Source organism: Sylvia atricapilla, chromosome 6 (assembly GCF_009819655.1).
Source record: "Sylvia atricapilla isolate bSylAtr1 chromosome 6, bSylAtr1.pri, whole genome shotgun sequence".
NCBI classification, from domain to species: Eukaryota; Metazoa; Chordata; class Aves; order Passeriformes; family Sylviidae; genus Sylvia; species Sylvia atricapilla.
Genome location: NC_089145.1, coordinates 16,056,349 through 16,198,246, shown reverse-complemented (window position 1 = coordinate 16,198,246; position 141,898 = coordinate 16,056,349). Strand labels below are relative to the sequence as shown.

At 49.6% G+C, this 141,898-nt stretch overlaps 4 protein-coding genes across 7 annotated transcripts in view; all 4 read right to left on the bottom strand.

The window, feature by feature from the left end:
* The window catches only part of MOB2 (MOB kinase activator 2), a 110,039-nt gene extending 78,030 nt beyond the window's left edge, over positions 1-32,009 (bottom strand). The window contains exon 1 of the mRNA XM_066320937.1: positions 31,769-32,009. Within this exon, the coding sequence (XP_066177034.1) occupies positions 31,769-31,785 (17 nt within the window). The 5' untranslated portion in view covers positions 31,786-32,009. The remainder of the gene's footprint in view (positions 1-31,768) is intronic.
* A 23,488-nt stretch (positions 32,010-55,497) lies between these two features.
* Positions 55,498-100,521, bottom strand: DUSP8 (dual specificity phosphatase 8). 3 transcript variants are annotated; one of them, XM_066320889.1, is made up of 7 exons: positions 99,867-100,521; positions 82,073-82,482; positions 75,376-75,514; positions 58,623-58,789; positions 57,338-57,497; positions 57,026-57,149; positions 55,498-56,623 (listed from the first exon to the last, which is right to left on the bottom strand). In XM_066320889.1, exons 2-7 carry the CDS (start codon positions 82,301-82,303, stop codon positions 55,528-55,530), a joined length of 1,917 nt encoding a protein of 638 aa, XP_066176986.1. In that variant the 5' UTR covers positions 82,304-82,482; positions 99,867-100,521; the 3' UTR covers positions 55,498-55,527. The 3 variants fall into 3 exon arrangements, with proteins under 3 accessions (XP_066176986.1, XP_066176987.1, XP_066176988.1); XM_066320890.1 differs by lacking the exon at positions 99,867-100,521 and adding an exon at positions 96,706-96,751; XM_066320891.1 differs by lacking the exons at positions 75,376-75,514; positions 82,073-82,482; positions 99,867-100,521 and adding an exon at positions 66,087-66,792.
* Positions 100,522-105,866: 5,345 nt separating this feature from the next.
* On the bottom strand, positions 105,867-120,721 carry IFITM10 (interferon induced transmembrane protein 10). Of its 2 annotated transcripts, none has more exons than XM_066320942.1 (3): positions 117,781-120,721; positions 115,159-115,573; positions 105,867-106,758 (listed from the first exon to the last, which is right to left on the bottom strand). In XM_066320942.1, exons 1-3 carry the CDS (start codon positions 117,867-117,869, stop codon positions 106,609-106,611), a joined length of 654 nt encoding a protein of 217 aa, XP_066177039.1. In that variant the 5' UTR covers positions 117,870-120,721; the 3' UTR covers positions 105,867-106,608. The 2 variants fall into 2 exon arrangements, with proteins under 2 accessions (XP_066177039.1, XP_066177038.1); XM_066320941.1 differs by lacking the exon at positions 117,781-120,721 and adding an exon at positions 116,580-117,773.
* A 148-nt stretch (positions 120,722-120,869) lies between these two features.
* On the bottom strand, positions 120,870-136,695 carry CTSD (cathepsin D). The gene is made up of 9 exons (XM_066320897.1): positions 136,292-136,695; positions 135,703-135,859; positions 133,325-133,448; positions 131,596-131,714; positions 127,839-128,038; positions 126,587-126,709; positions 125,294-125,438; positions 124,287-124,385; positions 120,870-123,644 (listed from the first exon to the last, which is right to left on the bottom strand). Exons 1-9 carry the CDS (start codon positions 136,351-136,353, stop codon positions 123,483-123,485), a joined length of 1,191 nt encoding a protein of 396 aa, XP_066176994.1. The 5' UTR covers positions 136,354-136,695; the 3' UTR covers positions 120,870-123,482.
* Between the last annotated feature and the right edge of the window lie 5,203 nt (positions 136,696-141,898).

Genomic DNA, 141,898 nt, shown 5'->3' with positions numbered 1-141,898 from the left:
AGAGCCCAGATACAGCAGAACAAAACATTAAGTTTATTAACAGATTGTTAAAACCAACAGAGGAGATGAAATATACCCCAGCCCGGTAACCAGAAACAATGTACTTAACCGCTGCACACTGTAGTCTTTTGGATGAAACTATCAAGTCTTCTCTTAAAAAAAAAAAACCCTCACTTAGGACAGTTTTTCTTCCAAAATGCAGAAGTGTATTTTATTTGTATAGTTTCATGAACAGAACCAAATCACTGATAATAAAACCACTGGTGTATGGATGGGAGGCCAAAAGCCCCTTGTCTATTAACACTGACAAAAACTTCTAAAAAATGACATTCCACAGCAAACATACCAATATACCTGTCATCACTGGCACGTGAAAGCCCCTTGTTTAAATTCAGGCTTTTATTATTACTTTTTCATGAAGGTACAGCTCAAAATGTCTAAAAATGACACTTGATATAAGAAGCTTCAAAGCCTCACTCTGATCCCTGTTGAGCCTATTGAAAAGGAAACTCACACTGAGCTATCATTTTTTTTACCCAATACTCTCCTTTTGCCCCCTCCACCTTGCTTCAGCTACGCTCGTGTGTGCATGTATTGGATGCAGTGGTTTTAGGATTAATTTACTCCAGCACTAATCACTACATCAGGAGGAGACAGACCCAGTTTAACTTAGTAACCTCATTACCAGATGGCTGAAGGAACACAGTGAAACTGAGAAAAGAAGCACCTTTGTAAATCGGTCGCAGCTTTGGGTTTTTTGAAGAAAGATGTATAGATCACCTTAAAAAAGAGATGCAAGCAAATTGTTCCTCTACAACTGAAGCAGTAACCAGAGCTGGCCTAGTCCAGTCATGCTTGTTGAGATAAACTGTGTCCATGTTTCTAGCAATTTCTTCCTTAGAAATCAAAGAGCATTACAGCTAGATTATCTCTTGGAAAGCCCCAAGTGCGGCCACATGCTTTGTCACTACAGCACTCTCTATCTTCCTGCTGGCAGCCTCACCATGCATTATTCACTCTCTTATTCAGCTGCCATACGCTCAGTGTGTTGGGTGGGGATTACCGTGCCTGCTGAACTACTTAGTCTGCAAGCATACAAAGAGCATCCATAGCATCAAAGGGCCTGCAGGAACTGACAGTTTTATTTTCTTTAAATCCACAACTTCAATTAGGATTTATCAGCCTACAGAATAAAATGCATTAAAATCCCGAAGATCCCCTCAATAAACCACAGGGGAGACCTGTCTGTCCACCGGAAACACACCTTCTCCATCATTAATAATTAAACAGCAAAACTTCATAAATGTAAGGCTGGACTCAGGCTGCCCAGGTATACTGAGAATTACATGCAAAAGGTATAATTACAGCAAGAGTGTTCCAGGCAGAGTATGAGAACTGGGCAGAAAGCTCAGAACCATGAGAAATTCATGCCTGTTTCATCTTACAATAATAAATGAGACATGTTTATTCATCGCCACCTTTCACAGAAATTACAACCCACAGAGACTGAGGACACGGAACAAAATGCATCATTTGCATAATAATTCACTCTGACAGGCAATACAACATACCGTGACCTTTAATCCATGTAGGTCTCGTTCTGGCACATCTAAAAGGGAAGTTAGAATCATGGACTGCAATGACAGGTTACTGAAGCATCATTGACAAGTCTTTCTCGTCTTGCCTTATTTCATGTATTTAATAAGAAAAGACTATCAATAATTCCATTGCTGCTACCCTGACTGAGATTTCATGGAAAGTGCAGTTATGCTTACGGTATCCACGGCTCTCAACTGTAATAAAGGAAGAAATTCCAGCAAAGGAGGTTATTAAGCAGTAAAAAATATGAATCCTTATTGTAGTACTGTGACAAAACTTGACCACTACAATTTAAAATAACCAATCAGAGCAAACTTTCTAAATAAAAGGATCTGGACAAAATACTTATTTCATTGGAAACAAATATCCATGCAATACACAGAAATTATAATAAGAATAATGGAAAATATTTCTGAATTTACTGATATATGAATGCACGGAGAGAAACCAGTATTTCTCCTTAAGTAGAACCTCCTCTATCTGACCTTTGAGATCTTTTTTATGAAGCCTGAGAAGACTGACATATTCTGGAATGTTGTCCTTGGCCCAACACTAGAGGAGATTTATAACACAAGCAGTTGAATAGGCAGGCTAGTCCATGGTTGTCCTTTCACATCTACATAGGTAAAATAACTGAAGGCAGCTGAAGAAGAACTGACAGAACACTCAGTTTCCTCTTAAAGAACAGGAAATCCATGTTTTGGTTCTCTGAGTAAAACTGTTCAGAAAGGACGTCAACCACAAAAAAGGTAAACATATGTGGCCTGCAGTGATATGAAAATCTTGATACTCAGCCTTTTATGCACTTGGAAAATTTAGGTATTCTTCTGAACATATATTTGCATTTATTTCTTACATTATCTATGTAGGGAAGCAGCTGAACTCTGGAAAATTGAGCTTCTCTCTGCTGCTTTTCATGCCTAATGTTACATAATGGAGCAGCTTTTATAGTGTGACCGCCATCCTTGTCTTCAGTGTCTGCTTCATAAAGTTCTCCGTTTTTTCTACAGTAACTTACACCACAAGATCAGTATCTCATCATAAATCTTTTGTGTCTAGTTGAAACTGCAATGTCAGCATTATACCCTTAACAGAAAGGACCTAATCCATCTTATTCTGCATTAAAAGTAGAGGACTCCTCAATTATCTTCAAATATGTGACTTTAAACATACTGCAGTTATCAAAGGCAAACACACACCCTTTGGGTTGCTGGGAAACAGGACTTTTCTAGTTTGCCTGGTTTAATACAGGATATACACACCTGCAGTACAGCACAATGACAGGAAAATCAAGTTGATTTCCCAAAGTATTATTTTCTCTGATAAAAAATTCCCAGATGCAACAAGCTATTGTCACCTCTGGTTCTCTCCACCACCCCATTACTACAGTATATTTGATTCTTTAGTATTTAACTTGAGCAGTCATCATGATTTTACAAAAAAAAACCAAAAAAACCACCAACAAACCAAAACAAAACCCAAACAAACACCAAACCCAGAAAACACCATCAGCCACCAAGGTTGAGCTAATTAAATCTGGCATGTGTTACTCTTTCTGAAAGCTCTCTCACTGACCAGCACAGTAATATTTTCTCATCACAGATGTGGAAAAAGCACGTTCCAAAGCACTTCTCCTGCTATGCAGAGGGTACAAAACTATACCTTCACAGAGGCAAAAGAGAAATGGGCCTCACTTCTCCTTACACCTTAAGTAAATGTCTCATATACTGGCCTCAAATCACCCCTACAGGAAAGTTCATCAAGGTCCCAGGCCTTAAAAAAAGAAACCATACAACCAAACTTGTACTTTGAAAAAGAAACTAACATTGTACATTGAATACATAGAAAAACCACTAAAGCCACTGCAAAGTTATTACAAAACAAAATATTGAACAGATAAACATGATTAACATTTTAATAGTCATCACCAAAAGACAATAAATGAATACATGCAGTAACATTTCATTGATTGCTTTATAAATCCACAGTGCAGGAGTCAAATCTAGAAATGAAGTAGAAGTAGTTTGGATGTTCAGAAAGGAATTTAAGAAACTGTCTTCCTCCAGCACATCACATACATCCAGAGCTTTTTCCAAATAAAATAATCATTTTCCCATTTAGAATTTCTCCCTTTCCTGCTTAGAGACCTGTAAGAGGGATATCATAATATTAAAGGCCTGCCATTACACTTTCTTTCTCCCAGCTTACACAGACTACTTACATGCTAAGTAATTAATTTCATGTGGAAATTTTCCCGAAGGGGTGATTGTATTTTAAGGACATACTCTAGCACCAACTACATTTCGTGGGAAAGCAATTGACTTGAAGTAAATACAGAGCAAATAGCATACTCAGTGATTATTACTGCTGTCCTGACTTCCAGGTTAATAAAAATTTAACCACTCTGCATGCAGCACAAAGAGGAGGTGTATTAGTTCACATCTCCAGGAGACTTAGCCCGCCTAACTAACTTTTATCAGTTTGTGCACACAGCTGCAATTCAGACAGCCCCTGACACAGCCACAAAAACTAATGCAGGAAGTCCTCCACTTCCTCTCATTATCATTACACTTCCAGAATTATACTTGCAATAGAAGCAGCAGCATCCTTTTATATATGAGCATGCCTCTTCTCCATTTGTTTGAGGCTGCACAAGGTTCCTTTGGAAATTCCAAGCACAACACCCTCCATCTTCTCTATGTGTGCCGGGGACACACAGTATTCACCTCCCAAGGTCGTTATGAGGAATACCATTTATAACTTGCTAAGCTTAAGAAGCTACACAGTTCTGCATAGCTGTCAGTTTAGGGCAGCCACTTAAACCCAGAGCAGCAGCGAGGGCAGTTTCCCCTTCATAAAGGTCTCGGTCCTCTCACAGAAATCTCACAGCCTAACGAGAAGCACCTCGTACATCAGGTGGCATTCTTACTTGACAGCAGAACATGGCTTTAAATTAAAAACTGAAGGGCAATTCATCTACTGTTCAGAAGAGATGAATGTCTATTTTAGATCCGTAATATAGTGGTGGCCCTTCCTCTCAAGAACTCCGCAGTTGGAAATCACTTCTTTAGATAATGGAATCTTTCAAGTGATTTCCTTCTCAGGGATTGCAAAAACTGTTGTGAAGATGCAGTAAGTCCACAGCAGAGGGAAATCACCCTTGAAAACGTTCAGTCATGAATGAATAATACATTTAAAACATGTATTACCTAACAGGCAAATGCATTACAGATTTAAAAGATGATAACATAAACTGGAAAATTTTTTTTTAACGAAAATCAGGGCACTATGTTTTCTGACGATGACTAACACAAGTGACAAACTGTTTTTAAATACGAGGTTTGCTGTTATTGCCTATTCTTAGACAAGCATGTCCCAGACCTCAGTGAAAAATTATTAGTAAAAAATGTGTTCATAGTTATCATGTTACTACAGTAAAGAAACAATAAGAAACTCAAAGCCTGAGCAGCAACGTAGATGGAAACCTAAGCCGACGCCACAGGACCAAGAGTGTCACATTTCCTCCCTCTGACTCAAGCCTGGATATTCTAGGCAAAATAAACCCATCCGGGATGGTAAAGCATGCATCTCTGACATCTCTGCTGCATCACTGTCTTTTTCCTTGAAAATGTGGTGTAAGGAGGAGAAGACTGATCTACCCTAAAAAGTAAGGTACTCAAAACATTGTTTAGAGCTCTCTATTGTAAATGATGCCAGGACTCATTCAACTTATTGCAGTGGCAGAAGTATCTTAAATTTCTGGAAGTGTTTCACAGATAACTTAGAAACAAAATACAACAGTAGCTCTATTGCCAGCTCTTGCTTACTTTTTAAAATGTATAAACAAGCCAATCTGAATTGAAATCGTGTTTCAAAACATTGTCCTCACTACTGCTATCACTTATTTCATGGGGTACCACAGTAGTTATTTCTTATTATCCAGTCAGTCAGAATATAAGCATTTTTGAAAGTGTGGCTTAGTAAAAATACAACTTCTTTTTTTTCTGTTTCAGGGAAATATTCCAGTTACAAAGTATAATTTTCAGAAACCCACATAAAAACATCGGAATGGTACAGAAATTCCAAGCTTGTTTCTTGAAATGGTTTGCTGTTATTTTTCCTTTTAGCTGGAACCAAGAGTGCTTGAATTCTTCACTATTGTACACGATACTCTTTCTGTGGATTAGGCTATTACACAAGCAAAAATTTCCCTGTTAGACTGAAGAGTACAAAAGCTACACAGAATATACATTTTTAAACATTTTTGATGTGATTTGCAAGATTCTTTCTAGCATCTGAAAACTTAAGTTGTTTTTCTGACTCCAGGCCTATGGCAGTGCTGCAACAGCAATAATTTATGTTATCAGCCATCCCTGAGGTACTGTGCTAGCAATCACTGCAGAAACCCACACACAAAGTTTCTCCTATATCAACAAGTGAGAGGAAAGCTCATAGAGATAACTATCCATACTGACCAATGGAAAACAAACTACAACCTATGTACCCCAGTCTTACACTAGGGAGAGAAGACATGCTGAAATTCAACCACAACCTGGAGTTACTGGTGGCAAGCCATTCCCTGTATTCAAGGTGTGCTGCATTTTCTGGTAGCAGAGTCTGTGTAGATTAAAAAGTCTTCCTGAGGAAGAACTAAACAAAGAAAAGTTCATTTGTCCCTTAGCCTATACCAATATTTATCATATTTACCAATGCTTTAGTCCTATCAACAGCTTAAGATGCAGACTAAGTATCTCAAGGATATCGCTATGTGAGTCTTTAAAATATCAGCACTTCTCAATAAGTTGCCTGAAAGTTACCATTTTAGGAATGGGAAGTGAAAGACAAAAGGGAGCTGGAGAGATGTCTGACATCACCTGGCAAGCTAATGGCCAAATTCAAAATAAAAATCCAGCTCTGTTGGAGTACTAAACAAGCTTCCTGTAGAGACGGTGAGAAAATCTGAAATCCAGTTAGTCACATCAAAGCAGCTCCACTCGTTAAGCAAATCATTTTATTCCACGTTGACCAGCATTTCTTAGTAAATTCTCCTAGCAAATATTTATAACAATATGGACACAGCAAAATCCTCTCCCTGGCCCCCTCTGGAAATATAAGGAGACTTAATTGAGGAGCAGGTTTAGAGGTATTTTATCATCCTCATCAGAAATGGTTCTTCAAGGACTCAGAGAGGGTGGAGAGCTAGATAACTTTTCACATTCCTGTCTCTGTAATAGGCCTATAGCACATGTTCATCACAACCAAATGCAGACTTTGGAAAGCTTGGTGGAGTAAGTGCACAGATGTTCCTCCAAGCAACTCGGGCAAGAAAGAGACTGAGTGATCATTGACAAGAAACTCTAAATAAAATAGAACCTAAAATTCACTAGTTAACAGAACTCACAGTAGCACCATTGTAAACCCTGCTGAAGGACACCGGCTAATGAAGAAACAGCAGTTCTCAACACAATACATAGTGTTTTGAGGTCTCTCTTGAGCTTGACCAAGCAGGCCAAGGGATGCTGAAAACAGTGGAAAAAGTTACATGGCTTGTAAAAACAGTCCCTTTTAACTGGCTAATGTAATCCTTCCCCTCCAATTTTAGTTAGCAAGAAAGTGATATTTTAAAAAGTGGCTCCAGGCAGTACATTTCTCTTAGAATTATCATCCACCATTGATTTGGTTTTGGTAATTGCCTTTGGACACTGTAGAGCAACAGACATCATGAAATCTACACTGAAAAAAAAATGGAAGTTTTTCAGACAGCCACATACCCACTCATCTGGAACTGCAAGTAAATTGTTTGTATCTGAAAGCAATGTTAAGCTGAAGGAAAAACATTTCAGACTAAATGGCAGGCCTAGCATAATCATAGCCAACATCAGCATGACACCTGCACCATTAAACCATTTTATGGAGAAGTGAAGAAACTGTCCAACAGTCTTGTGAAGATTTGTAAAACATTATCAGTAGGCATTTAAGAGCTGCAGGTTTGAATTATAAACACTGGAAAACCAACGCACCAAATCTTACAATGTACTGTGATTTTGGAGCTTTTTCATTTTCAATGTGAAAATAATGCAGAAGTAACTACCATGCACTCACCTGCATAGAAAAATGCTCTGGGGCAACACAAGGTTTTTGAAGAAGTTCATGCTGTGAATCTGAAACTTGGCTCAAACTCTGGTAAGGCAACAAAAGACACTCATCCAACAGCTGCTGGCTGTTCTCATCACAAGCAAATGCCTCCAGTTTGCAGTTGTGTTCTTTCACAGCTGCACAATCCCCATGAACCCATACAGCAGGCCACAGCACAAACCTGCAACGCCCCAAATATTAGAGTTTCACCTCTCTCTTTGCACTCCTGCATCGGGAGCATGCAGATGGTAGGTGCCTGCACACTGGGTGCTTCCCTACTTCACAAAGCTTTTGATGGCTGATGAGATAGCACTGGCCTTAAACACCTATTGGCCCCAAATGAGACAATCTGATTTGTGCTTTGTTATTCTAATATATGGATTTGCATAGCATTCTTGAAATATTTTGCTGGAAATGGACTATTTGAGTTAGTTTTCCAAATACCATTGTCCCCTCAGTCACTTGGTGGAAATCATACTCCAGCTTTTTATACTTCCATCACTTGTGAGGTCACAATTTCTTATCAACCATCAGGAAGCACTGAATTACCAGTCTGCATTCCTCAGTGTAAAAACTGCATTGTAGAATTAGGTGAAGTAGTTTTCCATGTTTTTCCTAAAATTATTTCATCCCACAAACATGAACTAGTCCATCTCCAGATTCGAAAACAACATGTGACACTAATCACAGATTTTCCCTACTAGAAAGCTACAAAGCATCATTTATCACATCCTTCAATTAAGGACAGGGTGTTCTACTTCCCTAACAGTGTCAGATTCTGCCTGATAAATAACTACAAAGCATCATTACTGCATCCTTTAGTTAAGGTTACAGGGGTTTGCTTCCTTAGTGGTGACTAACCAAACAATAGGTAAGCGACAGAAAATAAAGCACCATTCCTCTCTCCTGCTACCTGCAGATTTGATTAACAGTAAGAAGCTGTTATTGTAATCAGTGCCACAGACAGCAAACTGCAAGACAAGCTCAGATGAGTGCCTGGTCTTGCAAGAACCAGCACGTTCTTCTTAGTCAGTCAGCTTAATACTTGAAATACTCAGATTCTACTTCAAATTTGAAGATGCAAGTTTCTGCAAGAGTGCTACAAGGCTTATTCACTTTAATTTTATCAGGAGCAATACCACCACAACTAAATATATATATATATATATACACACACACCACCATATATATAAAACATCACTCTGGAAGCACAACTAGCAGTCCCTAATGCTCCGGAGCAATAGCACTGGTATTTGCAATAGCAGAAGCATTATGTCACCATCCTCGAAAGCAGAAAGCCCAATCTTTTGCTGAGACCAGAAGATCGACGACATAAAAATTACTCTCTTCAGGTGACACCTGTGCTCTGTTCAGATGGGGTACTGAGCTTTTCTGAGTGGCAAGGTACCCACAAAAGAAAAGATATTATCCTTCCGATGAACAACCCAGTAATGTTTGTGTGGATGGAAGAATTCACTTCTCCTAAGCAAAATGCTTGTGTAATTTTTGGAAGTACATAAAACCGTTCTAATTGATGATGCACTGCTTTTTAAAGTCAGCTTCGGTTCCATTAAATCACAAGTGGCATGCTGAGAGCACAGTATTTTCTGCTCCGTTGGGTGCCAGGGTCCAGGCCATCTGCGTGGAATGCAAGGCAGGACATTCCACCCTTCCGCCAGCATGTCCAGCTGTGACCAGCCGCTCCTGCAGCCCGCCAAGGGGACAGGGAGGGATCTTCTTTTGTTTTCCTTATTTGTTTATTTGCTTTACTCTGGCAGCAGGCAAAGGCTCTTCTCTTGCCAAGTTCATTACTATTGTAAAATGTTCCCAATTACACGGAGTAAAGCTCTACAGTGAGGAGGGAAAAAACAACAACTTAAAGTTTACAATTAACTACAGAACTTTTTAAGGCTTTCTTTAGTTAACAGGTGGGAGCTGGATTTAGCATATCTCTCCCAAGTGCTCAAATCCACAGACATCACTAATTCAAAATATTTCTTTCAAATTTTTCAATGAAGGTTTTTGTTAAATTAAAGAAGCATGCCAGTTCTACCACCTCTTCATTTACGGCTCTTCTACAACCTTCTTCTAAACAACTTCCAAAACTTCAAAGTTTTATGTTTAGATCTGGGACTACTCAGCCATAGGTCATATAATACTACCTTTTCCAAATTATGATCACTTAGTTATTATCAACACAAATAGTATGACTATATCTTTTTGGCCTCATTAACTTCCTCCCTCATCCCACAAAGTTCTTGTCCCCCACTCAGTACAGACACAAATTATTGGGGGAGCATCTCAGAGTCTCCTAAAGATGACAGACTAATCAAGCAGCAATATTCCACTAGTGGTGTAACAGATTGCAGGAAAATCACATCATCATTTTTCTCAGTGGCACCAAGCCTAAATCAGCTTTTTTTGTATGACTCTACTCTGAGGGAGTGAAAAGTGCAACTTAAAAGCTCAAAAGACATGATGACAACCTCCAGTTTTATCACTCTAGACATTAAGTTGACTGTCACAGCCTTATATGCCCAGAACAAGATCTTTCTCATGCAGAAACTCTGTTGTTTTGCATCTACTCTGCAACTCAAATGTTTCTTGTAGCATTTGAAGAGATTTTATTTACTGACTTGTTCTCTTATGTTCGATTTTCAGTCCCAAATTTAGCTATCTTTCTCCACTTCTCAGATCGTCAGTGCGAGTATCAGACAGGTCCAAGCTGCAAAAGACAGGAACCTTCCCTCTCCAAGAAAGAGGAATCCATCCTGTTTAGGAACTAGTTCTCCAAGCACAGCAAGAACAGTACAGAACTAGACTCTGACATGCAGAAGCAAGATGTCCCTTCCAAGATAAAGATAGTCAAAATACAGCACTTGCTTAGAAAGACATTTTCACAAGTCCCTCTGCATAGTTGAAGAGCAAAGCATTTGCCTAATATATTAAAAATAGGAGACCTAGTGAGCAATAACTATTGCATACTACAAGAGGTGCTGAACACCCCACAAAACCCCTCTGTTTCTCCAAATACATGAAGTTCTAGCAGCCAAGAATTAAATCCAGAAATCTTCTATGTTTCTTTTACTATGAAAAGAATTCAGTTACACTTTAATACAAAAGGAGCAGTAAGATCAAGCAAGTCCTTACTGTCAACGCTTAATCAATACCTGCTTAGGAAAAAGGATGAGAGCATCAGGAGAATGGGAATAGCATTAAAAGCAAACACACATCCACCACGTCCTGAAGTTAAACAGAAGGCACCAAAACTAACCAGGCTGCGGCATGCCCTGTGCCAGCTCATACCTGCCACGCAGCTCCTGCCCACAAAACACACCAGACATGAGGATCTCAAAGATTGAACATCATCCTTTCGTGAGATGTCCCCCACATTTCTTAGCAGGAAAGGAAACAGAAAATGGACTGCTGTCTAAATCTGTTTACCTAAAATAAGCCATCCTTACTTCACACTGCCCTCCTACTACCCCGAGGGATTTAGAAGCATGCACTGCCATGATCGACAAGAGCCAATAAACCGGACGGCCTCCCTCTCGCCCTGCACAAGGACACAGCTGCTCTGATGCCTCATCTAGGCCTTGTGTGTCCAAATGTCGCCTGTACCAGCTCAGCCAGATCTTTATTCAGTAGCAAGTGTTACACATTCCTCTAATCAAGGCTGCAGTTCGACCCACAGGCAGATAAGCAAATCCTGAAGGCTTCTCACACAAAAAGATCAGTAGAGCTTGTGCACGGTCCCTTTCCAGCTCCTCTCTCTCTTACAGTAGCTCTGCTAAAACTTGATACACTTCCCAAGCAAAACTGTCCACCAAGCTAATCTCTGAAAGCCACCAGCACTCTCCCCCCTCCCCCCGAATGGATGCAGCCACAGAACAAAACCAGCTGCTCCTGATAACACATACATGGCTGCATTTTCACAATACACCGGGACCTCTAAAGCACTGTGCCTGAACACAGCATGCTTGGTCCTGTACCAAGTGCATTATTAAGACACTGCCCTTGCAATCCTGGAAGCGCACATATTCTTGGGAAAATGTGCGCAAAATCAGAAATTTTAAGCATGAACTGAGTCACAAGGAATGTACTCTGAATGGCAGCTAGGTAAATTCAGGGTGAACAGTTAGTCATCTTCAGTGAGTCACACAAAACAGTACAATTTGCACAGAAAGCAGATTAAACACACTCCGTTATAACCTGATTTAGTAAAGAACTCATGTCATTTCACAGTAAGTACATATTTTTTTTAAGTTACACGCTAGATTTTTACATATCACAACAATCTGGCTGACCATGTGGCAATAGGACAATATGTGATGCACATCCTACTTCCTACCTCTCTCTGGTGCCCTGGCCAGCACAAGTTTGCCATCTATGGCACTAAGAGAGGGAGCACATTTCTCATAATTCTTCTATAATCACATATTCAATAAACAGGATTTCAGACCTAACACTGCACGCAGCAATGGGCAATGTGTTATATCTAAGTCAGTCCTTTACCAAAAGGTACATGTGACTATCCACAAAGGGAATCCATCTCTGTCTCCAGGATACACAGCATCCCAGAGTACTGAGTGTTATGTCAACAGAAAAAAAAAAAAAAAAAAAAAATCAAAAAAACCCAACCAGGCATAACTTGGAGTTGAGCTTTGCTGGCTGACACCATAGAGGGTGACAGAACACAAAAGAAATTATACAGAATGACTTCAATTTGCATTCGCTTTGCTGTGGCAAAGCAACTTGTGCATAAAGAGCCAGTTTAATTTTTAGCAGAAAATATGCTGATGTACAAACTATTCTTCAAACAACGATAATAGAGTTAGAAAAGGCAAAGTCTCAGTCAAAAACTACACCTATGGAAAATGTGCTAAAACATCTGCTGAAACATATTAACCACATTAGCATACCCCACCATCCATAAAATGACACACGTACGGTGCAAACCATCACCACAAACCCTCATGAAATCGGCAGCAATTAAACATAACCAGCAAGCTGACATGCAGCTTATTTCTGCAACTGCCCTGGCCCTTCTAATCTTCTGTTTACCAACTTTGCCATCTGACTGATTACACTTAGATACCAGATTTGAAGTTACTTTTCTCCCACCAAAAAGAAGCCTGTTCTGTCAGGGACATTTCTGGCTCCACAGTTGTAGCAAATGCGAAGAACAACTTCATCGACATTGGAACAATTATTTCTCAGAGGATATATTACTTAAATGAAAATGGATTATTTTAGCCTGTTTCATAGAAAAAAAGGTTCATCTTGTCTAGCACTAACAATTTCCATAGCACCTAATGACACAGTTCCACTAATACATCAAGCCAGCAAACTGTCGCTACCACTGTTAAAATTGATCACATTCCCCTCTCTATCACTCCAATCTTCCAATCTTCCCTCTGTGCCTCTCCCATGCAGTGGTACTTGTGCAGCTGTACAGTGAATTGGATCAGGAATTGATCCCACTGAAATAAAATGCTCTTTTCTTCCATTAGTTTCAAGCTGCATCACTAGTAGCAGGATCCATTCCCAAGCACTCAAGCACTTGAGCTGGGAAAGAGAGGAATAAATGGCTCCAACAGTGAGAGAAGGGCACTCCTCTCAGCAGTCCCTAAGAGCTCAGGAAACTATGGCATAAATTGCAGTGTCTTTGTTGTGGTAGCAAGAATTTCGTTATAGGATACTGTGGTGCTTTTTACAAAGACCTGCTCCTCCTTGCAAATTTGTATCTAAAATTAAGTTCCACAGAAAATCTTCAAGGTTGCCTTTACAGATTCTTCGCTTGTTGCTTCAGCTTCAGTTATTTCAGTTGCTTTCTCTCTTCTGGAGAGAAAATAAAGCGTATGTTTTAGAAAATTATGTAATGTGGAGTGAGCAGAAGATACCAGATGAGATACTTATGCCAAATATGAAAAATGAGTAAGATCTACAGCTCTTTTTCACCTCTCCTCTCACCTTTTTCAGAAGAGAAGGTTTTAAAATCAGAGGAAAGATCACAGTAGAAGTGATTGGGCACAACTCCTGGTATAGTCAGAGCTCTCAGGCTCAGGCTCTTCCAGCCATGATGGTACCAACATTTATGCTGGATAGTCCATTATTGCAAATGAAAAACAAATATATACTTGCTTTGTCTGGAGGAAAATTCTCCTTCTCCGAGTGATCCACCCATTTCCCACTTCTCTATGTTATAAAAGTAATTTAAATTTTTATATCTTCAACGCCATATTGAGAATTCCACATTTACTTCCTCCAGTTTCAGTCATGAAGAGCAGCAACACATTTATTAGATAGCTCCTTTTCTGCCCAGCTGCATGGATACTAGAGAGGGAAAAGCCATGTACACAAGACAGACTTTTATTGATGTTGATTTTATGCTATAATTTTATACTTTCCATACTTCAGCGTGCTAATGTTTTGTTCAAAATAAATTTCAGTGATACAAAATGATGAGCTAAACCTAGCATTTAATTTTCCAAATAATACTTGCACATTCTGCATTCTGATACATATGCTAATACCTACTAATTAGAATCATAACAAAGACGTCAAAGACAGGAATTAGGGAGAGGAACTTCCAAACCAAAATTGATTCGTTATATGACAAAACAAACATTAGAACCATTTATTCTGTATAATGATGCAAAATATTCTCACAATAGGAGAATTGGAGGAGAATTCTAACAGGAAAAAAATTAAAACCTACATGGTATAAATTTGCCTTTTCATCATGTTTGGCCTCAAACACTGCTAAAATAAAAAATTATCATCTATATTTATCATAGCTCAAAAACCCAGGAGATAGCACAGTTTCTGTGTGGTACAATACAAAGTCTAGGTACAGTATTAAGATAGGTGACAAACACCATGCAAGGACGTACTGATGAAAAAAACACTGCAGTATTATGGTTAAATTCTCTGTAACAAAAATTAGTCTTATTGTTTTGAAGCACTTAAAGGACCAGGGAAGCTTCTACACTCATGTGCTTTTTTACAAAAATGTAGGCATATTTTACTTTCTATCAGCACTGTAACTACATTAGCTTAAGAGGTTGTTTCACAGAAGCCTACAAAAGATGAAGCAATATGATTCATTGGATGGGAAGATCCTAATCAGTACCTTGTATTAGCAATTTAATACCAAAGACCACTGAGACAGACCTAGAGGTTAAAATCCATCATCTTTCTAATAAAACTCTTTTGATACATTCTAAAAGCTCCTGCCTTTGTAATAAAAATAAAATTCCATCAATCACTCTGCTTTTAGATAAAGCCCATAAGCAAAATTATGCTCACTAGAAATATATTCGTACATGTTGAAATCCTGAGAAGTATTTCAGCATGGCAGGAAAACGGAGTCACGCTATTAGAATTGCAAATTATGTCACCTTTTAGCAAGAGACCAGCAACAGGCCACTGGGAAGTGCTTGGCAGTGGAAGAAGGCTTGTTTTCACAGTAGTTAACGCTTACATTACGGCTAATCCATCTCAACTTTGCAGCCTTGCTTACCTCAGCAATCTGCACCTTTGAAATAAGGAAAGGGAGAAGTTTATATTCCTGTTCCAGACTGCTGCTTCCAGTGTTTGTGCGAGTTCATCTGCGGGTACACTGCTCCACAATGGCAGCGTGAGGATTCAAACTGCTACCAGACTGACTACCCTTTTCTTACTCCCAGAACCCTGAGGAAAATAAACAAAATCTCAGCAAACAAAACCCCAGCAAACCCCAAACCTGAACTGCAATTCAGACTATTTAGATATCTGTAGTATACAAAATGCTACTCAAAAATGAACGAGTCCATCCATTAGTTGAAACGACCTTGCTCATCTCCACCATGTGTTATGTGCTTCTCTCCTTAGCAGCCACCACCTTGGTAACACACAGAAGATATCCTTGGAGCCATATTCTCAGTAGGAGCGCCACACTGAAGGAAACAGGACTATTTGAAAACAGGATGTGCACAAGAGGTTTTTGGGCTTTTTTGTTTGGGTGGGGTTTTTTGGGGGGTTGTTGTTTTGGTTTTTTTGTTTGGTTTGGGTTTTTTTTGTATGCACATTCCCTACTTACATCTTCAAGGAATATTTGGGCAAGGGGAGAATAAATTCAAGCAGAGAGCTTTACATAACCGGCAAACGAGGATGGAGCAACAAGATTATGCTCTGAATACTCTTGTCTAACTGGAAGGCAAAGCCAAGAAGCCCTGCAGGAAACACAAGCTAGAAGCAAACGGTCTTATTTCCTATTGCTTCTGTGTTTAAAAACATCCCCAGTATGCATAAATCAAGATGTCACTGGCACTGGAAACAGAAGCCCAGCTTAACTCCATAGCTACAAGGCTCTGTTAATCCCTCTCTAACATTCTCATAGGGTCCCCAGCTTTCTTTTGTTCTCACAGTATCAAGCTATGACAAAAAAACCCCAAAACTCTGGTAATGACACATAAAGAAGAAATCTGTATTCACTTGTCACATACTGAGTAGAAATATCTCCCTCATAGTCACAGTAGTGAAAATTAAAGCAAGCAGATGCTACTGCGGCATACAGACAATCATTCAAATTTTTTAAACACAAATTTATTTACAACAGCACCCAAAACACTGAGAAAAGTAACAACTGTAGTCTAACATGGATCAACATAAAACAGTAACATCATTACTTGGGGGCTTTTTAAAGATAATCAGTCTTCAGAAACATTCCTAGTTCATGCTTATGTCAGCTCTGTTCATTATTATTATTACTGCAAGTTGTAATAGGAGAAATGCTATCCTCAGTAAACTTACTGGAAGGATGAACTGGAGCAATAGAAAGCAACAGTTCTCCCCTATAGAAACGGAACCTCCTGCTTTGGAACTGCCATGGTAAAAATCCAGACAGCTTTTTTTTAGGCAAGGTGTTAACCCACTGAAGTCTGTCAGGGAGGTTACAAATGTTGCTGCCACAGTGCATCTGAGGAAGCAGGCACTTCATGTTCAACTTCTTTTTTGTTTTCCTTCCACTACCAGATGTGAACTACTTTCACCATCCAAGGAATTTATCAGCAGCTTCCTCACCAGTTTGTTTTGATAAAAGCTATACCTTCCAAAGAAAAGAGGACAAAAGAGACAGCAGTCATAAAATCTGCACACCTTTTCATAATAAAGGCTTGTAAGAGCTGCTACAGTCTTGTGTGCTTCATCGGACAAGCTCATTCTTTGGGTGGTACAGGACAATCTTCTCCAAGACATTCTAGAGAATATAATACCTGAATGAGTCAAGTTCTACTGTATTTTAAAGGAAATGGAATCTCACCAGGAAATGCAGAGGTACAAGACTCAAATGTTGGACACCGCAATACATACTTTAGTTATCTTTTGACCAGTTAGCTAAACCAATGCAAATTCTTGAGAAATCTACATGCACAATGACCTGTACGCAACATTTCCGTAACAATTTGATCTAAAGCCTACTAAAGAAGGACGCCAGGGAAGAACAGTAGGTTTTCATAAGCCTAAAGTGCAAAAAGTTCCAAGGAATGTAAAAAGGTCATTTCCAGTCACTACACAAACCTGATTTATTCTCAGCATGATACCAACAAATCACGGGTAGTATTTAACTGATCAGCTGCTTGAACTGGCTTGGTTATATATTAGTCCCTGCAATACCCAGCAGAATTGTATCTTCTTCTTCCACATACTTAGTGTTTATATGTCTCCTGATCAAGACTTTTCTTGTCTATTTATACTACATAAATAGAGGTAGGCTTATTAAGCTAGTGCCATAGAACTATATATGAGAAATATAAAGTGTATTTAGAATACATACGGACATCTCTCTTGTGCACATACAACACCAACAAAACCCCATCAACAGGGAAAGCACTCATCTAATGAGAAAAAAAAAAAATCACTATTCTTTTTATCACAGATCCTCACCCTAAGCATTCTGTCTGAAGAATTTTCAATTTGGCATTTACATAATTTTAAATAGCAATTACATTTAGGGAAAGCACCTTCAACCTATGATCTTTTTATTTCCTATTTCCAGATGCTAAAGTAATTCCTACTGAAGAATTCTAATTAGCAAACTGGCTTAAACTTTAATATTGTAGTGCATTATTTTGTTTTAATCACAGAAAATTACCTGACTGAAAGCAATTCTTTAAGCTTTGACAGAAGTTTATATAAATTTAAAAAAGCTTAAGCTCAGAATAACTGAGAGGAATAAGCAAGTTTCAAGTATTTAAACTGTTCAGGAAGCACTGCAGATTCAAGACCACCAAGGCCAGTGTACCATCTGGCTTCTCTGAAAACACAAGTAGATACTTGTCTTTGAAAAAGATCTATCATAACAAAAACAAGCAAGTACAGAATAGAGAAACAACATGAGATCAATAATACAACTCATATAGTAACCAAGTGGTCTCCTTTCCCATTTGGCATTCTATTCTTGATGATGTTAAAACAGATTCTACCTTAATTCTTACCTCTTTCTGGGGAAGAAAGAGAAAAAGTGGCATATTTTCACCTCTAGAAAATTAGAAATAAAAGCAAGAGCGCCACCATGATTGAGTATTAATATCCTGAAATACTTTAAAGTTCACAGAATTTCAAATCTTCTCCCCAGTAACCATTTCCATCATCTTCTCTCATTATCATTGCATTATCAAGATCATTAAAAGTCACTAGAAAGATTAACATTTGTCGAATGACAGTCACAGTCCCAAAGGTGACATTTCAACACTGAACAGCAAATACCAGAAAAGGAGTGACTTATGTCATCCTTCAGAACCACATACCATAACTCAGGGTCCCTAAACAAATGCAAGAATGAAATATGCTAACATGACAGCTGACTTCATGAATAATAAATCTGAAAAAATTACTGTAGTCAGAACGGTATCAACTTAAGACAATGAAAAAGAGGTATCAATTTCTTAATCTTTCTGTCAGACAATCTTGGAGGTGAAAATGTACAACTGGTCTATGACTTAAAAATCATGAGGAAAGGCATTCCATGAGTACTTTAAGTTTTCTGAACACAAACACCAGCTTTTTTCCCAAACTCTAACACCAGTACATTTAGTACTTTTTGTAAGAAGAAAAAGATATTGGAAATGAGTGTCAGAAGAGGTATTTTAGAAGGGAGTTACATTCTTGTCCCTCTGTAGCAATCAGATTTTTATGAAGCATTTCAACTTCCCGTACATGAAAAGGGCAAGTATTTGCAAAGAAAAGATTAGGCTTTACTGTGCCGTTAAGCAAATATGTTCTGAATATCTACCTCTGCATCTCAGAACTATCATAATGCAAAACAACAGCTTACCAAGACCAGTACTGCATTCTGATAATAGCCAACACCATAACAACGCAGAAGACTCCATAAATCTGGAAATGCAGCTAATTGCCCAACACCATATCCCAAGAGGAATTTCTCCCAGACTGACTGCTCAGCTCTGATGCATGGACTGAAAACCAGCATTATCCTTGCTACCGCTCTTACTAATGTTGTTAATCTTTACAGAACTGTATTATTTACTTTTGTGAATCACAGAATTTAAATCCTCGGCTCAACTACGGGCTGTATACAAAAATTCTTCCTATTTTATTATTCCAACCTTCTCGTGTTACGCAATACACTAAAATTGTTCTTTTTTGTCAAAGTATGCTGGCAAGTCAATTGTCTTTAAACCCACTTTTGCCTTATTCTCCCCCTCATTTTTGAACTTGCTGTTTCCACATGATGAAGCAGGGGCATTTACTGAAACCCAGCTAACCTGAAGTTCTTCTGGGTTTGATTTTGTAACAAGAGCACATTGGAGAACTCATTCTTTCTTTGAAGGTCTGAGTGCCTGCTGTGAAACTCACATTGTCATTTTAATACTAAACTCCAAAAAACCTGTGCAAAAAAAAAGCAAATCCAAAATGAGATTAAAAAGTAACAGTTTCATGTTAGTAGCTGGCTGTCACTCTAGAATAATATTTGTTTTAGGAACCACAAGTTAATGAGTAGCCCATGGCTATATGATAACCATTGTCTCCCTTGGAGACTAGGCTCCTTTTTAGACAGGTTTATCACACAGTATTTTTACTTCATGTCCTGTGCACTCCACCCACACCACTAGTCTCCAGGGATCTTAGGGAAACAAGTCATGGGGAGAGTTCCTGTAAGCAGGAACATTATTACTTTCAGTGGGAACATAGACCCAATTTGCATTAGTTATTCCCACAGCTGTTGAGTCCTGGCTCCTTTTTTTTTTTTTTTTTTTTTTTTAATATGTAATAAGGCCATATACTTTGGCATACATCAGCAAAAGGATAAGGGGACAGCTGATTTTTACTTAGACTCTTTGAGAAACTTCATATTTGCAACACCTTTTGGTAACAACACATTATTTTTCATCCAAGAACATAACAAGGCCAGGATATATTATCTCTCTCATTTTAATGAGTACTGACCAATCTACTCCATTGTTTAGTCAGCAGTACCACCAAACAGATTTAAGCAATTTTCTCTCTGTAGAGCTACTAGAAATTTGTGCCATTTAAAAAAAGCTTAAGATAAATGTTAGTGAGTTGCAGAATTAAGAGGAATAGGGGAAAAAATAAGAACATGTTCCTATTTCACTTTGCTAGGAACAAAAAGCTCTGCGTGGATTTGGTTTGCACTTGCAGTCTGGCTCCCCCATCACAACAGCCTTTGACTTTCTCCACTGTTCCATAGCTTGACTATGTCCAGCTTGGCTTCTACAGTAATTGATAGACACAGTAAGAGCAGAAAGCACAGAGCAGTTACTGAACTCTAGTTTCAAAGGTAACAGCAGAGGACAAAGTTTTGCACAAAGCTGCACGTTTCAGCCTAATCAGGTTTCATTCTCTGTCACACTATCAAGGCGAGCCCTCCAGAAAGCAGAGGTTCTTTCCCACACAGGTTCTGTGCAGTCCACAAAGGGTGCACTGACCTGGTGGTTGGTGCTCTCAAGTTCAAACCTCAAATCAGCACTAGTGTTTCTCTGCCTTAGCCCTTGAGACTGGTCAGCACTACCTTCTGGCCTAATTTGTGATACCATCAAAGTACATGCAGTGATCTTTGGCAGAACTGGGACCAGACCCTTTGTCTGTAAAGTCACAGACCCAAACAAACCTCGTACACACCTTAGTATGAAACTGTGCTAGATTCACAAGCAGAAGAAAATATGACATAAAAGCCATAAGACGAGAACTATCAGCAGGCCACAATTTTTGCAGCCATAGGCACGTGAGAAGTCCCCACAGACAGAAACACAGTACCTGGGAGACTGCTGCAGGCCTCTACTTGCTAAATGGGGACACGTGACAAACCAGGCCACAGACATTTATCTGGATGAACAATACATCACTCTTTTAGGTCAGGCATGTACTGGAAATCCCCGGATCCAAGTTCTTCAGGCATTTGTTTTGACAGCCACAGTTCAATTACCAACAGTGATTGTACATAAGATACTATTGTGTGCAGTTGGGTTTTTTTAATATCAAGCTCTTAGTAATAATGGAAAATAATGATCATTCCTTTATTAAACCCAGACAGGAAGTGATGATGTCTGCTAAGAAAGTTTTATTACATGTATAAACACCATCCTTATTCCTACACTTGCTTCCTCTTTGCTCAAAATCTATCTGCTTACTCAGGCAGCAAGGCCGTTTTTAGCACTGGGGACTATCAGCCTGGTGATGTCTCTCATGCACTCTCAGCTTTTACAAATTTTAACCTTTTTTTCCTACTGTTTGTCATTGGAAGAGTGCTTTGGCACTCAAGAAGTCAAAGGAGTGAATTTGAATTGCATCTTTTAAAACACATCAAGACCTTCATGGAAGTTAAGCAACCTCCATGTGAGCTTAAATCATTATGCCTACTGAAATACTTAACACCTTTTTATTTTACATTTTCAGCTTGGCTAAGAAATGCTGTGGATAGATGACACACCTAAACAAGTAGAACCAATGTGTTTAAATTTGCTCGTCTTTGTAACAAAGTTACTTCCTTCTCAAGAAATTCTTGCCAACTTTTTTATTTTATAATAATGTCCTCCCATGTTTCACAATAAAATGCTTAAACATGGGAATTCATAAATCTACTAGGTAAGACTGTTCTTCTTTAATTATAGAAAGGATTACAACTAAAAAAAAAAAAAAAAAAAAAAAAAAAACCAAAACAAAACAAACAAGAAAGCCCAGCAAGTGATTTTGTCCTGCAAGATAGTGGATTATACTACATGTGTTTCATCAACTGCAGAAAAAGCTTCTTCATTAACAAGATGCCTCCTTGCCAGTATTCCCAAGGAGTCAAACAGTGAGAGCTGGAAAGTCTTCACTCTACCAAGAACCAAGAGGAACTTGATTGAAACAGAAACATTGATTCTATTAACAATAATGAGAAAATACAAGTCAGTGAACATATAAATAATACCCTGCCCACTTAAAAAAGTTCTATCACATATAGCAACAACTGCCTACATTTTAGTAGATGACTGTGCACATCCTGTCTGAAACAAGCCTGGAAAAATAATTATAAGCACAAATACCCTCCCTAAACAACAACATCACCACCCCACCTACCACCTTATTACAGTATTGTGTGAAAACAGAAAGATCCCCTCTAAAAGGTAAACCAACCACATTACCTACAAAGTTGCAGTTAAACACCTGCATGCTTGTGCATTACAAACATGAACCCACAATCTCTCCTTTCTTAGATGAGTTTTCATAGCACTTTACTCCACTTGCTCAAGCCTCAACAAGCTCAAGTGACTCAGGCCAGTGCCTTCATATTCATCAGGGTGGGGCAAGGGAGAAAACCTCAGTACAGACACTCTGGGGTTATAAGAATGCAAATCACCCAATTCAGCATTTTGAACAGCACCCATAACTCAAAGCTAAAACCTGTCCTACACCAGACCACATGGTAAAAGCCTGTTGTATGCCTAAAAAGAAACATTCATAAATACATAAAAAACCCTCTGAAATTTCAGGTCAGTCTTCAAAAATTGCTCATCACCAATAGCACCACAATAATCAAGTGAGGAAGGGACACAGTAAGAACAAGTGCTGTCAGATGCCCATCCAGTAATACTGTGCAAAAGAAACCATTCTTTAATGCCCAGCAGGTCAAGCAGGAGAGGGATGTCCAACAGACCCTCTGCCTTGCAAAATTAAGGCTAGAATTGAACAAAAAATCAGCTATAGTCATTAGGCTGAAGTACTCCTTTGATGATTTCTTTTGTTCACCTCTTGGCTCTCAGATTTCTCCCAAACCTCAAAACTCTGCTGATTTCAAACAAACAAACAAGACCAAATCACTATCTGGCTATAACAAAAAGGAGAGACAGACAAGACCATAAGAACATCAGAACTGCAGGTTAGCCCAGGCACCCCAATCAGGTATTACAAGGAAACCAAGAAAGGTTGGCTCACAGAACAAAATAAGACAACATTGAAAAAAGTAGGACCATCTGACGATCTGTATACCTTCGACCAGAATCTACAAATACTTCAATTTCTAACCTCTTACCCTTCCTAGAAGACATTAGGATAACCTTAAGTAGCAAGAGACCAGTGCCCAAAGATGGCTTTTTGAATGTAGGCTGGTCAGCTCCTAAAGCAGCAGGTGAGATTACCCCAGCTGACATAGAACTGCACTATTAAGATGGTTTCATTCAAAACAGTCTATTAACATAAACAAGAGACACATGCATGCCCAGAAGCTTTTTATTTCTTTCCCAAGTACACTTGTTGGTCTAATAAAAGTTATTAGTCCTCACTACAAACTTGGTTCCTTTTATATCTGATGGAAAACAACCACACACTAACACTGTAGTAGACATGACAATCATGAAGGTTTTACAGACTGCAGTTGCAGCAACACCTGGATATCATCAGACTGAAGAAAAGCAAAAAGCTCTTTATCATTTACCTGACACAAACCTGAAACCATAGAGTTAATCCTGTAACCTGAGCCCATTGGCGAAGCAGACACCTCCTCATAAAAAAACATTTCCATCTAGTTTTGCATAACTTGTTAAGAAGGAACAAAGCCTCTCCCGAGCAACGCCATCCTGGTTTATGAAGAACCATGTAAAAGAAAAGTCCTCTAAATGAGGAAATTCTAGACTGAAGTTTATGAACTGAAGCAGTGAGAAGAAACAAATAAGAGTCAAGATCATCTCTATGCAACCTCTTTCATACAACTTGTGTTCATTATGTGTAAATACTAGGAGAGTTCTCAGGTAGAAGTCCCAAAAATTTAGATATTTCAGTGTAGGAGAGGGACAACAACAATCCAGTCACTGAACACGAATGATAAAAATATTCAGGGACCACCTTTATAAACCAAGCAGTGCAGAAAGGAAGGAGAAAAGAAATTAAAAAGCATGCAGATATATTCTGAAGAGCTCAAGTGACCAGACCTGGATCGTTTAAAGATGCAGTTTTCTGCAAGCTTACGTTCTAGCTTAATGGCTTTGCTCTTTCAGTGGTCAGACTAAGAAGGAATTTGATCTATGACAGTCTTCCCTGTCTTGATTACAGTTTCATTTGTGCCATTCTCCAGAAAATTGTATCTAAATTCTGGTTTGGGGGTGATTTTTTTGTGTGCATGTATGTGTGTGCTCAGTGCTCTTTTTCCACAATCAGGGACAGAGGTTTGCAGACTGTGTGAAAAACTTGTATCCTGACCAGTTTCTCTTGGCTGACAGAACAAAAGGAAACTAACTTTTGAGAAAACTGCCATATTTTCCCCTCCAAATGCTAAAATTATCACACTGCTCTTTGGGTATTTAGTTACATCCATCATTCTAGCTGCAAAATTAAATTATTTTAAATTACTGCACACAGTGTCAGGAATAGAGAAGCTCCTAGACTGCAACTGTTTGAAGTGCCAGAACAAGGCCATGAAGCAACAGTTCTTCCTCAAGTAGTCTCTTGATGTAACACTTTCCAGTACTACTCTAAACAACACAATTGCAAAAGTGAATTTAAATAATCAGATTTATTAATTTCATGTACAGTTAAGGACACAGCTAATTTTTTTTCAATTGCAAAGTAAGATGAGTGGAAAAACTGCTAAGAAGGACTTTGAAAAAAAGAACCTAACAAGCAAGCTTCACTATCTTATCACCAACCATAAAAGGCTAAACATGAGTAAAAAACAAACGGACAAGCTAACTTCAGTAGTATTCTACTAGCAGGAACACACATTAAAGCTGTTTGATGGGTCATCAGTGATGGCAGAATATGCAGATCCGACAATACCGAGTTCAAACTTGTATATACAGCTATCTAAAAATTGCAGTCTCTGATTAATTTTACTCTTTGAAGTATGCTTTCCCTGGGCCCACATCCAGCAGGTGAAACAGATGGAAACTGCCAGTGAAATACAGCAAAGTCATGTAGGTCATCATGCGTGAACCAGGCTTCCTGAACACTTTCTTGAATCAGACCGCTGGAGTCAGCCAGAATGCCATCTACCTCCACACTCACTCCACGACACAGCCAGTGTTTCTCTCAGGTAGATGAAACATGACTTACAGCCAACTGCAAAGTCTGAGTTATTCATAAACATCCAGCTCACGATGAGCATATTTATAGTTTAGCCATAAACAGAATTTAACACTGAGGGACAGCAATTGTGACAGTGCTCTGATGCTCCAGGATACCAGCCTAGTCATGACATCTCCTGTTTTCAGACATTCTGCAGTTCTTCCCAACATTCAAACAGAAGGATACATCAGTGGAAGACAGACCACTAATTATTTTCAGAGTAATTACCATTAATAATCACATTACTACACGATTCCATTCAGATGATTTAAGTCCTTGCTGCCAAAGTAAGTGTTTCCTAAGCTTTCTGTTCTCACAAACACCATCGTGCTATCAGCATTATTCATGTGGCCACACAAACAAGCTGCAGGAACTAATTTAGCTGAAAACTAACCTGAGGAGAGGAAATAAGGCAGAAAAAAAAAAAAAAAAAAAAGGAAAGATTTGTTTCCATTCAGGTGGGCATCTTAACCTGCCAGTCTTCCTGAATCCTGATACTACTGCAAAGGAGAGAGTAACATGCAGAGGCACGCAAGGAAGGAGTATTGCTACACTTTAAGAACGTCCAACTCTTTTTCTAAGTAATAGTTCCTTTTACTTTAGGGACCTTGAAAATTATCTACTCTTCTTGTCCCTCAACATATTGGAAAAAGAGCACCCTAATAAGATAAAATCAGTAGTCACGTGCACTGTACTCACCAAAGGAACTTACTGATAAATTCTGTGGTTTGCTAAAGTAACAAAGGTTTTAAAATGCAAGATTTATTTGACATTTTCTCCAAGAAATCAATAATTAACTACACCAGGACATTTCAGGGAACAAGGCTCTGCAGCTATTTGCAACCTGTTCTGCACTACAAAAGAAGGGCCTTGGCAGTGACCATCTCAGTAATTTAACTGAGCACTTTCAGAACCAGGGAGACATAAGGCAACAACACACCTGGAAAATTTCAATTGCTGTCTTACAGTCGTGACTCCTTTTCTACAGCTCTAATAGCCCTTGAAACTCACATTTCAAAGTAACAGCACATTTCCACTACTATACTAATGAATATTACAAGTTAATATTTAATGGAAGTTTAGTTTTACCTGCAGACAGCATTATTTGTTTCACAGTTAAGTTCTGGTTTAGCAGAGGCACTGCTCATGTCTGCTAAGGTTTTGAAGTAATATTGAAGTCTCATCAGTAAGCAATGAATGGAGTGCCAGTGGCTCACAGACAGACCTAGACTTATCTGGGGAGAGCAACCTGGGACCCCACAGGTAATGTTACACCTATAAATAGAAGCAAATAAGGAGCACGTGAATATTTCCTGCCCAATGGGACTGTACATGTCTGGTTTACCCACTCTGAGTTATTTTCAGCTCCTTCAAAGTAGGGAAAATGGCATGTGAAGCCAAGAATCTGCAGGGAATGGAATGCAAGGGAAACACCTGTTGTGAGGTCAGTTAAAAAACGGAAGAAAGAAACACACCATGCAAGCTGTGAAAGGTGAGAGGTGGCAGCAGTTTCTAAAGGGAAGACTGCCTTATAAAGGCTTTCTTCACTGGAGATGACTAAAGGGAAGAAGGGGGAAGCATTCCCTACAGCTACAGCAGCTGAAGAATGTCCAGTGTTACTCCTTTCTTCCTTTCAACAGAAGTATTTTCTATAATTAGGAAGTTTTGAACATACCCAGAATAAAAATCATTACCTACTTTTTATATAAAGGTCTGCTAGATAAAGGTAGGTTCAAATGTATGAGGCTCCAGCCAAACTGATAGCTAAGCTTGCTGGATGATTTCTCACTGCCTCCACTACAAGATGCACTCTTTACAATTAATGGACTTGATGATCCTTATGGCTCCCTTCCAACTTGAGATATCCCACGACAGTGCACCCCATTCAAAAGCAACAAAGTTTTAGTCTAACAGGTGACAAACAGCATATTGGGTCTTTAGGACACAGAACTAGAACACTGGTGTGCTTTATTCACATGTAGTCCTCAGCTGTTCTGGCTCGAGGTTAGGACTTCTCTGCATGACAATATTATTCCTATTTCACCACAGGTCATCTTGAACTGGACAATGTCTTAAGGCCTTAAGAGGACATTTCTTAAAGACCCTTCCACAAATGCAGAACGGAAGACAAGAAAACACCAGTGTGTGTTACTTTTCTTCTAGCCTTTAAAATTACTACAGGGGTAATGTGGCAAAAGCCTATATCCAAAACAAGTGAAAAAACTGCCAGCTTAAATTTAAGTCCCTGACAGTTACAGCTGAATAAAATAAATGCATGACATACAAGCCTCCTCTACAAATCTAGCAGCGTGCTGACCTTGAGAAGTTCTTTTACATCGTTTTTCAAAAATCACCACTACAGCATACACTCAAAAAGACTGAATTTGCATAATAACTGTGTTATTTCACTACAACATTCTTTCCAACGACCCATCCTGATGAGATGAAGACTATGCAGGGCAGCACATATATGTGGTGTTTATAGGGGATTAACTGACATTGCAGAGTAAAATCTGCAAGTGTATGTTATTCAGTTTACAGCTGTAGCTATGTGCTCTGTCTTGCAGACCACAGATCACCTGAGTAGGCTGAAATAGTCTGTGCTGTCTTCAGGCACAAATGTCCTGACCAGAAGTTTGCTGCTTCTGCCATCTGTACTTTCCTTATCTTTCCAGGCCATTGCTTTTCTCTAACTGTCCTCAAAGATGAAGATATGGAATATGAGGAAAGGATAGCCCTCAAACACTTTTAGGCCCTTCTGTTCAAGTCACTAGGTCAATAATATGAAAGAACAAATAACTGAGCGGGGGACGGTATGACCGTATGGATAACAAGACCTAAAACTTAAATGGAGAAGAAATCCCTCTTGCAGTCAGCCTCTCTCTCTTTATTGCACTTATACTCTAATAAATACTGGGAAAAGGAACTGTGAATCTTTGTCAAATCAGTGTAAGAATCTCTCTCAGCTTCAATCAGTATAGTCTATTAACCTACTAAACGACTAAGTTTATAGTACAGATGAAGCTCAAATTATCTTTGTGTTTAACAGGTAATTGTTTTGTCAAGTACTTTGTTTCTCCCCTCCCTTCCTACATAACAGTTCACCAAAACCACTACAGTACTCAATACTCCTCTCCTATGAAAAAAATGCATTACAGCATCAGACAGCACTGCTGAAGATGAAGCCACATCAGGTTTATTAGCATCAAATATGCTTTACTCCAATCCAATTATGATATTTTAAAACAAGGTTAAAAAGCAAGTTTCATAAGTGAAGGAACAATGCTTGCCTTTGTTTCTAATTTGAACTTCAAGAGCAGATCAATGCTATTTGTAACACAAAAGTTCAGAATCTCTTCCAAAGTGGGGAATATGTATCTCTGGCAAATGTTGAGCAAAGCAATTAAGCAACACCGATCTCTAGTCAAAATTGCACTTAGAATATATCTGATATAAAACAAATAAGCTCAAAATGGTCTCTTTTTCTTCTTCTCTCTCTCTCTTTTTCTTTTTTTTTTTTTTTTTTTTTTTTTTTTTTTTTTTTTTTTTTAAATGGAGAGATGCACAGAAGAAACCACAGAGTTTCACCAATATCAGTATTAATGCTGCATTCAGTGGAAGGGTCAAATATGCCAATCAACCACAGAAAAGACTGGCTTTGCTTTCATGCTAAACTAAGCATCGTACCATGCCAGCAGCTCATTCTTTTCAGCTTTCTTCCTTAGGACTTGACTGGATTTGGAAGCACTTGACTGAACACAAGGGAGCACCCAGAGAAGTTTTGCTGTGTGACCACTTAAGCCTGTAGCTGTTTGTTAATCCACAATAAATTCACTATTGTTTGTAAGCCTCAGCTTCCGTTTAGGGTAGGTTTTTTTGTATAATAAGTACTCTGAGGTGATCAAAGACACTTGGGCTGCTGCTCTTTGTGGTATGATTAGAACTTACCTTCCCTCCCCACTTTCCAAGGGACCACAAGAGAAAGGGAGGACCAGGAAGAAATAAAGCAGATCTTACTCTAAAGATCTATCAGATAGACGTGACACCAGCCCGAAGGGTCGAGATCTAGAACAGGAGCAACTGTCACTGCTGCCTAATTTAACAAACTTGCACTGGGAGGATCATTTCTCAGGAATACAAAGTCAAACTACAGAGGGGGTTTCTCACACCAAAAAGTTAAGGCGGCACAGCCAATAAGGAGACATACTAAACCTTCTGCAGGGGTAGGGAAAGCACGTGGAAAGCTGAAACTGCAAACCACCACCTTCCCAAAGCAGTAAGGCATAAGAAAGATCACAATGGTTTTATTAGTGAGGACACTTAGGAAAAAGAGACACCACCAAGAAGCGGACCAATACATTTTGCTTGCCAGAGGCATCGACACCAACTAATGTGTTACTAGGAGAGACCTGTTTTCCTGTTATTCTGGAGGTTTTTCTTCAGCCCTGTCCTCCTCACATCAGAGACCCAAACACCTGAAGCTCTCGCTGAAAGAAAGGCTGAGCAAGTGGCGGTACCCAAACTTCTACCCGGGCAGACAAATGTCCTCAATTTCTTCATCAAGCAGCAAGAGGGACGTTTCCATTTACAAACACAGTTGCTAACAGCAGGCATAACTTGGCCAGAAGTAAGAATGGGTCCTCCAGGACTTCTAGCCTTTCCCACTGCAAAATATCAATGCTCCCCCTTCCTGCCACAATCACATACAAACATCCCCCTCAAATGTCCACAAATAGAACTAACAGCATTTTAAGGGAGAAAACATTGAGAGCATCACTGGGACAATACCGGGTTTGGTCAGGAGAGAAACATATCAGGAAACAGCTGAGAACAAGCAAGTAACACACAAATGACTCAGGATCCATTTCCATTACAATGGGGAAAACAGGCAAGTCTTTTCCACACATGGACGGATCCACCCACCCTGGGTAAAAAAGTACAGAACAAATGCCAATTTTTTGTAGTGACTTCAAGAAATCCAAAATATTTTTCATAAGAAAACCATCATTCTAATATACTGAGCAGTTGGCTGAAATAAATCTTGACTCTTTTCTGCTTTACAATGTAATTTGCACAGAGTACATACAGCTGTTGTAGTGGGGCATGTAGTATTTTGAGTCATACAAGTACCTTGCATAAGTTCTGAGTTTGACCTTTTTTTGTAATTACAGTAACACTCTTTGACGCTCCAGCTTTTACTTTTACAAAGTCAGTGCAACAGACCACCTGCGCTTCGCGGTTGTTACAAAACACATCAAAGCAAATTCCTCATTTCTATTTTCATTGACACCATGTAACAGCAGAGCTCAGCCCTGCGACTTCCAACACACAAGGCTTGCAGTACATGGCGCCCAGACCCCTTCACGTGTCACAAATACTGCTCTTCCACTGCTCAGCCTGCTGAAGGAAAAGCCAGCCATCAGCGTCTACCCCACAGATATTCAGCATTCCCTCCATCAGAGTGAATGAGGAGTCAGACTCGCAGTAAAACTTTGTACTCAGAGTTGGACGCGACCCGTACGAAGATAAGTAACAAGTGCACTGTCACCACTAAACACATCAGCTGCAGACAAAAGGCAACGCACACGCCAAAGACCCTTCTAAACCCACCACATCCACCAGCAGGTAAAAATAGTTTACCTTCTGTTCTAGGCACATCAATGTTAGAAAAAGAGGCAACCTAGACGGCAAAGACCACATTCGGGAACTGGACCAAACTGCTGTGAAGAACAAACTAAGGGCAGCAGGTTATCACTGCAGTGCTAGTTTTGCTGGAGCATAAACCAAGTGCTCATGCGGTTCTGAAGCATAATTATTCACAGTTCACCTGAGTGCAGGTCGCCAGCACAATTCATGCAAGAAGTAACCGAGAATATCTCGTTTGGGATACTGGTAGCGTATCAGGTCACTCCCATCAACTGCATCTCCCTCTCCTGCACGGAGGTTTCCAGACGTGCAGCAAACAGCTCTCTACCTTCTGTCTCTGTGTAATTAGCGCTATTAATCCCAGGCTATCCAAGCCCCCTGGCGTGGCTCTGATTTGGCGTTAATCTCTGCCGAGGTCTCTTCTTCCTCCCTACAGAAAGCCATTTAAACCTTGGCACGCCTTTCGGTTTAGAGTGATGTTCTGTCGCAGGGGGATTAGCCCCACACTGTATGAGTGGGAAGCACAGAGAGCTGCCACACCTGGCCTGCCTATGCCGCAAAAAGGGAAGGAAAAGTTACTTTTTCAGAGAGCCAGCGCTCGGGACAAGACAAGGGCTCCTGTGCAGCCCGTCGTCCCCGCGGGCGCAGGCGGCTGCACGCAGGGACGCCCGGGGCTGAGCCGCAGCCGCGCTCCCGCTCCCGCCGGCAGGAACTGATTAGTCATTAGCGCCGCACGCGGGGCTCGGGCTGCCCGGCAGCGGGGCCGCCCAGGCCGGGGCGGGAGAGCTCCGGAGGGAGGGACACGGAGGGGGGCCCCACTCACCCCATGAGCCAGTCCATGGCTGGGTCCTGCCGCGCCGGGAAGCTCCCGCGGCCGCCGACTCGCCGCTCACCGCCCGCTCATGGGGGCCGCGGCCGCTGCGCGCTCGGAACTCCTCCCTCGGCCGCTGTGTCCGTCGGTCCCTGCCCCGGTCGGTCGGTCGGTCCCTCCCCGGCCGCGGGCGGGGCGGCCGCCGGGTGCCCCCCCCGGGCTGACACTCGCGCACTGGCGCGGCCGGAAGTAAACACACGGCGCTGGCCAACCCGGAAGCGGCCCCGCGCCGCCCCGCCGCCCCGCCGCGCGGAGCACGCCGGGAGATGTAGTCCGGGCTCCCCGGGTCAGGGACCCCCGGCATCGCTCGGCCCCCTCTGCGAAAGCCTCGCTGCCCGGACCTCAGTGCTTTAGTTCTCGCTAAGACACGCCATATCGGGGCCTCTGAGGCAGCGCTAGCAAGGCAAATTTATGTGTTAATTAGAGACGGCGATGAGAACCTGGAGTTCCCACGGGGTCGCCAGGGACCGACCCAAGACTGTCCTGTAAAAATGACCAAACAGCTGCTGAAGGGATGGTACTTATCCTCAGACAGCCCGACACGGCGCTCTTCGAGATTTACACAACCCTAACTTTTAAATGCAAATCCTTTCCATGCTGTCTATCCGCATTTCCAGAGGCTCCGTGAAAGTGATGTCCTCTTGACCGGTTTTCCCGATCAGCCCCTGCTCGGGGGGATATGTTTACCGAGGCAGAGCTGCTGGAGGTGATCCCATGCTTTGGACCCGAGGATTAATTAAAACCTGTGTTATGGTAGAGTGCTGGTTATGTCATCGGGCTCCGTGCACTCGCCAGTTTCCCGAGGGAAGGACCTTCTTTCAGAGGCTGTTTGGGCCATCACCGTCCTTCCCTAGCCCGCCTCCTCCCCGTGCTGTGCTGTGCTGTGCTGTGCCTCAGCGCTGTGTGCTCGGAGAGGGTCCCCAGGTCCCCCCGTCCCACAGGGACCCTCCTGTGGCCCCGCTTGTTCAGGGTGGGTGAGCCAGCGCCGGCCACCGCACGGACACCCAAGAGAGTTCCAACAAAGCGGCGTTATAGTACTAATACTAATTAGTATTACTGTACTAATACTGCGAGGGGGTGTCAGGGGGCGACAAAAATGAGAATGCTTCTCGGTCATGGTTGTTTCGTATCTCTCTGTCTTAAGGAAAGGCGGTAGAGTTATTTTGCATTAAAAAGCGTATTGTGCTGTAGTTTTGGGAAGGGAGCGTCCCTTTGAATTCTGCTGGGGATGCCTTTGCACAACATGTAACTGCTTTATTTGGCCATTCTCCTATAACAAAACTTCCGCCTGAGAATTATCTGGGTATGTGGCAGTGTAACATAGGAAATGGATGGCCAGAACTTGAAAATGTATGTTATCTATGTTCCAATTAATTATTTCTTTAATACATTTTATCTTTTAATTATCCTTGCATTTAGGAAATGTAGCAGAGGGCAAGAAAAAGGTCTTACATCAGAACCTCCCATACTTTCCTGAGTAGCTGGGGCAAGGATTTTTTTACAGTGTTTAAAATACCAGATCAAACCATCTGCAGAAAATAATTATCCTTTATGTAGACACTCTATCCAGTCATTATCTGCAAACATTTGAGAACAGATGTCCCTCATTTGAATTATGTTTTCTTGTTGCCCTTTGTTATGGGTATTTTTAGCAGGGCATTTGAGGATGAACTCCATCCCAATTCACTGTGGGATGCATTGTACCAGGAGTAGGGTGTTTAGTTATATGACACGTTTTAAAGCAGAGATGACTTCTGATACAATGAGTTTGTCATGTCAGATTAGCTATTTTCCTCCTGATTGTATCAAGGAAAATATACAGCAACTGGCACTTGGAGAATTACTAGTGCAAAAAAACCCATCAGACAAAGAACATCTATTTAATTTATCTTACATATCATACCTTCCTAGGGCCCTTATCTATATCTCACCTAAGGTGATTATTTTATAATTATTTTTTGTGGGTTTTTTCCCTTGACATTACACTTCCGTTGACATGCTGTTTTGTTTTGGTGTTTTTTTCTTCTTCGTTTAGCCACTGGAAACTGCAGAAGTCCCTCTGGCAGAGCAAGCATTTCACCATCATCCCAGTTCAGTCAGGCCCCTCCGTGAGCAGCTCTGAAGAGCAAAGGATGTGCCAAGCCCAGAGCAGTGTCCAGTGGTTGTCCTGCAGCTTCCCTTCCAAGCCTTCTATAAAACGCATCGCAGCAATTATTTATTTGGCAACAGCAAGCCTGGAAGGCTGTGGGGCTCCTTTGTGCTAAGCCCTATGCACATGGACAAAGAAAGGGCACTCCCTGTTTAGGGCTTGCAGGCCCTGTAGGACCTGAATATAAGGGGCTTAACAAGCACTGGTCCCTGGCATACAGATGTGGTAGGAAGTGCAGAGGATCCGGGAGGTTTATAATGCTTGACGTTGCAGGGTTTTGCATCGACTCTTCCCTGGATTACTGTTCCCCAGCTTACTCATGTCTAACAGGATTTAAAATGTGAGGTTATTGACAGGCAGTCTGGGCAGAACGTGCTCCCTGTGGGCTTGTGGGATCTGCACTGTAGGGCTTTTGGCCTGTGGCACATAGCAAGAAATACTGCATTCACTTGCTCCTCTCCTCCTTGTTCTGCCACTCATATCCCCATGCCTGGCTGGCATAACAGGAATCCAAAAAAGTGCATTCCCTGCTCCTCCAGGCATAGTGTGGCTTTGTTTCCAGATATTCCTCAGCAGCAGCAGCAGATCTTTTCGGAAATTGATGGGAGGCTGGAGGGGATCCCACGCAGACCAGAGCACAGGAGTTGGGACAGACAAACACATCACATGAGGATTTGGCAGTCGTGTAAAGCTCTGCAGGGCTCAGTACAAAAGCCAAGGTACAGGACAGCATGGACCTGAGGGCTGGCCCTGTCTGTGAGAAGGCTCTGCTATGTCCCATAACCCATGAAGAAAGACACTGCAGTCCCAAAAGTGACTCAGCGCTGGCTGAGAACTGCCTTGAAATAGCAAGTGTGAACATTTACTTCCTTATTTTTGTCCCACAGTTCTCATGACTAGATCTGTACAGAACAGGATGTTTGATAGCCATCCAGACAGCAGCTGTCGTATCTACCTGATTTTCATGTTGCCTGTTAGTTGGCTTGCTGTGCTGTCTGATAATAAAGTGGTACTGCAGAGGGTGAGCAGCTATGAGGAAGTAATCAAGGCACCGGTCTCTTTGCAACTGTCCCTTTACTGCCTCTGGTTCAATTGTCATTACCTCCTGCAGTTGGAAAAGTGCAACATGCAGGTGGGCAAACACCACCTTGCACAGCCAGCACTAAGGAGCGGGAGTGAACTTTGCTCCTTTATTGGCTTATTGCATCAGGAACACCTGTCCCTCCTTCACCACCCTGTACTGGTGTGGGGCCCAGCAGCCTCAGGTCTGATACCTTGACATCAGCCCTGCTTGTTCCCTCTCCTCTCCTTGCTATAGAAATGTAGCGTTGTTTAGGGCTGTATGAGTTTTCCTTCCTTGATCTGAAGCAGTCATTCCCATGGAGCTCATCTTACCCTGGACAGCTGAGAGGCCCCAACAGGCAGAGATGTGAACCCATTTGCCGAGCTGAGGCATTTCCAGTGGGTGGCAGAGAAGCAGAGCAGGTGATGGCTGCCCTGACACAGAGGGGTGTGACATTTTTCAGAAAGTTGCAAATCTGCAGCTCTGATCTGGGTCTTCTGCAACAGGAGGAGACACACCCTATGCCGTGGATTTCCAGGGGATGCAGCAGGTTGATGGGCTTGGGTTCAAAATGGTTCTGTTTGTGAAGCTCTGAATGCGGCGCTGGCTCTTTAAGTCAAAAACATCCACACACTCCTTCCCTGAGACAAAACGCCTTTGTCCCTGTGCATGAAACATATTACGGTTCAAATTCCTCCAGAGCCATTAGAAAAAAAAAAGTGCATGAGTCTGACAGCGTGGGCCTGCCTGCCACTCTGAATACAATTATTAATCATGCTAGATATTAAAAAAGCATCTCTTCTTGGTTGGAACATTTGATTTTTTTTTTATAAATAAACACTGTGAGTGGTTATAAATATTGATTGCTGCCAGTAATAGTAAGACCTTTTACATATAGTCTTGCAACAAGACAATCAATCCTGCTGAGGACCAGATTGGAAACAATAAGTGGCATTTTGGGTCCTGAACTGTCTGGGAAATATGGCTTTTATTCTGATGTCTGAGAGTGGGGTGAAGCTTTAGGGAAGAGAGCTGCAAAGTCTGTCCTTGGGGGGGGTCTGCATTTCTAGGGATGTTGACCAGGGTTCACTTTTTCTCTCCAAGTCACAGAAGAACAGAATTATTAGGTATTTCCTCTTTCAGACAACTTAAGAGTTGTTGTCAAAACGTGACTAGTGCTGACTGGCTTTTAATCTTTCCCCCAGTAATTAGGTATTACTGTGCAGCATCTGCCTTTTGCCTCAGCTTCCATATCTGGAAAATGAAAAAAAAAAAAAAAATCCCACTTCCCTCTGCATCAACTCTTGTGAGAGATGATGTGTACATGCTCAGAAACCTCCAGTGTCTGGGAGTGCTAAAAATCAGGTGGATTTCTCTGTTCCTCCAAGTGTGGAATACAAGAATTACACTAAAATGAATTAAATTAATTTTAAAGAAGAGAGAATTTTCAGCTGGGAAGCTTGGGAAATGCCAGTCATGGGGTCAGGATGCCTGGGTTGATCTGCATGTGTCAGAGAGCGCTGTAAGGGGACGAGTGTGGCTTTCCTTTTGTCCCAGTGCTGGCAATTCCACGTCATTGTGGACAGGCTGTAACCAAACTGACACTCTCATTACGCCTGACCAACACCAGCCAATTTGAAGGGCCCCTCGGAAAGGGGAAGCAGAAGACACACGCCAGCTCTGTGGTGCTGTTTTTCCTTACTGATAAGCTCTTCCCTGAGCGTGTCTTAATCTACTGCATGTGTCAGGGTGGAGAAAAGAGCACAGGGCGAGAAGTGGGACATATATTTTTGAGTTTGGAGAGGGATGTTCACTGTGGGGTTGGGATGTAGGCTACCCATAAGTTAAAGATGTTGCATGTTAACTGGAAGCCAGGGCTTGTCCATCCCCACTGGTTTTGCAGGAAGATGGAGACAGTGCCGGAAATTGTTTGCATTATTTTCCTAATGCTGCATCTCTCACAGATGGCAAAACTCCCTCTAGGCGTCCTCCTTGAAAAAAACCCAGCAGGCTACAAAAAGCCTGCAAGGCTGTTTTTTTTAGAGTCCTGGGTGCTTTTAACCACTCCTTGACATTATTTACAAAGGCAAGAAACAACTTTCTGGCACGTCTTGTCCTCTGGTACAACTGCATGCAATGCAGTTCACCAGACAACCCTTGAAACACCTCTGAGCCTGCATAACACCTCCTGCAGACCAAGGAGACAGGCAGCTGACCTGTGCACACACAGGGCTCTTCTCACGCAGGGCAGAGCATTGCCCCCACAGCCAAATGCCCAAATGGGAGCAGCTGGATTTGCAAGCCACGGGAGGATGGTGAGACTCGTGCCAGGATCACACCCAGGGGTTTGCTTTGTGGGTCCTGCGTGCCCTGCTCGAGCCCTCAACCTGCTCGGATGAGGTGGGTGAGGATGAGCAGTGCCTGGGTGCAGCCAGCTGCCCTCTGCCCCCGCTGCCGGGGCTCCGAATCCCGCAGGCACCGTCCAGCCCGGCGCGGGGTCGGTGCCTGCAGTACAAATGAAGCCTCCAAATGACGGCTGCGTTAAAGTGTCCCCAGCCCCCACCGATTACAAAGGGTGCCTGGCAGAACAGGAGTCTGTTTGTCTGCTGCGCTCTGCACAAACAGTCGCTTCTGAAAATACATCTCACATGAGCAATTAGCCCCGGCAATAAAGAGGTCCCATCTCTGCCCAGCCGTTTCGGGGAAGCTGCTCTTCACCGGGCACCGAAGAGGACTCAAACAGCTAGCAATCCCCCACCTGCTGCCTGCCCTGGGAGACCACGGCTGTGGGTCTGCAAAGCATCCCCTCTGCTCGGCTCCAGCCCTCTCGGCTGGGTGTCGGTGCCTTGGCACGACGCTGGTGATGCGGCTGCTCTCAAACCAGCCCCTGGATGGTAACTGAGCACCCGGCAGCGTGGGGCTGCACAGAGAGGGGGCACGCATTGCTCTTCAGCTCCTGTGACACCCTGGGGGCAGGGAGAAGTTATTTTAAGGGTGCAGGAAATATTATGCTGTGAAATTGAAGCTGGCTCCCACTGTGCTTGGAAAGCACCCAGCTCAGCTCAGCAGCCATTCTTATCACTGACTAAATGCACTTGTAATTATTTCTCCTTTCTCTCCTTCCTCACGTTACTAGCATTTTTCTCCTCTTTCATCTTGCACAATTAAATCTGAAAACCAAGCCAGGAAAAGCACTAATCAGTTGTTATTCATGCATATTTGCAATGCCAGGTAGAGGCCTCAGCTGGACAGCAGGGCTCTCTGTGCCAGGCTCTGGTCATTGCAAAATCCACAAAGAGAATTATTAGTACCAAAGCCCTGGAAGTCCTGGCCCCATATACAGAGGGGAGATGTCAGATGTGATGAGCATCATGTAGGCAACATGCCTTGATGACTCTTTTTTGTACAGTGCACTCTGTACTAAATATATATATGTGTATATACATATATATATATATGTATGTGTGTATATACATATACATATATATATATATATAAAGTAGAAGGAAGAGGCAGGGAGAGGTAGAAATGAGACAGTCACCCCCAGGCATTGGACAGTCACCCTATACCTGCTGTCTAACTTTCCAAGGATTTTCCAAGTCCTCTGTTCCATATATCTCTGTTGTGGAGGGTAAAGGAGCTTTTGCTAATGCTGCTCTCTCTCTTTAGTTTCTAGCCTTGCCGCCTGAGAGCAGTTTGTCCTCCCTAAATCATTCTAGAAGTAAACACACATCTTTTTCTTGGAGCAGAAATTGAAGTGCTCCTATACTGCTATTGTTTCTATCACTGTATCACTGGAGTCCAGCTCCAAGAAGATAGCCAGTCTTGCAAGGCTTGTGAAACAACAACAACAACCAACCAAACAAACCCCCCCAGAAAAATCAGTGACAGATCCTTGTTAATTTATTTGAGAACACCAGAGTATTTGTGTATCAGTACTTGTAACTGAGGAATAGAGTGCTATTCCCTGCTTTGAGGTGGAGCAAGAAGCCAGTGTGATCCCTAGTGGCAGCCTGCTGTCCTCGGGGCTTCACATCCTAAGAAGACTCAATGGCACCATCTGATGGTTGAGAGGAAATATTCATATTCCTGAATACTCATTCATTCAAAGCTATTCCCAATCAGTAATAAGGTTTCTAGCTAGGCACAGGTGGGTTAGTGGTCTTTCAAGGAGGCTTTGGGAGGGAGCCGGGAGTGTTGAGAGGTGGGAGTGTTTGGCCTGCATGGGGGGAACGGTATCCTCTTCCTCACTTGGCTCCTTCAGCGCTGACCCTGGGGAGGCAGCAGCACCTCCAGAGTAGGTATGTGAAAAACAGGTGACAGTCAGCTTGCAGGGCCCAATCACAAAAATGTAGGATGCTGCTGAGGCTCCCCAAAGTCAGCACAGAGCAGAGTGCACTGCGCCAGAATGAGCATGTTAGTAGAAACAAGGAAAAACCCTGCCCCAGCAGACCGGACAAGGGAAAGCTGATCTGGAGCTGCTGGGGAGGATTTGGTGTGCACAGACGGCCATGTAAGGCTCTGTTGATGCAGGTGGTTCAGAACAGTGGGGATTTGTTTGGTAAGTGCCCTCCATTGATTTTTCTATGTATAGGAAATGTTGGTTTCTCCAGCAAAGGCTGTAAAGGAAGGTCAGGTTTATTCCACATCTACTTTGCAGCGTTAGCAATGGAAGGTGACCTGTCCTCTTTCTCCTCTGACTCTGATGCTGCAAGGGCAGTAAGTGCAAGGAGTCAGCTAAATTTTGCCCCCTGCTCACAGTAATCTGCTACTACATGAAATCCAGGAGGATAGGGTGACATGTAAGAAAGCTTTTTCCAGAGCAACTTCCTCAGATTTGTTGAGATACAATGCTGCCATGAATGAGTCATCGCTTACAACAGATATCATCATTAGCTTCCTCAGCACCATGATTTGTGTACGTGGAACCAGCTGAAACAACTCCCTGGAGTTTATCTTCATAGGAGTACGGAAGTACGTCCATTGGTCTCTTCATGGGATCAGGCCTGTGCCTATCTTGTGTGAACTGGGGCTGCATGAGCAGCCTTTAAAGGAAGAGATGAAAACCCTTGTGTGGGGCACACTGGGGATCTGGCTGAGTGTGGAGATTTCCTCAGAGCATCCACAACTCCAAGGCTGTGTTGCCCACAAACTCACCCAAAAATTAATGACTTCTCTCTGCTAGTCCTAATCCATCTGCAGGGAAAAACATGGCCACTACCAAATCCCTCCCAGGTCTGTGATGGGGGCTGTAGCAAGATGTGAGTTTTCCTCCACCTGCAAATGGTCAATCCTTCCCACACACTGCCAGCTTTGGCCCACCTGGTCAGGGCATGGGCAGTTGTTGTCTGCCTGTTGCCCAATCTGGCTGTTGTCAAAGGGAAGTCTGCTTCCTGGGTGGAGCTGATGGATGCAAGGGAAGGCTCGATCTCAATCTGCTTCTGGCAGCCAGCACCAGTGCTAATGCTTTCGATGGCTCATTAGTCATTTATGGAGTGCACCCAGGCACCTGAAAGTCTTCCTGGGGATGTGGGGAGAGTGAGGCAACACATTTTATAAGGGGCTGGGCAGCAAGTTGTTTTCGTCATACCCAGGAAATCAGCCCAGAGCAGATACATTTCTGGCTGTAGCTCCAACAGGGGGTTTTGTTGTTGGTTTTGTTTTGTTTTGGTTTGGTTTTTTTTAATGCCCCAGCTGCCCAGCATGGTTCCTCACCCTACCACCTGGTTGCTTGGGCAGGGTGAACCTGAAGGGATGGGAGAAGCAGCCCGAGGGGGGAGGATTGTCCTTCAGGAGTAGCAGGATGCCACTGAAGTGATTATTACCATAAGTAAGTTTTCCCCAGCAGACCAACAGACCTATCTGCTCATGCCATCAATGTGAGTTGCACAGAGATGCAGTCACCTGTTAACCAGCTGGTGCAAGTCTTGCTGACAGCCCTGAAAAATGGAGAGGGTGGAGGGGACACTTCCAAGGACACAGCTCCTTCAGGAAGTCCATGCCATGGATGAGCAGAGACACACATAGATTGTCTTCCCATGAAAGGCACTGAGCTTTCCCTCCCCTGACCTGCAATCCCAGACTAGGGGAAAATGTCCTCTCCTTCCTCCACTGAGGAAGATGGAGATGATTAATAAAGCACACAGTCAGCCAGAGCAAAGAAGCAGTTCTGGACAGGCTAAATCCCTGGCCCTCTCACTCCAGTCCCTGTTACTTTTCCTTTAAGTCTCAGCTTCAAGGTCCCTCAGAAAAGCATTCCTGGAGGTTGCAGAGAAGAAACAAGGAGAGGACGGGCAAAGAGGTTTCCTGAAACCAAAGGCCTGAGGGGGACATGTAAAAGGCATGGATCAATAGCTGCACTTCCGAGAGCCTCCAGGCTCCCTGGATCAGCGATAATAGCAGGCTGAGCTCATTGCTAATAGCTTTGGTGGGTGAGAGAGCCAAGGGCAGCCTGTCTGCTTTGGAGAAAATGCAAATACTGTCTTGATGCTGTTTCTGTGCCTCTGACAGCAGCACTGCCTGGTGCAGGAGGAAGCAGGACAATCCTTTTTCATTACTTTTTGTGCATGGACCTTGTTTTTTGGTGAGAAGGGGGTATCAAGGCTTGGTCTTTGACTGGGTGCTGTCAAATGAAGAGTAGAGCTGGCAAAACCGCAGGGATTATCTGGACTAGATGACTCCCTGCTATGATGTGAGCTATCTTGCTGGTTGTATTCCCTTTAATCCACCCTGATATAAAAATACCCCAAGGAAGGATGATTGCCCTGCACACGGAAGTTATTCTCCTGAGAGAATAAGATCTCCTGAGAGATCTCCATACTCCCACTGCTGCTCTGCCAGGCACCAGATTGCTTTGAAGGAGCACAAGGTGCACACTTGTGGAACGGGGGTGAAACCAACTACCGTCAGGAGTCCATGCCCAGGGCCTGGTGCAGAAGGCATCTAAGCTTCATCATTCCTCTTTACTGCCTGCTCTTTCTTTGCCTGGCAGGGTTTGCCTCCCCTGTGGCAGCCTCGCACCCAGTGCTGCAGCATGGAGAACCAGAGTAATGTGATTGAGAGGATTTTCAGAGGAATACTGAACTTTCCTCTTTTTTCTTTCCTTAGGTTTCTACAGCTAAACAAACTCCTCAGGGCTGAAAGCACTTCAGGAGTCCTGAGTGACCCAGAGGACTAATTATGGGGCCAAGTGGGAGGAGGACGAGGGCAGAAAGTTCAGTCATCTGAATGCCATCCCACTGTGCTGTCTCAGCAACATTACAGCCTCAGCTACAGCCCTCACAAGCACCACTTAGCCAACCAGTGTCTCCACCCTGATAGAAATTGCACTTCTTCCATCTCCAACTTCTCCCATCTCCAACTTCTCTATACCCTCTGTGCCCTGCTCTCAGCATGGTTCCCAGGGCTGAACCCACAGCTGTCTGCAGCGGGGGTAAGCACCACAAAGCCCAGAGAGCTTGAGTGTTTTCTCAGGGGCTGCACAACAAAAATATCCTGGCCATTTGTGCCAGTCTGTCCCAGAGGTTTGTAGCAAGTGAGAGGCAAGCATGCCAGGTGCCTGTGGGGAGCATCTTCTGCACATCCTGGCTGTTGCTCCCTAATGGATGGTCTGGTCAGCAATTAACGGGGAAAGCAGAACAGGGAGAGGCAGCCCTGGCAGCGCTTCAACTTCATGATGTACTTTTGCTTGGCATCAGCAAGGTCTGAGGAATGTCTCTGGTGGGGGAAGGTTAATGCTGGCTGGCTGGAGACAAGGCAGTCTGGCCCTTGCTTGGGCACCACCAAGTCTGCTGGACAGTGGCTGTGTGGGGGTTCCCAAATGCAGACGCTTCGTCACAGTGCTGCGCTCAGGAGATGCCAGGGCAAAGCCAAAGCCAAGCCTCAAGGCAGGCTGAAGGCAGCAGCACTCCTGCCCATCCCAGAATGAGCAGTGAGCATCCAGTGCTGAGCCAGAAAGGATTGCTGCAGAGCATTTCCCAACTCCTGAGGTTGGAGGGGACTGCACACGTGTGTCACAGATGGCACGTGGAATCTGTAAGGGAGTGGTCACTTGTCACTGACCTCTCTAATAAAGAAGACAGGCTGGGATGTCAGCAAAGAAAGAAGTTCTGGGATGCAGAGCAGGGTCTCCTAGAAGCGGACTATAGCATCTTTTACTCAAGACTTGGTGTCTTGAGTTTATCAGTGCTGCAACCCAAATTTGGTCCTCAGTGGGTTCAGAGATGTAAAAGACCTGAATCACATGGCTCAAGTGAATGGAGCAGGACACATGTGGCTCTTAGGAGCACACGGAGCCCTTCCCTTCTCCAGTACCACATGTAGCCTGGAGATGAGATGGGAGCTGGACACTGTAAGCATTAAAGTTGACACATTCTTCCCAGCCATGCTGATGAAGGACAGGTTGCTTGCAGGGGCACTGAACCTCCACAGCCTTGCTCTTAATGCTCTTTAGTTTGCACTTGTGGGGTGCAGGAGATTTCAAAGCTGAAGTACAGAGTGGCACCTGCCCTTCCTCAAGTCACACAGCCTGGTGGGGATAGAGCTAGGCTGGGGCTCCTGGCCCGCTGTGGGCTGTGGCCTTGCAGACTTCTTCACTCTCCAGACTTCTGTCCTGCATCGGTCCAACAGGGTGTGTGAGCAGCTGTTTGCCTTCATCCCTCTTTCCTCTCCTCCTCCTTGTACCAACACCTGCAGCAGTGCCTCAGCCCGCTTGCAGAATGGCGTTTGTCCGGCACCGAGTGTCCCCGCGGGTTCTCCCGAAGATTATGAAACGAGGGCAAACTCCTTTCCCTGGTGTTGCACAGACAGACAGAAGTGCGGTGGTGCGAAGGCTCCCGGCAGAGGCCAGTAGAGGCTGCTCGCTCGCCTCGCTGCGGGCCAGTGCAGGGCGCCTGCGATGGCACAGCTCAGGGAGCGCCCTCCGCTCCTGAGCACGGCTCAGGTGCCAGGGAAAGGGTCCCACAGAGCTTGCTTTGAACTTGTCCCCGCTGCCTCCTCTGACACGGCCTGGCTTTGCTGTGGCCTCAGCTCCCGGCGTTGGAAGCAGCCGTTCGCCAGCCCTTGGCAGTGTGGTGGATGCTGTGGAGTGCCAGTGCGGTCTGTAAGAAAGGACCAAACCGGGCAGGTTGGTCCTGCTCTCCTACAACATCATGCCCCCAGATGGTCCCAGGGGTTGTGACTGAGGGGAGGTCACTGGGATGGAGAGAGCACACAAATATGTGTTTGCTGGGACATGCAGGACCCCATTTGCAGCCCGTGGTGGATGTTCAAGCTCCTGTTTCCTTCTGTCCTGCACCCCTGGCTGCTGCCAGCCTTGGCTGAGCTGGGGACACCATCTCCTCTGAGGCACAAGGCCCCAGCTCTCCTGTGCTGGGCTTTGGGGAGAGGCACTGGCAGCCCACTCGTCCTGGATGGATGGAAATGCTCCCTTGGGGTTAGCAGTGCAGGTTCAGAACCTCAGCATGTGTTATGTGGAGACCCAGGGCATGGTGGTGAGAAGTGCCACAGACCAAATCCAGACCAACTGCCCCACTTCCATGCAAAGTGGATCTATTTGCACCCAACACACTTCTCTACAAGACACAAACCAGACCTGGCTTGGGATACTCAGGTGTGCCTTACATGGAGGTTGTGTCTGCTCTCAGGAAGCCCTCTAGGTGCTGTTGAAGCTTCCTGAAGCATCTTGGAGCAGAGTCCTGGGCTTCCTGATGATAGCAGGGTTGAAGAGTGATGCCATGAAGCAGCAGGATTGGAAAAAACTGGAAGAAAAATCTGAAGAATGGTAAAAGAGGGAAACTGTGGGGCTGAAGCAGCAGAAAGAGAACAAAATGCCATCCCTACAAACCTACTCCAATTCTTCTGCCAATGCCACATTTTTCTTATCCCAAGCAACCATCCCTGCCGTGGCAGGGCAAGTGGAGGAGCTGTGTCCTCCCCGGGCAGTGCTGTCATGGCAGTGCCTTGCAGACACAGATGTGCACTGGTCAGGATGCAGCTCTGTTCCCAGCATGACTGGCTGTGACTCAGAGAATGCCTCAGGGGAGCAAACCAGATGAGGAAGATGCTGCCTTTTTGTTGTTTGGAAATGAAGCCACTTTTTTTTTTTTAAATTGAGGCCTTTTTTAATTTGCTGAGGTGCTTTGCCCACTGGGCAGTGACACACTCTGTGGAGAGGAAGGAGGATTGCAATCAGTGTGTGCTGTGGGCAAGTGGAGCAGCTGGGTCATGCCGTGGGCATCTGAGTGGCCAGCTGGATTTGGGCACAGTCAGATCCACTCTGGTATTCAACACAGATGGTTTCTGCAGGAGAGAATTTTCGTTTTCATTGCATTTGTTTTCATTGTTACCCTGGTGCCATGAAATGCGATTTTGGGAGACATTATCATTTGCCCTGTTCCTGCGAACACAGCTCCTTCCTGGCAAAGCAGTGGGAAGGAGCAATGCCGAGGGGCTGCCGGTGTGATCTATAGGGGTTGCAGCATTTTGGGTCAGGGCACACATATTTAGATGTAAATCTACAGCAAGAAAACTACCTCTCATTGTGCATGGCAGGTTTATTTAATATAAATAAATAAAGGATCGTTAAAGGAGAGGCGAAGAGAAACACAAACCCCATCCTTGGGGCAATGCAGACAGATGAGTAATGGGGCCTTTTGAGTAAGTGCCTGCCTGGCCAGCTCTGAGTCAGTGAACAAACAGCACCAGCCTGGAGCCAGAGGCAGGGCTATTCTTAGCCACTCGCCTGTCAGGAGATGTTGCTGAGGGAAAGGAGGCAGGTTAAAAGGGGTGTCAAAGGGGGAAAACATTCGATTTCGAACTAGAAAGCCCCCAAAAGCCAGCCTGAGGTTCGATTGCAGTGACCAGACTGAAGATGATGAGTGTGAGGATGAGGAGGGTGACCACTGCCATGCTGGGAGAGCTCAGGACAAATTTCTCAGGGACCTGAAGGGAGGTAAAAGGACACCTGGAGGGACAAGGGCTCTTTGGCTGTGTGCGTTGCCCAGAGGGAACTGGAGATTCCTCTGCCTGAGGAACATCTGGTAGTACAGATTAAGTATCACCCTCACCTGCCCCCTAACAGCATCTCCCTTTCCCACCTGCCTGGCAGGGTCCCATTTTGAGGTTTCAAGAACCACCGTTTCTGAGGCATACTGATGTCCTTGCTGCAGATGGGATTGCATCAGCAGGGAAGGGAGGTGGCAGAAGGGTGCTGCACAGACCTGGACTCAGTTGCACTTGGGCTCCTTCTAAATAAAGAATATCCAGTCATACTGGCTCGAGCTGCTGGCTCAGCCCAGAAGCCTGGAAAACTAAATGACATCATCTGGGTACTGCCGACAGACAATATCTCCACTCAGACACTGAGTGCCTGGGTTTCAGCTGAGGAGTGTGGCCAGGGAGTGTTGATTGCTTTAAGAAACCCCCTAAAACTGCCCTTTCTCTCTGCAAAAGACCCAAGCAAGCAGTTCACCCTCATTTTGGTCTCTGCTCTCACCTGGGGCATCCTAATCCAGACCCTCTGTGCCCAGGGGGGATCCCAGCAAGATCTCAGCCCTCTAAGCCATCCCCACTCCAATGCCACATGGCTGGGACAAGCCCAGTGACCATTCCATCAGCTCCTTCCCCTCCTGGAGTGCTCTGGCCACAGCTGTGGAGGCTGCTCACCCAGTGGCTGAGGGCTGGTGGGATCTACCACACACGGCAGCGGGTCTGGGGCTGTAATTCCAAAAGTGTGGGAATCTTGTGACTTGCTGCAGTAGTGCTCCAAACCAATATGCTCATGAGCCTTGTCAGCACCTACTGCCACAGAGAGCAGGGTATCTCTCTAATCACCCTGTGAAAGTGACATTGTGGACAGGAAGGTAAGAGCAATACAAAGCATCTGCACCCTGCGGGTATCCTGCAGGTGAGGACCTGCAAGGGGACCAGAATTACCCTGTCAGTTGTAGAATTATAGTCTGGTGTGTAGGAGAAGGACTGGGGGCAAGGATTTTTCCCCACACACACACTCCACAGAGGCTCCAACTCTGCCTTCCTGGGTGGCCTTTGGCAAATAACCTGCCATCTTGGCTCCAGGTTTCCTATTTCTACAAGCTGGGATGAGTGCAATTCCTCCTCTGATTTCCAGAGCTCTCTGGACTAGGTAGAGTTGATCCCCATCTGCAGGGGTACATGGAAAAGGAAAAACTAAGCCAAATAACAATAATTACTTTTCTCCTTCCCATGGGTGTTGTAAGGATTAGCTCATGTTTAGCAAAACCCTCTGTAAGTGCTAAATGTTATTAATGTTCTTGGATTGCTCCAGGAGTGAATGTGGCTTTCCAGGGAGTGACGGGGTTTTTCCCTTGGCTGGCACGGAGCTGCAGTGAATTCTTTACAGCCCAAGGAAAAGAGCATCCTATTCCTGTTGTAGGAGAGTGTCTACAGCACAGAGCAGTACTCACCTTGCTTTCCATCAGTCTTTGAGAGACGAAGCCCATTCCTTCTTGCATCAATGCACAACCAGCAGTACTCTGGAGGAACATGCATCCCATGGAACATCTCCAAGTGTGGTGCCTTAATAAGGGCTCATCACCAGCATGGCAAATGGTATCTCCCAAGCTGCTCCCAGACACACAGTGAAGTGGGAAAGACTCGGGAGGGGACATGGTTGCAGCATTGCCTGAACACCACTCAGCAACTGAGGCCAGAGACCAGGTCAGAGCCACAGCACAGCTTACCAGTTTGAGTGTCCTGGCTCAAGTAGGGGTGCAAGGGTGGGGGTCAGTTCATGCCCCTGGCTCTCCTAAGTGTCCTAACACACAGCAGCTCTGTGCACCAGGAGTATTCATGCTCCCTGTTAAGTGTGGAAAAGCAGTGCACGCCACCTAATACTGGAAAGCCTGGGGGAGGTGATAGATAGATTCTCTTTTCCAGGCTCTGATGCTGGAAAAAGACACCAAGTCCTCACAGGAGAGGAAACTGGCTTGGGACTGGTTCAGCCCCTGCCCCACTGCTCCAGCAAATGTCCCTGCTGGGGACCCCCAGCTCCCTGGGCAGGGGTACAGGGTGCTAAAACTCCTCCAGCTGCCAGCCTCTGTCACCCTGGCTCTCCAGCCCTGCGGAGCTGGGGCTGACTTTTTGTGACCCCTTCTCCCCGTGCTGACTCAGCCATGCCCCCATGGTGGGTGGCCACAGCCCCGGGTGGGACGGCATAAAGGTAAAGGCAGTATGGACTGGCAAGCTTTCAAAGAGGCCACAAGCTAAATAAATAGCCAGCAGCCTATTTCAGTGGCTGCTATATTTAGCTCAAGGAACATTTATTTATAGGCTTGGCAGCCATTCTGAGTCAATAAAAGCTAGAGAGCTGGAAAAAGGACGTTCCTGGGTTTCTCGTTGCAGTAATGGTTTCTGCCGTGCAAACCACGAGGAACAAGGGGAGAGGCAGCCTCAGCACCAGGGCAGGGGGAAGAAGCTGTGCTAGCTGCACACCCATGGGTGCCTCTGCCAGAGGACAGAGCCTACATATACTTGTAGGCCCAGCCCCAGCTAAGAGCAGCTTCACCTGGGTTTCCTCTTACCTGAGTGCTGCTGCCAGTCCCCTGGCCCAGAGGGAGTGTCTCTCTGAAACACGAGGGATTTAATTGTGCCTGTGGAAGTAGGGACGCAAGACATCAACTCGGGAGGCCCTACCGCAGCACTACCCTTCCCCCTGGGTAGTGAGTTTGGAAAAACTAAGCCAGGGGCAAGTCAACTCGGAGGGAGATGGGAGAAGTGTTCATATTTCTTTATTAAATAAATGTGCCTTCCCATGTCACATGTGGCAACAAACTGGTTGAGAGAGGAGGACATGCAAACAGCCTGTCTGGAGCTGCTAGTGGTGCCAGATACACAGGAGGCCAAAGCCTCACAATGCGCTTCTACCCCAGCAGCAGGTGATGGCATTAGTTTTGTGAAGGTTTACAAAACACCCAGCAATTGCAGCTGGATAAGGGGAATGAATTCATAAAAGACACGGGGGTTTAGCCCAGCCTGTGGAAAGCAGCTGTGAGGATGGATGTCCTTTCTGCATATACGTCAATAAGTGCTGAGGCTTTCTGGAGCCAGAACTGCAGGGAGCCTGCTCACGCCTTCTCCTCTCTCCAAAGAAAACCTGCTGCAGGGGAGAGGAGGGAAATGCCTCCACCAGCTTCCACTTGAGCGCAGCCCAGCCAAAAAGGGGCTGCTGCTTGGCACCCGCCAGCTGCCCCCTGGGTGTAGCATGGCTCAGTTTGCCATGGTGAGCATGGAATGTTTGTAGGGTTTAGCTGTAGTGCACAGCAAGCCTGTGGCTACACCCTGCTATTATGTCAGGAGCAAGGTGGGAGCAGAGCACAGCTGAGAAGCATAATAATAATAATAATAATAATAATAATAATAATAATAATAATAATAACAGCATATATATAATTGTTTATACTGCCTATGTAACAGTGTATTTCAATGCAAACATTACATGTCTTTGTGCTCTTTAGCCTGGCGATCTATACCATTCCCTACACATGTGTGTCCCCATCTGGAGCAGGACTGGGACAGTTCTTTCCATCAGAAAGGGGATAATTAGGCACCTGACTACAGATTCAGAGCCCCTAGAGTGGCAGTTTGCAGCCTGAGTTCCCAGGAATGCCCCAATTAATTTTTATGCCACTACTCTCTCAGCCATGAGCCTTACTTTTGCTTTGAATTTGTCCAGCTGACAGCTTTCAGCTGCTGGGCCCTATACATAGACATGGGTCTGGCTGTGCATCCGGGTCTGTCCATGTCCAGGTCTGACTCTGTGTCCAGCTCTCCACCAGCTCTAGGCCCCATCACTGCAACCAAAGGTCCATTGCCCTCCCCAAACCCCCAAAGAACCCCATTCTGAGAAGGTCTGACCCTCAAAAACCGAGGCTGACACCAGCTGTTAAAACACCTATTCGGGTATTTATTACAACACATTGTTCCAAAATACAAAAGAAAGGAAAAGAAAGTAGAGGGTAGAAAAGCACTGCTGTTTACAGCCTCTGGTAATAAATAAATAAAGACGAGGCAGGGGCAGGGTGTCTCCCCATGTCCGACGCTGGCGCTGGCCAAATGGACAGCGAGGAAGGGAATGTGGTGGGGCTGGCGGCCAGACCCTCTCTTCCATGCTTGGGAGTCCCCAGGTACACCAGGGTGGGTACAGGCCCCCTCTCTGTGTTGTGCTTGCTGAGGAAGGGTCTGATCCTACAGGGATGAGGAAGGGAGAAGAGGCTCAGTCCCGGCATGGTCGGAACCTGCCTGCTCCCTCCCTGTCCACGGCTGCTCCAAAGGCAGGTGAGGTAGGAAGGGTGATGCTGGACCGGGACCCCAACAGAGATCTACCAGGGTCCCCCAAGAGAGGGGTGAGACCTGAGCTCTCTCCTCTCCAGTGTGGTCTCAGAGCAACCTTGGAAATGTGTTCAGCACAGCATGATGAGAAGGACTCCAACCCATGACAAAGCAAAGTCATGACAGAGACAAGAAACTGTGCCTGGGCCACTTGGAGAAGGGCAGCGTTAAACCCCGCAAATGAAAATTACTCTTCATGGGGCTGGCACAGTACACGGAGTATTTCATACCACAGTGCAGATGGGAGTCCTCTTCCCTTCCTGTAATGTCTCCTCCTACACTTTACAGTCATCTGGAAACCTCGAGGTTGTACAAGGAGCACAGGCAATGGGTGCAAAAAAACCAGCACCAGCCTCTGTCTGCTCATGACACCACGATTTATCAGTGTTTGATAAAGACCCTATCGAATCCCATGTTGTGAGCTATTCCCAGCCCATGTAAATCCCTCCAAGTACTGAAGGCCACTCACGTTTCCCTGTGGCTCTGCCACTGGGCTTGCTCTAGCACTGTCCATGTGTCTTCCCCAGGCTGTGCTGTTCCTTAGCAGGGGAACTGCCAGCATGAGGAGGACAGTCAAGCCCAGGAAGCCCAGGGCACGTGGCTAAAGCAGCAGCCAATGCCCCGGGCTCAGTGAGCAGGGCAGCTTTGCAAAGCAGCTGTGATGCTAGAGCAAGAGCAAGAAGCCCCTGTGGGTGAAGATACAGCCTGCAGCTGCAGCCAGCTGAAGAAGGTGAGAGGACCACAACCTGGAGGGAGCTGATTCCATGAACTGGATGCCTGGCCAATGCTCCTTAAAGCTTAAGTTTTTGCCATTTAATCCTTTGTTCTTGGTGCCAGTGGGTTCTTGCCTCTTGCAAAAATGAGCAGGAACCTGTATGGGGGAGAGGAGCTGCAGGAAGGGAAGGGAAGAGTTAAGAGACTGGATCTGCCCCGGGTTTGGGTGCCTTTATATCCTTAGGAAGCACCTCCCTCCAGCTCCTCTGACAAGGGTTTGCCTCCTGAGGCTTGGGGCAGCCGGGAGCTGTGCCGAGTCAGCCACAGCCAGGCTGCGGGGAGCAGAGAGAAGGTGAGATGGGGCCTTGCTTTTATTCACAACAGAGAAACAAAGAGCAACATACAAAGAGTAAGAAGCAAAAAAGTACAGAATCATAACCATAATAATCATAATAATAATCATAAATACTCAAATCTATCATTCATAGATTGCAATGACAACACTGATAGCTTATTATCATTAGTATTAAGAATGGGAGGGGAAAGGGGACAGCAGGAGGGGTTTCTGAGGGGCATTGTCTCCTAAGGGGCAGATGTAACGGGGATGGACATCCAAAGAAACAAGCAGACAAAGAGAAGGGCTGGGAAAGCAGCAGGGGCTGGGGACGCTGCTGCTGAGGCCAGGGACGAGCCTGCTCTGACCCAAGCCTCTGGCTCAGTGTTGCCAACCTGATCACTGCCCTCCCTCCAGCTTTGATCAGCTGGGATGGAGGTGGCCGGGAGGCTCAGCCCTGAGGACAGGCAGAGGCTGGAGGGAAAGGAGCAAAATGTCCTTCCTAGTCTGAAGGAGAGCTGCGATTTGCTCAGTCCTTCATATGGTGGTAAGTGCAGGCATTGCCACTGCCATCAGACACTCAGCAGCTTTGTTGGTTCCTCCATTGTAGGAAGGGACCTTTCCTCTCTTCTGCTCCCACTTCTGCCTCTGTAGGTCCCTACAAGTGAATGCACCCTCATCAGATTGGCATGGAAAGGTGATTTTTGGTTCCAGTGAGGCTTTGGGATGGATCAGCTGGCTGTGAGAGCCCATAAAAAGACTTGGCTGACAGATGATGTGGAGGATGGCACATCTGTCCTCATGACAACCCACAGCTCTCTGAGTCATGGACAAAGTGTCATTAGACAGAGTTTGATTTAAAAAAAAAAATGTTAATTGCAAGCCACTTGGTGACCCTGATGGCTTTGGGTCAGGACTTGGGAAGGGCTGCTTCATCAAGGCTTTTTTTTTTTTTTCTGTCTACAGACTTAAAATATTGTATATATGAGAGTTTCTGATGCACATGCCCAATGTAAAGGAGAGGGATGAATGCAAAATAAGGCTGCAGAGGTGGGTCATGAATGTCTATAATCCACAAATCTTAAAATATACTTATCTTTGTTCTGGTTTCAGAGGAGAGAAGAGTCCATAGTGTATAAACCTCAAACATTTCTCAGAAGCATCCAGGCGATGGCAGAGTGTAGATGACAAAAAGCAAACCATGTATCTGCCTCTTTGCAGGCATTCAGGGTCTCATTTACAACACACACACTCTCCTTCCTGACTTGCTTCATCTGCATTTCTGTGCTTGCAACACACTGTGACACTTAACAGGAGGAATTAGATAGGAGTGTGCTAGTGCTTTGTCTCATCTCCCCACCTGGTTGTGCCTACCTGTTATCCTTTCTATTACATCCTTTGGGAAGTCATTTAAGCCTCTCTCCATTGCTCAAAGCTACACCTAACCAGCTCCTGCCATCAACTTGCCTGATCTGAGCTCGGTAAGTCTGTGCTGGCACCAACCCTGGAGGGATGGGCAGGGACTGAGTGCTACGGGGCAGAGATCAGCAGACAATCACCACTGGCATATGCCTGGGAAGAGATGCTGCCACTGAGGGCAGCAGAAGGGGAAAGAGGACCAGAAGCACTCCTTGGACAGGAGGCAGGTGACACACTAAGCCCAGTGAGGAGGCACCAGAGGGAGGATGAAGCCTTTTCCTTCTCCCTTCTCGGACTTGACATTGATGCCTACTTAGGACAGCCTGCTGCAAGTGGAGCTCCTGAAACAGCTGCCTGGCTCACAAGATGGACCTAAATGCTTTCTGGAGTCTAGAAAGGGAGCTTAAAAAATAGTGTCATCACTGCTTCATGATGAGAAGAGAGCAATGTTCAGGTTGGCAACACTGAGCAGGTTTGAGGTGGTTGCTGGAGGCAATGAGGGGTGGTGATAGGCTTTTGAGGACTGTGAGGTCTCTCACTCTCATCAAAAGTGATGTGGGGAGAGGAGCAGGTGGTCCCTGGCTCTCCAACCACCCCCATCCCTCCCTGCCACACTGTGGGGACCCAGTCAGGAGCATGTGGGGGTCCCCAGCATCTCACCAAATAGCTCCATGGAAAACCAGAAAAACCAAAGTCCAAAGAGAGCAAGGAGTCTCCAGGGAGACTTGCCTCAGCTGTGAACACAGAGGTGGTTGAGGAAGCAACGAGCTGAAGCGAGCAGCCCCTCCTTGTGTGATTGCAGCTCCTCACGCCTCTGCTTTATGTTCCGTTTTAAACCTGAGATCATTTGGTTTTGTCACGGGTAGTTTGATTTAAAGATAGAAACGAATGACAAGAGGAGGAACAAGGGAAAGGGAAAGAAACCATGTGGACCCAGAAAAGAAAAAAAACAACACTCCAAGGATGACACAGGACACAGACATGCACGAACACAGACCCCTGAGGTATCAGCTTTGCAAACTAGTGCGAGACAAGGGAAAAAGCAAAGACAGCTGCAGGGAGAGATGTGCTTTGCAGTGGAGGCAGCTCAGTGCCTCCAGCTTCAGAAAGCAGCTTCTCAGCAATCCTGACATTGGGGTTTGGGGGCAAGAGCTTGGCTTCCCACCAGATGGGAGGAAGCAGCCAACCATCTCTGAAAATAAGTCTCTTGTGCCCCTCCATGTGCTTGCAGAGCTTCATGTCTGGACAGGTTATCATCCGCTGGATGGAGAGGAGCTGGCCTGGAGGGCAACAGGACCGGGGGAGTCCTGGCACCTGCAAACACGCTCCCCCTGAATTTCTCAGATGTGAAAAAAAGGATGTGGGAACCCAGAAGAACCACCACCCCCAAAGGGAAAGTGGTGCCCATACTTCCCAAGCAAGGTAGCTGAGGTGACGGGGAGCTGAAGGGCTGGGGCAGGCAGGCAAGACACCTCCCAACAAGAAATCCCAACCACCACCAGCCTCCCATCCCTCCCTCTGCTGTGGCAGCTTCCAGTGCTTTCCCCATGCAGCTGGAGGTGACATCCTGCAGCCTTCCATCCACTTCAGGTGACTCCCACCTCTCCATCTCCAGCAAGATGGGCAGCCAAAAGGAGGGGAGGGGAGGAGAGGGGGTATGGCTGGGATTGGGTGACAGCCAGGATGGGGACAATGCCTAGGATGGGACGATGGCTGGAATGGTGGTAATGGCTGGGATGGAGACGAGGAGAAACAGAGACCAAGGTGGGAAGAAGAGGCAGCAGCTTCCAGAAGAGTTTTCTGGCTCAGTTTGTGTCATAAGAAGGTTTTATGGTTTGCTCGTTTACTTGATTTCATTTCTAGAAAAAGTGCCCAGAAGAGTCTCCTGTCCCATTGTTGGTATACCCAGAGAGAAGGGGGGAAATCTAATGTTGTGGACATTAACTATAGAAGGAGCCACAGGCCTCAGATATTGCTTAGAAACTCGTATTTCAGATTTAAATACCATACAGTAAAAATAGAGCTGAAAGTACCGCCCCACATTGTCTGCAAATCATTGCCAGAATGAACAGCTTCAATAAATTAAAAACAAAACAAAAAAATTGAAATATTATTTACGTCTCAATAAAAATTGCAGTAAAACCATTTACCTTTTCTTTTGTGTGTGTGTTTTCGGGTTTTTTCTTTATATTATATATAATATATATTTATATATGTATAGGGCTGCTCCAGTGCAGCATTTTTAGGATACTTAGCCAGAGAAACACAGGGGAGCATGCTTAGTGCACCAGGGTGGAGGGAAGGGGCAGCTGTGGTCCCCCCTCCAGGCGCTGTGCCCCATCACCACAGCCAAAATCACAGCCCCTGCCTCTTCCCACTTGAGTTTTAGGCCCAAAGTGCGGGTCTCCGAGGGCTGGGGCGCCCTGGGGATGGGTGGGAAAGGACCAGGGTGAGTGCAGGAGGGACACTAAGCATCCGCCACTATGTTTCCCGACTCTGGAAAGACTCGTTCACCTTCGCTTCGGTTCCAGCGCTTGCGCTCCCGAAAATGCACGCGCAAGTATAAATACACCCCCCGACCCCACCGCCCCCCTTCCCGCTCCCCCCAGCTTAAATATCCCCCCGCCCCAGCCCCGTCCCAGGTCTCCAGGCACCCCGGGTGAGTGTCAGGACACCTCGATGATCTCCATGCTGCCCGAAAAGCTGGACTGTTTGCTGATTTTGCCCAGCTCTTCCCGAGCCCTGCCCTCGGACATGGTCTCCTCGAATTCCATCTGGCAGCTCCTCCGCTTGAATTGCTTCTCGGCGCCGGCCTCCTCATGCCAGCTGTGCCGCCCGTCCCGCGGCTCGGCCCGCGCCTTGTCCCTCAGTCTGATCTCACATCCAGCCGCCACCGCGCCGCAGCCGAAGGGCGGCGGGTACGGGCCGGCGCTGGGAAACAGGCCGCCGCCGCCGCCGCCGGTGCTGCCGGAGTCCTTGCCAAAATACCAGCCAGCCTCGCCCGGGCCGGTGCCGGGGGACTCCAGGTGCACCCCGCTCCAGGCAGCCGCGGCGGGGGTGGCGCCGGGCGCGGCGGGCGGCTGGCCGAGCCGCGGTGGCAGCCCGTCCTCGGCGCCGGGGCTCTTGCGTGTGGCGCAGGTCCCGCCGACGTTGAGGCTGAGCCCGTGGGCCGGCGAGCCCGCTGCGTGCCGGTGCTTCCGCCGCTGCCTCGCCTTGGCCTCCAGCAGCAGCTCGGGCCCCGCGGGCCGGTCAGGGCTGTCCGCCCCTGGGGAGAAGGGGCTGAGGCTGCCCGAGCCCGAGGGACTGTCCAGCTTGCAGAGTTTGGGGGCTTCCCCAGGTCCGGGGGGCCCAGGGGGGTCCTGCCGCAGGCCGGGGGAGTAGGCGGACTTGATGTCCAGGGAGAAGGAGCGCTTCAGGCGGTTGGTGTCCTGGATGCGCTCGGAGGAGAGGTGCAAGCCATTGAGCCCCTGCTGCAGCGTGGTGGGCGACAGGACCTTTGGGGTCCCGCTCTGCCGCTCGGGGTCACCGGTGGGGGACGCCGAGCCGGTGCTCCTCGGCACGTCCTCGGCCTTCTCTGAGGTAGGTGTTGGGGGTTGCCGGCTGCTCTCAGCCACCTCTGCTGGGTCCTGCTGGGCGTCCCCCTCGCCCCAGTCGCCCTTTGACTTCAGGGCCTTGAGAAGCTTCAGGCTCCTCTCGTACTCCAGGAGCTGGCCCAGGAAGTTGAAGTTGGGCGAGATGGATGGGCGACGGTCCTTAACGAACCTGCCGAGAGGCACAGACAGCCCTGTTGGTGCTTGGTCCTTCAGTGGGCCACCCCTACTCTCTCCGCCTCTTTAGGAGGAAGTGGCATCATTGAGAACCTTCTGACCAGACCCTCCAAAGAAAATGATCTTGGTGAACCATGGGGCCTTGGGATGCCCTAGGATTAGAGCTGGGACTGCCTCCCCACTCCCTTTTACCACTCCCAACCCTTCCTTGTTGCATGCATCTTATGAAGGCAGGTTTGGTTCGGTTTGATTTGGTTTGATTTGGTTTTATTGGGACCCAGCCAAGACCAGACAGAGTTTCAAGGAGCCCTGACCCTCTCCTTCTGGGCTCTGCTTTCCTTCCCCGGAGTGAAGCGTACTGGCATAATCCCCCCGCTACCATCAGGGGAAAACTCACCTGTAAGCATCATCTGATGACATGCCCATGGTCTTCATGATGTAGGCGATGGCAATGGTGGCTGACCGGGAGATCCCAGCCAAGCAGTGCACAATCACCTGGCAGCTGGACACTTTAGCTTTGTCTGGAGCACGGCAGAGGAAACAGAGAGAACAACGATGGTGAGCACAATAATTCTAGCCTCCCTCCACAACCCTCAGCCCCTTTGTGTGAGAGGACAACAGCTGCTGGGAGCAAAGACCAGGGAGGACAGAAGAGTTCAGGTTGTGAAGGCTGAGAATTGGAGGGTCTGCAACCATAAGAAAAGCTCACCGATGAATTCAATGGACTTGTCCAGCCAGGGAAGCAGCTTCTCACAGTAGTTGTCATTGACAGGAATGCGCATGAAGTGACTATCACAGATGAAGTCTGGCTTGGGACAGGAGTTGCTGGCATTTAGGACATAGCTTATCCCGTTCTGTGTCATCAGGTCCTGGTGGGAAAGAAGCCATCAAATGATCAGCTGAGTTAAGCCCACAGCCCATATTAAAGGTCTATCTTGCCATGCACACTCTCTGCCTTTTCCCATCCCAGCATTTTCTCCTGTGGCTCTCCCAGTGCTGCCTTGGCCTAGCTGATGATAATACATCAGAGACCAGCTCAAAAGGTTGTGTCAATTTAGATGACACAGGTTTGAACCTCAGCAGATCTTTATTTTGATCTGAGTAAAGTGAGCAAGGCCAAAGACACCAAGAAAGGGGTCCCAGAGGGGAAAACCAACAACCTCGGTATGAGAGGAATACAACAATACAAGAAAGAAAATTTGCAAAAAACTGTCTGAAAGCTGTGAATGTATCAGCTGAAGGAGAAAGGAGACATCTCACCAACAGATTGGAGAGAGGTCACTGGTAGCACTCTGCATTAATCAATGTGGCCAGAAGATGCTTTATCCACAGGCAACAGAGTGAGGTCAAGTGTGGAGGCCTTGCGTGGGCAATGCTTCTTTTCTCCAGCACGTGGCCACATTGTGGAGATGGCAGAAAACACAGCTCCAAAACATGAACAAAACCCTCCAAGGAGGTGGGGAGGGTAGGAAGCCATCAATTTCCCCACCTGGCTTTGGCTCCTCAGGATTCTGGCGCCAGGATTTCAGCCCTAGCTCTCCAGTGGCTGGTTTCTGCCCTTCCAGCAGGCTTGATGGAGCCAGTCCAGCTCCCAGGCTCACATTCTTGTCATTTTTCTCTTTCATTTCCTTCTACTCCCTGTACATAATTTCTCTCTCCCTCCTTTCTGTCTCCAGCTTCAGTCTGGTGTCATGGTCCCTCTCCCTCCTTGCCTGCCATGGATGAGGGCGCCTGGCTGGCTCCCTCAGGGCTGCAGTTGGCAGACGCTTGGCAGCACTTTAACTGCAATTCCTCTTTCTTTCTTCTCATTACTTTTCCTTTAAACAAAATTCCTCCCCTGGTGTGACATCACAGGACAGCCTTTCTGGCACCTTTTAACAGGCACTACTGGTCTTCCCACTGGGAAGGAGAGGAGTCCTTAATACTTTCACCTTTCTGCATGACTGGGGTCCCCAACGGGACAGGGCAGACATGTCCCCTCAACAGGGCTGTACCTTGTTCAGGACATCCTTCTGGGAGCCCAGGTAGAGATGTGGCAGGATGCGTGTGGGGCCAACGTTGGCCACAGGCAAGCATGGCTGGGAGATACTCATTGGCAGGATGGCAGCTGGCTTCCCCTCACAGAGCCCTGGGAAGCAGGATGAGAAGGTGGCAAAGCCTCCTGTGGAGAAAATGGGGACATTGAGCTTGGAGCAGCAAGGCTGAGGTTATCAGTACTCGGCAGCCTGAGGCCCAGGCTGGGGACACAGTGGTGATAACCCTGCAGCCCTGAGAACAGAGCCTCCAGGAGCACTCGAGGACTGCCCAGCCACCACTAACCAGTGCACATACATTGTGATTGCTGTGACACACGTGTGGACAAAGGAATGGAGAACCAGCTCTGATTTTTCCCTGTCACAGCTAGACATTAATGCACATGTGAGGCATCCCACACCCTCTCCAATGAAGTTTGCTCTTCTTAACTTCATTCAGACAAATAACAGGAAGAGACAGTTCTTTTTATGGGCCCCTACTATTCTGAGGACAGGGTCACCTTTTGATAGCAAAATCCATCAGGGCAAGATGACGACAAGCAAGCCCACTGAGATGCAAAGCTCCTGGGGTCTGGGAGGTCAGCCCAAACCTTGCTGCATTGGCTGCACTTACATACTGTAATTTCTGAGAGATGCCCCCTCTGCCCAACCCTGCCAAGCCCATGATTTCTGCCACACATGGTGGCATAATGGTACTTGCAGACCACTGCTGTTTTTCATGCTCTGATGTCGCTGAATGTGACAGCAAGCAGTGTCCATTTTACTGCACCAAGCTGCTGGGCAGTCACACTCAGCTTGAGCATCTGGAAGCCCAGTGTTGAAAGAAAACCCCCATCTGAGGTTGCAGTAGCTGGCATATGACAGCCAGAGCTATTGTCACAGTGTCTGTCACATGGTCAAAGGCCTGAGAGCCAGTCCTGAAAGCTTGAGCAGGGCTGCAAGCCTTGCCCTGCTTGCACAGCAGGCAGCAAGGGGAGCTGGAAAATCCCCGGTGCTGCTGCATGTTGTGCACAGTTGCATAAGACCACTGGTGATCCCAATTTGCTTTCACTCACTGATCCCATACTCCAGGGTAGAGCCAGGTCTGGCCAGCAGTGTCCTAATTTCACTCCCCTCCAGCTGAGGACATCTGGGTGGCAGCTCCATGCAATGGAGAGGAGTTTGAGTCATATCTGCCTCAAGTTTCCCTTGAAGTTTTCCCAGTCATGCGAATGAGCAGATGCAGCTTGACATCACCCAAAGGGCAGAGAGGACTTGGGGGCTTGACTGCCTTTGACTGTCAAAGGGACCAGGATGCTCCCACGAGATCGTTTTGAAAGCCCAAGTCTCTGGACTGAGCACCATGAGAATTCCTGGCCCATCTCCACAGCTAAACAAGACCTTTTAACGAGTCAGTCCGTCTCCCCTTCGGAAGCAGGGCAGCCTTGGCACATTTGCAATTTACCTTCTCCAGCACTTTGGCAACATTTCTGCTGATCCTCCTGGAGCACCTTTCTGGCTGCTGGTGTGGCACCCACGCTCAAGAGGCATGACTGGTGCTGCAGACAACCCATCTCAAATGTTTGTGAGATGAAGGTGATGGAGAAGCTGAAGCAGTGCATAAAATCATGCTCACACCACTTGGGAACATCCAAGGTCCTCCACCACACTCCATCTCAGCACTTCCTGGTGTCAGCTCCCACTGGCCTAAGGGGAAGGTGTCCTTCACCAAACCTCTTTCCACCCCTCTTTTATGTTTTCCTGTCTGACAGCTAACACATCTCCCAGCTTCAAAACCCAGTCAAGACAGGAGGGGTAGAGTTAAAGCACCTTATCTTTTCCAGCACTTCCTTTTCTCTGGCTCCCTCTGAAATGACATCACCTCTCAACTGGGACATTAAATCAGAGCAAAAGCAGGAGGCCCAGCACAGGTGCAGCATAGCTCTGGTTACTGCTCATCCCTGCACTGTGTCCCCATTGCCAAGGACTGTCCACCACTAGCCAGAGCTCTGCATGGATGCATGTGACCTCCCTGCTTTGCCCCGTGCTGAAGCCTGAGGGATGCTGGGGCAGAAACCCTGTGGGAAGTGTTTCCTTCAGTTGCCCCTAGAGAAGCCTTGAGTTTGAGTAGGGCACAGATCTGACCCCGCGCTTGTGTGAAACAACATGGGAATTTTTCTGAAGGAACACAGCACATTTTAGGAGAGCAGCGTGCACACAAATGCAGCCCCAGGGATCAGTGCCTGCTCTGGTCCATAGGTGCCCAGCCTCTTGCACTCACATCCATCAGGAGCTGCCCAGGGCAGTGGATGGGTTTGTAGGACTCTTTAAGGTGATCTCATAGTTCAAGCAGGTCAGGGCATGCTGCTCTCCCCCCATTGCCCGCCCCCACCACACTCAGCTGGCAGCAGATCCTCTGTCTGGGGAAGTCCAGGCAGGAGCTGAGGGGGCTGTGAAGCAGGAAGGGATGTTTGTGGAGTGGCAGCAGCACTCTTAGCTGCAGTGCCTACCTGGGCAGACTGCCACAACTGGAGGATGCTAGCCCCTGAAATGATGACCATAGCTCACCTCACTTGTCCTATGCAAAGCCTCAACCCTGTGTCCAGGAGTCCAGCCCACCTGTCCTCAGCTCCCCCATACTTGCAGCTGCTGAGGGCAGCCTGGGCTTGGGGGAAACCCTAGAGATGGGGCCGGGTACTTGATACCATCACAACATGGAAGCGGCGCTCACCCCACCCTGCAGCGGCTGCTCCAGCATGCCTTTCATTTTTAGAAAGCGAAGTAGCTCTTCAAACAATCCCAAAGGCAGTGAATGTCCATGTCTGGGCTTCAACTGATACCTGGCCTTTCCTTCCCTCTATGCCTCAGGCCACGGACCCCAGATTCTGCTGGGAGAGAGCAGCAGAGCCCAATGAGATGAAGAGCCATGATAGCATCAGTTCTAGCCTTCCCTCTTATTCACAATGCTGGTGCCAGGGGCACAATTTCTCTTGGCACGTGTGGAATTAAGTTCAGGAAGAACATGTATCTATCATGGAGTGGGTGTTTGGGGATCTCTGGGTTTCTTCTGGATTCTCCCCTACCCTAGTGAGAGCTTGTGGGGCAGCAGCTGGTCCTTGTGTGGCAGGGCCCAGTGAGCTGCTCATGGCTCCAGCATGGAGGGCGCTCAAAACCATTCTCTGGAAAAAACAGCGTCTGCCTGCCTACTGCAAATACCTGAGGCAGAGATGGTGCCCAGGAAGAGAAGTGGGAACTGGAAGGGAAGGGAACCAGAACAAAAGTGGGGATGCTTTCACTGCTGCTGCTGAAAATAGAGGAAAGAGGAGCCAACAACCAGCAACAGGGAGGTTCTAGGCGGCCTAGGAAGTGAAAATCACCCTTCTGGAAGTGAAAATCACGCTGAGGCACAGGGTGTTGCAACTTAGTGCCCGAAGAGTACAACAGAGACCTTGTATCTCCCCCATCCGAAGTTTCACTCATAGGGTGCTGACCACCCTTCCACCTCCTGTGGAAGCCATCCCCTCTGGGCCAGCCCCTAGCCCTGCTCTGCATGGCCCTTCTGTCAAACAGAAGAGAGGGGAAAACACCCCAACTTCTCCCCTATCCCCATCTTTGCCAGGCCCTCTCCTCTGCGCATTTTCCAGCTGAACATCTATGATAACCTCCCAGTGAAACTGTATTTATTGTGAGAAGAGATGCTGCAGAGGGAATGCAAACAGCCTGGGAATCCTTTTTGGGCCCATCCATCAGGCCAGGGGGAAGATGCCAGCAGCATCTTTGAACAGGCTCCTGTGGTACCTGCACTGCTGCAGCTGTTGGGAGCTGTGTGACTCCTCCCATCCAGCAGCAAACTGCACAGTGAAGAGACCCTCTGCCAGTCCCTGCACCAGTGTCTGCCTATGGCCCTGAGACCAAAATGAGCAAAATGTAGTAAAAAATGAACAAAAACACAGACACAGAAGGAGATTACAAGATGTAAAGACCGAGATGTTGCATTGCTGAGCTGGGACCCTGACACAGCTGGGGAACCCTCCACTGCCCTGGCTGTCACCTTCAGGTGGTCTCTGGGGAGATCCTAGTCATAGCTGGGTCACTGACAACATCGCAGGCAAAATCTGTCACCTGTGAGTTGCACTGTGCCCTTCTCTGCCAAGGCTGGGCAGAAGTGGTGGTGCAGAGAAGGTGACAAGGAAGGTGACAAAGTCCTGGCTAGTGACAGGGATGTAGTGTGGCATTATTTTCCTTCTGGTGGTAAGCCTCAGCTTTAGGGATTTACAGTCCATTAAGCTGCATGAGATGTTAATAGAGGCGCTGCTGAGGATAAAAGGAAGGTGTGGGATACACAAAGCATGGATATCCCAGCTCCCTGTTGTTCCCTGTGTCCCTCCCTGCACTGCGCCTGCCTCCCTGCACTCTTTCTAGGCTGGAGGTGTGAAGTGGAGCTGGGGCTTGAAAAGCCTCTCACACCTTGCTCTGATGGTTGCACTCTGTGCATTCATGTCCAGCCCCATGGACTGACCACTTCCTTCAGAGATCTCTGAAACAACCGAACAGCTCTGGCCTTGATGCTGTGTTCTGCTGACTGAAGAAGCTGCAAAAGAGCTGCCCGGGGCACCTGCCTCACCCCAAAACTGCTCTTCAAGAGAGCCACATACCTTTTGAACACCCCCAGCCCCATGAATCTCATAGAAGTTCCCCTAGAGACACACCGAGCAGTGTGTCCTGTTCAGCAGCCTCTCCTGTGCATTGCAGGCTAAAAGGTCCCCACGACGAAACAGGGAAGAGGTGACATGTCACTGCTGTGCCATCAGTTTGTGGCAGCAAGGAAGAAGGAATCCAGAGCTAGAAATCCTCTCCAGGCCAGCAGCTACCACACCCCAGTCCTCACCTCCCGCTCTCACACCGAAAGCTAGAAGGAGACCTACAGGGGCATTAAAGATGTGTTTTACAGCCCACCCTGATTGCTGTCATAATGAGAGTTAGAGAGCAGCAGCCGGAGCTGTTCAGAGAGTGGCTCCCCAAGCAGCTGCCAGAGGTTTTGCGGCAGCCCGCAGCCCCACCAATGAGTTTTGCGCCTGTGCTTGTGCTGGAGACCCTCTGCCCTGCTAAAGCTCCTGGCAGCTGAGGGGGCTGAGAGAGGCCAGGCTCTGCCCGGCTCTCATTAAAATGCCTGCGGTGGCTGAGAGCCGCTGCCAGGGCGGCACGTGGCAAGGAGCAGCGGGGCATGCAAGCGAGCACGCGCCTCGGCTTGCTGCTGGAGCAGCCGCCACGCCGGCATGGCTCCCTCACTGCTGCCTTCTCTTGGTGGCCAGGATGGTGCCTGGATAGCCCCTCTTCATCAGCCCAGCCCCTTGGGGGACATGCTGCTGCCAGCACTCTGACCCATCCATCCCCAAGTGTCAAAGAACCTTGCTGAACTGAGATACAGCAGGAGATGTCAAGAGCTGGGGGGTACCTGCAAAACTTCAGCCCTCACCTGCATCATGCTCAGCCTCTTTATGACAATGAGCCCGAGTGCTCGGCCGAGCATCTCTGCTGCAGGTTGAATTGAAGGACAGAAAATGGAGGGGCCTGGCAAGCTGCACATCAACCCCCAGAGCCGCTGGGAAAATCCCTCTTTGCAAAACGCCATCTCCCTGACTAGTGCTGGGTGGGAGCCTGTTGGTGCCGGCAGCTAAGCTGGGCGGCATGATGAAACACTGCTTACTGCCACCCTTACTCACTGTGCTCCAGGGAGCTCCGGGGCTTTGTCAGCATTTCCTGCTGCCTGGGACGTGTCTCAATTTTCCCTCTGCCTCCATCCTCACTGCTTCCCTGGGTACTGTAGTTCCCTTTGATTTTGCCCATCCCTCCCAGCAATGCCCGATGTGGACACAGCCCATTTTCTTGTGCATCCACAAGCCTGGTGAAATTCTGGTGCTCTGCAGCCTGCCCAGCTTGCCCTCTCCTGGCTGATGCTCTTTTATGTCCTCCCATCTCAGAGCATTGGAGAGAGATGTCTAGTTTTCAACCAGTCTCTTTTTCCACTCCCCTGCCCAGGTTTCACTATCCCCTCACTTGGCACAAAATTTCATCACCCCACTGTTGGCTCATTTTTTATTTTTTCCAGGCAGTGGGGATGAGAAAGCCGGTGAATCAGCCCTATTATGGATTCATGTGCATTCTCTGTTTCCCCAACGGTCACCCCAAACAGCCTCTGTCCATCTGCTGCTACAGTGCCCTGCTGCCTCCCTACCTGTGTTAGCCCCCCATGCCTTGCAAGCTGGTCCCAGACCCCGTTCCCATTCTCCCAAAAACGGAATACACCTTTAAAAGAAGAAAGAGCAGCAGAAAGGAAGCCCTCCGCCTACACAACCACGGACACACTCCTCGAGCTGTTGAGCTTGATTTTCCTCTGGTGACTGTGCCTGCTTTGGACCAGCCTTACTCGTTCTAAGTAAAGAAAAATGTGTCATTTCCAGGAGTGACTTATTACTAATGACACCATCACTGGGTTATGTGCTTCATGCCACAAAAACCTGTCAAGCACTTTTAGCAGCCTCCCATTTTAAGTGGTGATGGAGGGGAAGTTGCTTGATTCAACCCTTCGGTAATCTAGGTCATCCCAGGCTCGGCATATTTTTAAGCTGCTCCAGTTAATATCCCATTCCTCCGCGTGCCCTTCGCCCTGACACCGGGGGGTGGAAACACCGCAAAACCCTTTTCTGAAAGAAACCACCCAAGATGGGCAGGCAGGACAGCGCTGGTGAAGCGAAATGGCTCCGGCGGGCAGCTGCCTGGGTGCGGGCAGCAGCGCAGAGCTCTGAGTCGATGGCCCCTTGTCCTCCCCGCCGTCCTCGCCCGTCCTTGCCCCGCGCACTCTCCTCTGCCCGGTGCCCCCTCACTACTCCCGCAACCCGGCGTCCGAGGGCGCAGAGATGCTGGCAGCAGACCCTCCTGGCTCCCGCAGCTTTCCTCCTTCCCTCCTCCGCTCCGTCCGCGCCCTCGCCAAGCTTGCCTAGATGGCGATGGGTTCAGGGGAGCCCTGTCCCCGCGGCCAGACAGTCTCACCGGATCCCGCACCGGGAGGGAGGGCTGCCTAGCGCCGTTGCCGCTGCAGATGCCTCTGCCGGTTGCAGGCAGCCGCTCACCTGCCTGAAGGAGCTGCCCTCTCCGTGCAGCTCCTGTCCCAGCCCGGCCGCCTCCGCCAGCGCTGCGCACATCGCCCCTAGCTGGGGACCGGCCATCGCTCCGCTCCGCTCCCCTCCGCACGCTCCCCGCTCGCTTCCATCTCCCCGCTCGCCAGCTGCCTGCGCTCTTTGTATCGCCAGCACCGCGCTCCGCTCCCCGCCGGCCACTCGGCAAAGGCGATCTCCGGCCCCCGGGCAAAGCAGGGCTCCGGCGGCGCAGCCCCCTCTTCCCGCTCCGTCCCCATCGGATGGAAAGGCGCCGGCTCGGCTGACAAACCTCTCTTGTCCCTGCTCTCCTTCATCCTCCGCACCCTTATTTTCAGCTTCATCTGCCCCTCGCGCATGTCTGTCCAGAACTGGTCCTCGGAGGGAGCAATCATTACATCCACGGGCATCCAGGCAGCTGGGCTGCGGCTCGCGGGGGCACCTCTCACCAAACAACAGCTGGCGGGCAAACGAAATACTAGAAAAACCAAAAAAGCGCCCCTGCGGCAGAGCAACGCCAGCCTCCCCCCGGCTCCAGCCTTCAGGCTGAGAAAATAAAAACCATTAATAAAAAGCCGAGCGGGGTAGGGGGGCTCGGCGTAGCCCCCTTTCCCCGGCCGCCCCCCTCTTCGCCGCCCGCTCCAGCCCGAGTGAGCTCAGCCCGGGAGCAGCCGCCCCATCCGCCGCCGCCGCGCTCGCTGCGCGCCCGTACCGCGCTCATAGCTAACGGGTCAGGCATGCGGCCGCATTCCTTACTCAGCACACAGACACGCAGCACAACGCCGGGCTGACATATGCTTCGCTCCCTGCTTAAAGGCGCAACCGCGATTTTCTCGCCTGCCCGAAGACCCCCGCAGCGAGCGGCCGCGGCGGGAGATGGATCGCTGCACCACGCCGGCTTTGGCCCCGCGCAGTTAATATGGGCACGGGAACGTGGTGGGAGGAAGCTCATGCCCACACCTCATTTTAGCACCTCTCAGGGCGGTGTGCGATCAAACCCCCACAACGAAGGGGGGATGCAGCACCACCCTCCATCCCGGCTCCCTGCTGCTCCTCGTACCGTGAAGGCAGGCACCCCAGGGCTGCACAGCCTCCCAACAGCGGCTCCTGGCAGGACCAACCTGCATCCCCTGGGCGATGTTTAACTCTGAACCCCAGCACCAGGAAGGGCAATGCCGTGATCTCAGTTTCCCAAGAGGGAAACTGAGCCACAAACGATTAAATAACTTCTCCTGCAGCACTTCTCTGCTGCAGGTCATAGCTGGAGATAGCAGGTCCCTAATGACCCTTGTCCCTTAATATCTCCACGGAGAGCACCACCCAGGAGGATGCTCATCCTGGAGTGGTCCCAAACAGCTGGAGATGAATGGGTCCCAACAGCTGGCAGGAAAAGGGGCTGCTGGCACTGGGCTGCTCACACCTGTGTGTGGCCATGTCAGATGGAGCTATCTGCTTGGTCCCAGCAAAGCAGGACCATGGTCTTAAGGTTCCCTCTGGCAAAGCCTTCTCACGTGCAAAACTCCAGTAAGGGGGGGGGGGGGGGGGGACATGTAGGAATGGCCTTTCCTGGTCTCACTGGGGGTCTATCCATCTCTAGCGGCTTCTGAAGCAGGTGGGGATTGATGCATTTTCTTCTTTGCATTTGTTCTGGAGGAGAAAATTACTTGTCCTCCGCTTCCCACCCGCAGGACTCCTTAATACGTCTCCACACAGCTCCTTACGAGTTTATTGGTCTGAGCCCAGGCCTCCAGAAAATCATTCAGGATTATAGTAAGCGGGGGAGAGAAGGGGGGGCATGTATTGTGCCTTTGAAAATCTGAAGCTTTATGGGCTGAAAAACCCCAGGCTGAGCCATATGTGAGTGACTTCAGTGTTTTTCCTTTGAATGACATCACATGAGATGAGGTCATTGGCATTAACTAAGTGCTGTCTCCTCCCCCCCACCCCGAGCGGAGCCAGCCTCCTAACGAGCCTTGTTGTTGTAACAAATATGGTTTGATTATTATCAGATGTGGGTCAGAGGTTGGATAAAATTCAAAGCGTGCTCCAACTAGGCTGGAAGAGAGAAGCAGCCTTCCCCCACAAGCCATGCTCGAGAAGTGACTACCACAGCAGGTCCCCAGGGGGATCTGTGGTCCCCCACATTTGCCAACACTGTCACTACAAGGGAGGGCGCATGATGCTGGTGGCCAGTGCCAACACCTGCCAGGGATGGAGATCCCTCTGTGTCCCGCTGCCACTGTGCCAGCAGTGCTCTACCCGTGCTGGTGGGTGATCCACCTGTGACCTGCTCTGGTGGCTGGGGGTCTGCTTGGGGGGGACCTAGTCACTCTGCTGGGGTCAGTGGGTCATGCAGGGGTAGTGGGCAAGGGGGATGCTGCAAGAAGCATGTGGTGAATTAGGGGATGCAATACTCAACCTGCCCCTGACCCAGAGATGCACAAACGAAATTTGTCTTTCCTTGCTGCCCTCTGGTTGTCCATCTCCCTCAGGCTTCCAAGAGCCCGGGGCACAAGTTATTTTGGTAATGCCAGGGTCCCTGAGGATATGTTTGGACTGAGATTTCAGTTCAGGGCTCCTGGGAGCACCAGGTGGGAAGCTGGGCATGACACCACCAAGTAGACCTCAATGCAGGAGGCTTACCAGTGTCCCACACCCTTCTGGTGCTCAGCAAAAGACAAGCACAGACAGCCAGCAGCTCCCTTCCTTCACCAGAGTGAATTCCAGACACATGGAGATGCCACTGCAGCCACCATTCCTCCGGCAGCATCCTCCTCTCTGCTCTCTCCCCATTTTCTTTACCCTTTTGCCAAAAGCAGTATAAGGGGTTGGCACCTGGGGTGGGGGGCAGCTGGCAAACAGAGAGATAAAAGGCAATATCCATAGTGCAGAAATACATTCCATGTATCAGCTGCTGCCCCTTGTTCCTTTTTCCCAAGTGCTCCTCCTGGCCAAGATGTCACCCATCCTGCCTCCAGCCCCTATTCAGCAGACAGGAGGTGCATCACCCAGGGAGAGATGCCCAGCCTCATCAGCCTCACTTCACTGTTGTTACCACAGCACTCACTGGAAAAACATCTGCTGCTGTGGGTTGGAGCAACTCATGTAATCCTCCTGCAAGAGCAGGGTGAGTCCCTGCCCAGCACCTACATATCCTGTCAGGACAGTGCCTATAGCCTGGCACAAGCCCAGCTGGGCAGGGCCAGTGGTTCCTCTCTCCACCCAGCACTGGGACCTGGTAATAATTGCCAGTGACGACCTTTTGCAGGCATGCAGCACAGGCCCAGGGAAAAGGGGGAGGCGGATGAGGGGAGGCAGATTTCTCAAAAGGAAGGAAACTGTAACTGGGCAGTGGCTCCTGCCCATCAGGATCGCTTACTGGGGAAGTTGCCTTCCTCCCCTTGACCTTCCAGAAATGAGAAATGAAATTACACAGCAGTTTTCTAAGGCACAGCAACCAGAGGGCTGCTCTTTCCTGAACCCCTTCTCCTCTGTCCCACTCTGCCTTTGACCCTTTTGCTTGCCTTTTCTGGGTCCAATGGTTAAAAACACGGCCAGAGGGGGAAGGGAAGCTCCTGAGGGTAATTATAGAATCGGGAAAACAAGTTGTCTGACGACAGCGTTGCTAAACAGGGAGGTTTAGAGCATAGGTCTGGAATACAATCAGCCTTGCACATACATGACCTGGCTTAACCCCTCCCAGGGATGCAGTTACTGGTCCCGCCGGGGCTGAAAGCCTCCCAGGCATCTCCTGGTTGTGGTTCAGGGTGAGAAGGGGGCACCTTACTCCATCTCTGTGTCTTGGACTGAGGAGACTGGGAGCACTCCCTAGGGCACCCGCCAGGCTGAGTGTCTGACGTTGGATGCCAGCACCCACTGAAGAGGGGCTAGAGGGCAAGAAAACACAGTCCTGCCCTGGCTTAAGTGGTCCCAGATGGCTTTGCTGTAGGAAAGGAAGCAACCCCTCCAGGGATGTTTTGCATGAGAGGAAGGGAGGTTCAGAGAGTTACCTAAACCTCCAAGATTGTAAAAATCACAAACCTGGTATTCCCATTTGATTTTTTAAAAAATGCCTTTCCCTCTAGGCTGGTTATCAGTGTACTACCTCCAGTTCTCTGGAAAGTCAAAAGAAAAACATCACCACATGCACCTCACCACCTACAGCCTGAAGAAAAGCTGTATGTAAGCCCCTGCACAGCCCTTCTTGTCCTTCTTCCATTCCTGACCATCATGTGGGCAATTTTAGATGAGGGACAACCTGAATTCCCATTCACATTATTTACAAAGCTGGTTCTTCAAAACTCCCAGACCTGGGAAAAGCAAGAAATTGAGAGTCCTATGGGAGCTCTTTTTCCTGTCTCATCCAACTCCCATACCCTCCTGATTCATACCCACACTCCTGCCAGCCAAGCATCTGCTTTTTCGGGTTCATCACATTATGCAATGGGATGGAGATGGCCACAGGTGGACAGAGGCACTTGCAGAAGGTTCAGAGACAGACTTAAAGGAAAATCTTGTAGGTACATCTGATGGATTCATGCCAGTAAGTCCCCAAGTGCTCTTAGACATTAGAGCCTGGGGGTACCTGAAACAACCCTAATGCTTGACCTAGAAGGGCACCTTCAGGCCCATGTACTGAGCAGAGGCTCTGCTGGAGTCAGGGGACAAAGCCCACCAGCTAGTGCATTCTGCACATGCTGTGTCTCCAGCAGACACATGCACAGCCCAAACTCAACAGGTGAAATCGTGATGCTGTGCAGAGTGGGTGATGAGGAATGTGACCATCAAATCACCAGCTGCACTGAGGTCCTGCCTCCCCACTCCCATCAGACAGTTTGTGACTGATGAACCCTGAGATTTGCTCACATGATTGGAGCACTGTGCTAATGACACCCAAGGATGTGGTTTTGAGGGTTTGATTCCTGTATGGGTCATTCACTTAAGAGTTGGACTTGATGATCCTTGTGGGTCCTTTCCAACTCAAAATATTCTGTGATTCTGTGACCAATGGGTATTTGGGGTATTTTCTTTCTTAGGTTTTAGTTTATGTTTTTTCTTACATATAGTTTGTAAAGACACCTCAATCCTGGTTCTGGATCCCGCTAAGCTTCTACCTTCAGCATATGCCATGACAAGCTTTGGACGCACGTGCTGTCACTCCAGCCTCTGAGACTCGGACTGAAGGCAAGCCCCCCTCTGCTCTGCCCTGCTTTCACACCTGCCTAGCTTGGCTTTTTTCACTCATCCTCCTTTTCCTCCAGAACAGCTCCAGCCCAACATGATCCAAGAGGAGCAGGGAGGAAGAGAGATGTGTGGCTGGCATGTGGCTTCTCATCAACATGACAGGAAAGAGCATTACAGAATTTTGAGCCAAGGATGAGAAAAGTCACGTTCAGTTGCCCTGATGTTTAACCTTTTTTTAGGACTGTCCCTATACAGAAAAAAAGAAAAGAAAAGAAAAGAAAAAGAAAGTGTTTTTTCTTTCCTTCTTTTGCTCTTTTTTTGTCTTTACTTTCTTTTATTTTTAAATTAAAATCATTTATCTCTGAGTTCTTGTGCCTCAAATAATTCCAGCCAGTGCTTCAGTGCTAAACCCACTCATGCCTGGGCAGCCCAAGTCAGCTCCTGCAATGGAAATCCCCTTTCCTTTTTCGCTACTTCTTTTTGCCTGCGGCAAAGTCACCTGTCTTTGGTAAATTCCTCCAAAATCCCCAAAATCTCAGCCCTCACCCAGATCACTGCAGCCATGCAATTACAACTCTCTGCAGCCCTGCCGGATGGCCATGGCACCGCTGGGCTGGAGAGGACCTGGGTCACGGCCAGCCTGCTCTCCGAGGAGGATGGCGAGTGAAGGGTTGGGAAGGATTTGTCGCTGATGATATTGTTACATTCTTTCCGAATCCTGGGAGTAAACAGACGCTCCAAATTTAGAAAGAACAGGACTGGAAAATTTAAACATTCCTTGAAGAATTGGTACAAAAGCAGGGGGAGGGGGGCGCTGAAGATGATCTCACACGCGCTCCCAAGCCAGATGAAAAGCTCATGACTCGAGTTCAGAACGCAATTGAGGGGCCTGTTTCAGGTCGGAGCACGGCATCGCAGCGGTGCAGCTCCCCCAGCACACGGAACTGCAGCAAAAACAGCCTCTGGGGTGCAAGGGAGGGTCCCAAGCCCCGCAGCCCTGCCTCTGGGGCCACCACTGCTGGCCACACTGCCATCCTGGTTTTACCTCCGGCTAGCACACGGCTTCAAGCGTGGGAGAGAGGAGCCCGGTGCTCAGCCTAAGGACCAGGGACAGGATGGGTCCCTGAGCATCATCTGGACCAGCATCCCAAGCCCTCAGCTGTCGCTTTTAGCCACTGAGCAGGAGTAAAAGAAAATCTCCACACTGCCCACTGCAACTGGACAAATGGAGAGGAGCTGGTGAAGCTCAGCACCCACCAGCTCAGCACCACACACAGCCCTGGACAGGCTCCAAAACCAGAGCTGGCACACGGGAGCTGTCAGGGAGCAATGGAGCCAGACTGCTGCTGCTGCTGCTTCATAAGCAGATAATGCCTCTCAGTAAAAACCAAGTGGGTGATTGCAAAGGGGAAGAATAATGGAGGAAAAATATAGCAAATAATAATAATAAAAAAAAAGGCAAAAAAAAAAAAGGCAAAAAACGCAGGAAAAAAAAGCACAAAAGCAAAGGTTTATGCTGAAGTAAACAAAGGTTAAAGAACAGTCAGGCTCCTGCAGGAATAGCAGAGCTGGGCTGGGAGGGAGGGGGCATTACGTAATGCAGGAAAAATGTTGGCTCCATTCAGTTTTCCACCACTTCATGTGATGTCAGGAAAACCATATAAATCAACAGTCTTTCTGCTCCCACGGATGGAGGGCAGCAAGCAGCACTATTTATACTTACACAATTAAAAAAAAAAAAAAAAAAAAAAAAAAAAGAAAAAAAAGAAGAGAAGCTGATGATTTCCAAGACTGGGAATAATTGACTCAGATTCTTCCCTGCCAGCCACTGGAATCGCTGCTTCTGGGCTGTTAACCCTTGAGGAGTCCCTGGCACCAGTCCTGCCACCCCCAGCTCCCCTGTCCTCACCCATCACCCTCCATCAGCTGCTTCAAGGGTCAGAAGGTCACTGGCCTGGGGGTGAACAAGAACAGCCAAGCCTGGTGTTTGCACGAGATGGGGACACGGAGGCACAGACCCCAGCATCTGCCGGGGCTGAGAGAGCTGGGCAGCACAGGGGAGCTGTGTAGGGCTGCCACACTGAACTGGGGACCCTCAGGACAGTTTCTCTGGGGTAATGCCATCCACTGAGGGACAGGCTGAGATTTCAGCAGTCCTTGCCAACACACTGGGGTCACAAGACACCTCCAAGGAGGACTGAGGCACCTCTTCTGAGACACCAAATGGGTTGGGGCAGGACAAGGTGCTTGAGGCCGGAGTGGACAGACCGAGGGGTTAAACCCTACAAGGACAAAGGTTCAGAATCAGGCCCACTCACACATCCTGCCCCAGACCTCCCAAGCACTCCAGAGCTGTCTCTACACTGGGCCATTGCTGCCCATACCACACGCAGGAGGAAGCTGTGTCTGTCAGCAAGCGTGCCCAGCTTCCCCTGGATGCTCTGCACAGCCATTCCAGTCATGATTTCCATGTGAAACACCGCCACCATGACCCAGTGTTCTACATTTCAGCTCCAGTTTTTTCCACCTGCTGGTGGCCCGTGTTCCACATCAGGCTGAGGCCCTGCTGCACTTTTAATTTGGGAGGCTTGAGCTTTGCTTGGTGCCTAGGACACCCTACACTCCTGCAGCCCAGGAGGATGGAAATGGCTGTCCTGATGATGGAGGAGGTGTGTGCCCAAGTGGGGGACAGAGATTTGCTGGCAGGGGTTTGGTGGTAGGGTGCTGATGGCTGAGGGGGTGACACGCTGCTGGTGCATGCTCTGCATGCAGCTGGGGGGCACTGGGACTATGAGGCTCCCCCAGGCCTCCACCTGCCTTAAGGCAGGAAAAACCTTCAGGGTTTTCAGGGCCACCTCATGCAGCCCTGTCCATCTCCAGGAGGACTCAGTGCAGGGGGCAGGGGTTTGCAGCCAGCACACAGCACTGCTCTTCACCCAGCCCTGGGAAAGTACAGTGGGTTACGGGGTGCCAGGGCCACACCACCAAGGCCATTTCCTGACCCATCCCTATGACTAAGCAGGTTCCTTCCCAGATGCAACCGAATCCACCTTTTCCTTCTCCTGCACCATATGCCAAACTCTGCCCTAGTTTATGCCACCGTGACCTTGGAACCGCAGGCACAGCTACTAAGGCAGGCCAGGGGCTGCCATAGCCAGCTCAGGGAGGCATCCTCCAGCACTGGCCTCAGCAGAGCTCCTGCAACCCAGGCCACAGTAATTACCTTTAATGTGATTTCATGTAGTCCCTGCTTGTTTTTGTTGCTAGAACTCAGGGCCAGGGGGTTTAATCCTGCTGTTTCTCTGCTCTGTTCTCCCCATCACAATGCAGCTGCTCTAATTCAACAGCACTTACCCCTACCTTGCATGGGCAGGGCTCCCTGAATGCCACTTGCCTGTGCTACCCTCCCCTCCACAATTACCCTTTCCCAGGGTCTGTCACTCTGCGGGTGTGGCAATTCCCTCCATCCCTGTGGTGTCCCAGGACACAGAGGTTGGTACTCTCTGCCTCAGCCCCAAAGTAGTATCCAATTGCCACAGGATGAGGACAGGCCTAGGGACAGAGGTGATTCCAATCTCTGTGCTTTTGGCAGTGTTTAGGAGCATGTCTGAGCTCAGTGGGACTGAGGGGCTGCAGGGGGCAGTGCCCGTCCCCCCATCCATGGGCAGAAAGCTCAGAGGTAGGCAGCCATCAGGGCAGATGCACAGCTGTCCCAGCCAAGGGGAATCAAAGGCATCTTCAACTCTCCCTCAGGCAGTTCACTGCCTCTCTCTTCTCCTCTCTGCTGGGTCAGAGGTTTTCATTCATCAGTCACCTGCCTCACTGCAGAAGGGCTGTATTTAGGGCAGCATGTGCCTCCTCCTGCTTGCACATTTGTGCCCGGAGAGCATCATCTCCAGCAGACTCTGACTCACTCAGTGATGACCCTCTGCCCCTGCCATCCTTCTCTTTCCAGTGCATCCATGGATTTCTTCTCCTGCCCTCCCTTTAACAGCAGCAAGAGGGAGCAGACTGCCTGAACCAGGTCTGGTCCTTGGCACAGTCACCAGGGCTGAAGCAACACAGAGATGGGAGAACAAAGGGCAGCTTTTGGATGGCTGGATCCATGCCACCACAACTCCTCTGTACCCTCGTCTTTCATTCACCCTGGCTGGTGGGTGCAGTGACGGGAGACAGACAGTGCAAGGAACGAAGGCATGGGGAGGACCCAGTGATGCCAGCGTGGGCTGAGCCTCCTCAGCCTGCATGCAGGGCTGCCTTCCTCCACCACAGCCACTGGTGGCCAGGGAAGCGGGTGGACATGGACACGGATGGCCACAGCTCCATCACTCCAGGCTACAGGAATGAGTGCTCCCCATCTCAGAGCACGAGATGTAGTGGTAAACCAGGGCTCCTACCTGTGAGGATGGAGACGCTGTGGAAACAGCTGTCCAGCTTGCCCAGGAGGATGGAGAGGAAGCTGTCAGCAGCCAAGCCGGTCACGTCCCGCGTGCTCTGGTCGTAGACCACCACGTCCTGGTGGTCCTCCGCCTCCACCTGCAGGAGAGCGGCAAAAAACGGGCATCAGAGAAATGGGATGAGCACTGAGGATGCTGCTGTCCACACCACCATGGGAAGCAAAGCTGAATTTACTGGTCACACAAGCAGGAAATTCCAGCTCCACACCATTTCCACAAGCTGGTGTGGAAATCAAATGGAGTGTCCAGCCAGGCTGGGACTCTGCTTCATGGCTACAAGTGAGTGTGTCAGTAGAGATGCCCACTGGCACACTCTCACCAACTGCAAGTGCTTTTGAGCATCCTACCCAAAAGTGTGTCACTCCTCCCCATCACCCACTCTCAGCCTGCTGTTACTTAACTGCATCCCAGAAATCACTACAACTTCTTCCATCACTTCCTCCCCAGACAACTTTTGCCCTCAGATACTCTTCCTCAGCCTGGCTGGTGTCACAGGGATTTGGAAGTGATTCTGTAGGCAGGGGTGCTCCCAGCACAGCCCTTGTTCTGCAGGTGGAGTCAGTGGGGCTGGATCAACAGCTCTTCAGGGCTCAGCCTGGGAACACCATGTGTAGCACAGTGCCTAGCTCTGTAAGCACTGTGCCTCACTCCAAACCTGCAGATCACCCCTAAGGGCTGAAGGAGAGGGAAAACCTCTTCTTTTGCTTAGTGGATATTCAGGGTGATGCTCTTTCTTCCTTTTGTAATGTGTGCTGGGGCCTGCACACTGCAAGGATAAAATGGAAAGAGGGGAAGGAGCTCCTGGGCTCGTCTCGTGTGATTTTACATACCATAAACTGCACCTAGCTGCCCACCACTGCAGCGATAAACTGGGGCAGGTGACAGGGTGGGATAATCTGCAGGCAGGCAAATGTCTGCAGGCAGGAGTCCCCCCACGCCTGGTGACGACTGGATTGCAATGAGAGTACTCAAGGCACAGCCAGACACTCCCACACCTACCTGAAGGTCCATGCACTAAAAGAAGATAAAAATCCTCACAGAGGCATAGCTCAGTTCATCTGCTGAAGAGCTGGGTGTATGGCACAAGCCAGCGGGGTAAGATACATCCATCACATCATGGGAGGAGCGGGAGGCAGCAGCAAGCAGGAAAGGAGGGAATGTGTGCAAGCTGCTCTCTTCTCAGCTAGTGCTAGAGCTGCCCATGGGCCACCCCGTGCCAAGCCCACTCCAAAACATCTTTAGAAGACCACTTGAACAAGGTACCACTCATGGACACCCGCCTCGTTTTGCTGTCTCACTGCCAAGCCCTATCTCACCACCAGAGCAGATTCGCTCAGAGCTGCCGTCATTATTAATGCTGCTTTCACACCCTGCTGCAGGTGCTTCCCTGCTCAGCAACGTGAGCACCATCCAAATAAAACTGCAGGGAGCAGAGATTCAGCTGAGCTCATCACATCTCCGCGCCGCAGTGGAAGGACAGCCCCGCACCAACAGAAATCCCCATCGGGGATACCACACGCAGCTGTGCACCAGGAAGGGGGGCTCAAGGGACCCACCTGTCCCCAGGCTGGCACCAGGGACTGGAAGGCAAAACTGGCCCCAGGGCTCAGCAGGATGACAGGAGGCATGAAAGGGCATGATAAGAGGGAAGGGAAAAGGACATGGGAATTCTAAAATAAGACACTGAGAAATGACTGAAGCCACTTGAGATAAGCCAGATGTGGATCTACACCAGCATCTTTTCCTCAGCCAATCCTGGCGCAGGACTTTTGTGGGAGGTCATCCAAGCACAGCTGGAGGGAAACACGGTGGCTGACAAGCCAGTTAAGGACCAGGGACCTACCAGTCCTCAGCAGCTGGCTAGCACTCCAAGGCTCCCCAGCACATCCCAAAGACCCAGTTCTCACCCTGAAGCCCCCTGCCAGCAAAAACAATTTCCCCCAAAAGCACAGTGAGGCAGGAACCACTCTGTGGTGATGCAGGGGCTCATCCCAGCTGCACAGTCCAGGCTGAGGAGGCTGCAGGAGAGAGACCAGCTCTGGCTGGGCAGCATTATCCCACAATAGGATTTAGTGTTCCCTCCACATGGGAACGCTTTGTTTGGGCCATTACTGCAGGGTTGCTGAGCGACGGCAGAGATGTGCAACACGGTTAACATCTTATTAAAGTTATAAAGTTTCACTCAATGTAAATGCCAAACAAGTGCTGGCCTTGCACGGCCTGGCTGCAAAAAATTAATACCTGGCTTGCCGGGGTGAGGATACCTGCAGGAAGGTCCTGAGAAGCCCTCATGAAGCATACAAAGAGCCTGCACTGGCATCCTGGCTCCTCACCACAAAGGGAAATAAGAGATCTTTGATCAAGCACATGGGTCTCCCATTAATCTAATGCCCTCCTGAAATGCCCCAGCTCTGGCCTTAAACATAGGGAGGCTAAAAGCTAACTGGGGCAGAGGAGGAGGGTAAAGCTGAAGAGATGCTCCATACTAGATTCCTACTTCTGCCAGGTGCTGGTATAGGACATGGACACAGCTGACAACAGAGGTATCCTTCTGAGAAGCAACACTTCCACGGGGGTTGTTGTCACCCCAAGACTGCTGAAGTATCCCCAGGTGTCTAGCAAGGGACAGCAGGATCAAGTCTTTCGGCTCTGGGTAGATGCTGAGTGGGGCTTGCAAACCCAGACATCCCTTTGAAAAGCTGATGGCTCACTCCAGTGCTGGAGGTGCCCCAGAGCAACTCTCCAAGAACAAATCTCCTCCTTGCTAAAGTCCTGGTTGGAGAGGTATGACCAGCCTGGAGCCAGGACTGCCCGGCCAACAGCTCCAACCAAACCCCAGCTGAGACCACTGATTCACTGTCTTTGTGCCAAGCCCTGTGCCCCTCATCACTGTCCCCAGCTCTGGCTGGAGGTAACTCCCATATGGATCAATCCCCAGCAGTGCATGGTTCAACACAGCCTGGATCCCAGCTCTGTCTCTCCCCAGCTGCCAAGCAGGGATAATGATGCTCTACAGGTGATCCAGGCTAAGATAAGAGCAAGCTATTATTATTATCCCAATTACTACTGACATCTCAGTCACGTATTGTTTCAAAACATAGTGAATCACCCCACTGAAATAACAGGGCTTCCATCAACATAAAGAGCAGCCAGGCACATGGCTCAAAAATAAGCCCCGGCTTTCCCTCAAGCAAAACAGCTGCTTGCAGAGCCAAGCTCCTAATGCAAATAAATAAATATTCCCATCACCTGAAGAGACCCTTGTCTTGCCTCAAAGCATGGCGGTAGCTGCTCTGGAGATTGCTCCGTTTCAGGAAGGGAGAAGTGGTTGAGAGGTGAACTTTCCAGGGGGATCTTGAAGGAGTAAAATTTTCAACATTTCCCTAAATAAATGCTAGTGAAAAACCCAAGTGGGAATTTCCCATAACCTCTGCTCTCCAGACTGCACTGAGGAGTTGAATTATTCCAGTTGTTGTCGGAATTTATTATTGTGAGAGTTTATTATTGTCAGCACTGGGAGAAAGGTTCAAAACCAACCAGAAGCAGTTATGTTGGTACCATTTTTGTGTAGAGGGAAATGACTGCGAGAGGAATTGCTGCTGCAGCTTTTCCCAGATTGGGCACCATGGGAAGATGGTCCACACCAGGGCTTGGGGAGCAGTGGCTATGGCAGCTGCCACAATCGTAGGATCATAGGCATAATTCATTGGAAAAAAAAAAAAAAAAAAAAAAAAGGATTTTAAATGTCTCCACTTCCTCTTTCCTCCCAAATGGTCCTCTCCTCTCTTTTCTCCAAAAAAAGCCAGGAGCTGCTGTTATCCCACAGCATCACTCCAAACTGCAGCCCACAGAGCACTGCTAATGGCACCCTTCCTTAGCAGCAACATGGAAAAGAGAGTAAGCACTGGGAAAAGCAAATGAGATAAATTCTCCCATCCCCTCCTGCCAGCACGCAGGCAGGAGGAACGGAGTTGGCGCCAGGTGAGGTTTGCCCCCATGCTTTGCCCTGTGTCAGCCCAGCTCCTTCCCAAAAAGGCGAACACCACCCTTAGAACCGCTGGGATGGGATGAGCAGGTTCGGCTCTCTTTGCTGGAGGCGAGGAGCAGCGGGACGAGGCGAGGGCTCGGGACTGCCCTTGGCTGCCCGCGTCGCTGCCATCCGCCTTTGTCTCGGCAGCCCCGGCCGGCCGGGAGCAGGAAACAGGAGGAGGGCGGGAGGCCCGTCAGGAGGAATAATGGGGCCGGACAATCGCGCTACTGATGTCACCCTTCCTGCCATCTGCTCCCCACGCCAGCCGTGCCCCCTGCCCCCAGCCCCGGTGCGGGGAGCCAGGGGCAGAGCGGGGCTGGGGGGTGCTGACCAGCGGAGGCAGGGAAATGACACAGGGTATCAAAGGTCTAAATCAGCTTTCAGCATCCCCTTCCGAGGATCTGTGCACCTCGAGGCAGCAGGTCATATTGATTTCTGGAGGCGCCAAAATACAGTCTGACTGAAATGGGAGGTGGGGAGAAAGAGAAGAGGAGAGAGGAGACTTCATCACCCCAAAATGCAAACACACAAGTGCATGCACAGAAAGGCTTGGACACCCCAAGCCACAGCCACCGCCCCTGCTTTATGCCAGATGAGAATACGGCAATGATCCCCTCCAAGTCCCCCTCTCCAGCCTCCCAGGACAAGTGGTTAACCTCTCGAGGGTGTCCTGAAGCCTAATTAATTGCTGGGCTGCATATGTAGGGAGAGCCAGCAAGCAGTGGGCATGGCAGGCGCTGTGCAGAGCAGCAGCAGAGGGGACAAGCAGCCTCCTCCCATGGATGTGCCAGGAGGGATTTCAGCCGTATCGAAAAGAAGAGAAAAAGGAATTATAGACGATGGCAACGCCTCTCTCCTCTTCCCCTGGCATCCCTGGTTACAATCACATCCCCAGCCAGTACGCGGACTATTATGCAACGATCCAGGAGCCGGGAGAAAACGATCCTTCTAAGCTCCTTCTATGGGGACAGAGCAGGGAATGCCAGGAAGGACCAGCCGGCCCCTTTGGGAGCCCACTGCTCCACTGCAGCTGGCGAGCTGCAGGTTTGCAGGCGGATGACATCAGCTGATGTTAACTCTTCCATGCTTCCCCCTTCCCTATCCTCCTCCTCCTCTTCTTCCTCCCCCTTGTGCCTCTCTCGTTCTGCTGCTGCTGCCGCTCCACGTGACAGCGGCCACTGCAGAGGTGACCCTCGCCGGGAGGAGGGCGGCCGCTCCGCTCTCCTCGGAGCTTGCGAAAAACTGATTATTCTGCTTTATTCTCCAGGGGATTTAAGAGCAGCTAAAGCCGTTCAGGAATCAGTCTCTGCAATCCCCTCCAAATCGCCCAGCCCAGAGCATCACCGAAGCAGATTGGAGCGAGCCGGCCCCCCCGCACTGCCAGTCCCCTTGATCCCGCGGGGTGATGTCACCGGCAGCCAATGCGGACAGCGGTGGCTTCTCCGGGTGGCGGGGGGGGGACACGACGCAGATGGCTCCAGCTGGGCCCAGCATTTGATTAATCGCCTGAATTACCCTCGCTTTGCCATAAAATTACAAGGCGGGAGTGGGGGAACGGTGGGAGCGCGAACGGGCAGGAGGGTGGGCTGTGATGGCAAGCCACCCTTCGGATGGTGAACCATCCTGGGGCTCGTCCCGCGGCCACTGCGGCACCCACGGGCACAGCCCTCGGGGAGCATCCCGGCACCCAGGGGCACAGCCCTCGGGGAGCATCCCGGCGCCCACGGGCACAGCCCTCGGGGAGCATCCCGGCACCCAGGGGCACAGCCCTCGGGGAGCATCCCGGCACCCAGGGGCACAGCCCTCGAGCAGCATCCCGGCACCCACGGGCACAGCCCTCGGGGAGCATCCCGGCACCAGGGGCACAGCCCTCGGGGAGCATCCCGGCACCCACAGGCACAGCCCTCGGGCAGCATCCCGGCACCCAGGGGCACAGCCCTCGGGCAGCATCCCGGCACCCACGGGCACAGCCCTCGGGCAGCATCCCGGCACCCACGGGCACAGCCCTCGGGCAGCACCTCAGCGGAAGGCACGACCCAGCCCAGGGCTGTGCAGAGACACCCAGCACTGCTCCGGCCGGGGCTCCAGCCCAGCTCCGTGGCTCAGAGCCACCTCTATTATTTAACCAGGAGCGATAGAGAGAAGCCTGGGAGAGATAATATGCCATGACACCGGATAAGAGCTTCTGGCGTCACAGGGGAGGAGGATTACATGTCCCTGAATGGAGTTAGAGATGACAGAGGGGAGGGGAAGAGTTTTTAGCAGGGGATTAAGTTTACAGCTCCAGGAAGGCTTTGGGGGGTTGTTTGCTGTGGTGAGACAAGTCCTAAGGCTGATATACCTGTTAGACTTGCTTGGGGAAGGCTCCTGAAGCAGGGAGCCACGTCAGTGGGGTGGGGGCAATGAACAGGTCCCTGAGGACAGCCCTGAGGCCAAATGAGCTCACACTTTAGTTCTCCAAAGGGTGTCAAAGAGATGCTGGCAGACACCGAGGTCAAGGGATGGAGGAGAAGGATCCATGTATTCCTATCCCTTTAGCCAGTCTGCATCCCACAAGACAAGAGGGTGTGAGCACCCACCAGAAAAGGTGAAGGTCAGATCCCTTACCTTCATCTTGGAGGCAGGCTGGATGAGCTCCGTGATGGAGACCTTGTCCTGCTGGAGCCTTCTCTTGACGAGCTTGGAGCAGCAGATGTTGACAGAGCTGAGGACGTGCCAGGAGTTGTACTCCACGAAGGAGCGGCTGTCGATGACCAGGGTGCCCTCCGCTCCGTTCCTCAGGAGGCTGGCCAGCTTCTTGGGATCCATCACCTTGCGTGGGAGCCTGTCCCCAGCCATAACGGGCCAGTCCCCTCTATGGCGAGTGGGGGGCAAGGGGTGCAAGGGCAGGGCAGGGACGCCAGCACCCGTCTCCCCAAGGGGAATGAGCGAGGGGTGAGGGGTGAGCAGGGCAGCACCCGTCCTATTCTCTCTCCTCACGCTGCTAATGCCCAGAATGCCAACTCATTGTGCTGAACCTGGAATGAGAAGAAAGGAGACGACAACCCATCAGCTAGGCAGGATGACATCTGGATGTCTTCAGAAGAACCTAAGAGTGCAACAGCCACACTTTCAAAGTGTGTTCTCCCAGCCTGCTGGCAGGTGCAGCTCCAGAGCTGCCCAAGGCAGAGGTTTTCTCTTTGTATTTATTAGCCCTGAGTGGAACTTTCTTCCATGAGTTTGTCTAATTGCTTTTTGAAGCCATGTCAGCTTTTAATTTAACAGGCACAGTGGCCAGTGGCAGGGAGTAGAATGGCTTGCCAGTTACATCGAAGAAGTCCTTCCCCTGGTTTGCTCCAAATCTGCTAAATGATGGCTCCTCTGGGTGACCCTTACTACTTGCGCTAGAAAAGACCACATGAGCCTGTTCCCTAATCTTCTCCACAGTTCTTACCACATTTAGACCTAATTTAAGGAGCTTTTCAGGTCAAAGCATCTACAGAGCCACCAGTTACACAGACAGACACCTTTTTCCACGCTGGCCAGCCCCAATGTGCCATGTTTGAGAGGCAGGCACATCAGGGACCTGCATGGGGCAAGATGTCACCTCCTTTCCCTGTTCCCAGCCCAACAGTTCCGTGCACTCAATTTGCTTTTTCTGACCTCTGCCAAGCCCAGAGCTAATGGTTTCACAGAAGCAGCTTAGCTCAGCTGTAAGGTTCTGCTGCTGCACGGCGAAAGCTAGTTTGGGGCCCATCACACACACCACCAAATCAGGTTTACTCACTCATGTTCATCACTTCACGCTGGATTTCACCTGCCTGTTTATCACCTACCCATGATATCCCCCTCGGGTATCTTTGCCAGCTTGCCTCCTGGCAAGTGAAGGGAAGACAAGAAGTAAAGTTGACCTTTAGTCGTGTCTTCAAGAAACAGGCCAGGCACAAAGGCAGAGGTGCTGGGAACCTGTACTTGGACTGAGATGGCCCCAGAAAGCCTTCTGCTTTTCAGTATCTAACTCGCACAGAATTAGAAAGGGTCTTCATACACAGGAGTACCCAGTATACAAATACCCTATGTTTCCATCTCAAGAGCTGAGGGGGTTGAGCCTGGTACTCTGTGAGGTGAAGAACAAGATTCCTCCATGTCCAGCCCGTGAGGACTGCAAGAGCAGTAGGCAGGCTAAGGAGCATTCAGCTCAGGGTGTCCTCTTAAGTTTTAATGGAACATGTCACTGCAAGTATGTTTTAATGGCATTAGGTTTTAATGCCACTGCAGTCATTCAGAAAATAAGCCTGGGCTACTACCAGGCTCCTCTTGTTCCTGCCAGAGGGTGTTTTAGAGAGAACCCACAAGCAGCTTCATGGAAGCTTTAATGCATCTGAATTAGGAGGACTATGAATAACGTGCCTGAAAAGGCCAGCGTAAAGATTTTCATTGACCTCTGCAGGATCAGGATTTGGTCCGTGGACCAGAGGAGGCTTAAAAGTCACACTGATCCGAGTAAGCCAGCAGTTCCCCTAAGCTCTTACACCTGCAGGCACCTACTGCAATGGTAGCTCAAGATACAGAAAAGATGCTGGAGTCACACACACTATTGTGTGACATGACACGGACCCCAGCTGCCAGCCACCAAACCTGGAGGACACTGCCAGCTTGAAGGAAAAGAATGGAAAGGCACAGAATGTGGGGATGAGAGTTCCAGCATTTGCTCTGGTTTGTGACTCCAGCACTAACAACCCAAACTTCCCTGGGCTACCAGACCTGCCTCCCAAAGCAGGAGTAGATGTCTCAGGCTTCAGTCCCAGGCTCCAAGCTCCCAACAGGAGGCCACATTAGGATGTGCAGTACTTCTCTGCCCTCATATCACACCCCTGCTGCCTCTTCCAATGTGTTAATACAAATTACGGGAGGGGAAAAAAAAAATCCCCTAAAAGCTGCGATAGTGACAGCCCCTCCTGGCACAAAGCATTTTGGCATCCCCGTGGCACTCTGGCATCGCTGTGCCCGGCCCCACGGAGCGCTCGCAGCTCCTCGCCGCAACTCCAATTAGAGCAGCCCCTCGGCGGGCGTCGGGCGGTCCCCCCGCTGCAGGAACCCCGCTCCCCCCAGCTCTCCTCAGGGGGGCTTAAAAATTGAAACAGTTCTAATTAGGGGGTCTGAGGGGGAGCGAGGCTGGCTCCTGCTGGGATATGACACACCTCATTACGTCGCTACCGCCTTGCCAGAAGCCCCCCTGCTGTCCCTTGGCTATAGAGCCAGGGCACTCAGAAAGGATGCAAATTAGCCAGCTTTTCCCCTTTGTCTTCCTTTCACACCCCACTCCCCAAATCACTTTCTGCCTCCCTTACCCATCAGGACACCAGGCTGTGAATGTTTTTCGGCTCTTCCAATTACATCGAAGAAAGAAAAAGGGAGTAGAAGGAGTTGACATACAAAAAACCCTGGAATAATACTTTGGCAGAGGGATGAGTGAAGTGTGAGGAAGGAGTAATCCAACATTGCACTCCCGATATAACGTAGTATCCAATCTCCAGATAGTGAGCAAGAAAATTTCGAGGTGTCAGACACATAGGAAAGATACCAGATCCTGACGACCTTATCACTCTAAGAGAAACAAAGGCATAAGAGGCCTTCACAAAGTTCGGCACATGACAGGAAGCTTGGGTGGAAGAGATTGGAGAGGACAGATGAAGTTTCCCAAGTCACCTAATAACCCCCCTCCTGCAGAACAACCAGATAAGCCTCTGCAGACACATGTGACACATCAAACAGGTCCCACTCCCAGCTCCACCCAAAAGATGTGGGGGAAGGCAGGGCAAGGTGAGTCCCTTTTGCCCCTCTTTTCCTTACAAGGGATGGAGTTGGCCAGCTCAGTGTGGTCACAGGGACTTGTAACCTTGGCATTAGAACCAAGACATGGGGACTTCTCCGTGTAGAAGTCAAGTCAAAGGCAGACAAGCAACTTCTCTGACAGCAACCACAGGACATTTTGAAGCCAGACTGAGACGTGGTTAGTTCATCCCCAGATACCAGCAAGAGGCTTTGAGACCTTCACAAGTACCTTGCAGGCAGTGTATGAGATGGTCTCTGAGAATGAGCTGTCCCCCATACATGGAGACATTCTTCTCCAGAGAAAGAGGGAGGATGTCTTTCTGCTTCTGCTCAGATGGGTCAGAAGGAAAACTGAAGGAAGATGCTTAGCCATGGAGCAGTGCTAAAGGAAGAGATCTTCTTACCCCGGTGAGAGGAGACCAGGGGAAAAGGTTAACCTGGAACCTAAATTAGGGTTTCAGAAACATAGCTGTGTTCCTCTCTTATCAGTTTATTAAAGCCATCTTAATCTTCTTGAGTGTTCCTGAAGAACATTATCATAATCCTTTAATCCCACCTCTCCCTGGAGTGCCTGTAATGAGGAGATGGGCACAAGGCTTAGCTGAATGGGGACAGCCAGCAGGAGAGGCCACACTTCAGAGGGACAGAAAGATGGCCAGAGAGATTAGCAGAGGGCTAGGCCAACTCAATGGGACTCTGTCCCTGGTGTCACCTCCACAAATATGTGTGTAGGTGAGGGGAGCTGCCACACAAGTCACAAGCATGGCCAAGATGCACACCAGGCTAAGGGCAAGTGTTCAGCCTGGCTGTGACCTTTTTCTGGGCAGACCAGGCAAGAGAGCAAGAAAACCCAGAATACACCTCAGCCTGAGTCTGTCCATGTGGCATGAGAGACTACAGGAACTCATCCCTGTGCTGGCCCAACACAGATCACCCAGATGGAGGCCACTTCCCTCAACTGCTTGACTTGCACAGGGCCCTCAGCTGGGAGATGTGATATGGGAAGGGCACAGATCTGGTTCCTCTTTTACTGGGGACATCAGCTGGGAGAGCAGCAGGTCTCTACAGCAACCCCAAACCTCACTAACCAGCATGTCCACTCCCTGCGCCAAGCTAGTGTTGTGTCCTGGAGAGCTCTATGCTCCAAGGCAACCCTGTCGAGGAGATGCTCCCCCCACTGCCACAGGCAAGCCAGCCCTGCTGCAGGAACACATTTCCATCATGCCTCTGAGACTGGAGATACAGCACTCTCCATGTGATGCTCCTCCCAGGAACACACTCTTCTGGTGGCATCTCCACATTGAGTTTACCAAGGGACAAGAGCACCACAGGCAAAGAATTGTTTATTTTTCCCCAGTAATCTGAAAGCAGCCGCTCCTGAAGAGCTGCCATCTCCAGCACAGATCCTATGGCACCGACCTAAGTGATTAGGCTTTTCCCTTTGCAGCCCTGGGGCTGGGGAAAATATCTGTGCCTTGTGAGCCCTGCACTGAGATGCTGCTTGGCCAGGGCTCCTCCATCCATCCAGATCAGCCCTGCAACCAGCCCCAGGGGCACTGCTGGGATGCTGGCAGGACCCCACCGGACCCCAGCTCTCCAGACTCTTCTTAAGATGCAAACTGCAGCATTTTTCTCAAACCCCACACCCTTTTTCCTCCCTCATCCCTTCATTTCTTTCAAGTGCTTCAGCACTGAGCAAACTCCCCTCGGCTGGCTCATGCTGTTTGAGGGATTCCTAAATCACAGGACCATTACTAATTATTATTATTATTTTGCAGCAGCAATCAGGGACGCGGGGCTCATTAACAAGTTAGCACCTCTGGTTTCCCTGGAAACCCGCAGCTGCCAGGCAACGGCAGCTCTCCGGCCCGAGGCGATGCTACTGCAGCGCCTTCAGCTCATTCCCAGAAAGATGCTTGGGCCCTGCACGGGTTGATGAACCCAGCCTCGCCAATGGGATGGAGGTTAGGAAACTCCAGGATGTGTACCCCTGCCCCATCCCATCTGCCGGGAACCTCAACCCTTCTTCCCGATCCTGTTCTGCCACTCACGGCATCATCACAAACTGCGCAGCGGCTCCTCCCTCCCAGCGAGCCATGCAGGCTTTCTCCAAGGGCGAGGAATTTGGAGCATAATGATTCCCCAGAGTAACAGCGGGACAAAGCTGTCAGGTGCCTGCAGCAGCCGTTCTGGAGGTGATGTAACTGATGACGATTTCTCAGCAGTTACTCAAGGTCCCTTTAAGAGGCAGCACAAAAGATTTCTCTGCTTGACGATGGAAAAATGGAGTTGTTGTTTTTTGGTGGTTTTTTTTTTTTTTTTCTTTGCCCCTTAAAAGGAGGCTGGGAAACACCACTAAGCACATCCACTAACTCAGACGCAAAATCTGCTTGTCCACCTTTCCCTAGTGAATCTCAAGGATGGGGAGGAACAACATCGCCCAAACCTCAGCAGCATGAAGATGTAGGGGAGATGGCAGTGACTTTCCTGGTGTCAATTAAGCCAAATTGAGCCCCACTACTCTCTCCTAACCCCTGCCACCCACATGTCAGACAGAGGACTCCCCCACAGCTTCACCCACACTGATCTTACAACCCCATCTTGGCTCCTTGCACACCCCAGGCACATTCCTCCTGGGACAAGAGCTCCTGCGCATGCCTCTCCATGCAGGGAGCACATCAGGAAGGAAAGAAAGAGCAGCATTCTCTTTTTCCCACAGCACATCACCCAGAGGCAGCCACTGCACTTTTGCCAGGGTTTCAAGCTTGCTGATCTCATGATTTCTTTAATTTTTTTTTCCCTCCTCCTTTCTATGCCGCAGTCTCCTTTCAGTTCCTGTAGGCTGGAAGCAGCATGCCAGAAAGCCCTGCAAGGAGCTGCATGCAAGCAAACCCACTTGCCTCCCTGCATCTCCCATCGCCCTCTCCACCTGCATCCTGCGGCCCAGAAGGTGTTTTCCACCAGAGGACATGGCTGAAGGGCCAGGATGTCCTTCAGCAAAGTGCCAGATGGTACATTCACACCGGACAAGGGACGTGGCGTGGAGCCACATGGCAGTGCTGGCGTGGGGGTGCTCAGCCTTGGGTACATGGCTGGCAGCATGGGACAGCTCAGGGATGAAAGGAAAAGGGACAAGTTGAGCCCAGATGCAAGGGTGTCCTTCCCATGCACCCTCACCCCACAAGGCAGACCTGCTCTCCTGGCTACATTTCAGCCAAGCAAAGGGGTCTCTCATCCTCTCCCACGACCTGACGTTGTGCCAGCAGCTTTGGACGGGCTATGACTGCAAATGCAATTGCCTCCCAGCCTGTTTCCACCAAAAAAGTGCAGTTAAGGATTTATAGACTGGCCACTCCCAGAAAAATTTCTGACTGCAGTTATGTTAGTCTGGAGATCCAGTCAGGAAAGGCCAATGAGGACAGCAGAGAAAGGAATTTAGCTGGAGTCTAGATGACAAGGACAGTATCTCCTCCTCTTAGACTTGTGCTTTTAACATTATTTATATGGTTTTCCTCTTTAGTATAAACACAAGCTTTCATTTCAAAGCCTACAAAAACCAAGACCAAAGGTTATCCATGACCAGCCAGCCATTTAACCACTGCCTTTGCACATGCTGAGGATATTGCTCCCAAGCATGCTGCTTTCTAATACCAAACCTGTCCCATTTCCATTCTCAGCCTGCCAAGTGGAGAGCTGGCCACATTCTCATCCCAGAGCTAAAAGCACCTTCTGCTTTGAGAATCTTGGCACACATCAAAGAAGACATGTCATGATGGAGAATATAATCCCAGTCCTGTTGTTCTTCAAGGACCCTTGCTGCCCACTGCCTGGTATCCCCATCATTTGCTGCACGACCCCATGAGCCCAGCAGGTTTATCCTGGGGATAAAGTGCTTCTTCACCTTTTTACAACAAGAGCAGACAGAGGCAGCCCAGAAAAGTATGCAGTCAGATAGGTCTGCAGCCTCTGAGGGTCTGCCTCTCTCATCCTAAGATAACAAACACTATAAATACCTGCTGGGTGCATTTGCATTCTCCTGGAGGAAAGGCCCTATAGGAAATAGGACCTGGGTCCTATTTTCCCACAACGCCTACACACCAAGTGAAAGAAAGCACAGGATTAAGCTGTGGTTCTTCAAAGCTGCAGATAAATATAGCATTTCACTTCTTAAGCACAATCCCCAGTGACAGGAACTTGTCCATCTCAGGAGAGTGCTGGGGACAGTCACAGGTGAGGGCAAAGCAAGCACACAGAGAGGCAGTCACTGCACAGTGCAGTGACTAATGACAGTGGCTAATGGCCAGGGCAGTGTCATTAGGCCCCCATATGCAAATGACAAACAAGACCCCTGCCTCCCTGAAGAATAATGATGCTCCCTTCTGTCAGGATGTCTGCAGTTTCTGGCGAGTACCAATGCAAACTGAGGTGCAGGTCCCAGCACAGGTTTTGCAGCCAGAAAAAGCCAATGCCCACAGTCATGCTACCCCATGGCCACAAAACTGTGAATCTCCCTAAGAGATCCAAGATTCAATGCAAATGCAAGGGGTTGTGCTGGTTTTCTATGGAACGAGACATTCTCCAGGCCAGTAAACACATTTTACAAGACTTTTCTGACCTGGTTCATGGCTTGATGAATTTTCTATATGCACTCAACAGCCAAAATGCTCACGGGTTTGGGATGAATTAGCATGTGTCAACTCAGGGTCTACTTCCTACCACAGCCCGGATAAGGAGCCACCAGCTCTGAGTTTTGGAGGATAACTTTCTCCAGAAAAAACCACACAAGACAGGCAAAGCCCAAGCTGATGCTGCTGCCTTGCTCTTCTCCTTTTCCCTTGGGGGCCATGATTCATTACCAGCTGGTTTTGTTCTTAATCTGAGGTGACACAGGGGTCAAACAACATGGTTTGCAGGTCTTCCTCCATCCTCACAACCCTGTCAAGCCATGGCGTGCTGGTCAGATGCCACAGCTCTTCATGTGTGAAATCCTGCAGCCTGGCCTCCTGACTGAGAGCTGGGTATTGCAGCACTTTGTAACATGGGTCTTCTCTCTGAATCCATATTATCACTGCTGTTGTGGGTGGCAAACTACATGGACTCATTTGCAGAAGGAAACAGGCAGCAATATTCCCCTCACCAACCCCAGGGCAGGTGTTAAGCAATGACATATATGTGTACTTTAACCCCAGTTTCAAAAAAACCCCAGAGATATATCATGACATCCACCCAGAGCTTAAACATCCTCCAACTCATCTCCATGCCAGCAGATCTCACTCAACCCTGCTGCTGACCCTGCAAGTGAAAGCTGGGGTGATCATACCAAGCCTTGCTCCTTTTGGGCTGGCTGACCCCCAGCTAAGACCAGTTCAGTCACTGTCACCTTCCCACCTGTCCTGCTGGACTCCAACAGAGCTCACTCTTATCTTTGCATCAGGTACTACTGAATGAACCTTGCTCAGGTGCCAGACAAAGAGGCAGCCAAGCTCAAAGCAGAAGGGATTGTGAGGATGACACAGAATTAACAGGCATCAGCATTCAGCAAGCAAGCAGAGAATGCACCGATCTATTTTTAATGGTACAATGAGAGTGCTTTACAAAAGGATGTGTCTGGGGAGATTCTGCCCAGTCAGAGATTTGCATTCGGGTATTTTGCAGCAGTCAACTTCTCTTGATTTGTGGGAGGCATTTTGTCTCTTCACCACCCCACAGAGCAATTAAGAGGGCTCAGTTTTGGCTGGAGGCTCATCCTTCTGGGTCACTTTCCTCCCCTGCTCCGTCCTTCTGACTTCCTACCAGAAGAGCTGAACCTGATGTGAGCAGCAGATAAGGTGTAAAGGACAGCTCCAGGCTCGCTTGGCTTCTAGGTGTCAGCCCCACTGAGCCAGCACAGCTGCTGGGGACACCTCTGTGAGGTCCCCGACAGCAGCAAAGTGGTTAACGTGGCTTTTAACATGGGCTAGCTCCAGTCAGCAGTGCTGGCACCCTCTCTGCACCAGCCCTCCACTCAGCAGCCTCAAGTGCCAAGCGAGGCTCCGGCTGCGCCCGCCCGCTCCCCACGCAGGGCTGCCGGCCAAGGCAGATGAGGATGGCATGAATAACTCCACTCAAGCCACGGCTCAAGGAGGACCAGGCTGCCATCACAAGCTTTGGAAATGAGGGTTGTTAGAGGCAACGCAGAAACAATCACATGTTGTAGACACTTCTTGGTTGTTTCTTTTGAGCAGCGCGCCCCAGAGATGGAGGGACCCTCTTTGTCTGGAGGGGCTGGATTTCAATGGGAGACGCGTGATTTATGCGGGCACAGGTTTAACATTTGGAAAGGGCCTGACTTGCTTGATGCAAAAAACCTGCAATGCCCTAATAGACTGAAATCTCTCCCTGAGCTTCTGCTGCATCAGCTGAATTACCATGTGTTAGCTGTAGACAGCAGAGCTCCTCAGAGAACTAAATCCCCGATTAAAAAGCCGGAAAGAGGCGAGCTGGAAAGCCGGGATGCGGGCACACTGCGCACCTCCGTGCCGGATGAGTAATGTGGGTTGACAGAGACGGACCGGAAAGACGCACTGCATCATTAACAGGGCTGGAGGACATGGTGGGGGGACAGGATGCCAGGGCCATGCTGTCACTGGAACCTCCACACAGGATCAAAGCAGTGGTCCGCCTCATTCATGTCCCCTCACCAGCACAGCCTAATAACAGGTATCCTAGAAAAGCCTAGGAGAAGCAGGTGCGTATTTATGGACTAGTCATGCAATAATTTAGGTTTAAAGGGACCTCAGCAGTTCAGCTGGTCCAACCCCGCTCTCCCTTAAAGGAGAACGAGCATCAACACCAGAGCAGGTTCTCTCGCCCTTCTGGTTGCCAAATGACTTGTTCCCAGTCATCAATGGACTCAGAAATAATGCTCCCCATAACTCAGCATGCAGAAACCCTACACAGAGAGCCTCTTCTGCAAATTGCTAGAGGATCCTGAAGGACTCTGGAGAAATTCCCGAAGAACACAAAGTCTCTGCCCCAAGAGATGGCTTTATTAAAAGAAAATACAGTGAAGAAGACAAGACATACATGCAAATATTGGGGAACCATGAGCACTTTCCACACACAAAAAACAACATGGAAAAAGGCATAAGAGGTGCACGAAAAAAGGAAATCAAAGAATGATTTCCAGCCTCAGATAGGTTCCTGGGAGGGTCTTATGTAAGTTTCAGCTTAATGCACACAGTCCCTGCATTTCTGTCCTGTTATTGCTCCCTGTTTACAACAGGAGACTCTGTGTACTGGATCATCTTCCAGTGAGCACTTCCATGTTCTCCTCTGAATCCAGCCAGGGTTAGCACTCCACCTATCTTCTGAAATGCTGATTCTTACAAGACATCAATGCAAACAATGCCTGTGAGTTTGGGAAACTGAAGATCCAAAGCAGCAAAACCAACCCCAGAGAAGCCCTGGGCAAAGCAAGGAAAGAAGCCTCCAGCACACCAGCCTAGATTATCTTGTCCAGCTGGGTCTAGGAAACCTCAGAGTAAGAGCCAAACATCAAAGAAATGGAGCCAGCCATCCTACAGGAGTCATAGCAGTGTGCAGCACAGTCTGGGCAGGGCTCTGTGCTGTGCACAGTCCCCCAGTGTGACCCACCTTTACTCTTAATCTCCTTTCTTAAAGTGGAGATGGTTGAGAAAGAAAGGAATCTCTTGGACAGCATGGACCCAAAGGTTTGGCGCAGAAGGTCTAGGAACATCTCTTGGAAAAGAAAGAGATGTTTTCCTCTCCATGAATTCATGCTAAAGAGGAGACGGGGTGACCAGGGCACTGACCATGACCAGAGCTTGGTATGTTCCACCATGGTCTCAGCAGATTGCCTATTTCTGGCAAAACAACTGTCCCATGGGGATGAGACACACGTCATGGTCTCCCACTCCATCAGATGAGCAAGCAAAGCCATCACTGGGGTGCACTACACCACTCACTGTCCCTGCAGGCACCTGCACTACCACCAATCACACCACAAGCTCTGCCTGGCTTTGACAGCAGCCCCTGACACTAGTAGTGCACAGCATCTTGGCACGGTCAGTTTTCACCCTCCCTCACACTCTCCTGGCTGTGTTATAATCCTGCACACACAACTACACCCAGGTCTCCTGAGTAAGCTTGAGAAAATCTTGAGCAGAGAGCTTGTTTAGCTTCTTATCTGATGAATGCTCCCAGGCCACTCACCTCCCTTCCCTGAGCCTGCCACAATTACGTCAGGCGCCTCCTTCCCACTGGCATCAGGCCGGACAGGTGTATCTTCAGAGAAGAAATGTAAAGCTTGAAAAACAGGTTTTAAAACCCAGAGGGCATGGGGATGCAGAGGAGTGTCAAAGCTTTCCCCACAGGATGACTGCATTGCTGCTCTGGCTGCAGGAGTTTCTCTGCATAGCAGCAAGGAAAAGAGTGCAGTGAGACCCAGAGACCGTGAGCACCTGGGAATTTCTGCAACCATCTCTCCCTTAACCCGTGGCAGTGGGTGAAACGGTTCACAGACTCTCCCAATGCAGCATCTGACTGTCCTACTGGGACAGAGGGGTCAGCATCCATAAGCTCCTTCTCTTCATCACTGCTTTCTCTACCAGATTCAGCTTGCTGGCACTGTTTCAGTATGATGGCAGTGTCCTATAAGCCTGCACCATAAATCAGTGCTGCCAAATGCTGGAGCACCTCCTTTTCCTCCTTGAATTCCTGATAGTGTGAACATGCTCTGCACCTGACTGTGCCCAGGGCTTTCGGAGCAAGGCTGCGCACCAGAGAAATTAACCTCTGATCCCTAAGAAAAGCCTTGTTTAAAGGCAAGGAAGCAAATCCAAAGAGGAAAAAAACCCCCATCCCCCATGCAGATTACAGCAGCTGGTGCAGAGGTAAGGGGTAGGGATGGAATGGGGACTCCCTCATACTCATGACAAGAGAAGTCACTTCAGAAATCCAGAGGCACAGTGGGTTTCCAGCCTTTGGGGAAGTTTCGAGCCTTTGGAGATTTCCTAGGGGAGGACAGGGTTGCACAGGAGAGAAGCGAGTTTTCTCCCACCTCTTAAGATCTAATTTGGCAGCATGGGACAGACACTACTGCTTAGTCCTACCCAGCCCTCAGGGGTGTTTTCGTAGTAAAAGTGACGTTGCATTTAATTTTAGGTGAATATAAGCTCTCCAAAGGCTCAGTGGCTTTCTCTCTGAGGTGCCTGGAACCCAGCAAAAACACTGCAGACAAACACGGTGCAGTATGTGCAAGAATAATCTCCATGCAGGGTCCCCAGTGAATGCTCCTAAGGACTCTGTCCACTTGGCTCAGCTCTCCCAAGCTTAACTGAGGCTAGATTTTAATGAGCAATGCTAGATCCAGGTTTTCCTTACCTTATGTCTAAGCAGGAAAAACTGAAAACCACAGGAGGATGAACTGTTGGGTTAGAAGACTTTTGTATGAGCTGCTGTCATCTCAGCTTGGAAACCTTCCAGCCTCAGGTTTGAGCCTCTCAATCGTGTTGCCAATAGGCCAAGGGCAGGAATTTCTGCCTACTGCCATTACAAAGAGGCATCTGGACATCCCTGTGCTGCTCACACTCTCGCCTGTCTACTCTTGTCCCAGCCACTTAGACAATCCTGCACATCCAGGGTCTGCAACCGTGGCTGTGCCAGGCAAAACTGAGGACAAGACACCTGCAAAGTCCTTGAGAGTGTTTGAAAATCTCAAATATGCTATGGCCAGGAGGATCTTCTTGGTGCCACAGCTTATTTCGTTTTGGGAACCATTGCAAGCAAAATCAGAGCAAGTGCAGAAACCCCCATGCAGACCCCAACCCCAACAAACCTCCTCTGCAGTGAGAGTCCTCCCGGCACAGCCGCCCTCCGACAGCGCGAGCAGAGGCACACAGAGGCCGGGCCAAACCCAAAAGCACCAATTCCCGTGCATCGAGTCCTTCCGAAAACAAAGCTCTCCACAGCCGCCCTTGGGCGCGTAGGCAGCCGTGCCCCGAGCCTTTGCCTCAGCGCAGGAGGATGAGACAATGCAAGCCAATGTCAAACACCGCTCCACGGGCGAGCTGCTCTCAAGGTTATCATGGCCCCTGCACTGCCAGGCGCAATCCCCAGCGCTACCTGTGCGGGCTGCTTGGATAGCCTCACCCTTTCCTGCGGGAGAGGGGTCTGCCTTACTACCCCAAATCACGGGGAGATGGAACCTCTGGCAACCATTCCCAACGCATTCGTCATCGCCAGCTGTTTGGGACAGGGATGGTCTCTCCTACATATGCTTATGCAGCACCCAGCTCCCACCAGGGACCTGTCGGTAACTACCGCAATAACCAAGGATAAACGCATCCATGCCTAGAAAAATCCAAATATCCCTGTCAGAACAGCACTGCACCGCATTATTCCTTCTAACGAAACCGCAAATTACTGACCTGTGCACAGAGCTCCCCCAATGCAAGCTGAAGCACTGACATCAGCTTTTGCTGTTGCTCAGGAATTTAATTCTGGGGGAGGAGAAAAGGGAGGGGGGAGCAGGAAGGAGAAGGAACTTATTTATCAATAAGGGAAATAACCAGGAATCCTTAAAAACAAACAACGCTCAGCACAGAAAAAAACATTTATCACTATATAATGACTGAGGGTGGGTAGGGGGTGATCAATCGGTCCAGGCACATTAGGGAAGGTGGAGAGGATTATTTTAAACGAGCAGCTTAACTCATTAATCGCGAGCAGCGCTTTTGGAGCCGCAGCAGTGAAGTGTTGCATGAAAACCCCCGCTGCTGAACACATGCCGGCTGCGCTTAAACGCCAAGGACACAGGGCGACACTCCAACCTCTTTCATCATCAGAAAAACCACAGCGCTGTGAACACCGCTTCCTCAAACACCAGCCCTCAGCCCCGCCAGAAAACCCCTCCGAGCCGCGACCCCCGGCCCGGCAGGACGGCGGGTATTCCCCGGAGCTCCCCGAGCCCCCTCCTCACCTGCACCACGGCCGCACGGCAAGCGCACACCACGAAGGCAGGGTGGGATTTCCACCACCCCCCCGCCCCGAAAACAAGCGCAGCATCCCCGACATGCGCGGCCGCGGAGCGCCAGCCCCCCCAACCCCCCCCTTTTTTCCCCAATCCCCGCCGTGGGGCTGCTCCCTCCCCGGCACTTCGCACACATTATTCTCGCTCGCAGCGGAGCCATTCCAGCCCCCTTACAGCCGCGCAGCGCGGTGCCTGGGCGCACTCGGACACGCACATCTACCGGCACATGCCGGCGCGCTGTCCGCCGCCTCAGGGCGCGATGCCGGCTCCGCTCCCCACACGCGGGCGCCCCGCGCCGCCCCCCGCGGCCCCCTCCCCGCCTCCCCGCCTCCCCGGGGGCGCAGGGCCCCGTCCCGCACGGACGCGGCGCGGACGCGGCGGGACGCGCACTGACCCGGCGCGGCGGGCGCGGGCGGCCGCCCCGCTCCGCGGGCTGTCCGCTGGCGCGGCCGCTGCCGGCGCCGCAGGGCCCGCATGCCGCGGCGGGCGGGGGGGGGCCGCTCCGCGCTGCTCCGCGCTGCTCCGCGCGCCGCCGGGAATGCGCCGGCGATGAGGTCATGCCTCGGGAGCGGGCGGGGGGGGCGAGGGGGGAAAGGGAAAAAAAAAAAAAAAGGAAAAAAAAAAAAAAAAAGATAAAGCGTTGACGTCACCCGCAGCCAATCAGCGCGGGCGGCGCAGGGCAGGGTGACGTCAGCCCCGCGGGCGCGGAGCGGCGCGGAGGGAGCGGGCGCTGCGCCCCGGGGCCGCCGCCGCTGCCGGGTCGGGGGCCGCGGTGCCCGGGGGAGAGCGGCCCGAGCGGCGAGGCCCTTCCCGCCGTGACCTCCAGCCTGGGACAGCCCCGGAGCCTGCTCCTGGCAGAAAACGCGCTGCCCGGTATTTTTGGGTCATGGCTGGTCCCCGGGCTGCCTGGCGGTGCGAGGCTGAGCCGAGAGCTCTCCCGCAGCTGGGGCTATCCCTGCCGCCTGTCAGCGCCCTGCCTGCTGAGCCTGGAGCAGCGGGGACTTGCGGGGCGCCCCACGGGACTCGTTCTCTCTGGGCTGCCCAAGCTGCAGAAGGACGGGCAATAGAGGCAGCGCGGACTCGGAGGGTGGCATGGCAAGGTGTGACCAAAAAGCTGGAGGAGTCTGACCCACGGGTCGGCTCCTGGATGGACGGAGTGGGCTCCATCCCCGTCTTGGAGCTTAGGGCTCCCCATCCTGCTGCGGGTTCACCAAAGAACTGGGCAACCGGCCTGGTTACACGGCAGGGTTTTTTCTCTGCCCTTGGCCCTGGCCTGGCAGCTCCAGCTTAGAGCAGGATTAGGATTTAGAAGCTTAGGTTTTGCTGGTGCTTAGGAAATGAAGGGAACCTTCCTCCCTGCCGATACAGATGCCGGATGCTTTAAAATTAACTCTCGTGTCTCCAGACGCGCAGCCGGCAGCTTGCTCGAGAAGAACGTCAAGCTCCCACAGTAACTGGCGGCAAAATCTTTCCCAGAAATGTCATTTCTCATAAAGCACCAGAGGTATAAAACCCTGGGATGCTAAAAAGTCTCACTCTCCCCATTGCATAAGCAATGCTGAGTTCATGCCCTTCTCCTGGTGCAGAAAATCAGCTCACCCAAAGCTCCCAGCAGGGAAACTTTTACAAAATGAGGGATATTCTACCTAAACTCGTGGGTTTCAGCCCAGATATCATAATCAGTGGCAAGACGCTGGGGTAGCATGGGCACTCACTTCTTTAGTGGCATGGGAACTCTTGGTCCTGGTGGGAACACTTGGTCCTGGTGGGAACAGCATGACCGGTATGGCTGGAACGAAGCCTTTCCTGCTGTTTTTCCTGCCCAGCTCCCTCCTTGCAGCCATGTAAAGCACCCAGATGGGGAAAACCTGAGAAAGACTTCTCTTGCCTCAGCTTTGGACTGTTTCCTCTACTACCCAACACCCCTTTTCTGGAGTAAAATAGGAAAAAGAGGGGGAAAGGAATGAGTCTTAAAACCCCAAAGTTTCCTCATCTAGGCAGAGAGCCATGCACTCACAAAGCCTGCTGAAGGAAGAGAATTTAAACAGTTTTTTTCCAAACTCCAGTTAAAATCAATGTTTCCAGTACTGGACCTGGCACATCACAGATGAGCATCCCAGATGAGCTGTCAGGAAGATTGTTCCCTGCCTGTCCAGTGGCACGGCACAAGGGAGGAGAACGGGAAGCAGATGTGAGAAGTATGTCGAGCTTGCAGCAGGCAAGGGATGGGGAGGTGATGAGAATGAGGCAGAGAATGGAGTGTCCTGAGGGACACCCTTGAACTGTACATTCCAGCAGGAGACCAAGCTGAGCTCCCTCTTGAGCCTTCATCCCTGGCAACCTCTCCTCAGCTAATCCATGGATGGCCCTGCTGCATCCCTGGATGATGAGGACACAGGAGAATTTGACCCACACAAAATCCCCATAGGCAGTGAACAGGAGAAGCAGGTCCAGCAGGGCTGGGGACCAGTGGGACACGGGTTCTCACGGCCATGGGAGAGGCTCCAGCCCACGAGCCCTGCATCTCTCCCACGCCCACTGCTTCTGCGCAAGGTGCCGCAGCCGAGCGCCTGGTGGGGAGAAACCAAAACAAATGATTCACTGCTGCTAAACTGCTCCCGGGATCACAGGGGCCAGGAGCAGGTGTTAACTGAGGCTTGCAAAACCTCACCTGCCTCTCAAAGCTGGGAGCTAACTCTATTTAGATCCCAGTCCTGCTCAACCTGATATTCTGGTGTTCGGGTGCGGACCCACGGCTACATGGAAGTGGGCAGCCAGTCTGAGCGCAGGCAGTGCAGGGAGCACACCTGGTCAGCTCTGGATGGCTCGGGTCATCCCTATTACCCCTATTTTCCCCTGGGGAAATTAAGCTGGGAGCCAGGGCAATGCTGTAATGGTCAGGCAGGCAGAACAAAGCAGCCTCATCTCTAAGCTCCATCTACCAGATGTGAATCTATTGTCTCAGCCCCAGGGCCATCACACTCCCCCTCTCCATCACAGCCATCACCAGCCGAGCAAAAATTACACAGCAAGTTGCTTATGGGTAAAGGGAAGGACTTTGTTTCAGGTAAAGCACTTATAAAATAATTCATCCCACTCTTGTTTTTCCTCTTTCCCAGATTTCAGGCACATCCAAAGATGGATTGCATCCCAGCTACATGTTTCAAATGCAAGTTATGCTTGTACATGTAATAGTTCTTGCTAAAATGTTTTCCAGGCCCCCTAATCGCCATGGCAGGCCAAGTGCAGAAGAGTGCAGCAGAGCCTTCTGCATGCATCCTGCAGGGATTAAAATTGGAACCTGATCATGATGGAAACTAAAACTAGGAAGAAGGAATTACTGCCAAACCAACTTTCTTATCCATCAAAAATGAGAGACTTGTCAACTTGCAATTTCTTTAAATGGCCAAATAACAGATTTTTTTAACCTATCCTAGTTATTTAGGTGCAGTTCCTCACACTGCTGGCTGAGCCAGCATCCCATCACCCTTGCCCAGCAGGGCTGGCTGGCTGTGGCAAAAGACACTGTGTTCCTACCGCAAGGGGTATTGGCACCTCAAAACCGTGCAGATAGCTGAGGCCAGAGTCAGCCCTTGCACTGACATGGTTCGGCTTCTTCCAGGCTTGGCTGCTTCCACCACGTGTTTGCCTGTCACCCTTGCTGTGATGTCCTGGAGTGGGGCATAATGTAGTGCTGGAGGAAGGGGCTTGTCAGGCTTTGTGTCACCTTGTTCTGTTCCATAAGGAAACCTATTGACTGTGGTGAAATCAACTTTAAAGAGGGGCTTCACTCCTTTCTCTGGCACCTGCCCATGTTCTCAGCTCTCCCACCTCATGGTGAGGATGGATGGAAAGATCCCTGTGCATGCCACCTTCTTCCTGCAAGGCCCAAAATGGTGTCACTCAGGGAGAGAGCTGATTATGCTTGAGCAGGAAGAAGGCACTTGCAGCATCACCAGGCAGGTGTGTTTCTCACAGAGGGGCTGCCCTGCATCTGTCTCCATTTTCCCGACGGGAGAATCTGCCTGTGTGCAGCGTGGCTCAGCCCTCGCAGCGTGCAGAGCTGTGTGTGCATGTCGCAGGAGCAGCTACTGTGCAATTAATCGCAGAAGGAGCAGGCTGGAGGGCTGCGTGCTGTGCCATTCAGCTCAGCACATGCTGCAGAAGCATTCATCCTGTAGCTCTGACTGTGCCGCGGGGCACTCCTGCCAAACGGGAAAAGGAAAAGTAAACCATCGTGCATTGAATAAATTCCCTGGTTCCCTCGGCCCCGGACATATTGGAGGAAAGCCGGGCAGGGGCATGGAGATGTGCCAAATGCGGGGCATGGCTGCTGCGTGCTGGCACTGTGGGTCAAAGTCAGGGGATGGGAGGGGTGCAGGAGCAGGACCTTTGCACTGGCATGAGGCTGTCACGACAGAGGAGCTGAGGCTGGCAGCAGCAGCCAAGCTGCACAGAGGCTTTACAGTAACACCCCTCAGGTGCAGGAAGCATTCCTACTCCTCCACCCCCCAGTGCTGAAATGGAGTGCCATGTTGGCCCACATTAAGACTTGCCATGGGTAGTGAGGGTAGGCGAGGGACTTAGATGTGTTTAGAAGTTGTCCGGGGTCATAATCACTTCTCTGAAGACAAAGGGAAAAGGACAAGAGAGAGCATAGGGTCAGGGGAATGGGAGGAGAAACCAAGTGATTTCATTTTAATATATCCAAGTCTTAAAAAAAAAAATCACTGCCCAGTGCTTGGGAACAAGGCATGGTCTTTCTTCTTTGTATGTGAATTGGAGATGGGAAAAATATTACCCTGGGCCAGAAGACAGCATCGAGCTAGGCTCCATGCAAGGGTCTGTCAAGTCCAGACCCTTTCTCTATACCCTTGTCCTGGTTTTAGGCTGCTCACCAGTTGCTAGGTGGGGTTTTTTTTTTTTTTTGGTTGGTTGGGTTTTTTTTGTTTTGTTTTGTTTTTTTGTCTTTTTTTGGTTTTTTGTGGGTTTTTTTTTGTTTTGTTTTGCTTCAATCATTTTCACTGATGAGAGCATCTGCTGCCATCTGTGCCTCCCCCTCCTCCCCCCGGCAGGGCTGTGCACTGCCTTGGTCTGCCTGCAGAGCCAGGAGCTCTTCAGTGTCCAACCTGCACACAGATGAGGGGATGAAGAGGAGGGAAGAGGCAGCTCCATCAATGCCCAGCTCTGCCCCTTTGTAGGGGCCCCTTTGTCCCCTAACCATAGCTGGGCATTGCTGTAATTGTATCTGTCACAGGACACCCACAGTGCCAAGGTCCCAGAACTTGGTGGCTCTAACCAAGGCTGCTGTTCCTCCTCTGAGAAGCCATCTATCCATGAGAGAGCATTGGAGAGGAAAAGAGATGAAAAGGCTTTGGTAAGGTCACCCAGGATGTCAGCAAATGGTGGGGAAGGGAGGTGAGAGTTACTGCTTTGCTGGCAGGGTGACTCCGTCTCCTGACCCGCAGAGTGCCTGGGAAGTAGGGTTATGATGCTACAGGATAGTTAGCTTTTGCTGGAAGATCACACACCCCATAGCAGAATACGTGTTGCCATTTGCATCTCTCCCTGACTGTTAATTTGGGTATCCATGCTGATGGCCTGACTCACCATGCTCTGCCTGCACACCTGGCAGCTCATCCCAGGCAGGGGACCCGACGGATGTCGACTGGGCTGGGAGGTCCTTACCTGAATGAACTCCCTCTTATGTTTATTACTGTCAGCCCAAAGATAAAGGAGAATTGTGGAGTCATGTTTACCAGCCAAACCCAAACCAGTTCACCCCAGCTAGGACTCGATGTGCTGCTATCTGCAAACTGACTTGGTGGCATTTGTGCAAAGGTGGCATCCCCGAGCCCTGCGTGGCCGCGGGGGCAGAGGCTCGGCTGAGCACTGAGACTTGCGTAAGCACGGCAAGGTTAGCTCACGCACTGCCTGGCTCCCAGCCACCTTTGCCTACCAGCTTGGAGGTTCATGTGTGCCGGTGCCCCGGCCCTCGCCTGACGCACATGTCCCAGCCGGGACGGAGGGGCGCATCCCTGCGGACGGAGGGCTGGAGACCCGCTCCGGGCTGGTTTTAGGAGCCACCCTCACTTCACAACTGCTTCTTGCACAAGGCAGCGCTTGCCCCGAGCAGGGGCTCGCAGCTCCCCGGTGCTTGAGGCGGGGAGTCCCGGAGAAGCTTGGATGGAGCACAGCTCCTTGCTAGGGGCGAAGCGGCCGCAGCTCCCGGAGCCGCGGAGATGGGCGGTGCGCTGCCGGCTGCGTGCAGCGGGGAGAGAGGGCCCTCTGCCTGCCTCCCGCAGCCTGGCAGCCCCGGCTGGGCTCCGACACGCCGCTCTCTGCCCCCCTCGCCTCCCCCCGGGTGCTGGCGCTGCCCTTAGGGTCCCCCCCGCAGCCCTTTCATCGCGGGGCTGGGCGAGCATCTCCTCTCCGGACCTCTCCTTACCAGCCTCGGTGGCCTTTCCCCAGGCTCACCCCAAATACCTTTCAGCTACCAGGGACGCAAAATCAGCGCAGGTGTTTTAGGCACAGTTGCGCAATGTCTCCTAACAGGGAGCAATCGCTCCCCCCGAGCTAAACAAAAAACCAAAAAGCAATCCTCATCAAGCTGTCAGGCTCGGTTTCCCGAAGGAATATAATTAAATCTTTAAATGGCGACGTGACCATCAGTTCTTCCCCATCTCAAAAGATGCTTCTCAAGCTGAGTTCGGCTGTTTCTCTCTTCCACCCTCTCCTCACAGTTTTCCTTCCCGCCGTGGAGTGCAACAGAGGCTGCGGCATCGCAGCCAAAAAAAAGTGCGATTTGGAGAGCGCGGCGCGACGTTGTGAGTGGCAGAAGTGAAAAGGCAGAGAAGCAACTCTCGAAAGCCTGCCTTCTGCCGCGGCGGGTGTCAGCCTTGGCAAAACCTGAACTTCCAGAATTTTCTTGCAAAATTAAAAAAAAAGAAAAGAAAAAAAAAAAGGAAAAGGAAAAAAAGAGGCAATTAGAGGACCTGTCGGATTTGGCTGCTGCTGCTTTTCTTTGCCTTGTTTCCTCAAAATGAAATAAGTTCTTTCTTTCGCTTAACAGCACAGTTGGTGCAATCTGGGATGCACTTGCCTGACAGTATATGGGGATGTAGTTTTGCGGTCTCGATTTGGGGTCCCCTGACACTCACAAGATGAAAAATGAATGCTGAATACCTTGATGCTGCTTCACTTGGAAGTCCCATGCATTAATAATTTTTTTTCTCCCCAAAAAGGTTGGAAACCTACGGGTCCCCCTTATTTCCTCCATTTTGGGGGTGCTTTCCTTCTGCTGTGGGTTTGGAGGGACTCCATGAAAGGGGAGACACTGAGAGAAAGGAAGAGAGGGCACAGGAGTTTCGCTGCCCTAGAGCTGCAGGTGGAGCCGAGGGCTGTGGTAGAGCTGAGTATGTGCTGGGGTCGGTCATCCCATCCTCCAGGCACAGGGTTACTGCACCCTTCTTGCTACCCTGTTCTTGTCCGTGGCCAGTCTGGGTGGACCTCCAACCTGCTGCAGCACAGCGATTTCACCTCCTACGACGTGGGTAACAAACAGTAACTATGATGGCTACTAATAATAACTCTCCTGCTCCACCCCCAATGGGTTATACGTGCAAAAAATGCTGTTGAGTCCGTTCAATATTCCCCCTGGTTCATTAAACCAGCATCCATTTTCCTGCAGATAAGATGGTCTGTCAGGGGAAGGGATGATGATAACTCATTTGTCACACTTGTTAAATGTAGAAAAGGCTGGCTTTGGGTCAATTCCAGTTTTGTGTCAGCTCTGTCTTTATCTGAGCAGCCCCATGCGTGCATGCCAAGCAGGGCGGCTCTCTCCTGTGTAGCACAGGAGATGGGGACCGTGACATTGTCCCTGCAAGATTTCCTAGGGTTGGGGGTGGTCTCTGAGTGCAAAAGCACTTGCGATGTGGCAGTGTGGCTGACATGAGTGCCAGCTTATAGGAAGGAATGCACTCCTTATTGCAAGAGGTGCCATTTGTCCCACAGGGATCTAAACCTGCAGCTTGGAACTCCTGGCACTACACAGAGGGAGACCTTGTCTGAGTTTTATCCCCCAGCCCATCCAGCTGTGCCTGTGTTTGAGCTGAAAAGCTTGGGAGGTGTGATGGGGAAGGATAACAAACCAAAGCCTCAGACACAGCCAATGTGAGCTTGGTGCAAGTACAGGGGGAGGGAAAAAACTTCATCTCTGTGCTTCTCCTAACCTCAGAGGATCCTGAGATGACTGATCTGGGATTTGCCTAAGGTAGCACTGTCCCAGCGGGATATAATTTGCCAGTTCAGGAGGGCTGCAATGTGAGTAATTTTGGCTGTACCCTCTTTGGGGGCATTGCCATTGTGACAGGCCATTTCCTTCCTCAGCCTGGGATGAGGACTGGCTATAGCTCCTATTTATGTTAGAATGGAAATGCCAATGGCCATGACCCCTCAGGTCTTCAGGGAAGGGAGCAAGAAGGAATGAAGAGAGTCTGGGAAGAGAGAGTTTTGACCTCTGAATGAGTGATCATAGTGTTCATGGCTGAGATACTTTCAGGGAATCATACATTACACTGCCAACCAAAACTGCTGCAAAACAGACCCTTGGTCCGGTGTGGGGAGCAGGGAGGACTGCAGATCTTTCTGCTCGTATAAATGAAGCCCAGGACAGGATGAAGGTGTGGAGACCTGAGCAGGAAGGAAGTGGCATCTCATGATGCTTTCAGGGAAGCATCTTCATGATCTGTTCCTACATCTCACTATGACACAACCCTCACTGAGCACAGCCCAGAGACAGCCTGCTGATTTAACCATGCACTCAGCAGATGATGAAGTGTCCCATGACAGCCTGTCTGCATTCCCCATCTCTTCCTTCACCTCTGCTTTCAGGATGGGTGCAAAGGTGGATCCTGATGCCTTCTCTCAGCTCCATGGCTGGTCTGCAGTGATTGGTGCCCCTTGGCATGAGGTCATCTTACAGCTGGAAAAAGATGAGGCAGCTGTGGCATACGAGATGAGATGAAGGGTCAGAGGGGCTGATAGGCTGTATTTTAGTCCTGGTCTTGTAATTCATTTATGGGTGTTTTCAAGTCAGGGTGTGTTGATTTGCAGCATGACAGGCAGACACAGGCAGCTATTGGGCAGGGCTCTGAGCTCCTGTCTGTTTTCGTCGTCTCCGAAATCTGGCTTTCCATAATGACCCTGGGAAGTGCTGCAGTAGCAGCAGGTTCAGACTGCAGCGATTTATTTCTCTCTTCAGTGTTGGTCCTAGCAGGGGAGAGGGGCCTCTGCCTGCTTGGCTGTCTTTGCCTGCTTGCCACAGATCTTCCATCAAGGAGTCACCGAGGTCTCTGCTCTTAAATCTGGGTCTGTGCTCTTCTGTGCTTTCCTTCACGGCTGCATGCGGCCCCGACCTGCAGCAGCATCCCTCACTCCTGTTTTAAATCTCTCCCAAGCAGCTGCTGGGGACATTAGCATTTTCTCTTGCCAGCCCATAGAGACCAGGAGCCAGCCCTGCTAAGGAAGGAATTAACCCAGCAGCATCACATATCAGAGGTATCTTTTTATTGACTGTTTACAGAAATACAGTAGCACTCCACTTAGGTGGCTTAGGTGAGTTCTCCAGAAGGTGCTTTCCTTCTCAGCACTGCTGGGAGATCCCAAGGAGAAACCTACCCTTTAACACTTTGGGGTTTCTCTGGAGGCTTTGGGGCTCCCTAGCAAGAACTTCCTAACACCTTCAGCTCTCCAGGGGTTGGGAGTTGTTTGAACCAGTGGATGAAATTCAAGAGAAAAAAAAGGAAAAGAAACCCCCACAAGCTGGGGGAGGTGGGGCGGTCCGAGCACACCTGATATGTTGTGAGCTAGCCCTGCCATGATCCCCATCCATCACTGTAGGTGTCTCCAGCTCCACAGGACCCCACTGCTCCCTAGAGCTCAGCTGTCTGCCACTAAGCATGCGTAGCTCTAGGCTTTGCATGCTCTTTTCACACAGCTTGTTGGCCATAAAACAAATATTTCTTGGTCTATTTTTCTTCCTGTACATGTGTAAGAGTGAGACCCTTTCCTTCAGCTGTTCACATACCATTTCAGGGCAAGAAGGGTATGCTCAGCTGGGCTGATAAACTAATTTAACTTTTATTTATGTATTTAATTGACTTTTTTTTTTTTTTTTTTTTTTTTGGCAATCAAGGTGTAGTGGTTGGTTTGTTTTATGTGTCCTTGCTACAAGAAACTGCAGACACTTCTGGCATAGAGGCATTTTGGCGGCAGCAGCTGCTGTTGGCCTCACTCAGTAGTCAGTGAGAGGGTATCGCAGGAAGATGAAAATAAGGATGATACAGAAGGTGGCAAGGGCTGAGCTGGTGATGTTAAAAAGTCGAGCTGTCTTGGCGTCTTCAACTGCTCCATTTAAGTCATTGAGGAGTTTCTTATCCCGGACCTGAGACAAAAATATAATTAAAGTAATTGCAACATGTATGAAAGGCATAACTTGTTTCAAGCAACAGCCACAAAACCCAGTGCACCTGTACGTGGTTACCTGTACAGGTGACCTATGAGGACTGGGTTGGGCCTCTTTGTATTTGAGCACTTGGGGTGCAGTAAAACACCCTGAGGTGAGGTTTGCACCCAGTCTCTGCTATGGGTTGAGCTTGTGAAGCCAAGCACTGTAATACCTGTGGGCTGGAAATCCTTGGAAGCAGAGAAGACCTTAAAGAGTGACCCACTGCTGTTACCAACCAGGCAAACTCCGTGGTCCCCAGAGTGGGCCAGTGTCATTTGGAGCCTGAGGGTGCACAAAGGAACCATTGTACATCCCAGGGACACAGGCACTAAAGCACACTTCCCACCATGTCACAGCACCCTGGCCCTGCAGCGCCAGGCTTTGGCTCCCCCAGCCCACAAGGCAGAAGGCTGGCTGCAGTTTTGGTGAGCCTCCCCGTGCCTCCGTCTGCACTGAGGGGCCGAGCGGGTGAGAACTGGCACAGCATCCTACTGCAGCTCCAGGGCTGCACACGAGCCTCCAGCATATTAAGTAGTCCTGGGTTAATGAGTTCCTTTCCTCTTGCAGGTCTTATGCGGATTGTGTAGCATCTCTGCCACAGGCAGTTTCCTATTCTGACAGCACAGCCTGCTCCCTTCATTATCCTGCGAGCTGGGACTTGCATGGGCTTTCCTTGGGACAGCTCTGCAGTGGGCAATGATTGTGCATATCCGTGTCACTGGCCTTTCCCCACCTCTTCCAGGCTGCCAGGCTGTGCATGACACTGCCAGGCAGCAAAGCCACTAGCGGGCATTACCGATGTACGAGCATCATCAGGCAGCAGATGGCACTGCAAGGCAGCAGATGACACTGCCAGGCAGCAATGGCATTACCAGGCAGCATGTGGCATTACCAGGCAGTGGATGGCACTGCCAGGCAGCAGAAGGCATAGCCAGGCAGCACATGGCACTATAAGGAAATGATGGCATTGCAAAGCAGCAGATGGCACAGCCAGGCAATGATGGTAGAGCAGGCAGAGATGGCACGACAAGGCAGTGGATGGCACAGCCAGGCAGTGACAGCACAGCCAGGCAGGCAGCGACGGCACGACCAGCAGCTGATGGCACTGTCCATCAGCAGCAGCTCTGCAGTTGGATGCCAGCAGAGGAGGGGCCAGACTCCACTGCTTCCTAGCAGGGATATGTCTCTGTCCTCAGGCTGCCCCTTCAGCCAGCACTCAGCAGACTCAGGCAGCTGGAGCCACAAGGATGAACACAAGGACCTGGACAAAAGCACCAAGACACCTGACCCCTCATCCATTTCCTGTATCCAGGCAAGGTGCCCAGGGTGAGGCAGGGCCTCCCCCACCGCTGCTCTTAGGTGGGGATTGTGGGGAGTGGGGCTGTGAGCCCTTTGCCTGCCCTGCTGCCAGCAGTGGGAGCCCTGCTGGGCACTGCTGGCTGGACACAGGCTGTCAGTGGCAAGCTGCAAAAACCAGCACCAGAGTCAGACTGAGGAATATTAAAAGGCTTTTATCGATCAGGAGCTTTCCAAAAAGACACTGCAACAGATTCAGACCACACCTTACAGACTTTTCTCTCTTCCTCCTGCAGTGTTTACCCACAGGGCTGTCCTGAAAGCCTTCTGCTGGACATGGGGAAAGGCTGCTGCACCCCTTGTTCCCACTGAGTCATGCTGGTTCTACAAGCCCTCCAAAACTGCAATTCAGACCCTCAAGCAACATTCCTCCTCTCCATCACACCAATAAGGACCTCTCTGCACAAGCAAACCCTGGTCTTCTGAACTGTGGGTAGGGAAGCTGCTGTTGGTATGAGACCCACAGGATCTGGTGCTGGCAGGCACATAGGCTAGAATGAGAGCCTTTCTTTCATACTTGTATTAAATCAAACTGTGCCATGTCCTCAGCCTCTGATGTGCTCTGCTTGTTGGAGCCTAGAGCTGGAGCTGGGGCCATCTACTCATTGCTGTGCTGTGGAGTGCTCAGCTCAGTATCCTTCTGGGATTGCAAAGAGGGGACTGTCACAAACTGCATGTGTCTTTGGGGCACACTTGGCTGGAGCTCTAAGCAGAGGAGATGAACTCTGGGAAGGCATCAAGCCGGCAGCTTGGGAGCCCACATGCCTTTCTGTGTCAGCTCAATGGGATGACTCACATTTGAAATTACTCAGTAAGTTTAACATCCTCCCAAAAACCCATGGGCTCAGCAGCACCAGGCATTTGGCACCTCCTCACGCACTGGTGAGAAGCCCCAGAGGTGCTGGATTCAGGCCAGAAATCCGATTGCTGCTCCCAGCAGACTCTTTGAAGCTCTCACACACTTTCCTCTTCCCAGCGGTGGGGCTGCCTCAGGCAAAACCGACACGGAGCCAATGACTTTTGTCCCCTCCTGCGCTGTAACCCAGTGCTCTCTGCCGCAGGCAAGCTGGTGTTTGCTGTCAGCGTTTGCCGGGCAGACAGAGGTCTCTCCAGCAGACCGGCATGGCCGGCACACCGAGCTCTGCGACCCACCCGCAGCCAAGCCACTTCACCTTTGTGGGACCCGTTCCTCTTGGCCCCAGGAACTCTCTCCTACTCCTCACCTCCTGTTCCTCCTGTCCCTGGGGCACCCTACAACCCTAATTTCCATGCTCAGCCTTCTCCAGTACGCCCAGGAGCCTCTCCCAGCAGCATCTCCCACCCGACACCAGCTCACACTCGTGACTGGTGCTTTAGCTCTTTCCCATGGACACACTTCAGCAGCGCCTCTCCCTGACTTTCCCATGGCTGTCCCTTTGGCCCTGCTCCTGTCATGCTGAGCTGCTGGGTATTTGTGGTGAGGGGTGCCTGGGGCTGCCCTTTCCCCAGTGACACCATCTCCCCACAGGTCCTTTGTTTCTGTCCCTTCCATCTCTTCTCTTTCCTGCTGTTTGGGTCCAAACGATGGCTGCCTTTGACTCCTGCCAAAAGGCACCTTGCTGCCTCCTCTCACTGCACCTCCAGCTGGTTCCACCCACACATTCCTGCCAACCCCTATGGCTTCAGTGGTCACCCTCATCAAAATCATCCCTGATTACCCATAATTATTTACACTGAAATGGAGCCTCTAAGTGCAAGGGCCCTCGTGGCATAAAAGCACAATGAAAAGCAGTTTCTCCTTACACACCACTCAGAGCTTCAGCCTCCCACATCTCTCCAGGGCAACCTCATCTCCTCCTGCATGGACCTGCACCCCCAGATACTTCCAGATGTCTCCCTTTAATGTCCTGCTGTGGCAACTGAGCCAGGCTCTGGAGGAGCTCTCCTGGAGAGAAGATAAGTGTTTCAGCTCCTTCCCTGCTTTGTCCTTAAGGAGATGCTGGTATCTTTCTTACAGCCCAGCTTCAGCTTTTCCTATTTTCATGCTCCTGTGGTCACCATCATCATAATGTGCTGGCAGCTGGTGTACAAACTTCTGGGAGCCCTGGAAGCTGATTCCTTCCATAGCCAGAGAGATGAAGCATAGTGAGAGACGGGTCCTCAAGGTCACAAGGCTGAACATCCACCCCAGACCCAGGTGTGGTGTTTTCTTAGTCACAGGCTCTTCTCATCATATCTTTGACCCTTCTCACCTTGCCTAAAACCAGATGGGGATTTTTGGCCTTGCTTTGCACTGAGATGACTGGCATGTGAGGATAATTACATCTGCTGACTGGGGTTTCCATGGGCACCTCCAAGCACTATGTTGGTGGGTGTCCTCTTTGGAGATCTTCCCCTGGACAAGGCAGAGCTCACCTCTGATCCAGGCTGGCAACTTACACAATTTCTTTCTTCTTCCATGCCTATCCTTATGTGAAACACAGCCAGCTTTTGTGCTCTAACAGGCAAACCGTTCTCCTCTCCTTTCCTACTAGCAAAAGGCAGTGTGGCCTTTCCATCCATCCCTTCTTGTCCGTCACCTCCCTGCTGCCCACCTTGTCTTCTGATATCTCCGTCTCACTCTGTCCTCCCATATCTGCAGCATGCCAGGGCCCAAGGGTTCTTTCTCTCCCTCTCATCACTGTTCTTTGCAAGTGCTCCCCTTGGCTCTTGCCACCCCACCCCAGCAGTCACCTCCCCTCTCTCTGCCCTGAGGCTCAGCCCCTCTCATTTTTGGGAGCAGCAAACTTGCTGCTCTAGTAAAAAGTGCTGCCTCAGCTTGCAGGAGACGAATGCAGGAGACGAATTGTTGATAACGAGTCTAATGAGGCTGTTTTTAAGGCAGCCTGGAAGTCCACAGCTGGTTGTCAGTAAACCCATTTCTATGCAGAGCTCCGTGTCCCTGTACAGAAGGAGCTCTGGAGGCGATCCTTGGATTTATTTGCTCTGTGAATTGCTCAAGAGCTCTCCAACCCACGTGCCTCCACCACACCGGCACTGGCATCACGGGACTGTCACCCCTGCATTTCACCCACGTCCATAAACCCTTGCTCCTTCCCAAAAGCAGTATGAGAGCCTGCTGAGAGGTTGGGTGCGGCAGCTTCTCAGGGTTAACAAATAGCTGTGGATTTGTGCTGGTCTGCTTCCACTCGAAACAAGGAAGATCAACAAGTGGCAAGAGGGGAAGGCAAACAGTCATGCCTGCAGCTGTGTGCTAAGGGCTGGGCAGAGAGTGGGCAAGAGAGCTTGGCATATTTCCATGACCTCAAGGGGCAAGAAAACTCTGCAAGTAATGCTGTGGGCTGCTGGTGAGGCTTCAAAAGCCAGCAAAGCTCCTTGGCATCTTCATCTCTATAGAACCACAGCGAGGCATTCATACTGCGGCTCATCTCAGATCCCAGCTCCTCTGATCTACTGCCTCATGGCACAATGGGTACAGAGGACTTGGCTCACCCCGACAGTCTCCAGAGACAAACCTCTGAACAACTGAAGTGAGATCTCCTGCCACCAGGCACTGATGCATCATTCATTACCACTTGGAGCTGGGAAAGGGGAAGGGAGGGAGCTGCTGAATATCAGACCACATTTGCTTCTGATCAAAACCATCTGAATCCAAAGCGTTGCTGTTGGAGTGATACTTTTATCTGTGCTGGGCTGGGGTTAGGGTTATTTAGGATTTCTAACTTCCCTGGTCCTGCTGTTTATTTCTTCTCCCCCAGTATCCAGCACACATGATTAGATGCAAGCGCCTTGCTTGCACTCTGGGAGGCTGACCTTGAGAAGCCTGAGATGCTAGAAATGACCCCTGGAGGGATCCATGAGTTGTGTGACCCTGCTGCAGCCCAGCAAGCTGTGTTTGCTCAGGATCTGGCCTGCTATGGGGGTAAATAAAGATAAGGCATGTTGCCACAACTCCTGTTCAGAGTGCTTGGCTCTGACGTCTGTCACACACAGAACCTGCCTTTTATGTCACAGTTTCTGCCCTCACCTGACTTCATATGTTTCTTTCTTCACAAATTCTTTGGGGCTGAGGTGGGGGTTTTTGACATTTTTTAGTAAATGATTGTCACCATGAAATAGCATTTCCCTGCAGAAAGAAATCTAGAAGGCTGTAGCTAGCATGCAAAAGGCCAGGCAGACATGCCCGTTTTCCCAGCTGTGGCTGAAACCAATAAAATAGGGCATGAGGAAGGAGAATATTACAGCTTCACAGTAATATTCAAGTGTACCAAGGATATATCTTTCTTCCAGTGCGGGCATTACGCTGCTGAAACCAGAGGAAATGTTAGGGTGTGCTAAGATATATACTGAAACATCTCATGGACTTAGGTCACGAAGGAGATACTGCTTTATTAACAGTATGAATCTGTCCAAAGCAGGTGACCTTTATGACAGGGAATTGAAAATGCTATTTCTGATAATGAAAACGATAATTCCTGAAGTTGCTAGATGTTTCAGTTATTTAAAGGAATTGTAAAAGCTGTAACCCATGTAACTAATGGCATCAGTGCACTGATGGCCCTGGAGGAAACGTGCATTCCACTGGCTGAGGGCTCTGCTGTCAGGGGTCCCAGAAGAGGCTCAGGAAGATTAAGGTGCAGCTTCACTCCTCCTTCCTACAGCACCTCAGTCAGTCCCTTCAAAGCACAGACATCCGAGAAAGGCTGAACTTAGGTGCCAACTGCTCAAATGTCCTTACTTGTAATTGCAGAGGAACATGAGAAGTCTTTTTAAAGGGACATCTGTCCTCAGGGCATTTATTGCTCCTTTTTTCTCTGTATTTCTGGGAAAAACATTATTGATGGTAAAAGAGAAGAAAGCATTCTTCTGGAGAAATAACTAACACCCAGCCTGGCCAGGGTGTTGCGAAGATCCCTGCAGTAGCTGTGGGTAAGGACCACAGCTGCCTTTCTGAACATCCCTGTCTTCCCCAGGACAGACTTGCTACTGCCCCAGCATCTGCATTGCCTCACCACTCACCCCAACAGCAGCTCATGAGAACACTCGGCATCCCTTCAGCCACTTGCTAGCTCTGTCCTCTGCCTCTGAGGGACATTTTGTTTCTATTTTCCCTCTGCCACAGAGTCACAGCCACTGGGGAGCTACAAAACCAGAGCAGAGTTATTTCTACCCGCTCAGCGTTACCTCTGTTTGGGTAGCGCGGTTACATCCCATCAGCTGCTGCCTCCTCAATCCGAAAGCCAAGGCTGGTTTTTGACAGCCATCTTCCATTCTCCTTTCTCTGATTTGGAGCAAAGTTGCCCATTTGCCTTCCCTCACCACTGCCTCTTTTTTTCATGCTTGAGTTTGTGCCCTCTAAATCTCTGCAGACAGATGCCAAGCCCACGCCTCTGTTCTTGCACAAGGCCCTGGGTTACTTCTGGGCTTTGCCCTTCCTTCTACCCCATGTTAAGGATAGTGAAGGGTCCAGCCTCTAAAAACTTTGGAGGTGGCAGACACTACTCTATCCTGTCCCCAGGGGATGGGTCAGCCCTGTTCTCAGGCTGTCCTGCCCTCACTGCTGCAGCAGCAAGGAACCACATGTACCCAGATACTCATGGTAGCCTCTTCCAGAGGAAAGATGTCAATCGTTAAAGGCAAATACAGACAAGGAAAGGCTCGGAGGAAGGCAGTTTTTTCTTTCCTTGCTGGATCAAGGTGTGGAGGATGTTAAGGGACTTGCTCCCCACACTCATACTAGCCTGCTGCTGACCGAATCTGCCCTTTGCTTGTGATGATGCTTCGCCCCAGGATGATTTAAGTTATTAAGTGCCTCAGCTGGGTAGCAGCAGAGCTTCCTGCACATGCAATGGATGAGAGCTTGCCTCCCATGTTGGGGAATGAGAAACTGAGGCAGGCACCACAAGACCAGTGCTGAGTGAGGCCAGGACACGGGGCCACAGACCTGTCCCCGAGCCTTTCTGATGGAAACCCTGACAGTGTTTGGGAGCAGCCTCCTTGCAGTGCTGGGTGCTCACAGTCCAGCTCACAGGAGCTGTATGGGGTTAATTGATCTGCTTCTGTGACGAAGCCCGTCTGCACCCTGGCCTTCCTCTAAATGCTGCCTGCCAAAACAAATCAGCCAGCTCCTCTCCGGGCCACCCAGCCGCCCCGGGCTCTCTGCACATCCATTCAGTTAGTTTTGCATCTGGCAGGCAGGGAAGGGGAGGGCAGCCCAGGCCCCTCTCTCCTGGCAGCTGCCAAGGGGCTGCCTGTTCGCCAGGCACCATCCCTGCCGGGCTGCTCTCCCCTGCAGCTATCAGGAATAATAACCTGGTCCCATTCCCATCACAGGCTGTGCTCCACAGCATCATCCTCTCCAACAACACAGCTTGGTATCCCCCTCAGCCTGACACTGTGGGAAGCCCCCTGCACTCTCTTCCACCTCCTCACCATTCCCATGATGCTGGCACGTCTCCAGGACTTGTTTTAGGATTTTTAGGGATTGGGGTGGGGGAAGATGGCCACGAGCTCTGGTGTTTTAATTACAGAGAGGGCAGAAAGAAAGAAACAGGCAGGATTGCCATGCACTTTGTAAGCTTCTTATCCCCTGCAACTTGCCAGCTGATGGCTGATCTGGCTGGCTGCTTCTTACTGTTCCTGCCTGACCATCCAATGCTGCTGGGTCCTATCCTGATGATCTCTAACAGCCAAGATCCCAAATAAGAGACCTAGTGCTGGCGTGCCTGCAGGTGCAGCATGAGCCAAACCAGTCCTATGTTGCCTGCCTGTCACCCTGCAGCAGCTGTAGAGAGGAGCCTCTGAGGGTTCTTGGAGCAAGTGAAAGCACCTCTTCCCCACCTGAAATAACATCCCAGGCTCCTCAGCTCTTCCCATCCCCATCCCCATTGTCTGCAGCCTCTCATTTGGGTGGCAAAGATGTGTTTCATTTCAGGCACAACCCCCAAAGGCTTCCCCCCTGCCTGGTCACCCCTTACCCCAAGCCTCGCACTCAGTACTCACTTTCAATGAATAGGCCAAGGCGATGAAGCCGAGGCAGCAGAAGTTGAGGTATACAAAGTTGAAGATGGACCAGAGATAGTAGTCGTTCACCTCGGTGGTGTCAGGGTAGATTTCGATGACGGTGGTGGGGTTGGTCATTGTCTTCTTCTCCACTGAGTGCTTGCACGGGACCGCTGGCCGCAGGCTGTCCCCTTTGCAGCTCTTGCTCTCCATGAGATAGACGGCAGAAGAAGGAGACAGGACGGGCGAAGCTTGCCGGAGAGCTGGGGGCTTGGCGATGCAGGCGAAGCAGCCCTGCGGGGGGCCTTGCGGGGGTCTCGGGGTCCAGGCCACCCCCTCAAAGGGGCATGGCGGGCCCAAGGGGGGGTCCTGTGTCCTCTCCGTGGTGGCTGCCGCGGCGTCACCGCGCTCTGCCCTGGCGAAGCGAAAAGCCCCCCCGTGAAAAACGGGGATGAGAGGATGGAAAGGCCGGGGGCAGGGGGAGAAGAGAAGGAGGGGAAGGAGCAGAGAAGGGGAGACGTGGGGGGAAGGCAGGAGAGACAGAGAGGGACGGGGAGACCGAGGAGAGAGCAGGGAGAGGAGTGAGGGAGTGGGCAGAGGAGAGAGGGAGGAGAGTAGGGCAGGCAGGAGAGGGAGGAGGGAGCACCGCTACACCCGGGGACCACGACGCCGCCGCCTCGGCGCGGAGCTGCCGCCGGCCCCGGCCCCGCGGCGGGGGCAGAGGCGCGGGCAGGGCGGGCAGCATCCCTCCCCCGCTGCCACGGCCTCCCCCCGCCGCTGCCCGCCGGCCTGCGTGACCCGCCTTCCAGCCACCACTGGGGAAATAATCTTTTTTTTAAAGAGGAGACAAATAAAAGCAGAAAGAAACACTTGGGAGGCGCCGGGGGGCTGCGAGGGAGTTGCCAGCCGGCCGCGCTGCAGCCCCCCGCAGCCCTCCCCCCCGCCTGTCTGTCGGTCTGTCGGGGCCTTCTCCTTTCTGTCCCATGCCGGGATGGGAGCCGGTGGTTCGGCTGCGGGCGGAGCGGGTCTCCGGGTGCGGCAGAGCAGCCCGCCCCTCCGCCCTCCCTCCTTCCTTAGGGGAGGTGGGTATTTTGAGGGGATATTTTTCCCCTGAATCCTAGTTTTTGCGGGATTACAGAGGTGATTCTATTTCCCAGTTCCTTCCACCTGCCAGCAGGTTTCCCATACCCCTCTCCCCCTACCTTTTTTTTTTTTTTTTTTTTAGGATATCGTGGCTGGGGAGGTGGAGGAAGAGGAGGAGGGGAAGAGGACATGAAGATAGAGGATGGGGAAGGGGATATTAGAAGAAGTTCCCGTCCACCCTAGCTTTGAAAATAGGAGAGACTAGTCCACCTCTGGCTGCCCGTCCATCCGTGCATCGGTCTGCTCCGAAGGCATCAGGAGGAGCGAGGGATACTCACAAGGAGGGATGCGGGGAGTCGCTGCATATCCGGCTCAGCACTGCCTCCGGCTCAGCTTCCTCGGCGCTGGAGTTGAAGGAGGAGGGGAGGGCGGGGAGGGGGGAACCCATGGACTAGGGATGGGCAGGGAAGGAGTTAGGGGATGGGAAGGTCAACCTGCAGCCCCCTCTCTCCCCCCGAACATGCTTCACGCAGGAAAGCTCCTCCGTGTCTCAGCCCTTCTCCTCGTGTCCCCCCCACTGGGACGTCACCTCCTGCTTGGAGCATCCTGGTAGCGCCCCGCTGGAGAAGGGCATCTCCTGGGCCCCGGCCGAGCGGCTTCCCCGAGCATCAGAAGGGGATGCTCGGCCCTGTTCTCCCCAGTATCACCCACAGAGACCTTTGCAGCGGGGACTCGCTGCAGCCTTGTTTGCGGGTTCACCGCTATGGACCTGGGTGAAAAACTAAAACAAGTGTGGCAGGAGTGCGTGAAGACAACCGGAATTAACAAGGGGAGGTAGTGGTGATGCAATGCTGTGGGGAAAAACGGGCTCTGGTCGTGAGGGGGTGAATGGAAAGGGGATAAATCCTGTGTGTGAGGTAATAGATCCTGCTAGCACGGAGCAGATCCCAATGCAATGCAGGAAGCACTCCGGCAGCAGGATGCACGGCATGTGGCTGCTTTAGGGGAGGGGGGTGGGGGTGTCACGAAGGCTGGTCAAGCCCGGGAGGATTTGGCTGTGCCCAGGTTTAGCACAGGATCAGGGATGTGCTTGCTGTCTCTCATTGTTAACACTCTGGAAGCTGCACGGAGTCCCAGCTCTAGGGTGCTGCAGTAGCGTCCCCCAGGGACATGATGACAGAGAGGAGCTGGTGCCGTGCAGGGACAGCTTGCAGGTCATTCAGGAGGATGCAGCCGTGGCACGGGGGGGGTGAGACACAAGGACACGCCGTGTCACCCCACAGTGACATAGCCTGGCGCAGGTGGCCTTGTTGCAGCAGGCCGTTCAGCTGTGGCACTGGGGAAGGGTAGCAGAGAAATCCCCAGAGTACTGGAAACAGGGTGGAGAGAACAAAAGTTCGTGTGAGCAGAAACTGCAAGGGAAGGGAAATCCTCTGGAAAAGCCTTAAGCCTACCCACAAAGTGCTGAGCTAAGAAATAAGGATGGTAATTCACTCAGCTCTTCACAGGCAGGTTTGGTTCCAGTGTAGGGACACCCACCCTGTGTTCATCCCTGTGGGTTGGTATGATGTGGGGGAACTTCTTGCACATCCACAGGTCTCTGAGGCTGGAGGAGGTCCAATTTCCATGAGACTAGTTTAATCCTTCTGAAAGTGCCTGCATTAGTTAAAAAAGGACAAATTGCCCTCTGGTTCAGGATTTATCGCTGCTGGAGTGGCATTGGGTCCTGCCAAAGTAAAGAAGGTTTTATTGGTGCTGTGGCTGCCTGTGCTGAGACTCAGGTCTCTCTCCAAGAAGCTGCTAAGAAACAGAGGCAGTGCTAGGGTGAGAGTGATGCTCCTGTGGGATTAAGAGGTTTGCCAGAGAGGCAGAGTCATGGCCAGCTGTCGTCAGCTTTTCTGGAGGGCTTGGACAAACTCAGCTGTGCAGAGTATCCTCCCTGCAGGCTCAGGAGAAACAATGAAACCCCATGGATGCAGACTGGAGCTACTGCTGAGCCTGCTGTTCATTTGTCTGGGGAAAGTTGTGTGGGTAAGGCAACTTCTGTTCTGAATGTCCGGCAGGGATGGAGGGTGAGCAGAGAAAAAGGTCAGAGGGGGTTTGGAGCAGGCAAGAGGAGGCAGCAGGGTGGTGTAGAGGAATGTGAGATCAACAGACACAGGCACATTCTCTGGTATGAATTGGACTGAAAGGTTAGGGAGCTTGAATGGATGCTTTTCCTCTTCTCCAGGTACCAGGTCATCCCTACCGTTTGAAAAGCACTTTTTGGTCTTTGCGTGAGTGATTCATCATCTTCCTCGATGTTACATGTGAGCAATGAGAGAGAGGTTTATTACGTGGACCACAGTGGCATGTATGCAGCATCACTGGTTCAAAAACCATTCATGTGACCTTTCCCCAGGAAACTGACATAAAAAAATAGAAGGAACAAAACTCTTCAATATTCTGCATTATTTTAACCCTCCTCCAATTTTCTGGGGATCTTCAAAGGTCATGCATGCACACCCTCAACCATATGGTCTAGGACTACTTTCCTTTCAAATAAAAGGTGGGGTGAGTATGAATAATCACCTACATTACTGTGGCATCAAGGCTGGCTTCCCCTTGTGCTAAGCACGGGACAAACAGAACAGAAGGATGCTTCCTGCCCCAAAGCAATTCTTCTGTAATCACGTTAGAGACATGTGGGCTGTAGCATAATCAAGCGCTGTGAGAAAATCTTCCATCTCAAATCCTACTCAAGCTCTTCAGAAAACCATTAGCAGAACCTGACCCTGCTATTTTTTTATTTCTGAAGGAAAAATCCACAGACTCCTGAATGCTCCTTTTCTACTACCCCTATAAAATTCCTCAGTGTGTTGCTAAGTTCCATAAGCAGTAAGGCAGCCTCAGACTCAGAGGGGTAAATCCAATCTTCCCACTCTCCCTTGATCTCTCTCCTGTTCTCTGAGCTTTCATTCTGCACTCCGCTTCTCTTCCCTCCCAAAGAAGCCTAAAAATAAATAAATCCAAGAAAGAGCGGAAAAAGGAAAAGCCATCAGCCCCCAAAACGATGTGCTTAGTCATTCATGGTGAGTAAAAATAGTTTCCCAAATGCACAAATTGCTGAGCCAACCAGATGAGCAAGTCATCTCCATAAATGAGGGGTCTCATCTTCCCTCTCCTTGGGCAGGTCCTTGTGTTAATGGGCTTTTGGTAAAGCCCTAAGCAGAGTTACTTGGAGAGGGTCAGGTCCATGAAGACAGCCCTGGGGGTTGGTGCCAAGCACCCTACTACTTAAGGAGACATATAATGAAAAGTTTGATGTTCTTCACATCAATGGAGACATTTAATGAAGAGTGAAATACCAAATTGTAATGTGCATGGAGTTCTGCAGATATGGTGCAGTAAACAGAGGGGCTGAAGTAAACCTGAGGACTTTCTGGGCAAGATAGTGTGGGGCTGCATTCAGCCTGCTCCCAGGGCAGGGTGTGCTTTGCTCCCTGCTGGGAAAGCATGGGTGGGCAGTTCTGGCTCTTGGCTTCTCCTGCTCTTGGCCAAGATCAAGGCTGTAATTGTTCCCACTGGGATGTAATGTTCAGCACACAAGGCATGATTGAAGACTTAGGCAGAATCCCCCCAGTAGAATCAGGGCCCTCATATTCCTGTCAATAAATATTTAGCAGCAGATGACTTGTTCTCCCCTTGGGCTATTGAGGAACAGTGGGCTGCATGATTGGTTTTCAGGATCCAGCCAGCCCTTTTGGGTTAAATCCGTCTCTTTAACATAGGAGAACAGCTGATTGAGGAATTTAAGCATCCTGGGGGAACAGAGGCTCGGGACATGCCAGTAGGGAAAGCAGCTAAGCTGTGTGCTTAGATCTGCACTCAGAAGATGGGATAGGACTTGGCTGCATCCATCTTGCTTATGTAGATGATGCTTTTTTCAAAGTAGGGATTAGCTCTTATCTTCCACCTGGCACATGGGGCCTTCATTCCACTTCAAGAGTCTCCAGCTCCCATACAGCAGTGCTAGGACTAAAAATTACACAGCAAGGCAAGAGGGATGGATTTTTCCTACATTGTTGAAAAAACCCTACACCATGTTTATCACTGGGCTCTGGGACTTCCCCAGACTTCACACCTTAGTTCATTTTAGGCCAAACTTAAAAACTGAAGCTTCACTCTGGCTGCTACAGGACCACTCCAAATCCTAAGCAGGAACTTGGTCTAATCCTAAGCAGGAGCTTGTTCTAACTGGTGCAGATGACCAGGGGACAGCCTGAGTTCCCTGTTAATGGACTACCCTTGGCAATACTCAGCTGGGAAGGTGTGGCCCCAGGAGAAGGCTGTAGGCTAGCAGGGATGCTGGGAGTGCCTGCTGCCCCAGTGGTGATGGGTCACGCCAGTGGCATTGTCATGTCACCTTGCACAGTCTGAGTTACATTTTAATCTATTGAAAATGACTAATCCAACAGGGTCCTAGCATGTTTCCTTATCAGAGAGAAGGGGAGGAGCCCTCCTGAAACACACAAGTCCACTCAAGAGGGCAACCAGATGTCATGAGACAATAGGTCAGGAAGACAGTCTCTGCACACCTACTAAGAGTTGGGCATCTCAAACTGCAAAAGGAAAGACCACTCTCAGAGTTAAAGGGGAAAATACTGTATTTTCTTTTCAATTATCTATGAAGAGACAATTAATTCTGACAGCAAAATAATTTTAAAAAACCAGTCACACGATTAGAGATGGGTTTAAAAATGCAAATAAAAAGAACAAGGGGAGGAGACCCATTCAGGGAAGACTGCAGTGAACTGGTCCTCCAGCCTATCCTACAGTGCATCACTCAGGGCATCACTCTGGGCCGTGCTTTCCCGAGGCAGCTGCCTCCTGCCTGCTGACAGACACCAGCCCACCTGGAGTCACTGTGCTGGGACCGTGCCGGCAGCGGGAGGCAACGCACGCCCGGCACAGCCATGGCTCCACCTGGGGCTGTGCTGCACATCCCACTTCAATCTGATGCTGAAGGTGTTCAAAAGCTGCTGTCAGGTCCATGTCAAGCTTCCCCTTCACATCAGGTCTGTTCAGCAGGTACTCAAGAGGCCAACTCTGTCTCCCCATGCTGAAGAAATCCTGAGGCTGGGAAACGATGTAGCAGGACTTGGAGGTGCTGCTGAAGATCTGAAACTGAAGATCTGTGGAGAGGTGCTGAATATTTGCTAATTTTGGAGCAGCTACTGAAGATTTTTTTTTTTTTGGTAACATGCTATTGTTCTCTGGCCAGTCTAAAACAGATGTCCTTTGGTGTCCAGATACAGAGCTCCAGGTGAAGATTACAAGGAGACAGAAGCAAGCTTTGGGGAGCAGCATTTGTCACATCTGGGGTTGTGGGGAACAATGCATGTGTCCCATATGTGCCTATGCCTGTCCCTACTGTCCATGCCAGACCTCTCCAAGGTGAAGCATGGTTATAATGCCAAACTTACTTCACTGGGCAAAACCATCTATTCACTCACTGCCCAAAGACTTTTCTCAAAAAATTTCTTGGCCCCACTGCTAGTGCTGGCAGGATTATCAGTGAATTTTGGGTAGCCAGGATTTTGCCATCTGTTTAGCCTGGTTTGGGGTCATGGCCGCTGCTAATCTTATCTTTTTGCCACTCAAAGCTTTACTCCTTATCTGCTGCCACTCCCTTAACTTCAGGACCTGATCCAGCACACTAGGAAAACCAAAAGAGCCTTTTACTCCCAGCACAGGAGCTAGAATTCTTGGCAGGTTCTCTTCTGCTTTCCAGTACTACTTAAAACTCATTTTATCATCCTCCCAGCTCCACTAGTGTTTGCCTACCAGTGCCAGCCCAGCAAGTGGCTCCACACTCGCAGATCCTGGCTCTCTGGGAGGATCTGTGTGCATAGCTACATCAGCTAGATCTGCAGCAGGACGGTTCCTCACTCTCCTAGCTGGACATGAACAGCGCTCACCAGCATTAGTAAAGTGGAAAGTAGGTACAGAGGGTGTTAAAGGCAGATGGATTTTGGGACAGGGCAGCAGGGGAAGTGAAACCAAGTCCAGCAGCTGCCATGGCATCCTCCTGCTCAGGAGGTTTGCTGGCTCTGCCAACTGTCTCTTGAGTTTTGGGCAGTTCAAAATGCTGTGAATCATGTTTCCAAAAGCTCTCATGTGGCTGACAAACATGAATTTTACCAGTATGATTTCAGCCTGTAGTTCACTTAGCTCCTTCAGGAAACATTATTCGCAACTCACTGGCTGTGGTTGAAGCTGGGAAGATTTGCTGTTTGGAGAACCTGGGAGAAGGTCACTGAACTCAAGAGAACTTGTGCCACATGACTTTGCTCAGCAAAAGGCTGGGTCTTCATGGCTCTGAATTCAAGTTACCTCTCTTATAACCTATCTTGACCCCCTCAACATTCACACTGACTGAAAAGTCCCACTGGCTAGAGCCCCCTACAAACCGTTGTCCCATTATGGCAGGGATGTGGACATCATGGCTCCCAGCTCTCTTACTAGTGCCATCACTAAACAAAACAAGCACCACAGCCCTCAGGCTCTGAAACTCATCCCCTGGGCACACTACCATGCTTCTCCATCGCTGCAGCCCAGGACATGCTCTCCTAGGACCAAGCCAGCACAAACTCCTTGAAAAATGACCTACTGGTCACAGCCTCAACCTGCCAGGAAAGGTCATAAAGACAGATTCTCCCAGGCCATCTACTCCCCCACTTAATGAGTGAAAAAGCAGTAAAAACTAATGTGCAAGACAGCCTTCCCTTGTCCCTCTCCCCCAGCAGAGAAGACCAAACTCAAGAGCAGTAGCACAGCCCCTCTGCACGAACAGACATGCCAGGGGCTGGCTTCAGCCAGCTGCTCCCTCCTCCAGGAAGAACAACAGCGCTGGGAGATGTGAGATGGTGCCTTGTTCAGCTCTGAGAATCATTCTCAAAAAGAACTACTGGAAGACCTAGCAGTAAAGCAAGGGATTACTCCAGCTGGAGTTGTCAGCTAGAGACCTCCCAGCACTGCTTACTCAACAGAGTGGAAAAAGTAGCTAGCAGGGCACTAATGACTATTTTCCATGTAATTTTAAATCTAGTTCAATTTCTTTTCCTTTCTTTTTTTTTTTTTTCTTTTTTCTTTTTTTTTTCTCCTTTCCACTCACTGTGTTTCTAATACTGGTAACCTTTCTCTATGGCTCCCATGTCTGTGTGTTTGTGTGTGTGACAGAGGCAGTGGGGGTCAGGTGTTTAGGCACTTGGGGCAAAGCCAACACGGTTGTGATCACGGTCAAAGACAGAGTAGTAGGGTCCAATAAAGACATCTCCCAGGATCCAGAGTGGGCCCCCAGGGGGTGGGATGTCCAGGCCTGAAAAGCCACTCATGCATACAGTTTCTCCTGGTCCACCAATCTAGAAAGAAGAGTGAGACCTTCAATTTAAGCAGGTCATTCCCTTCCCTCCACCTTGCAGGCTTGGCAAGAACACCTGCAAGGCTGCCTTTGCTTCAGCCTCTCCCAGACTGAGATCCAGAGATTGCAAAAGTGACTCCCAACCCACAGCTTCTACGACTCCAAACCCAGCTCCCCTTCCCTTAAGCACTAAAGCATCAAGCAAAGCTGCACATGACTCCCAGCCCACATAGCTCTGGATTAGAGCCTTTGATTAAGGTCTGCACAAAATGGTCCTTGCAAGTTGATTCTGATGGCTTAAATGACAGGCTGGTGGCCTCTGCTATAATGAGGCCTCATGGCACCAGAATGCAGCATTAAAGAGCTAAATGTTTGTATAAAGTGACGCAACAGCTTGCCTCCCCTTCCTTAACCATCCTGCTATCCCTCACAAGCATTATGCAGAGGGTCTTATTCCTGTGAGATTTTGATGAGTTTACCTGGATCCATCTGCAGTGGCACCACCCTGACACCCCAACCTTTCAGACTTCTTCCCAAGCACCAGCTCCAGCACTGCTCTGGCTGCTCTTGCTTTGATGCAGTGGAAGCAAAAGTCAGGCCTTGGGGAAGAAGCATAATGCTGGAAAAATCTTCCAGGACGTACCTTGAGGATATACTCTTCTCCTGTGAGGTCGAATTTCTTCCCTCCTAGTACCATTGTGATATTAGGCAGTGTTGGCACTTTTTCACAGGGGACCATGTACTGAAATTGCAACAGTAAAGGCTTTAGATTGGACCTCCCACACTCTCAGTCTTCCTTGAGCACAGTCACATCTTTGCTGCAGTCTCCCTAAAACCAGTTGGTGCGGAAACTCAAGCTGGGGTAAGTAGGCTGCTTCCTGAGTAGGGCTCTGAGCTGAGGGGCAAGAGGACTTTATGGATAGGCATGGAGCCAAAGGATGCTGCATTTAGATTTTGGCTCGGCTGAGTTCCAGAGTGCCATAACTCTTTTTTACTAGAGGAGAGGCAGTTGTGGCTCAGTGCACAGACAAAGCCAGTTTCATTAACAATAGCAAGTGTTGGGGATCATGGCAGGTCTAAGCCAACTACTGCTGCAGCTTGGGGTCTCAGACACTGCAGAAATGCATGACAAATGTTCCGAGCTCTGATTTGGGAGAGTTTACAGAGCAGGTCATTTTTTTCTACATGGTCTTTATAATCCATATTCTACAAATTTAGGGAGAGGAGAGTCTTATGAGATTAGCTTTGATGGTTGGAAACTTTCATGCAAAGGGTTGCCATTTGCATGAAATATGCTTTTATTAAAGTGTCTCTGGACTCACATTAATGTAAATCCTTTGTCTCAGCTGCAACTCAGATCCCTTCTCTTCTACCTCCCAGAGATGAGTGGCAGAGGTGACTCAAAGCTTCCCAAAGTTCATGGGACCTGGGCTTTCTACTGTGAGTATGAATAGGGTAGTGAATACTATCCAGGGTCAAAAGACAAAGGGGTCCCTGCTGTGCCAGTGGCTTTTCCAGGAGCACAAGCTGGGAACAAAGATCAGAGAGAGCAGAAGACTAGGGTCTCAGCAAGCATCTGGGTACAAAGTAGGGTGTAAGCATAGGTGCTGTGATGGCCATAGACCCCCGACATTTCCAGCCTGGCCTCACCTCGCCTTTTATGAGTGGTTTTGCACCAATGGCCTCCTGTATCTTCTTCACTTCTTTGGTGGGACCAGTGATGAGTGAGGTTCCCGTGTCCACGATGGCCTCACAGCCCCCCTCACACAGGGTCGGCCCGTTGGCAACATTCACCCTGTGATGAGAGATGCCCAGACGTTAGACAACTCTTAAAGGTCTCCCAGTGAAGGCTGCAGGAAGCAGTACACAGGAAGGCAAGAGAGGGCTGTGACAGACATCCAGAAAAGACAGATGCTCGGAAACACTGATGCAGCAGCATCAGTGTACAGACCCCCTGGCTCCCTGTTGTCTGCTCATGACTAAGCAGGTGCCTCGAAGTGTAACTGCATTTCTGCAGAGAGCCTGGATGTTGCCTGCATACCCTGCCTGCTACCTGCATGCCAGAGCTAGCGCTGCAGCTAATGGACATGGGAGAGAGCTCAGGACAATGAATTGCAGACTTTTATGGCCTGTGCTACTGCAGAAAAACCAAGGGTTAAAAGGGTAGTGTGACAGCCATGGGCAAGGGAAGGGTTCCTGTACAGAGAAAAGGCAAGCCAGGAGCTGCTTGGCTTCCTCACCCGCACTGCATTTCACAGCGGTGCAGGAAGACAAAGCCTTCTAGCCAAGGGTCTGCCATACACTGCCAACGTTGCAGCTCTGGGGGAAAATGAGAACTGAAACGCTGTGCTGGGGAGGGATGCAATTCCCAAGAAAAGGACACACTCTGATCACAGGCCACTTTTAACTTCCTATCACGTGGGAGAGCTCAGAATAGACCATGGGGCTGGCGGCCGTCAGCTCAGGCTGCTCTCCTCCCCTCTGCCTCCAACAATGTGCACTGATTGCTGCACCGTGCCCTTCAGTCAAGGGCTGGCTTCCTGAGGCCTCATCCAGCTCCTCCGGAGCTGTGTGCAGGACAGCCATGCAGCTTAGGCCTTGCTGAGAGCTGAGCAAAACTGAGCTCTAATCTGTGGGGCTCACTCTGGCTGCAAGGAGGACACACCGGCATTTTACTCTGCTTCGCAGCACGCATCCTTTCAAGGGTCAAGCCATAAACAAGAGGAAAGGATTTCACAGAACATCTCCTTATGAAGGCTTCTGCCTTTCGTCTCCTTCCAGGGACAAACAACCCAGCCCTAGGGTGGGATTTAATCTCCTTTTTTTTGCTGCGGATCTGTTGCAGGGATGATTCCTTTTCGAGGAGGGTCTCATCCAAGCCTCAGGCATGTGCCGTCTGCACATGTGACTCCATACATGTAGTCAGGTGGATGGGAAACTTACGAGTCCATGTGGATCTGCCAGTAGGCCTTGCGTGTGACATTAAACCAGCTGAACTCGCCCCTGTAATACTTGGGGTCAGTACCTCCCAGGACCATCTCACCACCAGGGTCACCAGTAGGATCTCTGAAAAACAATATCCAAACCTGTGAACATCAAGAGCAGGGTGAGAACAACATGCTTCAAGTGCCCCTCAAAATACCTGCTGGTGTGCTTGGAGGTGAAACACAGCATTAACAGTATTGAAGACAGATAACTTACATTGTGCTATGTTATGTCAGTATAGGGACAGATACTGTGAGATAGGCTGGGATGGGGAAATAGGACTATTTTGGTCCAGCCAAGCATCCTGCAGCTTTCCACCTGGTACTTTCTCACAAAAACCTGAAGAAACTCATGGCAGGGAAGGGGGATGGCAAAGGGGACGTGAGCACTGACACAGGGACTTCCTATATCAGTTTGTAAAAAGTGCCTGTGCAGGGCTGGAAACAGCTGATGTAGGGTTAGGTTATCTGCACTCAACTCTGCCAACCAGCAGCCTTGGAGTGAATCCTCAAGGTTACCATCAGGTAAGAGCTAACTGCTGAGCAGATGGGAAGAAATATGGTGATGGGGGAGGGCTGGTGCTTGACTGGCCAGAAGCAGCCCTCTCTGTCCCTCCCCCTGCTCTTGGTGTGCTACTTTTTGGGCTGAAGTAGTTCAGAGTCACTGCTGTGGTACCAGAAAAGTGATGGGGTGTCCTGTGGGGAGCAGCAATGGGTGGGAAGGTGCTAGCAGCTGCAAAGGAGGATTTCCCAGGGTGGTGACAGAGCATTAGCCCCCTCATTAGTGATGACTGATGGGGGACACCCTTGCCTGGGAGGCAGTATGGTGGTAACCACATGGTTTATGGATTTTGGCAGCAGACTGGGGCTGTTTACCTCTCTAAAGGGGACTGCAGTAGCAGCAATCTCATGATCACAGCCCTGTTTATTTTTATTTCCCTTTCCTCTGGAAACATCCTCCGTCTATTCATCAGTTAAGAAATCTGGTCACAGATCCACCCAGCTCTTTATCAGTAAAAGAACTGCATTTCTACTTCCCTTCTCCTTACTTCAGAGCAAACATAAGAGATTTTGGCCTGATTGGTCCTGCAAGCAGAACTTGCTGTCCAGAGTGTAAAATAGCAGATGACAAGAGGTGCTTCTGGGAAACAGAAAAAAGCCCACTGGGCTTGCCCTCACAACCAGAGGAGTGCCACAAAACCCAACACTACCTGTTTAGGTAGAAAGAGAACACATTTTTTTCAACCAGCCTCTGTTTCATGACGTTATCGAAGAAAGGCTCAGCGCCTTCCACAGAGATCTTTGGGAATGCCAGGCCCAGGATACCATCAAACTTGGCAGCGATGAACGTCATGCCTGGCTGCTTCGTGGCCTCCCCAAAGGTCTGATCCAGGATTTTCAAGTCACCAAGCTGTGGGGAGATAGGGAGGGAAGGGAAAAGCAGATTGTAAAGAAAACTGACTTAGGGGACCGGGGTGGTAATGGAGCCTCACTGAACACAGGCTGTAGCATGTTCCTCAGTGTGCTGCCACACTCCTGCCCGCTTTCACCCTTGCATTTATAGGCAGCTGCAGAAACCAGACACCCTAGTCCCACTCTCATCAGGGGAAGAGACTGGCAACTCTGGCTCAGTGGAACCTCCCGAGTCCCTGCAAAGCCCAGCATACTTCTAAGGGCAGGAGAATCCCTTTAGCCTTTTGCAGTGTCTCAGCACTGGCCTTGCTGCTCTACAGCCCCTCTTTGCACAGAAGACATATATCCATTTGTACCTTCTACATCTCCTCCCCTATCACCTACTTCATCATTTCCTCCCAGTCTGAAAAGCTCTTGTGCTATGCCTTTAAACCTTTTCCCCACTCTGGAAATCTTCTAAGTCATCTGTGTATCCACCCTCCTTGGGCACTGCATCTGTCCTCGGCTGGGAGCACAAACCCCTCTCACCTCAGCCTACAACCCCTATGATCTCCCCTACATAAGAAACGTCCCTAGGATACTGCTGAATCTCTTGGAAGAGCCACCAGCCTGTAGAGACCTCCCATGAAAGGGAAGAAGACCCAGCCAAAAAAGTGAAGTTGAGTCTGAAGCACAAAAATAGCAAGCTGAGTACTAAGAATTCAAAGGTCACCTCCCTTGCCAGCCATGAGAAGGACTGGCATTCCCCCCTGGAAAGCTGAAATGCCTTCCAAGGGCAGATCCCCAGATAGAAGATGATCAGAGAAAGGAGGATAGCTCTGCGGATGGGGAGCAGGATGCATCCGCTGGCTTCTGGCTGTAGCAGTTCAGGAGGCTTGTGAGCTTCTGGCTGGCCACAGGCAATTTTAGCATCCACGCTAGGACAATTTCAGCCTCTCAGCCTGCAGCTAGCAGTCCTGTAGTGAGCCAGGCTGGACTGACAAGCTGGCCTCTACTACCTGATGGCAGATAACGATCCCTGTAAATTACTAATATCCCCCCAGGGTTAGACAGTGCAAGGCTGGGACAGCAGTGCTGCCTTTAATGGTATTGGAGGATTGCAGTAGGAAAGGGCGATCGAGCCTTGCGAAAGCTGAAAGCCACAGGGCAGGATGTGGCGGGGAAGAGCGCAAGGCAATGCATCCGCTCGCCAGAGCCTGCCCCAGTTGTACACTCCAGGTTTACAAAAGCCACCCCTTGGCACTGCTGGTCCTCAGAGGCTCAGAAAGTTCAATGAAGCTTCTACTTAAAGTAAAATGCAATGGACTGATAACACTGAGTGTCAGGATTGTTTGAATATTGCTCTGCTTGCACATCCCAAGGGGGAGGCAGATTTCTGCCCAGTCATGGATTCTCAGCAGACCCTGTCTGCACTTGGTCCTCAGCAGGGCTGAAACCCAAGACCATCTTTATCAGAGTGCTCCTGCCAGGTGACAGATCCTTTGTCTCTGTCTCTTGGCTGGCTCTGGCTCTGACACTAAGCAACCAAAAATCATGACCGGCGGATGGCCGTGTGGTGGCCACCCTCCAGCACTTTGCAGATGGGTGTCAGCACTCCACAGCCTGCCTGGCCTCCTTGTTAGTGGCCTCAGCCAGCAGTTAAGCACTGAATGGCAAAGGCAGACCAAGAGGTGAGGGCCTCTTTGGCACAGGGCTTGGGGTGCAGAGGCACAAGGGAGAGAGGCAAGGAAAGTCATCTTCTGTGCTGTGTATCTGCACTGCAGTCATGGGAGAGACTTTGTGCCCCATGGCCAGCTATGTTTCCTCTGCTGTCCTTGAAGGACATTCCAAGGTTGGGCTGTGATAAAGAGATGAGATGCCTGAGCAGCAGAGGGCTGGCTGAACCTGCTGCTCTTGGGAGAGCAAGCAGCACTGCAGAGTGCGGCGCTACAGGGCGTTGCTCCTCCACAGAATGAGACAGGCTGTTTGACATGAGCTCATCACCCTCCCCAAAAAAATTTGGGCTGAGGGACTCTGGACTACCTGCCAACAAGCATCTTTTGGTCAAATGTCAGTGCTACCAGAGGTTGCTGTGGCTGCTTCCACCCACCAGAATGGCTGGAGCCAAGAAGGTCACCCTAAAGGTTATTTCAATGTCTTTCTTTCAAGATTATACCTGACTGGGAGCTTGTCTGCAACATGGTGCACATCAGAGGATGCATCCTGGTGTCCAAGATGAAGATCCCTGACCCTCAGTGTCACCCCTACTGCTGCCTACTATAAGAGGGACACTGCTCAGCTCCATGCAAGAGGTTGCTCTTGTTTCTGTGCAGACAAGAAACCAAATGCTACAAGGTGTGCTGTCTGACAAGAACCATCCCACTTCCCAAACAAACTGAGGCACAAAACCCTTCCTCTGAGCTGCTGGGAAGGGAAGAGCTAATTAGAAAACAGGCATTAGGGTGACAATTACAAATCAAAAAAAAGAGAAAAAACCAGCAATTTTCTTTCTGACTCATTTTAGCCCTTGCATTAATCCCACACTTTCCAAGGACAATGAAGTTTGCTGTTTGCCTTGCTGCATCTTTGGATGCAGCATAGAGGCAATAGCTGATGCTTCCAGGCTAGCCTGTAATCTTCATGCTTTAAGGATGGGCTAAAGAGTGCATCTTGCAAGAGTTATTTTAAGCTTCTCCTGGACACTTTTGATTCTGATGAAATTTGTAAGCCAATAATTTTCAGCTGGACTTAAACAGATACCTCCAAATCTCCATATTTATGTGCTTATTCAAAACTTTTGCTTTGTTTCTCCCCCCCTGCAAAGCAAACATATGCTCTTATCCCTGCCAGGAGAGTGAGTAATCTGAGAGCACATGCACCCCTGATGTTTGGCAGCTGGCAAACTCTCCTGAGCATCTGTACCTGGGAGGAAGTCATGAAAGGCACTCGTCCTTCACAGGACAGAAAGTTCAGCCTTTGCTTGCTGAAAAGCAAACTGTGAAGCAACCACCAGCCAGCTAACCCAAGCTGCACCCTGAACACTGCTGGCGAACCTCTCCCCAGGGTGTTACCCAGTCTTTACAAGCATAAACACCAGTTCTTGATGTGAGACCAGGATGGGGCAGTAAAGAGACCTTTTCTGGTCTGTGTTTGGGCAGCTAACCATGTGGGCATCCACTAATATGTGGATACTGGCCAAGAACAAGCTGGACACCACCACCAGTCTGTGCAGTGGTGTTGGCATTGTGCTTGGGCTGGTAAATTTTTGGGGTCACCAGGAAAAGGGTTGGAGGGATGGCCAGAGACCATATTTGCAGGGGCACTATGTGAGCAGTCCCCACTGCCACCCTGCTGACCTGCAGATTAATACCTTTTCTCTTCTCAGCCTGCTATGGTTATTGTTACCTCAACAGTCATCATTACCAGGTGATTTCAGAGGACTTGGAAACACAGCACTGAAGGATGATCTATATGAGTAGGACACTCAAGAAAGGAGACCCGTTGAAATCTGAAAGTTCCGAGCACTCTACTGAAAGCAGTCTGGGGCAGCATGGGGCAGGGGCAGTCGTAACTCACCGTGACCACGTCTTGGCTGAGGAACCCGGAGAGACTCCCTGTCCCATAGCGGATGGCAAACTTGGTGCCGTTCTTCACATACGTGCTGGATTTGGCAGAGTCGTACTTGTGGTGCACCACTGCCATGGGGAAGGGGGACACAAGGGGACACACACCATTAGTGCTCCTTTATACCTACAGCTACCCCTACCTAACCCCACACCATCCAGCTTATCTGGCCAAATGGACAATCGATGATGTGAAGGTGGGCCTGAACCCAGGGTTTGCCAAGCTCAGACTGCTTAACAAAGCATTTCCAGTGCCTGGGGAATTAGGTGGGCAGATCCAATTCAGGCTGTTAAATCCGATTTGGCCACTGGGTATTAAAAGCCTAGAGGTTATGTGGCTGGTGTGGTGTGTTAGTCAGCAGAGCAAAATGTATCCCTCCACACACCATGGAGAACCAGGCTGGCTTTAAATATAGTCTGCTCTGGGCATGAACTTTTTCACCTAACAGGCTTATCTGTTTCTTTTACTAGGAGTAGATGGAAATTTTTCATACATTGTTTTTAGTACAGAAAGAATTCAAAATATTCCTTTATTTGAAGAGGAGAAGGGCTGTCCTCAAGTCTAAGCTGTTTTTCCCCTTGGCTGGGCTGGGAGCTGTAGGATATCCCTGTTTTTTTGGGCAGGCAGATTCCTCCTCCCCAGACTCCTCCCAAGTCACGAGTTGGCCAGCACGGTCCCATGGCTGGTTGCTGAATGGTACAGACAGCAGCTGAGGATGAACCAGCCGAGCCCTACAAGAAGTGACAGTGCTACACAAGGAGTTTTCCAGCTAGGCTGTCTGGGTCCCAGTTTGGATTCCAGTCTGGCAGCAGGTTAAGCTCCTTGTATATTCATAAAACAAGCCCTTTGGTCCCAGCACCTCCCGAGGCACTGCCTTGAGAAACCATCTCCCTGCTACAATCAGGAACCCTCTAGGCATACCAGGTCTGGACTGCACCACCCTGTCAGTGTCCTAAATCTTGTTTCACATATGCAAAAAGAAAGTCTGTCTACAAGAAGTCCAAATTTCCACTCTACTCCCAATGAGCACTGTGGAATGCCTTTCATGGTTGCATTTGTTGATTCCACAGGTTTCTTCACTCTGCTTAAACAGCACAACCAGTGATTTTTAAATGGCATTTTGCCACAGCCAGGTTCAACATCTTCAGCTGTGGAGGTTTATTGCATAGGAACGCCACAGAATAAAAAAAAAAAAACCCACTTGTAGTTCCTAAGAGATTCTCATTTCATTGTGCCAACCTGGCTCTCGTTAATTATAACTCCATAAACATGCACACACATGCTCTGTGCAGCAATAAACCAGAAACTAGGACAGTTTGTATCAGATCTGGCAAGAGGCTGACTTAAAAAAGTCAGCCTTGCGCAATGGGATAACAGCAGCATTGGTCTGTAATTTGGGGAGAAACATCACAACTGATGATGCTGCTCCCCTGCTGTAGGGCTGAAGCTGTTGGAGACGATTTGGCCCTGTTTGAGGGTTATTTGGAAAAGAAAAAACCCAGAAAAGGACTAATGAAGGATGGATGCAGGAAGCTGGGATTGTATTTCCAGCTCTGACTCTAAAAAGCCCATCAGCCTCTGGCAAGTCATTTCATGCTGCTGCCTCAGTTTCTCCTCTTGCAATGCAATTTTGCAGGAAAGGAGAAGCTGTTTAGCTGTTTCTGGCACCTGTGACACTTACTGCAGGCGATGTCCAACATGGAACAGTGCACGGATGGCACCCAGAGGTTGGAGGAGCCAGTGTCAAAGATCACGGTGAAATTCTGGGGGGGTGTTCCGATACCGATCTTACCGAAATACTGGGCCTGCAAAGCAGAAGAAGGGAGCCATGAGCAGAGGCAGCTGGCTAAAAGCAGGGATCAAAGATCAAAAAGTCTCTTAGGGTTGAATTGAGGATCAGCTTCTTATCTAGACATTGCCTTCCTCTTGTTTTTGGCACTAATGGGTTCCCAGCCTTTGCCCTCTGGAAGGGAGGTTCCCCATCAGTGTTCAGAACTCATTACAGTGGGTGTGAAAAGGATAAATTGAGGACAAGTGGGATGGGTGAGTGCGGGGGAGGACATTTGGGGCAAGGAGACACGGAAGAAGACAAGGGGGAAGGTCTGCAGGCTGGCATGCAGTTCACCACAAGGAAGAGAAAAAACGATGGAAGGAAGCCAAGCAAAACACCATCGTTATTGAAAAGCTGAAACTGGCTGGGAAGCTGCTTTGCCTGTAGGTTCACAGAGAAACTGTGGGTTGCAGTGAGCAGTAGCACTGCCCACTGCAGGTGGAGGTACAGTTGCTGGAGGTTTTGGTGCTTGCTGGTGAGCTCTGGGAATGGGGAAGAATAAACAAATGCTCAGTCTCCAGAGCTGGAAGACGGGAGGAGTGGTGGGAGCAAAGAGCACAAGCAGCACCACCAGAGATGCATTTAGGCCTCCAGGGTGAAAGACTGGGAGATGTCCCTATGGCACAGGTCTCTGAGACTACATTTCTGCTGGGACTGGAAGAAATTTGAATGGCTGAGTTGTTGGCAAGGTATCCCTCTCATCACAGAGGAGAGGACAAATGGAGAGTGCTAGGCAGGTGCTACATGGACTCATTTTTCCCTACTCCTCCTAAACAGGCAGGAATCTATGTGTCCTGCCTGGTAAGCAGCTGGTTCAGGGTTCTGGAGAGAAGGCTGCAAGAGAAGTCAGCCAGTAGCCTTTCCAAACCATGTATTGAATTAAGAGCAGGGGGGGAGAGAAGAAAACAGGATTATCAAAGCTGCTCACCTCCCGTGCGCTTAGTTTGCATGGCTTGCTCACTAAGTAATTAACAATCCATTGCAACATTGCAATTAGCCATAATGGGGAGGCAGCACTTGCTTCCAGTGGTTCTGTGATTATTGCTGGGGCTTGAAAATTAACCCCCAGTACTGGGGCTTCGTTTGTCATATACATAGACCCATGAAGGGTCCCAGGGGCTCGCAGGAAGCATACAAGGCAGGCTAGTGGGGGTTGTCCCAAGAATTCCTTGGCAGCAAAAGTATTTTCAGCCAGGCTGGGAGGGACCCAGCCAGGGTCCCTTATCTGCCACCACAGGTTGGGTTGGTGCCCCTGTGACAAGGGAAAACAGCGCTGCCCTGAGTGGCAGTCTGAGCTGTGGTTGCAAGAGACAACACTGTGACATAACCACTTGCCCTGGCTTTCAACACTGCCAACTGAAACACCGGTGGCCCTTCCCAGGACAGGATGGTGCTGGTTGGGTGGCAAGAGCCCCTGAGGAAGGGCAGCAGGGGGAATATCTCCTGAATTAATGCCTAAACATCTGAGCCCAGCTTTATTCTGCCAGCTAATGCTCATATCCTACACTGCCCGGTAAGGAACCCTGAAATAGTAAACCCCACACGTGTCTGGCAGCAGGGCAAGGGCAAATTCCGTGTCCTTTATCTGGCTTCTCCTTCTACCACCACGCAGGTCCCTTTGCTCCCTAAGTTGCTGAGAAGGAAGTGGAGGTAGAGGGTGGCTTTTCCCAAGGCAGGGCAGAAGATGAAAGATAGTGAGAGGAAGGGTCCAATTCCATAGTAAGCTAGTACCAAATCTGAGTCTTCTTCCAATATCCTGCGCTCACTTATTTATTGAGGCCCCAACATCTCAAGGAGTGGAGCATGATTTTTATGCCCCTGTCTTGCCAGAAGTAGAGCCCAAATGGCCAGAAGATGCTAGGAAGGATTGTAAGTGAGCAGGCCCCTATTTATGATTGTTAATTAGTGACAAAGGGGAAAGGAAATAGGTCACAAACTGAAAAGCTCCCGCTTGGGTGGCAGTGGGTTCTTTGTTGTTATTATAATTACTAGTATTAGTATTTTTAGTTTAGTAGTGATGGGAAGCACCTTTTGGCACTCACTCACTAAGCCATGGGAGTGCATCAATCTGTCCTACAGGATCAACATCTCTCCCTCCTTTGTCTTCCTGGCTAGTGGGAGGCTGGCATGTCCCACCACCCCCTGGGATGGGTACAAGTGACAGCCCAGCACTGTGCTGGGGTCGGCTGCAGTGCAGGCAATGGTGTGCGGGGGGGTGATTTACTCACATCCATGTAGTTCTTCAAAATCTCCGGGGTGGGCTTACCCTCCTCGGCAAAGCCCAGCTTGTACTTGATGGCCTGAGTGATGGCATTTGTATCTGGGATCTCACTGCCCGCCTCTCTCAGGATCCGCCGCATGGAAGGGAACTTGGTCAGGGGGATCCTGTGTGGGGTCGGCAAACACACACATGTTAAAGGGGGTGTGTAGGGGAGGGATACCTAGAGAAGGGGGGCAAGCAAGGCTCCACTCAACACAGGGGATGCGCCAGTACGAAGTGGGTGAGGTTTGAGCTCCTGCCAGCACCCTACGCTAGATCCCCCTCGCCGTGCTGCGTTTAGCGTTTTTCCCAAAGCTGGAGGACAGGGGGAAAGGCCGGGGGGCTGCCAGAGGTCACCAGGTGTAGGGGAAGCTGGGGTGAGGCCCCTCCAATGCGCAGGATTGGGGGGGTGTTCCGAACCTTCCCCTCCCTGCTTTGATGGAGGGCTGTGAGAGCAGCTCGGAGGCCACCGCTGCAGCAGCACCGGGGGTGCTTCTCCCATGTCCTCCCCAACCCAGGGGGGGCTCAGCAGCCCCTGAGGAGCCCCCTCCTCTCACCTGATGAGGGCGGCGCAGCACCCGGCCATGGCGAGCAGCAGGAGGAGGCCGCGGGGCCCCATGGCGGCGAAGGCGCTTCTGGCGGCCGTGGCGAGGGGTCAGAGGCTGGAGGTCTCGACGCTGAGAGGCCGCGACGCCGCTGCTGCTTTCCGTCCGTGTTTTTGTAGGCAGAGCGGGCCCTCTCCACGGATTTCTGGAGTCAGCTGACGGTCTAAAATTGCAACCGGCGTCACGTGAGGGCGGGCCGGGGCGGGGAGCGGGGCCGGGGGCGCCGCCTCACGGCCCCCCCGGGCTGACCCCCGGCGCCTCGGGCCGTGACTCAGCCCCCGGGAAAGGGGAATAAACACTGTGAAATCGGTCACGAGATGTGTGCCTGGCCGCGCGTGCTCCTTCTCTTCTAGACTGCCTTTAACTTCCTTCTGCTGGGCTGGGATTTTTTTTTTTTTCTTTCCTGGTTATCTGGCGTTTTTTCTCCCAGGGGAGTGGAGCGGGGGGGCACACAGGACACACGCACAGCCCCAGGCAGAAGACCCCGAGTTCCTCGCAGGGCTCGGCTGCTCACGGACCTCGGCAACCCACCCGCTGTTTCCGCGGTGGTTTCATTGTGCAGCCCAGCCCCATGTTTCTGCCTGGTCCCGGGACACCTCCAGTTTGGGGGACTCATCCCTCCAACCCCTCCGAGCTGGGCGTTTCTGGGGAAGATGGGCATAATTCTAGGCCACAGCTTTTTTGGGAGGTGTGGTGGGGCGCCCGGGGAGGGGATGGCAAGCCATATCTGCAGCCCCTCAAAATGCACTGTGGTGGTAGTGGGGCACTTGCAGCCATCGAGAACGATGCTGGTGCAGGGCAGAGCCCGGGGGACACCGGCCACCAGCAGTCCCTGAGGTCTGCCCCTTCCTCAAAATGCAGACTGAGCGTCGAGGAGTACCGGGATGGGCTCTTCAGCACCACCAGTGTGTCATAACAGCGTTCAGAGGTGTCACGTCACTCCAGCTCAGGAGGCCACAGCTAATCTCTGCCCAGTTTGCCCCACAGAGCTCCTACAGAGCCACGAGACCTGCTGGAAAAACAATGAAAATTAAATCGGATTTACAGACATTTTCCCTTCCAAGTCCCGAGGGCTTGAGGGGCTTGTTTTCTGCTCCTGCTTGTGCCCAGTTATGGGGATGGGAAAGAAGCAGCCTGTGGGATGAGCTGGGCACTGCTGGAGTAGGGGGCCTCTAGCTTTGCAGTGGGGCTCCTGTCCCTCTCCTGTCACATTTGTGTTCATGCAACTCCTGTAAAATTGCTGTGTCATGTCACTGAAACCTCGCTTGCACCATCTCCTTCCCGCACTCTGTCCCTAAGCCTCTTCCATCCACGCGTGGCCTTGCGCAGGATCCTGCTGCCCCGGGTCCGTGCATGCAACTCCCCCAGCTGTGATCTATCCCAAGTGTTTTTAGAGGGCGTTTCTGCCCTGGGCTGTATCTTGTCCCACGAGCTCTCCAAATTGCTGCATCTTGGTCAAGCTGAGGGGCTTCAGGAAACCCATTGTCTCCCCATGGGACACAGCTGCCTTTGGGATGAGGTTTTCTGGAGCGATCGCTGGAGGCATTGGTTGAACCTGGTGGGTCCCGTTATTTTGGCCAGCACATCTTCCCTCCTGCCCCTGCGGGGTGTGTGGTCAAGCTGAGTGCCACTGACCATGAGTCAGCAAAACGCATTTCCCTCCCGGCCCCGAGGCACTGTGTGACTCAGCAAAATCGCGTGTGGCTCATTCGGGCAAGGGGCCAAGGCATAGTGGGTCCGCAGCACCGGTAGCCTGAGCCCAGAGGCGTCACTGCTGCTGCTGCTGCGGGCTCCAGCTCACAGATCTCCTCCTCTTGTCCCCCCGAATGCTCGCAGGCAGGAGTGGGTCAGACATAAACCAGCCTGATCGTGGCCCCATCCAAGCAAGCCTGCCCTCCCAAATGGCTCTAACCTGCTTTATAAATGTGCTTTGCAGACAAAAAGGACAGTCCTGATGTCAGGCCAAGGCCTCCTCTACATCCCTTATAGGCTTTCCTGGAGCCTGTGGCAGAGCAAGTGAAGTACAAGCCCTCCTCCCTTCTCTTTGAAGTGGCTGGGAAACTGTAGCTGGCCAGGCAGCCTGCACCTTGGCCCCCAGGCTGGGGCACCTGTGGGAGCTCCTCCTCGAGCGTTTCCAGTCTGGCCAGTCTCTGATAGAATCCCGTGGCTATGGAGTGGGCTCCAGTGTGCAGGGATGGGCCAGTGAGTACAGCATGCCATACTAGTCACGTACCATCATACGGTGCATAGGAAAGTGCTTCAGCAGAGGTCCAGAACTCTGGACCTAGTCAATGTCTGGGGTTTTTTGATTCCAAGGGATTAAAGGCAAGCTTTGATGTTATGAATTAGCCTTTGCTTGAGCTTCATGGTAGCAAGGCTTGTGTCCTCATCTGGGACTGCTCTCATACCACTGCAAGAGGGTTGCTGCTTTTAGAGCTATTCTAGGTGACTTATATGTCCCATGTTTCCAATGGCTTATTGGGAAAAAGGGAGAATGGGGCTGTGTCAGAGAATGTTCCAGTAGTGATCCTCTCCTGGCTGCTTGCAGGATGGGAAGGGACTGGGGGTCTTATCCCCTGAGGTTTTAATCTGTCTCTGTCCCTTGGCACCAGTAGTTTTAGAGCTGACGCTGCAGTGCCTGCATGCTGGGGGGCCAGTGGGTCCAGCAGGGAGACAGGATTTCTGCACTCAGGCTCCCTCAGCACCTCTGTGGAATGTTTGCCTTGATGTTAAAGCCTTGAGAGGTACAGTGGGTATGTTTAACCAGGAGCTGGGAGCACGTCTGGGTATTTATAGGTTGGGGCTGTGAGAGTTGCACCATATTATTTTAAAAAGATAGAGTGGCACAAGCCTGGGCTTAGGGTTTTTTACGCATTTGTCCTTGTTTGTGGAGCGAACAGGGAGTGGCCTGGCTGAGGCATCTAGAGAACATGTGAGACACAAAGGAGGAATCTATCCCTCCTCACTCCTATTTTTGTCACAGTGGATGAGTCCCATTTCCTTGCTGCTCTGTCTCCCTAGCCCCCTGCATCCTCTGTGGCTCCAAGGGGTGAACCAGCGCATCGTCCCCTGCAGCCACAGCTGTGGGTGTGGGGTGACACGCCCCTGGGGCCCAGCCATGCTTTCACAACCTCAGTGCCTGCTTGAGAGGATTCCCAAGGTGGGGTCAAATGACTCAGCTCCAATAGCTCCAGCTGGGAAGAGCACCCCAGCTCTGAGAAATTGGGGTCTCCTCTGCCAGTGACACCTGGCTGTCCCATCTGCCCTTTGCCACACAGAGAGAGACCTGATGCAGCTTAGTTTATAAACATAGGATCATTTAGGTTGGAAAAGACCTGCAAGATCATTGAGTCCCACCATTAACCCAGCACTGCCAAGCCCACCACTAAACCATGTCCCTAAGTGTCGTGTCACATTTGCATGGCTTTTAAATGCCTTCTGCAATGGTGATTCCACCATTTTCCTGGCCAGTCTGTTCCAATGCCTGATTACCTTTCCAGGGAATAAATTTTTCCAATATCCAGTCTAAAGTTCTCCTGGCACAACTTGAGGCCATTTTCTCTCATCCTGTCATCTGTTACCTGGGAAAACAAGCCCCCACCTCACTGCAGTCCCCCTTCAGGCAGTTGTAGAGAGTGATGAGGTCTCTCCTTAGCCTCCTTTTCTCCAGGCTAAACATCTCTTGTTACCCTCAGCCTCTCCTCATAGGACTTGTGCTCCAGAACCTTCACCAGTTCTGTCGCACTTCTCTGGACTTGCTGCAGCACCTCAATGACTTTCTTGTAGTGAAGGGCCCAGAACTGGACACAGGACTTGAGGTGCAGCCTCACCAGTACACCCAGTACAGAGGGACAATCACTGCCCTAGCCCTGCTGGCCATACGATTTTTGATAGGATGCCAGGATGCCACTGGTTCCCTTGGCGCCACCAGGACACATTAGCTCTTGTTCAGTTTCAAATGCCTTATTTTTGGGGGGCTCTAGTAGGTCTCCCATTTGCAGTTTGGCAGAGCTCTACCAGGGTTGTTACAGTGGCGTCTTTGTCCTTACACATGGCTGTGTATTTGCCTTCACCCTTTCCTCAGTGTATTTTACCTAAACTTATTTATCACAGCAGTACTAATGTTGTGAACTGCAACGACCTACAGGGCAAGGAAAGCTTCAGCTCAGACATGCAGATTATTTTTTTGCTCAGCTGTTGGTGGGATTTTTAGAGGGCATCTTCAAATTCAAGAAAATGCATTTCTGATTTTGAAGCTCATTGCTAAAAGAGAACACTATTCTCCCATCTAAGCTGAGCAGAGCCTACGGGTGCACAAGCCTGGGCAAGTCTGGTTTCAAACACGCTGCCTCCGCTGGTGCTGGTGCCGGTGTGAAGGTGCTGGATGCAGCTCATTAGTGGAGCCTGATTCACCATCCCTTAGATCCCGAGTGAAGCAGTGGTAACTTTTTCCCGGCACAGTGCCAGGACTTCGCCCACTCCCTACACCGTTTCCTAAACTGATGTACAATTCACAAGGTGAGGGTGCGTTTTGCAGTGGCACTGGCACGTCCCAAACTACACCCTTTTTCAGGGTAACACCCACAAAAACAAGACTAAAAGGTGGTTTAGTAGCAGCTCCGGGTGGTGGGAAACCTGGGAGCAAAGGAGGGGCTGCAGTAAGCACAACAAAGTGACTCATGCAGGCCCTGGCCATTGTGTCTCAGCGCTGTGGGCACTGGAGACGGTGTCCTTGGCATCATGGGTGGTGGCAATCCCCAGTCCATTCATGCCGGCTGGCTGGGGCTGGTTTGGAGGCACAGCCGGCCAGCAGCCTGCTTAAACACGTTCTGGCTGCCATCATGGGCTGCAGTGACCTTGGGGAAATGCTAAGTGGAGTTGCAAAAAGCCAAGACTGGGTGGTATTTTTTCCTTTGGTGTCCCTCACACTGCAAACCATGATCCTGCCAGCAGGTGAGGATGGCTCATTAGTGGCCATGTGACACAACTGGATGTCATAACAGGCAGGAGCCCTGAGCATGGCTCCATCCTCATCATTTGCAACAGCTTCAAACATGGAGTGTTTTCATGAAATCTTGCTCTTCCATCTTTTCCCTAGCTATTTAAAACCAAAACCCAGAAGGGTTTTAATAACTGAAGTATGATTATGGTCTTTAAGACTGAGCTGCTCTGGTGCCTTCACTAGGGTTTACTTACACACTACCTTGCCTCAGTGGGTTGCTGCCAAGCTTGACATTGTCTGTCCCCGTGTCCCACGCACTTCATGGGCCTGCCCAAATCCTTGCCACCCCCACACCACCTGTCCGTTCCTGACCCTGTACGGTGTTGGATGTTCTTCGTCATCCCCTGGCCCATCCTCCCCCACAGCTAGTGACACACCTGGCACCCACCTTGGGGAGGAGGGACCTGTCTCTCCCTGGCTCCTGGTCCTGTCTGCTCCTCAGGGCAGGGATCTCATGTTGTTTGCCTCACCCGAGGTATTTTTCAGCAGGCTGAAATTGCCAGGGACAGTCAACAACAATCCTGGCAGATGCTGGCAGCAAGGCAGCGTGACCCGTG

Coding starts and splice junctions, on each gene's coding strand:
- DUSP8 (XM_066320889.1), bottom strand. CDS start 82,303: ATGGCTGGGGACAGGCTCCCACGCAAGGTGATGGATCCCAAGAAGCTG. Junction 57,498..58,622: donor AGAAGGATGTCCTGAACAAG/GTACAGCCCTGT, acceptor CTTTCCCACCAG/GACCTGATGACACAGAACGG. Junction 57,150..57,337: donor CAAGTCCATTGAATTCATCG/GTGAGCTTTTCT, acceptor GCCGTGCTCCAG/ACAAAGCTAAAGTGTCCAGC.
- CTSD (XM_066320897.1), bottom strand. CDS start 136,353: ATGGGGCCCCGCGGCCTCCTCCTGCTGCTCGCCATGGCCGGGTGCTGC. Junction 125,439..126,586: donor TGGCAGATCCACATGGACTC/GTAAGTTTCCCA, acceptor CTCTCATCACAG/GGTGAATGTTGCCAACGGGC. Junction 123,645..124,286: donor GAGAAGAGTATATCCTCAAG/GTACGTCCTGGA, acceptor TCTTCTTTCTAG/ATTGGTGGACCAGGAGAAAC.
- IFITM10 (XM_066320941.1), bottom strand. CDS start 116,689: ATGGGTTCCCCCCTCCCCGCCCTCCCCTCCTCCTTCAACTCCAGCGCC. Junction 115,574..116,579: donor GACTCCCCGCATCCCTCCTT/GTGAGTATCCCT, acceptor TCGCTTCGCCAG/GGCAGAGCGCGGTGACGCCG. Junction 106,759..115,158: donor CCTTGGCCTATTCATTGAAA/GTGAGTACTGAG, acceptor TTTTTGTCTCAG/GTCCGGGATAAGAAACTCCT.